This window comes from Mugil cephalus, chromosome 5 (assembly GCF_022458985.1).
Source record: "Mugil cephalus isolate CIBA_MC_2020 chromosome 5, CIBA_Mcephalus_1.1, whole genome shotgun sequence".
Taxonomy (NCBI): domain Eukaryota; kingdom Metazoa; phylum Chordata; class Actinopteri; order Mugiliformes; family Mugilidae; genus Mugil; species Mugil cephalus.
The window spans coordinates 17,230,459-17,374,637 of NC_061774.1; the positions used below are offsets into that span (position 1 = coordinate 17,230,459).

Below are 144,179 nucleotides of genomic sequence, written 5' to 3' on the forward strand. Positions count from 1 at the left end.
TCAGTTACAACTTGTCTTGTTGGTCTTCATGGTAATAGTAAAAGTAATCCACATGCCATCCATGTGACAGATGTTTTTTTCTATATATGTCTCTCTCTCTCTCTCTCTCTCTCTCTCTTTATATATATATATATATATATGTTTTTTTTTCTACCACTGCCATGGGTTGATTTTATGTACAGATTAGTACAGTTGGGGCCAGGGTTACTGTAGCTGCAGCAAAACAACGAAAGCGTGTTTGAAATAGTTCGCTTTGAAAGAACTTTTTACTTAAAGGTTCAATAACCTTCAAAGGTTCTCTACCTTCCCCTTGTGGCCTTGAACATTTATATGCGTCTGCATTAGAAAAGGCCTCTTATTTCCCTCCTCAGTCTCGATGAGAACTCATTACGAGGGAAGAGATAGTTTCCTGCGAGATCAGATTATTTTACAGGAGAATTAAGCCCAAAGTAGGACAAATCCACTTTAATATCGAAAAACAAAACGACGTGATTGTGTATAAATAGCGTAAAGAGTTTCTACAGTATCTAATTACACACCAAAACGTCTCGCTTAGCACATATACTCTTAATGACCCACACCACTTTGCTCTTAGATTGTATAACAAATTCGGGAGACAGACACACACACACACATTGATCTAAAAACTGCCACCGGAAACCCATTTCCATCACATCAAGCCACCGGAGAACATTCTGTGATTCATGTCCATAAACACACTGTAAATAGAGCAGAAAACAGTGAGCGACAAGGGCCGATTGCAGGGAGGTTTTAAGACATAACGTCTTAAATTCAATATACTCGGATGTCCGTCTAGAAGCTTAAAATTGAATTAACAAAAATAATTTGAACTGAAATGACACAGAGGAGGAGTTGTCACGGTGTCTAAAACACTTTAGTACAATTTAGCGTATTATAATCTCATGTTTGACTTCTGGACTTCAGTTTCCAGGTGCCTGACGTGTAATTGTATTTAATACATATACGGTGACTACATTTGCCGAACCAGTCTAGACCTGTCCAGAGAAAGAACACGAAGCAGCAACAAGAAACAAGCAGCCAGCCCTCACTGGTTCACAGTTAATAGTATCACATGTCTTAGTTGTCATATGATTCTTTGTAGTGATAAAGACAAACATCTCAATAAAGGCTGTAGGCCTCTGGTAATGGCTTTTTGTAAAGGAAAAAAAAAAAGTAAAAAGCAGATGAGAGGAAACTGACGAGTCTGTAGTAAGGTTAACATGGAAAGTGTTGATTAAAGCAGCAAGTTCTTATTCAGGGAGTTTGTTTGATATCTTGTCCTGGATATCAGTGACTAGACAACGCATTAAAATATCTGAATAATATTTTCATACAGAGCTGTAAAGCGACTCTATCGACCCCAGTGACAAAGACACATATGCAGAGATTCTGGTAAAAGAGAGGGTCAGGATGGTAATTTCACTGTCCTGTTTGAATGGCTAAAATCAACGTTGAGTTTGGGGTGTTTTTTTGGTAAAAAAAAAAAGAAAAAAGGACAACCTTATTTTTTGGCTCACAAAAGACATTTTCACAACATTAGCCACATGTTCAAAAGCCCTTTCCACCAGGTGCAAATAGCGTTGTTGGCAGTAGGCGCTGGTCTCTTCCGAGCTGTACACCTTGGTGTCACTTTAGCTCTTCTGTCCAGATTGCAAACAGCATCGCTGGCTGTTGACACTGAGTGCAAATGGGATCTGCCAGGAAAACACTTTGGTCAACTGCACAAGCTCCTGGTACAAACAGAGTCTGGCAGAACAGAGGAGTCAGTCCTTCACATTAAAAGCTGCTCCCAGCTTTTAATATTTATCACATTAGGTCAGTGTGTGTTTGACAAATTTGTCATACCTGCCTTCAAAAAACGCAATTGTCTCTCTTCCAGTCTTCATAGCAGATCTTTACTCAGATCTGCCACTTATTCAGAGGCAGAGAATGCACTGATCAACATCAGAAGGTGCCCTGACGGGGATTTTTTATTTATTTATTTATTTTTTTTGGCATGTGAACTGTACAACTCATCATCGCAGACCGGGAACCTTTACAGACACCTGTTACTACTGCTGTAGTTGTAAGCAAAATCCCCTCAGCGTGAGACATTTCAAACAAATATCGACCAACGTCCAAGCTGGATGTTCTCATCCAAAATCCTGCAATCACAGGCCAACTCGCAGATATCTAGCTTCCGGGAGGATCACAATATACTTCAGCCACAGCAGTCAGGCCTGTTCGTAGCACGGTCCCTGCTGCATCCGCTGTTGGGAATAAAAAGTTCATTGTCATTAAAACTCTGTGCTGTGCACTTTCCAGATCCGTCCAAGTTCATTTATCTATTTTTTTTTTTTTTAGGCTGTATTTCAAAAGTACCAGTGAGAGAGACGCTGTGCTGCCGCACCCTGAGTCCAAGGCTTTCAATGGTGTTGCTGCCTAGCTTTTCTTAATTAAGCTTCTGTCTTTGCTAATCAGCAAGTTCATGTTCCTGGGACAGATATTTATAGAAGTTAAATTACCTGTCACTCGTCACCTCGGCGCACCTTCAACCCAAGGGGGGCAGTAATCACACTATCATAATGAAATGAAGATGATGCACGACGTACATCTCGCTAAATTACCTTTGAAGCTGACAAACATGATCTGTTTCAATCGTGGCACAATTAAAAAAAACACAACTGCCCAACTATTGCTGTGTACCAGAAATGGACTGGGACTTCAGCTCTTTATAGGACTCATTTATGGTTCTCAGTTATTTAGGTAAGTGGTTTCCAACCTTTTTTCCTTGTAGCCCCCCCTACTTGTATCTAAAGAAAAGTGAGCCCCCCCCCAACCCATATACAAACAAAATATTATGCAGTGCAAAATTGCAAAATTTGCATTCTTACATTAGTTGTCACTGTATTATTATTATTATTTACTATTTTTAGGTCCTTTGTTTGCAGTTAAGACACATTGTCCTAGCTTCATAAATTTACTCTTGTTGGCTTAGATGATGCCTTCACCAAAACTCGGAAATTCTAGTCTCTATTTCAGAGGGCACCACTGGTTTAGGTCATTGCATAAAACAAACAAACAAACAAACAAACAAACAAACAAAAAAAAACAAGTTCGAACAAGGAGAACTGGACTTAAAACAGAGTTTTGTGAAAATGTTTCATCACTCATCCAAATAGACTTATTAGGGACATCCCAAGAAATTTCACCCCTATTCACACATTGAGATTGGAGTCTCTGGCCTGTAATGATTGGTGAGAAAACCATTCATTGGGGAAGGACAACAGGATCAAAACAATTCCCTAAAAGTACAAGTGAGCGTATGACCTTTAGCAGAACCTAGTCATGTTGGTTTCTGATGGGTAACACCCATGAATGATTTAAACCCCAACTCCCCACCAGTCTTTTACAACTTAAAAAGGTACGTGGATAAGCAGTGAAACATCCAGTTGACTTTATTTCGCTGTTTATGTGGATATAATCCCTCTGGTATCTGATTGGGGTAACAGGATATTGCTAGCTCTACCGCCCGTAGGCTAATATACTGTACACTCAGTCTGCAGAGACAAACACTTGAAAATGGTTTTATCTTAAATTCCGGTAACAACTGGGACTCAAATGCAGAATAAGTCACAGGCTTTCAAGTTGCGTTCAATAGACGAGGCCCAAAACGCAACACAAAGAAAATCTGTCGAGTCAAGGCAAACAGTTCCAGTTCCAGTGAGAGGCGAAACAAAAATTCAAAAAAACAAGAAAATTAGCGAACTGTGGCTCTTACATTCGGGGAAAAATGCTAGGAAGCTAGGAACACACGTGTAGACGCAAGGCCATCTGGAGGCCAACTAAGGACAACTGAGGAGTGTACGCTTATTTGCCAGTTAAGTAGGTGCACTAGCGAAACGAATGCATTCTAATATAACCGTCCAGCAATAAATCCCCTTTTTATTACTTCTCTAATGTTCAGTTTGTGTTGAAAGAGCATCAGGAATGTAGTCTGCGGTGCTGTTAAAAGGGATTTAATTAAACTCTAAAGTGTTCCTGTAATTTAGTCGAGCCCATTGACTAAAATGGGGTTGTCAAAATAATTGAAACATGTTGAAACAAATTCCTACAAAATCACAGTGAAAATGCTGAAAACTATAACCTTCAGGAGGTTAAGATTTAGCACGGAACCGTTATATAAGAATGCATTCGTTGTCACCTTTGCGACAATGAATGACCAATGAACTCGGAAGTTAGGGTTAGGGAAGAAGGGGCACGGGCAGATAAGCTGAGACACAACAACGTTTTCTTACTTGTATCCGTGTCTGAGTGAGCAGTGGTGGAAAATGGAAAAAAATAAGACGGGGTCTTCACATGTACAGGGCATGCATTGTAGGGGCTGGGTTTACACAAAGGAGTTGTTCTTCTCAGAATAAGGCTGCCGATGTGTACGTGAAAATGCCGAAAAACATATACATCCTAAACAACATCACGACTTTGAGGTTGTTTTCCTTCTGTCATAAGAAATAATGACCCCTGTCCCATGCCAGTTGTCGTCACAATGTGCCCTTTATTCCCGTTTAATAGTCATTCAGATTCTGACTCACTCCCGGTGGGAGAGTCCTGACAGAGAACGGGCAGCAGTTCAACGCATGTCAGGAAAACTTTGCATCCAGTCATGCATATTGTCAGAAGGTTAGACATCCCGCGCTCCAGTTATTTTACTCTGCCGTGCCTATTTTGTTCTCCACCGGCTGCTGGATGACACAGATCTTGTGGAGAATCTTTGGACAGTCATATGATCTGCCTCTGCATTTCCTTCGGGAAGGGGTCGGATGTATTCACATGTGCTATGAACTCTTTACCTTGCGAAGTAACCACGCATCTGTATGTTACAAATAAAATGTATTATATTGACAAAGGCTTGGATTGGCTTGGATTTTATCTGCAGCACTCCCGATTGTTTCACTGTAATAGCCAATGCAGAAAAGAACCACTTTGCATTGAAAATGCTCCAGCATAGATATCTAGCCGGTCTCTGTTTACTGTCAAAGTGCATGGACGTGACAGCAGTCTGATCCGGTCCTCGTTTGACGTGTAATGCTCTTCCAAACATTGGTTTAAAAAGATGAAAGCATATCTGTCTGCGGGGTTTATCTAATTACAGATTTGATGTAAAACAAAAATCGATTAGGTTTGCCAAAGTTATGATTTGTGAAAAATGGCTGCCTCTCAGCAATTCTCCGAAAACAGAATTATTATTATTATTTTTTATTTTTTTTCTCTCTCTCTCGGGAGAGAGCCCATTCAGTGTTATTAGACGGAGCTTATTTCTGTCAAAGTCAAAGAAAGTGTCATCAAGCCTCAAAACATGTAGCAAACTTTCTAGGCATAAAAACCCTTTTGTAGCGATGACAGAAATAGCAGCGCTTTCACTGCCACAAGGACACTTGAAGTCAAGCTGAGATAAAAGTGACACATGTTATTTACGAAGGCTTAGGAAGAAAAAAAAACACAGATTTCAGACTTGTTTTAAACTTTGCTTTAACTTGACAAGTCGGTGTCATGCAGATATGCAAGTACCTGCAGCGAATTCAGTTTTATTCATTTTGTTTTTTTCCCACAGGATTATGAGCTTGGATATAGTTCTGTTATCTTTCACATATTTAAGTGATTGGCATCAGTTATTTTTCACAAAGGTCTCTGTGTTTCCAGCAGTCCTGCCAGGCCGGAGCTGTTTTTGCCTCTTATCTGTGCTGTGACGGCTGATTTATAATTGTCCTAGATTTGTTTTTAGCAGCGCATCAGATGAGGTTGTTTTCCTTGACCGAAGCTTCAAGAACCAACAGGAAGACCAAAGTCCTTGCAGCTATTTCTGTGCTCTTACTCTAAAAGCACAATATGTATATATATTTCCGAAATGAGTGCATCATTTGTTTGTTATCATGCTGTATTTTTGTGACTTTTAGTATGGTTACTGCAAACAAATTACATAGTGGGGCAAATAAAAGATTATTTTTAAGACAAAAAACATAATTTCTAAAAGGCCTGATCTAAAATTCATCAAACATCAAACTACAAATATGTTTTTTTAATTTTTTTTGTTAATTGTAATTTTTTTTCTAATGAACCCCGTTGTGACTTGCTGCCTGTCACCCCCCTCTGCCTGATGTCCCTCTGTCTTTATTTCTTTGGAGGAGCGGAGACGAAGACAAAGAATCAATAATCCTTGGTCATTTTCCATCGATCCTTCTTTTGTTCCATCGTTTCACATTAATGAGAGCCTTGAAAGTTATCAGTTTCTGCAGAGCGAACAGCGGTCTCTAACTGCGCTTTGTCGTAATACAATTTACTCGTTTAATTGACTTTAAAACAGCTCAGACAAATTGTGTCCTTTTATGAACTATGGGACAGACTACTTGTGTGGGTGTGATGATGAACCGAGGGAAGAAACCTATTAGTGTCAACCGGTGGTTAGGTGAGGAATGAAGAAAAAGAAGCTTTGCTTAGAAAACAGATTCCATCTCACATTAGGAAATGGACAATGGTATGTTTATTTAGTTATGTGGTTTATTTTATTAGTAAAACATAAATGAGAAGTCACAAAGCCCTATTGTATCACGCCGATGTGCCCTTTTCTCTGATCAGTGTATTAATACAGATGCAGAAATTCAGTCCAGTCATTTTGTCTTCAAACTTCTATTGCTGTTCCTTCTTCCTGTCCTAAACAAATTATCGTCCATGTGATTTCTAAATGGTCTGATAAACAGCGTTCACAGGCTGCACATCACAGGCCACTCCCCCTGATCACAGACTACATTCTTGGGTGGGTAGGTGTGCCTGGAACCTCTGAATGGTTTAACTCTTATCTACTGAAAAAAAAAAAAAGAAAAAAAAATCTGCTTTTCCTTTAATGATCAGGCTTTGTTACTACCCCCCTCCAGTGGTGTTCCTCAGGGGTCTATTCTTGTTCCACTGCTGCTGTTCTTCTCTAATTCCTTAACTTCTAACAAATCACTGTGATGTCTCTTCATATGCTGATGACACATTTTCATCTCCCATTTAATACATGCAGTACATTCTTTAGATTGGATCAGATTTTATTATGCCCAGTAATCTAAACACAACCTTTTGATAACATTAGATCCCAATCTAAATTTGTCGGTCTAAAAATAAGAATTGGAAATTTTCCAATTCTCGTTGACATGTCTTATCAGCAAATAGATCGCACACTTCTTCAGTTTAGTGTCTCTCCGTTTGGCTCTCTATTTACTTGACTGATCTTAAGAGTGGTAAAGGGTTGTCCTGAGGTCAAGAACTGAAAATGAAATACTGCTTCTGCTGTTTTAGTTCCCCCACAGGGCAGACGACAACCTTTTAATCCGATTTTTGTTTGTCTGTTTGTTATTTGAACTTTAGATCATTCCAGCATTTTTCCAAAAAAACAAAACAAACAAACAAAAAAAAGCTATTAAGGACATACCCAAAGTAAATTGAATGCTGTTCATGAACATTTTGGAGCTCATGCATTGTCTTGGTCTCTTCTGAAAGCCAAGACGTTGAAGTTTCTATCACAAACGTCAGAATTACTGTGGTAACAAGTGGTATTGTTCTTGAATGATCAAAGTTGGCACACAGTTACAGTTAAGTTGTCGGGTTCGCCCGAATTTTTTTGTTTTGTGTTGTGTTGGTTGAGTCCTACCAATGAAATCAGAAGAAAAGTACATATTGCATGCAGTATTTAGTCTACACACAACTCATGTACAGAGCTGTGGTTTTGACTTGATCTCCTATTCCAGCTGTATGCTACATGGCATAGGTCTTCAACAGAGGGTCTGTGACCCCTAGGGGGTCTGCAGGGGTACTGCAGGGGGCTCACAAAATCTTTGGTAGAATAGACATATATGTATATTTTTAAAACTTTCTGCCACAATTTTAAATTTCTTTAAATACACATTAACATGAATCCAACATATTTTAGTAAAGGGATAAGAAATAGCTTGATATTATATCCAAAATGATAATAATAATGTATATTTATAAATAGCACTAGGCTGAGTTTAGGGGATTCCTACTTATTATCTCCATCAGTTTGGGTGTCCTTGGCCTGAAAAACGTAGAAGATCCCTGCTATATATGGGGTTAGGGTTACTTGTTTGCTAACCATACAGAAGCAGTGATGGACCAACAAAAAAGATGGGTATTATAGTGTTTCTTTAGCCACCGTGCCTCCTCATTTTCACACAAACTGAGTGGTAAGAGTGGAGATGCTAAAGAGTCGCTGTGAAACTGCCTAAAAATCAGTGTGCTGTTACTCAGTAGATAGTTTTTGGGCTATCAGACTTTCAGACATTGTGACTCCTCACTGTAGGAAAATCACAGGTGTATTAAAGATGGCTGCCTCCCATGCTGGCTCGCTGTCATGCCTGGCTGGTACACTTAATTGAACTGGGCCATCATTAATATCCCTGCTGTGGCATGTCAAAATGTCTGCAGGGGGAAAAGTCCTTCAGGGAAGTCCTAATGTAAAGTGAAGCCGACAGGAAAACTGCTTTTCTGTCACTCCACCTCGTTGACAGTTTTGCGATTTCAAGCTCCCTCATACCTGACTGGTACCCGACTGCCATGATCAACTGGGAAAGTCTTTCATCAGTTAACCGGGGAGCTAGACATATGTTAGACGCATACCTAAGGGACTGTAATATTTCCTCTACAGCCTGGGAACACCTCAGTAAGAGCCAAGAAGAGCCTGGAGGAAGTGGCTCGAAAATGAAAGGAACAGCAGTTTGTTTGTTCACATGTTTGTATGAAGTGACACAAAAATGGTGCATTTGTCTTATTCAATTACCCACTACATAAACTGGAAAACTGGCAAGAAGAGTCAGTCACAACCGAATAGTCTCATGTGCAGATAAGCATAAAATTTGTGGTCTTTTGCTGGGTGCTGAAGATTTAATCAAGGAGCCACAACGGAACTGGCTCACGTAATAATGTTTTGGTAGTGTGAATTACTCACGTCGGGGGCTGCACGGTGAACACATATACCCAACGTATACATGAACGTGTGAACAGGAAGGACCCATCAACAAATGCAGCCATGGCTTAAAGAAACTGATTTTTCACAAACTCCTTTTTTTTTCTTTGCCTACCTAAACATTGTTACATCATGATAGAGATAGAAGAGTCGTTTGCAGGGAGGAGGTCAGGGTGTTGCCCTATGATAATGCCATCTCATTTCATCCTTTGTTCCCTTCCTATTTACTGCAACACCTTCTTTAGAGAGTTGTCATTTGAAAGTGAATATAGTCTCTTTGACTGGAGTCCTTGTTTTCCTCGGGGGTACAAATGCAAAAAACGTGGGAGCGCAAATGAAATGGGAGACGAGAGGACCAGAGATGCTCTTCCCCTCCAGCACACGGAGCACCAAAAACACCAAGCTAAGTGTTCAAATTATAAAACCCCTGCAACTGTTTTGCATGCATTATTATCACTATGGCAGTGGTCTTCAACTTTTTACAGGCCCAGGACCCCAAACTGATGGAGAGATTAAGTAGAGGCCCCCTACCTACTACATGTGTTCTATATTAAACTAGTGCTTTTTATAAATATACATTATTATTATCATTTTACATTCAGTATTAAGCTATTCAAGTAATACAAAGGTCTCAATATTCATTTTAGGGTGTCCATTTTGGAAAATTGTGGGGGGAACACCCTGTTGAAGACCTATGCACTATAGGGCATAGTCCACACATTTATCTATAATTCTATTTAAATAAGAACATATATCAAGAATCTCACATATGTGCTGCTTTGTGTTGAACAACAATGCCTTTTTAATAAGGAGTCAATCCAGCAACATTCACGAGAATAGAGACACAGGTAGTTCAGGAACAGAGATGGGATTTATTGCTCTTAAGAGGGAGTCGGATCTTGCGGATCTGTTCCTTTTAAAGAGCCGTTCAAAAGACAGCCTCTTTTTTTTTAATATATTTTTTAATTATTTATTATTTCAAGACGCCAGCCTCGGAGGCAACTTGTTTTTTCTGAGAACGAATCGCTGGTAGGAATGAGGAATGGTGAGATTTGGATCAGAATCACTCAAACAGAATGTATTCTGTGGGTGAGCTGTCTGACTTTTATTATTCTGAGATATGGATCCTGGATAGATATTTTATTTCTCGTGTGAGAAATTCGGTGCAGCTACCCAAATTACATACTTTTAAACCTACTTCTATTTATTTTGCATTGCATTTTTTATTCTCACATTGTTTTATGTATTGCTGTCACGATTCAGCGACTCCCATCATTCGTTTTAGAGAGCTGTTCATTAGATTCGGTTCGTTAGCAAACGTCACAACATCTTACCGCTAATGCACCAGCTGTGTTTCCACCACCCCGTCATGACATTTGCTGTCAATAAGATCACCGATGGAGAGCCTTCCGCTCGGCCTCTTGTTAACCTCCTGATTTTGAAGGCCCATTGATGCCACAGGTGTCTTCTGAACAATTTCTATCGACTGCTCAGTGATGCGTTCAGTATTTGGCCCTCCATTTTTCTACGAACTACAAAGTGCAAAACTGCGGCTCATCTTCCTGACAGTTTCACTAAGTAGAACACCAAGAAGCACTTTGCTTTTAATGTAATTTGAGTTTGTAATGGCATAATTACTCTTAAAGTCTTCTGGGGCAGTGCTGTGTTTTTTTTTCCTGACAGTCATATCAAAGTGCATTTATTTAAGTTAAAAATGCCTCCAAGCAATTTTTTCCTTAGAAAGTCTCTTTTGACGATGGTGTGAAGAGCACATCCGTCAGTTTTGCAGAAATACAACAAAAGTCAAACAGCTTATTTTCACCTCCAAATTGAGGAGAAGAGAAAAATGCAATTGATCCTGCCGGGCCCGGTGGGCTTTTTGAATTAGCGTCTCCACAATGAGAACTCCCCACCACTCCTAACCCTCCCTGTGTTTGAGGATTCTTACAGTGTCTTTTGGTTTCAGCACTATCAGCATGCAGCACACATGCCTGCAGGTCTTCAAATAACTCTGTGGCCTGCCTCCCTCCCTCCCATCCACCTCACCCCTTTGTTGATCTGTACTTTATTGCTATATTTATGAGTAATACCCAGGCTCCAACGCAGTCGTTCCAATCAACCAAGAGTCGGGCAGATTTTTTATTTTTTATTTTTTTCTCCACTGGCTGTAAAATATAATGAATATTTTGAGTAGGTGCTGATGCAGGTGGAGCTAGCGGTCAAGTAGGTTCATCTGATTTGGATTTTAAATATACCGTGCTAAAGCTGACATGCCAGCCCATGTAAGTCTTCCGGCTCTTTAGATCACAAGACAATCAGAAACTTTCCTGTTGACATCAAAGATGAACACGTCGAACTCGATGTAATTTAAGATATCTTCCGTGCTCCCCTCCGTAGCAACAGAGGCCCGGATCAGTGAGAAGCGACTTGCAGCTGCCCTTAAACATAATCCTTTGTGGAGTTTAATGATTTCACCATGGAGATTTCGAACAAGCACTAAGCCTATAGAGAACAGGGAATCAATAACAGATTTTCTTTACAGCGGAGAGGAACTGTTTCTGTCTGTTCCATTAGACATTCATCCTCTGTGACTCAAAAGACAAATTTTAGTCTTCTCCAATATCAAGGCCATCGCATATAAAAGGTGTGTTCCTTTGCATCAGACCCATTAAGTTCCTACAAAGGGTTTACATTCATCACAGAAATATGTTTGTTCTTCTTATTTAATTTGATTTAGACTAAAGTCTAGACTTTAGTCTAAATCAAATTAAATGCCAATAAGAGTTAGTCACTAAAGTCATGTTCTAGTCACTAAAACTAATTAATTAAATTGCACAAATTTTTTACACGCAGAATATTTCTACATTTCCATGGCAACCAAACTTTTTTTTGATAAGATTGACCTTATGCTCAGACAATAATTATGTAAAAACATCATTCTATTTCATTTAGTATTTTCACAGGCAGAGTGAATATATCGTGTGCTTTAACAGTACACATTCACCGATCAGGCATAACATTATGACCTAATGCAGGTGCAGGTGCACAGGGTCTCCCTTGTGTCTCCAAGACAGTTCGGGCTCACAAAGAATGAGACAACCAATTTTGTGTGTTTTGACGCAGCAATGACACTCCGTGATCCCCAAGCAGGGGACCAGGTCAATACCAGTGCAGGGTGTTGACCTAGCCTCCAAATTCACTAGATCCCAAACTGATCCAGTGTCTGTGGGATGATCCACAGAGGCCCCGCCCCTCAACCCATAGGACCCAAAGGCCCCCCCTCTAAGAACATCCTGTTACCAGACAGGACACCCTCTGAAGTACCCATGTCCATTCTCTGATGAGTCACAACTGTTTTGAAAGCACAAAGGAGGCCTACGTAATGTCAGGAAGGTGGTCATAATGTTATGCCTGATCGGTCTACATAGACATATAATATATAGCGGTCGTTAATGTGGGTGTGTTGTCGGTAATGAATATGTTTCCATTTGCATTTCAACCCGAAAGGTTCTTCCTGCTGCTGACACCCCGGTAAAAGCTCTTTGGCTGCAAGTCACTTAATATGCATGTATTTCCACCTACTGGTGAACTGATGACACTGCACATCATCATCTTCCCTTTTATTTGTCAGCTTATGATACGGATCTAAATTATGGCTGCGAAACAGAGATCTGGGCAGTCGTAGGCACGCATGTAAAACGTGCGCATGTTTATGTAATAGATTGCAGCCGGTGGAGCACATCACATGTGGCCCCTGGGCTTTATGGCGGTTGTAAAAACGGGTTCCTTCTGGCTTCAGGATGATTTGTGTCCCCGTTCTCAGGTGTCCCTGCGTGTAATTCGTCCAGGGCAACCCCCCCCCCCCCCCCCTTCTTCTTTTTTTTTTTTTTTTGTTATCCCTGCTGCAAATTTTCTCTCAAACAGGATGACACAGCATGTGAGCCATTGTTGCAGTAAATTTTAAATGAAGCCTGCCGTCTAAGCCTGCGCCCGCGTTCAGCTACTGGGAATAAAACAGGTGGTGCCTCCCCCTCTTGTGGTTTGATGCAATATTGCATTGCTTTGCAGATAGAGTGCTTAACTGTGCCCAGTCATTAGAGCCTTCGATGGCCGCGCTGAGGCTGAAACTGAGCCGAAGCAGTGAGTCAGAATCTGTATTTCATGACAGAAATGTAAGTGCGGGGACGGTGGCGGCGGCGGCGATGTCTCATCTGGGCAAAACATCACAGACACGCTCCTCTGTGAGTATAATGCAGAGTTGTTTGACAGTCTGCGATCATGAAGACAATGTCTGAGAGGGAAGAGAAAGAAATCAATGTCTGGATTGAAGTGGTTGCCTTATTTCCTTTGGAGCGCGGTGTATTGCTGATTGAGCGTTCAGGCCCATTCAGAATCAAGATTGCCTCTCCTTTTTATAGGCAGCTCCAGCTTGGATTGACTCTCAATCTCATGATGCTGGTAAAAATAGCTCTATTCTCAACAGGCTAGATTTAATTTAGCAGGCCTGAGTCTCCACTGTGGCAGCTGATGGGAGGCGGCGTATTAGTACAGGAGGAGTAGTTTTAGAAAATTGCAAGCTCTGTGTGATTCCCATTAAAAAAAAAAAAAAAAGGTTTGTTGCCGGCCCAGTGATCACACCGGTAGAGAGCAGAAAACATGTGACTTCGCAATGTTTGCATTTGTGCGAGCGAGAGCGATCTCCTCCCCACCTCCATCCGTTACTGCGCCCGTGTTTTCTTTTGACGGCGAAGACAAGTGTTCAGAGTAGCGAATGTTTCCCCATGCGTTCAGAATTTTCTTCTCTAATCTCCTCCGAGGAAGCTCCGGGGCTCGGTTGCAAAGCATGGGTGCCTGTGTGAGTTATGGCGTGCCAGATCTTCAGGAGGGTTTAGGAAAATGGGCGAACAAGAAGATTTCACCCAAGAACACGCTAATAGTGAAAGCTTAACACACCGCCGTGCAGAGAAGGGGGGAGAGAGCGAGAGAGAGAAAGAAGTCCTCCCAGATCTTTACCTGATATTAAAGGGCCTGCAATGTGGGACAGACGTGCACAAGAGCCCACGGGTCCCTGAGGGTGACGGTAAAAGCGACACACATAAGTGCATTGTCTCTGGCAATGAAATTGTGAGCAACGGTGCCTGGGCTCATTCTTCTTTGCCTCCCTAAGGCATCAAATCCATGCCTTTCCCTTTTTCTCTTTCCCTGGTCCCTTGTGTGTTTTTACATGATCGCGCACGACTCCAGCCTCTCTCTCTGTGTGTGTGTCTGCGTGCGGCACAGCGCGCTGGTGCATCAGTGGGCTGAAGCTACGTGGAGTGAAATTCATCAAAGTCAGCGGCGCATTGTGATGAAAGCTTCGCGACGGAATTTCAACTGCCACTGCTGCTGCCATGCCGAGCAAGTCGTTAGTTTTTTTATTGTTGTTGTTGCTGCTTTTTAATGAAAATCCTCCCCCAGCTATTTTGGTTCACGGGATCTCGGTATAGCTTTAACCTTTGCCGCCTGCACCGTCAGCCAAAATTGGCCGATGGCACAAACTGGGCCTTCTGCGAAAATTAGAATCATCCAAAAGGGTGTTTAGCAGCGCGGAGAGTCTGACCAGACGTCTGCATCGCCCGCCCCCCCCCCCCCTTCCCGTGTCCCGGGAGGCGACGTTCCCCTTATTCAATTTGTATTTGTTCCATCCTGATTGACTCAGTGTCCCCCCCCCCCCCGGCCACCGTGATCACCAAATAATTTACCTTGTTTTTATCAGGAGGCAGAAAATGGAAGAGAAAATAAATCCCAATCTTGGCTCTGTTAGGACAGAACATCACAACCGAACGCTCGAGTTGTTTGCGAGGGAGCAAGTGAGAAGGGGGGTGGGGGGAGACAAAATACTGTGTGTGTGCTTTTATGATTGCTTTTTGTGGCTTTTTAACAGTGTTCGGTCACAAAATGGCTTCACGCACCTAAGGCCAGTCATTTCTTCACAATAACCCCCGCACATTACCGTAAATGACATGACTGAATTCCGCCGTGATGTCTTCTGCTGTCTGGAGAGCGATCACAGCCCATTGCCCATGCATTTACAACCTCCAGGTAGAAGACATGATAAACAGTTGACATTAACTCGCCGCAAATGGACCACGGCAAACACATTCGGCAGCCTTGCGCAACAGCCTCGCGTCCGATCATGACGGATGATTTAGCATCAGAATTATTTTTGATGCGATATTTGCTCTGACAGCGTTTGTGCTTCTGTTTGGGACGGATCTGGGAAGCAGTGGGGGCAAATAAATAAATAAATTTAGTCCATTTTTTTTGTTTTTGAGACAAATCAAGGACTGTGTCTTGATGTGGAGTTTCATTTTCATTCACACTCATAATGCAGTTTGTTGGATAGCAGCAGTTCCATCAGGTGTGCAGGTCAACATTAGAAGAAGAAAAAAAAAAGACCCATCTTAAAGTCATGCACACCCAGAAATCATCTGCTCACTCAGTTTCATTACACATTCCTAGGTTTAATATAACACATTTATACCAGGCTCCCGACAGATTTCTCAACATGCCACTTACTGTTGATTGAAAACCCAGAGATATATTTTCACATTTATATAAGTCTTGTATAACACGATGGGTTTCAGTTTAAAAATACCCCATCTCATTATTATTTTTTATTTTTATTTTCCCCACGAGCAGAAAATGTACTAATCTCTTGCCGTCATTCTTCACTTTGTACCTTTTCCGTCTCATTCTTGAATGTGAGGTAGTGCTGTGGATGTCCAGTGTACTTGTTGTTTCAACACCTTCGGCGCACAAGAGCAGGCGGTAGTAGTGCTTCCTCCCACTCGTACCTCTGGCTATGTCGTGTGTATTTTAACTCCCTGCTGCTCAGCATTCCTGTCCATGCTGCCTTTAACCCATTTGCATTTCAGCGCGGTGCAGATAGGAAGGTCAGAGGAAGAACATACTGTAAGCCTATCAAGCCAAAGATATTCCTTTTACTCCCCGTGCTTATCCGTCTTATTGCTCTAATTGACTTGACCCAGTTTTCGCGCCACACGTTCAATGTGTAAAAATGCAAAATCTCATGTGAAATGTCAAACTTTGAGCGCACAGTGCAGCTTTGTTTTTTTGTATTTTTTTAAAAGTGCGACTGTTTTCACTGTTGTTCAGTGTGTGTACGTAAGGCAAAAGCCCGAGTGCTTCATTGCCCCAATCATTACAACGTGTATGATTAATTCTGCATTGCTTCCAACAACACCGGGCGAGTTAATAGCGCTGCGCCATAATTAATACATGATGAGTTTGCAGACAGCCGCGTGTCGGACAGAAGGCGCATTCCGCCTGATGCCTCGTTCTCATCTACGCCCTCAGACGGGCGCAAATTTTAATCAACAGCAACACACAAAATTGGAGAACAGGAAAGACAAAATCAATTGCAATCAGCAGGAGCCCGAGCTAATGCTAACTGCGCGGCGCTGAGGCACTGTGTAATCCCGACTGTGACCACATTACAGAGGATAAACAACGTTTTTGGGGCCGGCTGTATATGCGCTCTCGACAAACGGGGCCGATCCAGAGAGATTTTCATATTAGTGCATGTGCTTCAGTGTTTCGGTGAATTGAAACTTATCTGCTTTAATCAAAACAGAGAAATGAAAGTGCTGAAGATCTTTACAAAGATGCGGTTTCGGTTCAGTTCCAGCGTGCTCCTGCTAAGACTAGACTCCTGTGGTCGTCTCAGCGTACGGTTTAATGTTTTAGTGCCACCACTAAAGCAAGCTGCTTGGTGGCATTGATTGATAGCAATTAGCGTCCGCAGCAGAGTATATAGTACAACATACTCTGATTAATAGGATGATGCTAAGATAGGATGTCATGCTACTAGCTGAAGAGGAGAATCACCTCCCGGCGGGGATTGAACATGACAGGTCTTTGGACTGTGAGACACAATCTGATTATATCGGGAATACCTGCACGGGCGCCGAGAGAAGATGGAAACGCAGAGAGAACTGGGGTGGGAGCTGAAACCTTTTCCGCAAATGCCACCGACTGACTGTCTACGATGGAATTGCTGCTGTCAGTTTGGCCCAGGAATATGGGACGGCGGTATGTTGCAACAAATTCAACCAAATCTCCTGGGAATCAAACAAAGAAAAAAAAAACAGATTTAAAACTAAATAAGCGAACGCGGAGGCTCCACTTTCGGTAGCGGCGTATTTGACTATCAGTTCTGCATTTTTCTGTTTCGGTTTTGCTCAGAGCTCTTCATGTGGGCTGGTAGTAGCTTTTAACATTACGCACCCACACGTCAATTGAACAAGTGGTGTTACTTAAATTATTTAAACAAACCACCAACTTCTGCTATTTGTTTAAAACTAGATATCTGAACTCTCAGCTACTTACTGTATAATAATAGTATATGGTAAGAGTTTATTTCTTTTGGGTTATTCTTAATAATGATAAATGCTGAATTGCTTTTAATTACATTTGTGGTGGCCTTAACCAGACACAGTCTAACAGATGCATACACTAATAATCTAATCTAATCGACTATGAATCACAGTGCTGCTGGTGCGTCTAGCCCCTCAGGAGGAGGTGCTGTGGACATGCTTTGCCCACTTCTGCTTGGATGACACAACTGTTGTCATAGCTTCAGTTTTTGGTATGAGACCAGTATTTTATTGGGTTTAAAAGTGTGGACAGTGTGGAAGGACAAAATCGCAGAAATAATGAAATGACTTGAGAGCCTCTTGTCACTAAGACAATTGAATGATGTCATGAAGACTGCGGTGACTCAGACTACCGGCTCGTGAGACATAAGCTCATAAGACGGAAATCTCTTTTTAATCGATAACTGATAAAAAAAAAATAAAAAATGACAGAATGCGAAAGCAAACCAATGAATTAAACTCAAAGGACTTACGCATCAACACCACTAATCGATATAAGCTGCTCGGGTGCTGACCTCCGACCTGTTGCGGGCAAAAAAAAATTAGTTTACAGACACGCAGGCACTGCATATACAATAATCTATAGAGGTGGAACTGCTGGACAACTGATGCGTGAGATACTGAATCTCGCTACTGTTTTTCCTCTGTTTTGGTCTCCACCAATCTGTGCTTAGCCGCTGGCCCTTTTTATTTATTTGTTTACCGGCAGAAACTACACAAATGCCTTCATTCACCACACTTCGAGCTCCACAGTTCCAGCCCAGTGTGTTACTTTGCCACCAATCACTTTAATATTAATGACACGCAATTAAGCCAGCCGTCCGTTTTGTCGGAGTCAGCGCTGTGTTGCTCATATGCAACCTGGTGCAAAGCAGCATTTGCAGATTAGTATAGATGGCTTTATGATCAATCGTCTGTTGGCTTAAAGGAGCATTACGTGGCAGGGGAGACAGACCTAAACATCTGTCGGGATGAATTTTTCATAAGGAAGTCCTCCCCGTGGGCATAAACCCTCTGACAGTATATGAAATATTTATCACAATCAGTGAAATGAGGCTGAGAAATCACCAAGAAATTGGTTGAAGGTGCAGACTGTGGCGCTGCTCGCGAGAAAAAAGGCCAACCACAGCTCTTTGACATGCATGCAATGGGAGACCCGATGCTGCAACACAGAGACCGGCTGTGGGTTTCTTACATATACCTTTGCTTTGATCACTCCCAACTAGCCCCATGCCTCACTTTCTGTTTTTCTTTTATTCCGCCCCACTCCAAACCCATTTCACCCTCTCGGATTCAGTAATAACACAGCTGGGTCATTCAACTCATTCCACTTGTTATTCTCATCTCTTCATGCTTCATGCTTAATGGTTTCATTAGACTTAAAAGATGACACATTTTTAGGGGGGGGGGATAAGCTGCATTGTATTTGTCACAGGCTCATTGTATTCTTTCAGCTTTGTCTCCTGTCACTGGATAACCTTGGTATGTTAAATGGGGCAACAGTGGTTGTTTCCCAGATGAAACAGCAGCGTGGCAGTCTTTCACAGTCTTTGCCTCCTCTGCGTCTGCCATCAAAGACACGTCTGTAGTGCGACCACCCTCAGTCGACAAGCGCCAACTTCTGATAGTTGTGACCGAACTTGAAATCGTTTTTGTTTTAGATTGCACGCATTCAAGTGTAATTAGGCTGCCCTCCCCCAACCCCCTCCCCTTCTTTTGATGAAAAGTTATAAAATGGAACAAACTTTCTTATTTAACAAATTACACTGCACTTTGTCAGCGTTGGAAAAAGGGGGACAATGGTTTTAATAAGGTCACAAGACAAGCGAAGGATATAAAAAAAGATTTCACTCAGTCAGCAAACACAATACAGTTTGTCCCGCAATGAGTGGTATCTACCCTACGAGGCCTCAGAAAGTACCCAAAAGATCATGTGACAAAATATAACGTAAGGCTCCAGTGATTTAAAAATAGCATTTCAATACATTCCTTGCAGATAACCAGTAGTATGCAGTGCAGTGTATCCTGTATCCATGGCCACCTTGCAGGATATTTTTTTCTTTTTTTATAAATCTTGCTATAGCAAAAATCTCCTCATTAAAGCACTACCCCAACATATTGCCTCTAGAGGGCCATAACAAATCAGCATTCTTTGACAGATTTTTTTACAAATTGCTGACTCTGTACCTTGTTGCACATCAAGCAAACTGGAATTCAACCTCAACAACACCACAAAAAATACATAAATTGTATTTTCAGGAATGCAGTACCACACCTTCCTGACTCTGTTACCATTTGTGAAGAGTTAGTTCATAAATCAATGGACCTTTTTCCGTGAGACATTTTGACTTTTCGCAGTAGGAAAACAATAGGTGTATTAATGAGGGCTCTGTTGTATCAGGCGTCCTAGAAAGGCATGACAGCACAACGAACAACCCTTATTCAAGTACTTGCCAAATGAGTTGACGCTGGGTCATTCAGGCCAGTTGCTGCCAGTTGGACCAATGGCAGTGATGCCTTTTACATCAGTTATCAGCGATTGTTTACCAGAGCAAAGAGAAAAGCAGCCTCTTTTTTTGACAGCGAAACAGTAGACCAAGAAAAGTAAGCCTGAGCCTGTGGCAGAGAAACCAGAGTTAGAAATGTAACTTGGATTCAATGAATTCCCTGTCTCAGGTACACAGACAAAATTTTAAATCTAGAAAGTGTCTAAGGAAAATGGAATTCAGGGGAAGTATTAGAGTCTAAAAGAAAGTGACTGGCAGTGAGGACAAACACAGATTACCATTGTTTTGGCTATTCCTCTTCAGAGAATCTTGAAAAAAAGAGCAAGGACACTCATGCACCCATGACTCATACCTATGTTTACAGTGTAATTACTCTCACCACCAGAAGGGGGAAACAAAGGTTTCATCTTCTACCTTTAATTGGCGGACAGTGGTTTTTGTATCATCCTCCTGAGACCTGAGCTTTAGTTTGGTATGCATTTTTTAATTTTTTTATTTCTCCAAGGTATTTGAGATTAGTAGCTATAAAAACTAATCATCATCTTCGAAAAGGATATGTCCTCATATGTGGACACGGGTATTATTTCACTGTATATCATAATAAAGTCACCAATTTGTAACAAAATATAAAACGGTACATGTGGAAAAAGGAATTGCAAACAATGAATTGCTAATTAGTGAAGTTATTTCTTGTTACTATTGATAGAATTTGTACATTTACATGTCGTATTAAAGTAGAAAAGTTAATAAGCAAAAATAAATATGTTTCACCTGTAACATTAGATGAGGTTTTGTACCTTGTCCACTTCTGTTACATGATCAGCTGCAGAATGAATCATGTTTTTTAAATAAACTAGTAAGTAGTTAGGAGGATAAAAGTATAAATGAATCAGAAGAAGCTGCCGCAAACCTAAAACTTAATGTCCCCATATGTGGACCCAGGGTCTCACGAGGTTATTGTTGTCAATGAGCAGTGCCTTTAAAAAAGATTTTACTGTCCTCCTCTTTATTCATCTCTGTGGTTATTGCTTAATATTTTCTTGACTGTTTGCAGTGTCTGAAGGACGACTACAAAAAAAAAAAGAAATGTGGTAAGGTGACCTATGGTGCTTGCCGAGTTTGTGCTACAACAGAACTTATCTCCTCCTATGAAACATTGTGAAATTGTGACGGCAGACACCTGGGATTCTCCGTTATTGGCAACATTGATGCATCAAAATAGAAATCCATAAACCTCTCTTGACAGTGCATTAAAATGGACACATCCTCATGATTGATTAGACATCCGGCTGACAGATACCCTGTGATTGTTTACTGTGGTGGACCCTGGCAACGACTGGGCGTTTATTGCTGTCTGGTCCAGCAGTATTTCAAAGTTGTATCTCACTCTTTAGGGCCATCGGCGAGCAGCTTCTCTGGAAACCACACGCTGTAACCAAGTAAGCACGGCTGAAGAGCACCACGTCCCTGCTGCGTTTGCCTGACTTCTCCAATCTGATGTTTTAACTTGCAGGTATCTTGCATTTGCACGGAGAGTAAGGAATGTCACTCTGGATAATTTATGGGTAATTATCCATTTGCATTCTGACGATCAACATGTTGACTGAATGCCCTTCAGGTTTGCAAGTACCCTTAGAGGAATAAAAACTGCTGTTTACCATGTTAGCATTGGGGAAATGGTAGGTGCGTAAACCATTGAATGCATAATCATTTCCGACGCATTTGTAGTTTGTGTATTTTTTATTTCGTACATGATTTTTGCATATCAGTGGATCAGCTCTCCTTCAGTCTAGTATTCATTATTCAAAATGCAGCTATTTTTTGCAGTGAAATGCTTCTTGAATTTTAAAGCCCTTAGGAGAGATGGGATGCCTTTTGCCACAATCAGGTGCCGCTAAAAAAAACTTTTCACTCCCTCCCACACCTCATTATCCATTCAAATTGCAGCGGCACATCAGGTGAAAGTGACTGACAACGACTCAAAGAGGAAGCCATATATGAGCGATGACGGCGGCGACATCCTCCCTACCAGGAGTCCTCACATCGGAAAGAATCAATGTCAGACCAACGGAGCATCGCTCTTCCTTGCCGCATTTTCTGTGATGTGTGAGGATTTTATGCTTTCAATGACCCGTACTTTGCAGTGTAGCAAAAACAAGGCACGGCTGAGTACACAGAAAGAACAACATTACTTCCCCCCGTTTTCCGCCGTTTCATTGCCTGAAGAAGATTTAGTAGATCTGCGAAGGTGATTGCTTGCGTTGTGTGTGGGGTAAAATTTGATTTTACAAGACACTGGGTGAGCTACTTTCCAAGGAGGGCCATAAACAATCACATATTCAGAGCCATCAGTACTCTTCGAGCTAGAGACAAGAAAAAAAAAAAAATCGGCATTTCAGCAAGCACATCATCTGACTTATTATGAACTGAGTGGAGAGTGGTAGGAAGTGCCGACTGAGTGAGTACACTTCTGCTGCCACATTCAGGAAAGAGTGACTCAAGCTTCAAGCATGGCAGTCGGTTTGATACATTTTTATTAAAGCAAATATGGTGTGAATGTGGGTGAGCCGCTACCCTCGTGCAGGCACCTCTATTAATTTCCTATGGATCACATTGAGCCTCTCTGTATCATTAATATTGAAAGGTCATTTCCCCTGCTTGGAAGCTGTGTCTATCACATGTGGAATTCAATTACCAGTTTGCCACGAGAATCCTCGGGCCATATTTCTTTCTTTATCTGTTTATCTGGAAGGAGACTAGGCTACCTAACAATTTCAAACTAGTGTTAGAAAAGTTCCTCTAGATAACATGAATATTTCCTTATTGTTGCTCATAGATTCCTTAGCTCAGATCATTTTACTCTTGGGTTGATATTTGAAAAGAGATTTTGATGTCCAGAATACTGACATTAAGACACATATTAAAACAAACCATTATATTTCCACATAAGACATTAAATATGTGGATCACCCCACAGATACTTGATCAGTTGGGACCTAGTGAGTTTGGAGACAAGTTTTTGTGTGTCTGCGTCAGGCTGCATCCTGCTGGGGATGGCTGCTCCCATCAGGGAGTGTCATTGCCATCGTGTGCAGGTGCCTGGTCTGGTCTAGTTGGGTGGTCCAAAAGTTTTGTTATTTACTTCACCTTCACCGGTCATAATGTTATGCCTGATCGGTGTATACCACATAAAAACGCTATACCGGCTCAACAGCAAGTTGAATTTCAGCCTTCAATAACACGTATCAGTGGCAATTTAAGTCATGACCACTGATTTGACAGTGACTTTGTTTGACACGGTCTCCCTCAGCTATTATGGTTGTCACAACAAATAGGCAGCGTTGTTGCATCCTAATGGGATTGTTGGGCCGCGGTGGGACCTTTTGGAGCACGATTAGCTTTGAAACCAGGTAACTGACGAATAAAAAGCTCAAAAATGAACTTTCTATCGGCATAAACTCTGTGTACACAACACGCGTCCCTTGGCATGCTTAATAAGTATTTAAATAAATTCTGTAAGGTTCAGACTCATATTATTCAAGCTGTCCTCCGGTTCTTTCAGTGCTGGTGTTATTATGACTGTGCCTGTTTATCGCTGACAACACAAAAATGAGTATAGAGACTTACTGAAGTTCGCGGATGTGTTTAATTCAAGCACTTTGGAGGCTGTCTGAGCCTGTGACTCATTACCGCTTTGAAATGCATTATATTTCATTCAGTGGCTTCCTCCACATTCTTCACCTTCCTTTTAGCCCGAGTCCCACTTGGAGGGCTAGAAATTAGGACATCGGGTCCCAAGAGAGGTTTGGAATAAAACAAGGTTTCTGGAATAGTTCTGTGTACTGTGAATGACCGCCGTGTTTTGGTTGGTGGTCTGTTGGTATTTGCGCTTCAGTCAGTGCTCATTGTTCATGTAAAAAGGATTGTGAACATACCACAGTTAATAAGAAATAAATACTGTATGCTGTGGAAAGCACACAAACTAGACATTTTTCAGTATTATTTTCCAGAAATATCAAGCAAATATCAAGTGGAGCTCTTATTCTGCAAACAAAAAACAACAAAAAAAAAAAGCACTTGTTTGACTTTGAAAACTCCTCCAGAGCGAATAAAAAGCTCAAGATGGGCACTTACAGATGGGTCTCATCCGGTGCGATTGGAAAAACAGACCATCTGATACAAGTGACGCACAATCAAAGGTTACCTAGTGGTTCAACAGCAGACAAAAGCACCATTCAGTCACTTCCTGCCACTTGTAAAGCCAAGGAGAGGATTCGGCACAGACAAACTACACCAGAACAGAAGGCGACAGTCTGACAGCATAGCCCAAACCAGCAGGTGGAGCTGAACAGACTGCCAACAATGGTTTAGCAGCACTTGAGTCATGGCAACTGTTTGACCTTCTCCGTTGTCCAATCAGATGGCAGGACTGCCTCCTGATATCATGACACTGCCGCCCCAACACCTAACTGTAAACATGTCCGAGATGTCCCGCCTGCCAGGGGCCTTTCTCTTAATCCGCAGCGATAATGTATGTTTCCTTTCTCCTCTGCATGAAAGTCACAGTGAATGACTGCGATCGAGCATTATCATTAGTGTTACTAGCCGGTTGACTTTGCTCTCCACGCCTCGAGCATTTCTTTGGAAGAGTGACGCCTACATGTCAGCGCGCTCATTTCCAATCACCGGGGTACAAGGTCTTGCCGGGGAAGGGAAAGCCTGCAGATGACATCATGCGGCTCCATGGACAGCTGTCAGGATGAGTCAGGTGAATGTGGGCAGACTGAAAATCGCTGTGGCCCTTATGTCGGGGAACAAAATCCTCCTCCAGTGAGGGAGCTTCCAGTTTACTCATCGTCAAAGCATGAGTAACTACAATGACAGGAAGCTATAACATACAGTAACGTCCACGTTTGCGCAACAACAGATGATAGTACAACTGGGAGAGACGCTCACCTGTGGCTGTAATCGTGAGTCATTCCCTTATCAGCATGGAGCAGCGCCAGCGTTGCCATTTGATAAGATGCCACCTTCACACATGGAAAACAAATGGAAAGTAATCTAGAGTATAAATGCTGAGACAAGAATTGCCCCATAAATAATTTTTGGACTGTGGAACACCCAGCATTGTAATAATAACTACAAAACTAATATATATTCACCACCTTTTCCACTTTTCAAGCACCACACACTTGAGATTTGCATGTGCTCCATTATAGATGCAGTGTGTGACAAACATGTGCACTTCCTCATAATGAGAAGGAATTATTTATAGCATGCTGTGCTCTTATCATTTGTCGAGCCCAACAGGTACAAAAAGATGGAGTTCAAGGACACCCAAACTTGTCCTCCCAGCAAGCTGTTACCCGGACAAACATTCATCATTCAAGCACACAATTACACCGCCTCTAATCCGTCTTCTCCACAGAGCATTAACTGGATAAACAAATCTCTGTTACACCGCGTGTACCGCGGTCCCCTCTGTTCTCGAGTGAAATTAATACTACACACAAACTAAGTCGCAGATACACCTCCGTCCCGAGACCTGTAATGGACTACTCTTAACTTTCGGCATGGTTGGAAGTCTGTGGAGAAAACAATTACTCTGCAAATTATTATTGCACAAAAGCGCGTTCGGCAGCGTCTTTCTAGAAGATAATTATATTTCGAGGCTTCATTAAGAGCTTCGTGAGCACATTTGTAAGCCCATTCTCCTCAGTACTGTAAGTCATGCTGCACTGACGGAGATTCTTAATTAACACCTACCCAAGCCAACAAATAGAAGTGTGTTAGTTGTACTTGCCTGCAGGACAAAACACCATTGTTACTTGTAATGTCTCTTCTTATCTGTACGTGGCTTTTAACATATATCATTTGAATATGATTTGCTTTTTTTATTATTATTATTTATTTAGACAGACTGACCACACAGTCGAGGGCATTCTTTTCATGCTATCTAGTTACTTTATACAGCTAAGAAGTAAAATATTTAAACCATTGTGTGTGTGGTTTTGTGTGCGTGTGTAGTGTGCAGCGAGGAGGGAGGAGTGGCACCTGGCCTCTTTAAATAATCTATTTATGTCTTTCACACTTCATTAAGCCCGAACCAAAATATTCAGCTCTCGAGTATGTTTATCAAATGTCTCATTGTTATCAGTCACAGCCGCAGCAAACCATAAAGCTGCGACTACGACATGCTGATCACGGCTTATGTAGTTGGTCTTGACCTTAGAATCGTGCGATTTCTAGTTACCCGTGTGAGAATCATTACCTGAAATGTCAGTAAGACTGAAGCCGGGTGTTTGTAACGCATTAATAAAATATGAGAAGCCGAAAGTGCTCACTGTGTATGTGCACCTGATGCTGCATCAGCTGGCTTTGGAGTACTTTCTCCGGGGGGCTTCTGTTATTCTGTTACTTGAATAAAGAAATAAATAAAAAAAGAAAAGAAAAAATACTTAATCATAATTTGCGGCAGGCGTGGAATGAATGGAAGAATAATTTCTGAGAAAGTCTGTAACCAAGCTGCTCTAAATTTAATTAACAAACTAAAAAAAGGAAATAACAGAATGGGTCCATTTAGCAAGGAAGCCAAGACAAACTACTAAATTAACAGTTGTGAGATCTGGATGACTGAGACTACGTGTGATAATTGCAGAAAAGTAGCTTAAGATTGATTAGGGTCTGTTTTGCACCCTGTGAGGAACAGGGATTTTTAAGTTTACCAATAAGGAAACCGTATCGTGTCACATGTGACATGTGACTGTATGATTCCCATGTGATCTGGACTGATTTCACACAATGCTATAGAATATACTGTCTATTTTGTTTTTGTTTGTTGTTAGTAATGCTGTGTAGTTTACTGCAAATTATATTTGTGTTATGCAACAGGTGGACACTATTAGAAATCCAGGGAGAAAGGACAAAGGTCCAAATAAACGTCATTACAACCGAGAACAATGAAAGATTACTGTAGAATAAACTACATAGCAGCAACATGCTCTTGTCAGTTCATCAGGTGCACGAGCCAAACAAATCCTAAAATAACAGTCATGCATTACCTCTCCCCTTCCTTGCTGGTATAATGTTTGTGATAATTCAACTGTATGATCATTTTTGAAGGATCTAGTTTGTGTTGCCGTTAAACGGGACTGAATTAAACACTAAAGTGTTTCTGTTTCTGGACTAAAATGGGACTGTTAAATTAATTGAATCATGAGTAGGTTTCAGCACAACACAATTCAATTTAACCACAGCCTCCGACGTGAAAACACAGCTGAATTAACAGCTCCCTCGGTTATTTTTAACTGAATACAATAACCTACATTGAGCTAAGATTTAGGGCAGGACTGTAATATTATAATGCAATCTTTTTCACTAGTGTACCTAATGAACTGGCAAGACGGATATTTCGTCTGTGGTCTCTCTGCAGTGACATGACCGGAGAATAAATTACAGCTTTCAGGACACTGTCTTTTGATACATCGAGAAGAGAAAATGGACATAGATTTAATAATCAAGTATTGTAGCGGTGGCTCTAGGGTCAGAGCTTTAGAGGTGATATAATGTCAAACTACTGTGTCACAAAGCTATCATTTGCTTTAAAAAAAAAAGAAAGAAAGAAAGAAAGAAAATAAATTGTATTTAAATGAGATGAGTGGGAAGAGCCCCGTCTAAAAGACAACATCAGCCTATCCAACTGGACTGAACGGACCCTATACTTTCTACTTTTGTGGTGATTTTCTTTTTTTTCCCCCCAATTCTTATTTTTAGGGGTGCTGGGCTAAAAAGTTTAGATCTAAAAATGGGCTAGACACGCCTATGAAGTATTGCCTGTTAACTGCTACAATTTTTTTTTTTATCATCAGCCCTTTTCTTCTGCCCGGTTATTCATTCACTCTGGTTCCTGGTGACAAGCTCTTTTCCTCAGTCTCCATGTTAACTGGTGTCCCACCTCTTGCCCTGGTTAAACTGTAGTGTTTTCGTAGGCAGCAATTAATCCATATATGGCCAGTTTTACAGTGAGCACCACGCCCAAAACACCTCCTCCTCTCATGGACATGTTGTGTCCTGTGGTCGCCTCCTGCCAGGAAGTTCAGGAACTCGGTCACCGCCCCAGTCCCAGTCCCAGCCCCCTCTTCATCCTCCTCCTCCTCCTCCTCTTTTCGTCCATTGTTGGGCAATAGGCTGATTCACCCGAAACGCCGACCGAAACTTTTCAGCTTACCAAGTGCCGTGGGATCATTTTAATCCGCTCTCGCATCAACTTTTTTCGACATATTTGCCAGAGGAAGCACTACGACATCTGTGGCGGACGGTGAAGAGCGCAACTATCCAGAATGTGAGTCGAGAAAAAGGGGAGAGAAAGAGGGAAAACTTATGAGGAGGCGAGGAGTTCCTCATATTTCTCATTCCTCCATTTTGAACTTTTAAACTCCAGTTTGTGTAGCGGGCTGTTATCGCCGTCTTTTATTGTTTCACTTTCTATAGGTTATTTTCCAGTTATAACGCGGAATAGTTTTTCGGGAAGCTAATTAACCTGGGTGATAAAGTTTTTTTCCCTGAAGTGTTGAAACGGTGTAACAGAACCGTTTGTTGTTTGTTGGTTAGCATTAGCTTTAGCCACCACTGTACGTTAACTGGTAGCAGGTAACACGGTAAGCTAAATTGACTCTAATTAAATTAACCCCCCTTAATTAAATTAATACCTGTTGGAAAATGGTTGGTTTTGCTATTCTGATTTTTAATGCTCTCGTTTAGCTGTTTGAATTCACTGTTTGTTTAGGTAGCCCACTACAACAGGTGTAACTTTGGCTAACGTTCGTAGTTAGCAACGCCCTGTGTTATCTCACCAGGTGTGTGACGTTAGTAGTAATGAATGTTTCCTATTTTGTTTTGACATGTTTCTTATTTGGATTGTGTTTCATTTTCTTTAAATTGAGTATGTAGAGTAAATACACATTCTCACTTCTTTTAAAACTCTTCAAATCGCTGTTTTTGACCAATTCACACACACGTAGCCCACGTAACCGCAGTGCTTTACGACTTGCGAAAGATTTTAGTTTCACATGCACAGATTCTGAGATAACATGTTCTGACTTAGGGACTTCCTCTGCCACACCCATACAGAGGAACTGTCTCGCTGTCTCACCTCCTCTGCCCCCACAAACCAGTTTAAGAGTTAACTGTTTTTCTGGGGGAAAAAAGAAAAAAAAAATGAAACCCAGCCTTTTGCTGTAGACGTCCAGAGTAGTCTTTCAGCACATTGCACACCACAGTCGCTTGCCTTCGTTTCTATGTTATTGGGGTAGCCTAGTTGCTTCAAAACGCTTATATAAAGACACAGAACTAGCTGCACTGTTAGAAGCCAATTGCTTGGTGAGTGAGTTGTATCTGTGTCAGTTTGCATCCATTCATTTTGATTAAATATTAAGAGGGGCCGTGTAACATAACAAGTACAACTTATCAAGAGATACAAAGTTAAGGCGGCATTATTGAAGAGAAAACTGTAAGAACATGCGCCGCCCAATTGGCAACAGTGCAGTATAAGATTGGTAAGTCATATTTCACATGCTTTCATATATATATATTTATATTTTTTGCCTTTTTGTTGACAATCTAGGCTAATGGCTAGCATGACATTGTATATACAGTACAGCTGACCAACTTTTCAACTGAAGCGCTCAGCCCTCAGGGTTTGCTGATTATCCCTGGCCCTCTATGTTTGATAGCTAATCAATGGAGTTGCACTCACTGCCTGAAAAGAGAAATCGAAATTGGGCCACAGTGTTACTGTGCTCTGCCTTTGGCAGTCATTCTGTGAGGGATAGAGTATTGCCGGCTCTAACAAGGACCTTAATATTATTGCACAAACTTGCAGAGGCTGCTCTGAAAATCATAAAAGAGCTCGATTTAGGACACGAACCTCACTTTTTTTTCTTTCTTTTGTCCTCTTCATGACAAAGCGAAAGGCTGTCCTCCCTAACATACGGCCACAATAATCTTACATGACAGCAGATATTTTGTGTTTTGGAGGACAAAGATGTTTTGCTTGATGTAGTCCATACTGCGCCGCATCAGACGAATGAAATTGACTTAGCCCTGGTCATTTGTTTCAACTGTTTTTTTCTTCGGCTTTTATCATTTTTTATACTCAGAAAAACCAGACACCATGACAAACATCAACACAGCTAACATCAACTTTAAATGGGACCCAAAGAGTCTTGAGATCCGTACTCTGGCAGTGGAGCGGCTACTGGAGCCCCTGGTCACCCAGGTAATATCAACACAATTACGGTTGATTTCTTTTCAAAACCATGTTACAAAGTTCTTTACAATACAATTGGCATATTGCTTATATTAACCATTTTCCCTGCATGTCACTTATTCAGGATTGTGATTTTGTTATACATGAACATTAAATATGTGGAAGAAACTACCAATGTTTGCTTAAAAGACTATACAACATTGTCACACATTTTAAGAAGACCACGAAGCAGCCATTTATTTTTGCTGAAACATTTTGTATCCCTATCATAGGTCACCACTTTGGTGAACTCCAGCAACAAAGGCCCATCTAACAAGAAAAAGGGACGCTCCAAGAAAGCACACATCTTGGCTGCATCAGTTGAGAGTGCTACCCAGAACTTCCTGGATAAAGGAGAGAAGATTGCAAAGGAAAGTCAGTTCCTTAAGGATGAGCTGACGGCTGCTGTGGAAGATGTCCGCAAGCAAGGTATATTGAAAATGCATATTGCAACAGCGTTCGGTTTCAAGCTTGTACAGAGTGCTTCTTAAGATAGAATAGATGATAAATAAGTCATAAGGTACGTACATATCATCTGTCCCAGCAGAAGTTCTTGGAATAAGAATATGTTTTGAGCTTGATAAATTTCTTTTGGCTATGGGGTTTGCAGGGAGCCCATTAATAGACTTTTCATTTAAGTATGCAGACGGGCCACATTCGTTTCAAGTCAGACACTGCCATCGCTGTAGCTTCTTCCAGGATCCAATTTAACCATTTCTCCCCTGAGATGTGTGTGAGTTCTCTTAGCCTAATATAAGGTTGCTCAGGACGTATGTGGGCTTGAACATCAACAGCCTCATTGTCTTTAGTCTTAAATGTTGTGTTGTTCCTCACATCCTGTTTATTGTGAAATCAGTGAAGATTGGTCATTCGAATTGCATCGAGTGTGTTCTTGCTATTAGTATAGAGTTCTGTTTAACCATGTGTCACCATGTATGTGTGACTGGAGTATGATATATATAACAACATGATGTAAATTTCAGTTTCTGGCTTTCAAGACTATATTTCACAAACATGCCCTTACGGTAGCTCAGTATTATTTAAGTCATTGTGTAACGCATTATACCGCCCAGTTCTATCCTGTATTGCTCATGTGTTCTATAGAAATTCAGCATGAACCAGCATATCATTGTAGACGGTTGCCTCTTTTATTTTGACAGTGACAGACCTTTGATATACACCTGGTCAGGAGCTTGATGTACCTGCATTATCTTGCACAAGACTGTGGCAAAAATAAGGTCCTCCTGCATTTTTATGTCAGTCTGTAAGACGGATTCTTTTGTTTCTAAAGTTGTCTATATTCACAATGACGGCAACGCAAGACTCCATCATGACACAGTGGCGAGCATGTCTTGTCCACGGAGATGATTCAAGCACTGTGCAGGTGGTGGTGGACAGTCTTGTAAAAGGTTATCTGCCAGGTTGCTTGCTCAGTGGAGTGCCAACTTATTATATAGCAGAAGTGACACACAAGCTGTCCACCGATATTTCTGGTTTTTAATCAAAATCTCTGTTTTTTACCTGTTGCCACGGAGATCAGCACAGTGCAGCGCATGACGAGTTTCCAGATGTCATAGTTGATGTCAAATTTATTTAAATGGCTATATCCACCTTCCTGGCTGGAGTCCACCCACACACAGGGCATTTCGAATTCAATTTCACGACTCCCACAAGTCTGAAGACAGGAATCGACCATCAAATCACCATCCGATGAAATTACCGTTTGTCTTGAGATAGCAGGTTCCATCATCTAACAACCACATGAGCAATTTTCATTTACTCCTCTCTGCTCCGCATATCTGTCTTTTGACACTCCAGCAGACCACTGAGACCAGAGAGCCATGACTTGAGGGGTAGCTGTTATCACCCTCTGAAGTGACATCTGTGTCACTGTGTCTTTTCATCCCAGATGCCCAGCGAGTTAGATGTCCCCTGCTCGAGCTCTGCGCTGAGTAGTTGGGAGGTAGACGACAAGTTGCGAGATAGGCTGTGCAGTTCTCAGTGTCCAGGAATGTTACTGTAGTTGTGGTAAGCTGTCACTGGACTGGAATTCGGTGACTGTGTTAGCCGGTGCCTAGGCCTGGCTGTCAGCTATGCGATGCTGCTCAGTGGAGCGTGCCTAGACTGATAATATGGCCATTGAGTAGGGTAACACCCCCCCCCCAGCACCCCGGATTCAAGAAGCATTTTCTGCCCAGCTGTGGCTTAACCAGTGGTTTGAAATAATAAAAAAAAAAAAAAACCTGACATGATGATGAAGGATGGCTGTGTCTGCGGTGCAAGTTGAAGTGGCAGGTGGACCAAATATTTGATCTCGCATTATTATTATTATAAGTTTATTGGATATTTTGCTCTACTCAACATATTATTTGAATATTTTATATATCATAGAGCATATTATAGTAAATCTGTTTGATTTATCACAAAAAAACTGTTCACATTTCTCACCCCGTTAACGACTTTTTCTTTACTCAGCCTTTTCTCTCAGCTCTTGTCCTTGTTCTCTCCGTCTTGCCCTTCCCTCCCTGTCTGTGTCTTTGCTGTCCTGCTGTTTGGGAGGGTTATTGTGTGATATACATTTTAATCATTTCATCATGCACTCGGTGGGCTGCAGGTGAGCATTAGATAGATGGAAGTTTATTAAAGGAGTACTGATCACTATCTGCTCTGTGAAAATGGCCTTATTGATTTTGTTCACGGGGGATAACAGCCTGAGGGTGAAGACTGTGTTTGCAGTCTGTGTTGTCCATCATTTGCACAAACTGCTTTAGAATAGAGAGTCAAATGGACAATATCTGCTTGAGATTGTTCTTCAGATTTGGTTGTGCAGCTTTTTTGTCTTTGGTGAGCATTTAATTTGTAATAGTTATAGTCGCGGTTCAAATCATTATAAAATTGAGGGACAGTGTGTGTGATTTTTTTTTTTTTTTTTAAACTGGCGCAGCATTATCAGAGTCTGGTTTGCTGAGTTTTTGCAAACGGAAAATCCAATACATGACACCAGTTTGCTGTAACTGATACAGTAGTGCTAAAATATTTAAGCAATATATTTTACAATGTGGAAAAGAATCGTCAACAATTCATGCTGATTAATTGCTGCTTCGTGTGGTGCCGTTAATAACGGGTTAAAATGTGTTGGTATGTATTAACAGAATTTGAGTTATTCAGGTTTTTTTTTTTTTTGAAAAAAATAAATTAGATAAGGACATTTAATACTGCAGATGTACATGCACTACCAAAGATGATGATTTTTTTTTTATCAGTTTTATATTTTTACAACCAATGATAATAAATAATAAAAAATATCTTTGGTAGTGAATTCATATAGTGAAACTTCTGATTGTTGAAGAAGTGACTGTACAGTTTCAGCAAGTGATAGGTGAATTGCACATATTTGAGAATCAGCTTCTTTTCCCCAAAGGCCCGGAGGTTCATGGCTTTTTGTAGATGTTTCATTTACGAAGTCCTGTAGCCTACACTTTCGTTGAAGTTTCTCTGTTCAGTCAGGACACGGCAAAATTAGCTTACACATACTAATCGGTGAGGCTTCATTTGAGACGGTCCCCTGCTTGCTACCACAGGCTGTCACTTCATTCACTGCTTTTAAACTAAGAGCCAAAGGAGTAGCTGTCATGCTGTTTCCTATTTGGCAGCAGCATCAGCCTGTGATTCAAAACTACTTTATTTAGTTAAACCATATAATTTGGGAATAATATTCAACAACAGTAGCATTTTTAGTTGCTTATGGCACTCTGTTGCAGAGGCTTTATGACATTTAAATAAAAAAAAAAAAAAAAAACACTCTTAGTTATTGACGACATCCTGTTGCTAAGGCTTGTTGGTATTCAACAAAAGTAACAATCTTGGTTATTGATGGCATCCTGTTGGGGTTTTAAGTGGATATTCATGCTCATGGCTGACTCCTGTGTGTTTGGGACTACCTCACAGACCACGCCGAGCTTAAAAAGCTACGACAGCTTACGTTTATCTTATTATCATGTATGAAAAGGCTAAAGCAGAGGTGATTTTATTAAATTCAGCTGTCAGCCTCTGGATGTTTAGAGAAACGTGACCACCTTGAAAATCTGACCAGAAGAATCAACATAGTATCCGGCTTCTTGATTGCTGTCGGGCTGACGCAGAACGTCTTATAGCTTTAAAGCAAACAAACTGTATTGTAGAGCCACTGAAAGAGCTCAATGAAATAGCCCACAGGAATTGGAAATACGCCTCAGACAACAGAAAGCCAAGGACGGTTGTTCTCATGCTGCTCCATTTTATGGACAAACAATTGAATTTTATCTAAGCCAAGATCTCTACAGAAGAATACATCTATCTACATCAATAAAACCCATGCGGAACAAGAACTCAGAAAAAGAGCTGAATGTTGTAGGAGCATATAGAGTTTTCACAAACTCGTCTGAGAATGAATGTCGTCCCTTTTTATCCATCTGTTCTAACAGTATAATCTAGTGCTTTACATTATAAACAAATCCACCTGATACAATATGCATGAACGCGTTGCCACGTCGTTGATAGAGATCATTAAAGCCTGCTGTTATTTATCCAAGTACGTCAAGAAAATAACATCCTTTAATTGCGCTGCTAGGGGTGACAATGCTGTTGAAATTTAAATTAAAGTTTTCACGAGATGTTTGGCTGTGTTGCTTTTCTGTCCGTCAAACATTACAACATGAATTCTCTGAAACAGAATCTGCGTTTGCATGATGCCATTGAACATTTGAATTGTCTTCATTCTTATAAGAAAGTAAACATGTTATTTATGGTTCTATAAACCTTGAAATGATTATTTAGGTTGTTTATACAAACCCGCTACTACACATGATTTTACCCAAATATAGCACTTTAACATCCAGCCTTGGTAAATTATCAGTCTATTGTATTTACCAATAATATGTTGACAGATATTTTAAGTAACAGCTAGATAATCATCTTGCCCTGGAGAGATCGTCTCTAATAAAAAGTATGAAAAGTATAGCGTGTACCACGCCATTCAAATCAATCAAATCAATAATTATAAGTATTTAGATCACCTGTTTGTGATTACGGTTGTGAATTTAGCACCAGTCATTAACCTTCAAAATATAAGGAACCCAGTTTGTGGTTTGCACTTGAAGGATGAATATAAATAGTTTGCTTGTTAAACAGTATGTTTTGATGATGAAATTTGATTCTTCTCTTGGAAAACCACAAGTTAAGTCTTTGTTTTTTTTGACTCTGTCTCCTGTAGCTGTAAGAATTTATCATGAATGAATACCTGCTGTTTATATTTTTTTTGTCTTTGTTTTGATATTCCACCGACGCCTTTTAAGGAGGCACAGATTGCAAATTGTAAACATGTAATTTCAGAAAGGGCACATTGTGATCAGAGGTGACACAGACTTGACGCCTGCTCGAGTTGAGAAAGCAATGAAAAACTGCTTTTCAATCTCTTTTATGGTCTTGATGGGTGTACCTTTTTGTAAACACTTCAAATAGACACAAACACAAGACAAAAGTGAGTTTTTAAATACCTAGTGATGCCCCAAAAGGCCTATTTATTTATTTATTTTTAAAAGAAACTCTACAAGTCCAGTTGCTCTTTTTTTTTTTTTTTTTTTTTAAACCGCTTTGGGTTTACCACGACCTGGATGACTGAGAAACTTCAGACATACGGCCCAGTGGTACGTAGAGGTAGCATAAATGTCCACAAAGTCCGTGGATGCATATCAAGATGGATGAAGAGAAGATTTGAAGTGCAAGTTAAGGCAAAGGCTTATCTGCTTGAGCGGAAAATGTTTCAACTGGGGTGAAAACATGTTGTTATTGTGAGTTGTATGACTGTATGAATGTACCAAGACAGGCAGAAAGGAGACTGTCTCTAGGAACATAAGAGATGTTGAAGTTTCTAAATGGGCTCAGGAATCCAGCTCGCATGTTTTGTCTCTTGTTCAGTTGGTACTTTATTGACTGTATGTGGCCGGAACACACTTGAAAAACCTTCCAGAGGTCTAAGCCAAGAAGCCACTTCACGTTGTATCTAAATACAGCTGGCTTGTTATCTCGGAGTGAGAGGGTGAAGTGACGCTTTGACTCTGCTCTCAATCTGCTCACATGTATAAGATTTTTTTAATAAGCTGTCACTTTTTTTGTTTCATAAAATTAGATTGTTACAGCCCTACAAATTTCCAGCCTAATGTTGTTGCTCTTGGTATCGTCTAGAGTGACGTCAAAGTGCCATGTTATGCTCTACTGCCGTTTGCCCATCTAGATTGTTTTGATGCGAGCTTTTCACTTGACCTGTCCTTAGAGTCCTTAATGTGATTTTTTTTTACTTTGTTGAAAACTGAGATGGCAGATCAAGATTATTTGTGATAGGTCTATAGGTTGCAGAGAATGAGGATTGCAGTTTTTGAGGCTGGAAAGTCAACAGAGAGAATCCTCAACACTTTCGACCTTCAGTGTTGGGGCTTTATCAGTCATTTTCGTTATTCCTGGCACCATAAGATGTCCTATTGTGGAGTGCCAACGCATTCCCCTCTTATCAATGTATTTATGTAGTCGACTACATCAGTGGCACTGGTGAGTTGTAGCAGCCCTACTTTAATGTTTCTATGACCGCTCATAAGGAAAAGTGCATATATGTTGCTTTTTGTAGAGATTAAGATTATATATATATATATATATATAGCGTAGACATGACTTGCAAACCCAGAGGTCAGGTGCTAATGCGGTAAAGTTCAACAAAGATGATGACATTTAGGGTGGGGAACTTCCAGCTTGAGAGCAGATTTCAGTCAGCTGAAATGGACAAAACTATGCAACAGCTGAAACACACTCCACCCTTAACTGTTCTCACTAAATACAAACTAAAGTCCACAGACATACAGTTCACGGTGGAGCAGATTCTGGCCGAGCCCAGTTGAGAGTCAGCCAGCCTGTCCTGGGCAAATAGGGGAAGTTAACTCCACCATAGCACATTTTTGTAAACAGCGCCGCAAATGAAATAGAGTGACTATATATTCACACATTGTCATAGGAGAAGTATTTAACACGATGGTAACAACTGAGCATGGACACGAACTGCCAAATTAGTTTTCGCCTGTCGTCTTCCCACAGCACACCTCATCGGTGTAAGAAAATTATTCACGTTGCTTGTCAGCCATGTTATTTTTTTCTTCTCTTCAGAGCTGTACCACATCATAGAAACAAGACAAGATAAGTGCTTGTCTTTTTGTTGGCTTTAGCTCTCTCATGCAGCCATAATGGTTAGGAGACCTTTTTTTAGAGTTTTGAGTTTTGGCTGTGCCTCCGTGGAAGTAAACTACGGATTTACTGTCCTGTTCATGATGTGAGACTACAAAGTCTATTTGTGTGCTCAGTCAACTGTGCAGGCCCATCCAGCATAGGACAAAGCGTCGGACTGGGCGGACCAGACAGTGATTCTTTTGTGGTGGTTTTGACCTCTTTTGTGCTATGTGTGCACGTCTGTGTGTGACACGTGCTGACCTTATCCAGGCGGGGAGTGATGAATCAGACCGCTGCTTGTCTTGCACACTCCTCTAAATCTCACATGAAGATTTCTGACGCAGGAAACTTGGTGCCTGAAATGGTCTGAGTGCTTTCAGACACCTGCCGCCTGCTCCTTTAGACGACTATTACTGTTAATACATATATATATAAGGGTTTTGTGCATGATGCTTGTCTGCTTTAATGATTGAATGTTTGAATTGGTGAAATCTGTGCCACATTAATTAAAATGATAAGAGCCCTGCAAGGACATCTTTTATTTGTTTTTGCAAAAGATGAGAAAACTGTTTCCTGGTCACAAATACTCAGGGATTGAGAAAGATGTCAAGCTAGTTCTTAGTATTTCAAAACTGTTCCTTTGAACAGTTTCTGGTTTGATATAGGCATAATAATCGTTTCAAACTAATTTCTGTTTAAATTTTGGAGTTACAGCAGATGTTTTGCCTTATTTTTCAGGTGACTCGATGCGGCAGGCCTCTGGAGAATTTGCAGAAGACCCCTGCTCTTCTGTGAAGAGGGGCAATATGGTTCGTGCTGCCAGAGCCCTCCTCTCGGCAGTCACACACCTGTTGGTGCTGGCAGACATGTCTGATGTCTACAAACTTCTAGTGCAGCTGAAACTGGTGAGATAATTACATTCTTTACCATACGCTACTGTGTACATGTGCTATTTGCTTAGAGTCACTTAGTCACTCACCCAGGGGCACTTTGATGTCAGATGAGTGTAAATAATTAAGTATAACCAAATGGGTCTGATTTTTTTTTTTTCCTTGTCAACCTGAGTGTGCATGGGAGTTTAGGAGAATGGAATCAGCTTGATTTAACGTTTCTCTTTGTATGTAAATTAATGTCTCTAGTAAAATCCTCTTGTAAATGTGTCAACACAAGAAAATATGTATTCTTGAATTAGATGTTAATTACAATCACTGCTTGATAGATTAGCTTGATTTGATTGCAGTTTTGTGTCTTCAACTCTAGCCCTCATTTGGACATTTAAAAAAAGAATATAACAAGTTGTATTTTATTTATTTAGAAACTCTTTGTTTAAATGTGTAGCAATTAGCAGTAGAACAATACTTTTTACTGTCACTTTATTGTCTAACTCTCTGCATCTACCTGGATCAGGTGGAGGACAATCTGGTGAAAGTGCGTAATGCAGGAACGGAGCAGGAACTTGGAATCCAGTATAAGGCCTTGAAACCAGAGGTGGACAAGCTGAACATGATGGCTGCCAAGAGACAGCAGGTAAAGTGCAGTTGGCAAAGTAGTCGGACGGCAAGAGCAGATGAATCTGGTAGTTTCAATTGTGGTGGGAGGTTGCAGCGTACATGAGTGGGTGTTACATCTGCGTCTTGAAACCCATAACCAGATCATCTCTCCAGCTCATATGTTAAGTAAAGAAACTGAGTAAACAAGAGGAGAGCCATGTGCTTTGGGTCGGGAGAATTAAATTTAGTAGACATGAACGATGTTCTGATTTCTAGTAACAAAGAAGCAGTTTGGAAGAAAAGACTGTAAAGGTTTGACTCCCAAGTGTGAAAAAAATCCCTTTCCTTGATTAGACATATGATTACAAATGGCATATTCTCTACTGATATATAAGTAGTAGTCAACAGTGATGTGCATTTTATGATGCATTTCCAGGTGTAACAACATTAGACTTCTATCACATTCAGGAGAAGCATGCATCTTCTAATAACTGTGAATGAAGGCACCTTATTAAGTGTCGGTGCATCCCCGATGCAGACTGACATAGAAAAGTATGGCAGTTGTCACATCATGCTGTAAAGTGCTCAAATTATGTAACCGCATCTCGTGAGAAAGTTGAAATAATTGTTGTTTTCTACATTACCTCCCTTTTAACCAAATGATCAATGTTCGTGACAAAATGGTAGCTAGGAATCTCGACAGAAACTTATTATGCTTGTCATTTTACTTGCTACTTTTTATTTTTTTATGGATTCAAAATGTGTTTAACCAAAGTGAAGGCAGAAAGTAATGGGCCTTATCGAAGAGCAGTGGTAGAAAAAGGCCCTGGAAGTATTCCATTTGGAGGCATGACTTTCTTTTTTGTGTGTGCAAGAGCTTTTTTTGTACCATAAATCTATGCCAGTGATCACTATCTCTTCTCCTCCCTCCAATGAAAATGTAATTGCAATACAATGCTGAGGTCTGAATAGCAATGCATTAAATTGCAAAGGCACATTATAATGGCCTGATTATGACTGTGTTGTGTTACCGCAGGGGACAGAAATAAATCTGGGTCATCCAGAACAAACTCTGTCACACTTAGTGTCTCTATAAGGGCATGACAAGCTCATTTTGAATCTAAAGTACATTACCACTCTTCCTCCTGTAAGTATTCCATCTCTCAGTTCATTCATTTATTCTGTTATATTTCCCGTATTATCTGTACTTGCTAGGAGCTAAAGGACGTCCACCACAAGGACCAAATGGCTGCTGCCCGTGGGGTTCTCCAGAGGAACATCCCCATGCTGTACACAGCATCCCGTGCCTGCCTGCAGCATCCTGACGTGGCGGCCTACAAGGCCAACCGTGACCTTATCTACAAGCAGCTGCAGCATGCAGTCTCCGGTATCTCCAACGCTGCCCAGGCCACTTCCACTGAAGACTCAGCACTCAATCAGCCAGGAGGGGGTGGAGAACTTGCATATGCTCTCAACAACTTTGATGTAAGTCAAATAAGCGATTTTCAAGTCGCTACCTGTTTGCCTTTTTGCGGGGCTCCTTTCAGATGGTATAAAAACGTGAAATCTGAGATCAAATCTTCTCCCACAGAGTTTCAGTTGAAAGGGCATGATATAGAAATACATGAGGGCCTGTTAAAAAAGATTATTCGGTGGGTTATATTTTTTAGTTTATAGGGCTAACCCGACTAAAATTGCAAAATGACCAAAAACTCTTAAAGAGCTTGGAGTCAAGGTTAAAATCAGCACAAGATGTGTGGTCGAATTTGGCCTCAGCTCAGGGGGTTCATTAAATATGTTCTAGAGTCACTTTTAGTGATTAATTAGTTTCTATTTCAAATTAAGGAGATTTACAAAACTGTTGGGATGTTCTTAGTAGCACATCTTTTAAATAACATGCGTTTTCATAAACAAAGGCTAATCTCTTCACTGCTCATAGCTGTTGAGCTTCACTCTAATGGTTTTTGTTGTAGAAAATTCAGCTGAAGAATATTGTAGATGCAAGACTATTAAGAAAACTGAAATAATACGATGCTGCCACAGATGTTAATTTTTGGCATTTAGCACTGAGGCAAACGCTTATCTGCTAAAACACTTTGCATGTTCCTGTCTGACCTCACATTCATGCCCAAAACCTTTTTGTCTTTAATAAGTTGTTAAATTTGATCTGGTTTTTACTATAGACTATATCCAGTGTGTATGACTCAGATGTTCTAGTTATGCCTCTACGCCGGCAACAACTATGACCGGAGGCATTGTGTTTTATGCGTTGTCTGTCTGTTCTTTCTCTCGTTCTCGTGAATGCGTTATCTCAGGAATGTGGTGGGGGGATTTCTTCTATTTGGCTCAGTCATTCATTTTAGCCCAAGTTTAAACTAAATCATGGTGGTCAAAGGTCACTTTGACCTCATAAAACAAATTTTCCAACATAACTCCCGAATTCTTACACTAATTATGACAAGATGTCAGACAAATATTTAATCACCCTCTTCACTTTCTCTCCCTGGATAACGACCAGAACAAGGGACCACCTGTTCCTCTGGTACCCCACCACAAGCTCACGGGTTTTGCTGAAGCTGAGCTTTAGGTGTGACTCTTAGTCCTCTATAACAAAAATGGTGTTGAAGTGAAGACAGCAGTTTCACAGACGGTCTCAATGGAAATGATTCACTGGAATCATGCACGATACCTTTTATTAAGTTCCGCCGCAGTCGTCTCTAAACATATCATATATTGTCTGTATAGATATGACTAAACCTCCAACTTCATTGGTTGGTAGAGGCAAACAATCCTCGGGGATCATAATAATCTTAAACATTCATTTTTTTTCTTATTTCTTAAAGACATCTGATTTATTCTCATCCCTAAAACTGTCATTGAGATAAACTGCATTTAGTTATGACCACAAACTAAAGCAACAGACCTACAAAGAAAATGTTAAATGTATATGAAACATGTGACTCTGTACTCATGATATTGAAATGAAACCACACCAAGACAACAACTGGATAAAATATAGAGCTAATCATCTTAGCGCTGCCTAAACCATTTTCACCATTGTTACCGATCATGTCAAATTTGGCAATATAAGGCCAAGTATAAGGCAAGGTACCTTCATATCAACATGACATTTGCTCATATTGAGACAGATCCCAAAGACAGATTGAGGTCTGTAGAAGTAGAGGTTTAAACCATTAAACCATTACTCATCTCGTGTTGATCAGTCATTTAGTCATTTAGCAAGTATCAGTGTCTAACTTGATGTGTTGCTCCCGCTGTGACACTGTTTAGTCTCATAATTGATGCAATCTGCACCCTCATGCTTAATGTGTCCATGACCATATGATGATTACTCATGGTTATTGCACAAACAAGATTTCCCTGTTTCTGGTTTAACATGGGATTATATTATAGATAGATGGGTCGATAATCCTTTAAATATCTGTCTCAAGTGTGGGGCCCTCTGCTTTCACCAGGTGAGTGGCATCTTTCCTGAGCATAGTTGGCCTATTATAGCCTTTTTTTTCTTGTTAATATGCATGTGTTTCAGACAATTTCAGCTCTTTCCTGTTTTGGGACTTTTTGTGAAACACGTACCCATTGGTTACTGCCTTTACCAGTGATGAATTGATGGAAAACACTGGGGCAACGCTGTAAGACTTTTATTTATTAGTGCTAGTGAGGTTACTGCCGCAGGTTTGTCTGTCTTTACATGACTTTTTTTTATCCATTACATCAAATTAGAATAATTTATTAGACATATTACTCAAAAAATGTTGGCTCTCAGCAGGGTTGCCATGCAAAAATAATCATATTGGCACAAGCTTCATGTCAATCAGAATACTTATTCAGTTTAAAGTTGAACAGTTTACCTGCAACGCTTGCGCAAGGTGTCCATGCTTTTCAGATAAATTTGTGAATTGGAGTGAAAGCTACGTCATCCTCTTGGAACAATGCACAGTAGTTTAGACAGTATCATGCATTTTGTAAGGAAAAGTTGAACACACCTTTGTACGAAGGGAGTGTAACCGCTCCATCAAATTCTGCTAGCATTTGAAAAATGTAAAAGAACTAAGAGAGCAACATCTGTGGCATCAGTCACTGACCTCAGAGCCTTTCCAAGCAAACGCCATTTCCAAGAAAATTTCGCTGAGTCGAACTGCGAAATCCAAGTAGCCCAAATTTAGATTTTCCATTTGAGTCAGTAGCTCCAAGCCAAACTAATTAAAAATTTACTTAAAGTAAGCTTTTTAAGTAGCAGTGTGGTACTTTAGGCATCAGTGTTAAAGCATCCTTCATCAAGTCAGATTTGCTTCCCGACGTTGCACTGTTGAGTCAATATAAAATCATGCAATTATATATTTTCATTGATTTTCAACGTTTAGTTTTTACCGTTGAAATACAGACCTACACTTTTTTTGCATTTGTGAATGAACTCATGGCTGATCGTAATATGCCCTTAACTATGAATTCATTTCTTAGTAATGCCAAATATTATGCAAAATCATAACTCAGTGTAATGACAACATCGCAGTCTCTTCGATCTGTGTCAGTGCTTATTTGACAGGTAATTACACAGACAGTCACTCCCTAAAAACTCAAATCCATAACACCTACTTTCTAATGCCCACTTTCAAGTGCAAGGCGAAATTAGCAAATGAGTCAGCCCCCCCCATTCTTTCTCCCTCCCCCTCTCTCTCCGTTTCCTCCTCCATGTCTCTCTCTTGTGCCTGTTGCCATGGTGATATGACACGCAAGCAGAGGAGGTCAGATGAGACTGAGTGGAGGGGGCTGGAGGTGGCTGCGATAGAGGCGGGCTGCCTAATAAACCACGTTTCTAACAGCTGAATTGTTGAATATTTTTTTTTTCTTTTTTCTTTTCTTTTTTTTTTAGCTACAAGGCATCTGTAGAGTTCATTGTCAGGGGGGAAGTTGCCTTTCTCTCTTAAGCTGCCACAAACATCACAGTGCTACCTTAGCCCTCTGCAGTGCCTCACCAGCATGACAACTAGTTGCCTTTCCAAGCAGACTAACTCCTGTGAAATGAGACATTTAAGTGGTCTCTCATCCTGCACACGCAGAAGAGAAGGGATTAGCACCTCTGACTCAAATGAAAGCTAACAAAGGGAAGGAAATGAGTGCGTTACACAGTTGTATAAGGTGCTCCTAGCAAAATTATGTTTTGACTTTAGTGAAAAGCACTCATCTAATATGACCCCTGGTTCAAATGTTAATGCACGGTTATGTTTTATTTCATGACACAACATGTAAAGCTTTGGGCATCCCATTAAGACAGTACTATTAACCCCCGAAAGCACATACGCGGCTTGTGAACATTTTTTCCAGCCAACTCTTTCTGTTCTCGCACATCATTTCAAGCTCTGAGACATTTTAGGCAGTCCTGCATGCACAGCATGTTTAAGATCTTCCCACGTATTTTAATGAGCAGGCCCTCAGTCAGGGGACTGTGGGCCATTTCAAAAGCTTCAGCTAGCACTTTCTCAAAGTATTTTACAGTTGGTTTTGAAGTATGCTTTTAATCATTATCTTGTTATAAAAGCCATCCTCATTTCACTTTCACTTTTTTAACTGACTGTATGACATTTGCGTACAGAATTTACTGGCATTTGGGATCATTTTCTTCAGTTCCCTGCAGCTTCCAAACAGCCCCAAAGCAAAAACTTCTCTCCCTGTCCTAACCGGAGTTCTTAATTGATAATTCCTAACCATCATTCTTGACCTGCCTTACAGGTCAACAATAAAGCTGCATGTGACTTACCTCTGCGGTTAATGCAAAAACAGTGCATATACTGTCAATTTCAATTGCCACATTTTTAATGTCTGGGCAAATTACACGTTTTTGAATTGAAATTAAAAAAAAAAAGCTTTCACACTGTGCAACAGTGAGAGGGATGCTTTGTTAACGTTTTGTAACTTGTTATTCCCATGAAAGCACCTATTAAATCTGTGGGAAAGGATGACATAAAAGAAGATATTACAAATTGGCCAGAACTGTAAAATGTCCTGTCCCATTTTCTTCTTTATTTAAGATAAATAAAGGACAGTAATCAGTCCTGTTTGAAAAAAGCCAGTTTATGCGTTTTTAGTTGAGTTTGTGGACTGTACACGGTTTTGCGTTAAGGCACCATAGTCGTAGACTGGAGAAACGAGCGAGACTGCATTATTCACATTATTCTGACTCCAGGACCTGCATTCAGAAGTGTTTCTTCGTGGTTTTGTTTTAGAGCCTTTGGCTGAATGATGGCATGTTACCTTGGTCTAGTTAAAGGTTTTCCAACATTGTGCTGTAGGGTACCATTAAAACACACAATGATGGTATTCTTCTATTTTATTAAGAAATGTGTAAATCTGAGAAGAGCATGCCTATTACATTTTCTCAAATCTTATTACAATTGTTAAGTCTCGGTCATTTACATAATTTATTTGTCATAATTCAGCTCTGAAAATCCATATAGTATTTTGATATTGTTTGTCAAATCTTTTTAACTTTGTTAAAGTTAGTGTTTATACTGTTTCTTCCCCTTGGCCGCATCAAGCTCTATGTGAATGATTCTTATGCATCACCAAAATCATCTCACGACTGTCCCGTCTGGTTGAAAGTTTCACAGTTGGATGAAAATGATATAGTCCTGTTACTGCACAGATTAAACAATATCTCAGCCATTGCCACAAACACCAGCCCTGTATTTTAAAAAAAACTATCCGTGCTGATTTTGTCCTGCAGTTGAAGTCAGCCTCACATAACAAGCAGGCCAATCCTGTTTTTATCATTGTTTGAAAGATTTAGAGATGGCTCTGCATTTTTTTTTTTGTCTCAGCACAACTGAGCTCCTTCATTTGAGTTTTATCACTCCACATGCTCCAGCGAGTACAGAATACGGTGAAAAAGATCACGATGGGCCACTTTTGACATCCCTGCACTGGCTTCCGTTCTGTTTCGGTTTTGTTGGTTACTTTTAAGGCTCCTCATGCTGAGGCTCCAGACTTTATTTCACAATTGCTGTTCCCTGCCATGCCTGTGCACAGCCTGAAGCTTCAGACAAGAATCTGCTAGCTGTGTCTAGATTCAAGACTACAGGGGATTTTCTCATTCACTTTGGACTGATCTACCTAAGGAGCTCTGACTCACCAAACCCCTATCCTCTTTTTAAGTCATGCCTTATACATATATTGCATCAGTTTGCCTTGTAGTCATTCTAATGGTGTTCTTATTGTAAGATACAACTTGTTATTTATTGATGTGTTTGTTTGCTGTGTGTGAAGCCATATATAACACTATACAGATATACCGATGCCATTGCCTGTCAGATTTCTCTCTTTGGGGTGTATGGAGAGAGAGAGAGAGAGGGGAAGAGATCAGTATAGCATGATGACTTTCTGCATTTGTGCTCCCTGTTTAATTTCCTCTCTGACCCTTTCGTTACAGAAACAAATCATCGTGGACCCCCTGGCGTTTAGTGAGGAGCGTTTCCGTCCTTCCCTGGAGGAGCGTCTTGAGAGCATTATCAGTGGGGCTGCCCTCATGGCAGATTCTTCATGCACACGTGATGACCGCAGGGAACGCATCGTGGCCGAATGCAATTCTGTGCGCCAGGCTCTCCAGGACCTTCTGTCTGAGTATATGGGCAATGTAGGTGTCTCACTTTTCCATTTTCTTATCATTCCCACACCACCACTTCTCTGTTGGAAAAAAAAGTTCAGAAACGTACTAAAGGCATAAATCTTAATATTTTTAGCTTCACTTGTAGCTTTTATGGTGACTTAGTTCTACTCAAACACAGGAAAAATAATAACTTCTAGTTGTGTCATCTATCTTGTCACTCGTTTATTGGATGTGTTAAATGAATATAATTTACTACTTCTAAGGAGAGTTGCTTCTTACAGAATATGTAGTAGGGGACAACATTTGCACTTTATTGCTAATTAAAAGCATAAAAAAACAGAACATGATCTGGCTGGGAGTCTCAAAGACCCAGAGTCTCTCTGGGGAACACTTAAATGAAACGCAAAGTGTTACTGTAGTTTTGCATGATCAGTGATACTAAACTGCGTACACAGCTAGCTGGATACTGCATAAAACTATGTTCCTATTTCTAACTGTCTAACTATCCAGATGACATCAGACGCATCTGAAGATAATCCACATTTGTTTTCATGGGCCACATTCATACCAAGAGTTTCATCTTTGTCATGGTCTCTTCATCACACTGCTCCCTCCCACATACAGCTCGGTGTTCTTTCTCTCTCGCACAGATCATTCAGTAGTTAATCTGATAAGATAAATGCTACAGCAGCTCAGTGTGACTCACTTTTGATTGTATGTGTCAAAATTGCTGGAACAGTTTCCCTTGTTACTGTAATGAGACATGGAGCAACAGCTAATTTCAGTATTAATTCTGACTAAATTTAGCTAGTCTTCAAGCTCATCCGGAGGTGGCTGGAATGGTTTCAGCCAGTCTCGTTAACTTCTTTAATACTTAATTGTTGTTTTTTTAGATTTGCCACCTATCTCTATCTATCACCAAAACACATATTCATATAGTGACTAAAACCCTAAACTATTCAGCACAAGAAATGTAAAATTCATCATCTCTGTCTGACAGCAGATATTGTGTATTGCATCAGAAAACAAACTAAATAACAACAGAACGTGGATCACTGACTTCACCACTTGTAACTATGTTGTAATATATTTGATCCAACGTTTCCAAACTATACTAAGGCTGAATCCATTGTACATATTTAAATCCACCGTGATTATGCACGGATTTGTTATCATCAGTTGCAATTTGTGAAGGCAGAACGCAAGTGAAATCTCATTTTGAAATGATAGTCAGTGTTTATTGTGTATAGAGGATCAGGAAGTATCTGAATCAATTATTCTCACATCTCTACCAAATACTTTCAGCATCCCCTGACGGTTTAATTTCAGCAAGAGGAAAGCTGCTGAAATATTGTCACCAAGTTTAACCGAGAAGCCTGTCATGTGACAATTACTACACTCATAACTATCATAGGTAACAAGATTTAATGAACAGTCAAATATTATTATTGAGTGGACTGCAAAGATGTTTTGTAGATGTATAGTTATACCAGAGCCCAAATATCTTAAAGCAAATGCTGCAAATGGACTACGGTTATGTTTGTCCAACTATCAAATACACCCCCTGTTGTTGGCATAAAATGTGTCTGGCTGATTTTAGCATGTCTGACTAACTAGTCTGCTATGTGTAGGTCTGGGCCAAGAGGAAACAGAACCCAAATACGATATTTTGGGAGTCTGTGGGTCACAATATTAATACTCCAATTTTGGGACTTTCAGCTCTGTTGCATGGCTCCTGAACAAGTGCATTCATTGTAGCAGAGAACAGGGAAATGGCCCGAGCCTCCCTGCTTATAAAATGGGAAATTGGCCATTTTGTCTGTACCCAAAAGTAATCTGTGTCTACTTGGCCCCTGGCCTAACTCTCTGTACAAATGCCAGTGACAGCCATTAAAGAGGATCCTCCATAACGATAAATGCACAGGTCCTAAAGCACAACTTTTCTTATTTGTCCAAAAATAAAAACTTTAGATCAAGTTGGCACTAGAGTACGACAATTACAGTGACCTGGTAATGTGGAGAAAGTTGCTTTGTTTGCAGTACACTCTAAGTATTTGATTATAACCTGGATCTGTGCTGTATTTAGAAAATGTTTCATTTATCCCTGTATGGATGCCCCACCACTGGAATAAATGTAATCTATTGTGCAGGGTAAGTTTAACTATTTAATTATATAGGTATTTTCAATAGCACATTCCAGAAATGGTTGTTGAGAATCCCTTCGACCATTGACGGACAAAGGGACTTGCACTCATGTCCCCGACCATGTTTTAACATCGTTCTCTCTAGACAGCACGCCCATGCTCAGTCATAGTTTGCTCTTATTGCCCATCCACAACACTGCCAGTTTATTTTAAGGTTGAGGCCATTCATGTGCATCTTTGGTTTGCTTCAAAACAAGTTTTCTACATCACTGAACTCCTCATGTCACTCACATAGCCCTGTATGACTTAAGAACTCAGGATTCATAGAGCAACGCATCTCATCACTGCTCTGATGATGAGTGGACATGACAGGGATAAGACTACTCATTTGGCCAGACGAAGTAAACGGATGCGAAGCGTAATATGTCATTGTTCGCGTGTTTGCACTTAATTGCCTATTTAATTGTATAGGTTCTGAGTACTGTGGTTTGTGAGATGATGTTGGCATAGTGGTAGAGCTGTTGACTGGATCTGCTGCCTTAAACCTTTGGTAGATAATGTGCTGGGTAACCTGACTTTGTTTGTACAAACTGCTCATTGGCTTGATGAGAATGTGTGTGAGCTGTCATTTTAGGGCAGAGCTGCAGAAGTGCAACGTTATTCATGCAGGAAAAGAAATGCCCTTCTCCAAATGCTTCCACCAATGGGGTTACGCTAGGAAATATTCTGGATGTAATTCTGTCTGCATATAATTCTGATTATAGATAAGGCTGTGCAAGTCATTGACAGTAAGTTGCCTTTACAGCTCACATGTTCAGACACAGCTAAGGCTTTTGGAGGGAGTCCTAATTCATTCTCTTTCTTTATCCCATTCCTTTTTTCCCTCTGGCTACAAGTTGTGTTTATCCCCTTTCACATGTTTCTTTGTCTACTTCTGAGTTACAAAAATCTTTCAATATGGATTGAAACTTAGGCTGTTGAAAACTATTCACGGTCTATGACTTGGTGTAAAGTTAGTATAATTTTTATGATGCAAAATGTATTAAGTCATGATGTTCCTCTGTTTTTGGAGTTAAAAGTGTATGCAGTCAATGACGTTTTAATAGTAAATAGTTTAAATAGTTGGTTGAGCTTTTCTAGTCAACCAGTGAAGGGGAATGTAGATGGGGGTTATGTATCCCTAGCAAATTGTGTGACCTCATTTATTCCATATTGTCATGACAGTTTGACATGGCACGTGTTGAGTCTAACTGTTTCTGCCATTTTTATTAATAATGCATCTCTTGTTCCCAGCATCTGTCTGGGGTTTGTCTTATATCAAACTGTGATACTTGGGTACTTTGGCATAAAAACAAACTACTGACATTTAAGTTCTTTCAACTTGATGTGATACGTGATCATTTTCACCTGCATGTGAAGGACATACCTGCCTACCACCTCCTTCACAATCCTTCTCTTACTCTGCATGTTCCCTTCTCTCTTGACAATTCACTCTTTCCACAACTCTGGTTGTCTTTTTGCCTTGGGCATCTAAAGTGAATGGCAGACTTCATCCACATTTCTCTTGTGTCTGCACAGTTGCTTCTCATTTTAAATGCATTTTAGGATGGGATCTTGGAGTATCTATATTCCTTACATGATACTCTTCTGAGCTATGTGTAAGCTAAAAGAAAAGTGTTTTTCAAGTTTAAAACAAAGCACACCTCTAACTGGAATATCATTTGCCATTTTATCTTATTTGTGCTGGTAGATGGTTATAAAACTTTAGGTATGTTGTCAGGCCTGCAGGGTGAGAACATAATGTATAAGCATTGCTGGGAAACTGAAACAGATAATGAAGTGGAAACATTTAAATATATATATATATATTTTTATAACCATGATGTCGTGAAAGATGCGAAGCCTAATGCAAGACCTGTGTGGAAGCTGTTCAGGTTATCTATTTGTAATCTCAACCTAATGCATAATTAAAACAAATTGCATTCCACGCAATGTAAAGAGAAAGATTTAGTGTCCCCAAGGTTTCACATATTTACCGTCAACATAAAACATTTGTCTGTCAGTAACAACACGTCAGGCAACATTTCTCAGACCTCGATCTCAATCTTTTGTTGGTGAATACTGGGCTTTTTGATTGGCTCTTCTGGCCGGTAGATGACGCACCCTTTTTACTTCAGTAAGCTTGTTGTTTTCACATGCTTATCTTAGCTTTTGGTGCTAAATGATTGTATTGCATTGCTGTCTTTGTCTTTATAGGTTAATGCATTCATATTCCTGCAGTAATGTTTAATGTTTGCCGGATCTTTTCACTTTCACTGCCTAGCACAGAGTGTTTTGGAGAGTTCTTCTACCGGTAACAGCTTGAGAACTAACTAAAACTGGAATGTTTTGATGCTTAAACACTCTAAACAGCTGAAAGATGCAATGAAGTGAGTCAGATGCTAATTCTCTGTGGGTTAGTCGTTCTTTAATAACACTGTAGTCTAAACCTGATCAAATGAACAAATGGGTTTTTGTGCTGAATATCATTATGCCCTTTAAGTGCTTCTCAGACTGATAAATCTGATAAGTAATTTTCCTGTAGCTGGAGGTGTCAATGCTAAAAGAAAATACAAGAAAAACAGGATACTAAGATGCTGTTTGCAGGTGTGTATGGACAGAGAATTGCATCCCCTTGAATATGAGGGAGACAGAATACGAGTGAGCTGTAGTGTGATGAGTGTGCTTCACTGGAAGGCGAACCCCATCCGTGCATCTAACAAGTGCACGCACCTAATCGACTGTAGCAAGTTCCTTTGTTTTCATCAGATGTGCCACTGACCCTGGCAACAGGAAATTACTGTGTTCAAATCTATATGATATTAAATGACATCAGTAGGAGGACTGGGATTGCTTTACTTCATGGTATTATTAAACAGGTTAATGTTCTGTTGATTTCTTATCCAGTTCTTCCAATGTGGTGCACTAAACAGGCACTCGTTACTAATATTATAACATTTAACATGTATCCTGAGTCTGCCTAAAGACACATTCAGATGATTTTAGTAAACCCTTCGGACAATCCACCATTCTAACACCTGGATACAACAACACATTCACACTGACATTAGTACCTACACGAAGAGTAGTTAATCACTTCACTTAACCTGCACTGTGGTAGATTTATAATAGAAGCGAAACACCTGGTGAAAACCTGTGTGGGTGGCAGCAGTGGTTGGACTGGACCATGTGTTTTTCTTAATGACTACATTTTAACTTGACCAATGCATCACAAATAGGAAAAAAGCTAGAACACTGCTAAAAGTCTTGTTGAGTGAGCCACTGGTTGATGCTGTAGCAGTGTTGGTCTATAGTTGACTGATTACTTTTAGCTTCAAAATATTGTTTCTCAGATGCTGGTTAGCTTAATATTTACTCCAATGCATCAATGCTTCTGGGGGATTAATCTTTGAAGTTCTGTGGATTTCTTGTTGCTCAAAAGACTGTGAACTATTAAGCAAATAGCACATCTGATTTTTCTGGGTTTAAATATACTATATATAAATATACTGAACAGCTTTTGAATAGTTTATTAGCAAATATATGTGTGTTTGCTGTATGTCACGCAGTGGTGTTCAAAATATGTTTTTGACTGGGTCTGCTACTTAGAAGAAATGTGAAAAAAAAGTGAAGTTGATCTAAAAGACAGTAAGTTCAGCATTTTTTTTTGGTAAGTTTTTTTACACAGACACTGCAAATCTCTGTTTACGCTTGGACCCCCAGCAATAAGTACATTAGGGGGTATTTGCCGGTACCCAGATCAATATGCCCTTCCTAGTAAGCATTTTGCAGATTTATTGGAGGCCTCATAATGAATACCTCAAGCATACATGGACTATAAGCCCTTGAACCCAGCAGACTACTGAGGCCGTGCTGTCAGACTCGTCAGTTTAGTGCCTTCACCACTTGGGTACACTCAGCAGGTTAATTACTGAAGCTGACTTTGTGTGGACCTCATCAGAAAAAAAAAGCAGGTAAAGTTGAAGTGGCTCTTGGATAGCCTATATTCCTTAACAATGTTGGCATCTTTGGAAACTGCTATACATACACTAAATTGGTTGAATTGTCCTTTCAGCATGTTCAGCTGGAAGAGATTTTTGATTGGTGTTGATAGAAATGGCTCTTACCAATGAAACTTACCAAGTGTCATTCAAGTGTCATTCTAGTAATTTCTACGGTAGATAATACACTTTGCTGGTTTACACTAAATTTAATAGTAGATGGGTTAATGATCAAGGCAGTGTGTTACTGATCTGTCTTTCATATTTCCTGAAGGATGAGAATATGAATGCTATCCATTTTGTTTCCTATCCGTAGCCATGGTAACTCTACACAAAGGATGCAGGTACAAATGGCTTGGAAGTTGTAAAAATAAAAATGACAACACTGAGGCTAAATAATTGACCAATGTTGAGCTCATAGTGACAATTCACATATGCTCACATCTAACATAACACATTAAACATAGCAGGCACCACAAATGTCAACACACACTGCCAGATATTATTTAGAGTATCACACCAGAGGAACCAGTCTGGGAGTATGACGTCCTATTACATAATCTTACTGGGAAGCTGATGTAAACGAAACAAACTGTGCTGCAACAACTTGTAGTAACTTCATAATACAGCAAGTTGCTGTATCACAAAACTAAAACTAAAGAGTGAGGGATGCAGTCATTGCAAAGTGTCCTTTTTTTTTTTTATAGAGATGAGAGCTTATATGTCAACAGTAATATACAAGCTAACCTTCACTGCAAGAACTAAAATGTCCTAATGTACCATTCTTCTACAATCTGTTTCTGTTATGTCTCCTAGTAGACATATCTTTCTGTTATTGTTATTGTTAAAGTTCTGACACAAACTTTAAATTCTAAGTATGAAAAATGTTTCATATTAATCCTTTAATAGATAATCTGGTCAGAACCTCGTTATTTAGCCACGTCCTACTGGATTTGTCCTTCAAATGTCGGAACAGCTGAAAAAAACCATCTCTTGTAGTCTGAGCCTGGCTTAAAAGGAACAAGAAACTAATTCTACATACTTTACTTACATACTAAATACTACTACTTACTACTATTCTTACAGCTTTTCACCATTTAATATAAGCTTTTAATAATGAGTACTTAAGAACAGTGCTTAACAAAAATCGTTATTAGTTAAGTAGTTTAGTGATACGTCAGATGCATAGCATGGTTCTACGCCATTTACCTCTGATCTCCATTTGATATCATAGATGTCAGTTGTCTTGTTCTATAAAAAAAAGGCTTACTTTGACTTACCAGGCAACAAGGTGTTGTTTCTCTTCTTTCAATGCCTCTATGTAAGTCTTCGTTATTGGCATATGGTGAAATGATTTATAAATTTGTATTGTAATAAACACCAGCTGTGTGTTTTAATGTAGACATTCTGTCAATCTCTACATGTGTATTATAAAAATTTTCTGAGACAGTCCTTGTAAATCTGATCCTGTTCACCCTCGTTCATCATGTTTGCGGTTCTAACCTGCTTAGAGTCCTCAGAGTTTGGAAACCTAAAGTTGTCCTCATCTCATCTTCCATACCGCTTAATCCTCACTAGGGTCGCGGGGGTTGATGGAGCCTATCCCAGCTGTCATTGGGCGAGAGGCGAGGTATACCCTGGACAGGTTGCCAGCCTTTCGCAGGGCTAACACAGAGACAAACAACCACCTAGGGTCAATTTAGAGTCAACAATCAGCCTAATGAGCATGTCTTTGGAGGTGGGAGGAGGCTGGAGTACCTAGAGAAAACCCACACAGACACAGGGAGAACATGCAAATAGAGGCTTTTATGCAAACTCTACCCAGAAAGGCCCGATCTGGACTTGAACCTCAACCTTCTCGCTGGGCGACATCAGTGCTTACCACTGTGTGTACTAAAACCCAGCAAGCAATAAATGCTCTCTTGGTGATTTCCATCTCACTTAGTTGCTGTTTTCCAGTTATTTGATATTCCTTGTAACAATTGGACACTTCTCTGTTTAATATTGGAAAGTGTTTGGTTAAAACCAACTGGGCAATGTGACTTGCTTTCTTGGAGCATTTAATCAACTTAATGGTTAACCATTTTATCCAATGGTTAATTATATGGAGAAATTAAGTTTTTCATCACATTCACATCCTTAATGATAGAGCATCACTCTTCCTTATTGACATTCTGTATGCCCACATTGAAATTTTTACCTCATTATCTTGTAAACTCGATAATGCAATTATTTTGTTCAAATACATCTGTGGAATGGATTTGGAATCAAATTGATCCTACATCCTCTGTACTTTCAACTCTAAGGTAGGATCAAATATAATAAATGAGGGTTTCAAAATAGACTGATACATATGAATTTCATCAAAAGTTGGGTTTAATTTTGTTTGATTTTTGTAAACTAAAGATTAATGCATTTAACCAAACCCAAATGAAAGACCAAACCACATTGTGAGCATCCATCAGTTAGCAAACACTTTGTAAATTATAACCATTTTATTTAAAAAATATATGTTTTGAGGGGACAATGTTTTTTTCAGTTTGGCACATCTTATCCACTATACAGATATGAAATTGTACATATTACAATACAAAAGGAAAATGGGAAGAGAAAAGCATTCATTTTGCACAAAGAGGTTGGGTAAGAGAGAGGGGATTGGTTCACTTTTTTTTTGTTTTGTTTTGTTTTTTGCATGTTTGTTTTATTTTTTTTTTTAGTTATATTATTATTTTTTAGGTAGAGGGTAAGGGCTAGAGAATGACAAGAGGAAACAAAAACTGTTTACAAAGAGCCAGAGTGCAAAGGGATGCATATTTCTACAAATTTTGTGGATTTTCAGTCACTTAGTACAACTGTAATCTTAAACAGTGAAATGTCAAGTGATTGACAGAACTTTATAGGAGTTCCATATACATCCCCATTCTCAGTGTTATCAGAGAATGAAGTCTCTCCTTAATGTTTGTTGTATGACATTAAGAAATATTTAACTGAATTTTGACTGTTGAGCATGCAAGACAGATTGGAAGGGCAATAGCAAAAGCAGTGCGAAGCTGGAAGAAAACTAAATTAGAAAGTGGAGGTTCACGGCTTTGGAAATGTGGTCAATGTAAGCATTGTTTTAGCAATTTTTGGTTTACATAAGCACTTCATTAGGCTGTTGGAGGCATCCTATGAGCATGTGCTGAGATACATTGACACACAAGCATTCATTTAGATGTTTGAAGCCAAATTTTGACAAGCTCAATAAAGAGACAAAGCCACAAATGGTACCTCCTGCTTACCTCCAAGGGACATACGCCAATGACCTGCAGCCTAATTGCTCGCATCCAGACTTCTGACTTCGAGGTTCTGTGCTATCACAAGCATTTTATCTTATTAATTGCAGACACTGAGAGACATAATAAACAGTTGGGGTGGAAAAATGAATATTTGGAGTAGGGTTGGGAATTTGGCAGCGTTCAAACCTTGGATGGCTCATCTGTTGAATAATAGTCAAATTGCTGCTGCTTTGTTGTGATCATTCCATTCTCTACTACTTTTACTTGGCCAAATTCTTATTGGTTTTCATAAACTCAATCATTTCATTACCTAATAGTTGCACCTCTCCGTCGTCCCATCAGTTCCCCTCGATACCCCTCAATCTCTCTCTTTCACCCTGCCCCCACTACCAAACTGAACACAAAGAAGTGCGAAGCTGCGGCAGCAGCTTTAGTCTGATGCTAATGCACATCCTCTCCCTGCTGCATACAAATGTGTCCTGACCCAGGCTTGCTGTTTGCTTATCACTGGATCTCCATTTGCTCTCAGGGTATTGACCGCAGTTTAACTTGACACTTGTGATCGCTAAGCCAGAAACCTTTATAAATAATATTTATTTATATACCACGGAGGCATTGTTAAGATCATAAATGACAATTCCCTGACAAGAACAATGTCTTACAATGAAACGTTCACTGATGTTTTTGTGGGATGCAGAGCATGATGATACTAGAGCTGTTTTTTTGAGTGGTTTAACGGCGAAATGTTGCTGGATCACTGGTGTAGGTGACAGAATATTAGATTCTTTTTGCCTTGCCTTAATTGGTTCAATCTTGTGCCTGTCAGTCCTGATTAGTGTGCAAGCAGTAAAGAGCAGGGGCTACTGGGAAAGGTTGTATTTTCAGAATGAAATGCTCAGCTATCTGGCATTTGCACTGTTCATTACCCTTTCACTTGCTACCATTTTCTATACTATTGCAAATCTGCAAATTGTACTTAACAAGATGAACCTGCTGGAAATATTATGGTCACAGTTTGTGTGGCATTTGAGGAAAAGGAAAATTCATGAACGGATTGCTATACATTTAAAGGTCTAATCATTGAGTTCGGAAGTGAGGTTGACATCACCGAATTTTGGCTCAACAGCATGGTGTAAAGGAGATTAAGGACAGTTGAACAATGCTCAGTGTGTCCCCCAGGTTGAGAATTTATTTGTGGTAGTTGGCCCTCGTGGGTGGGAGCTCAAACCCCCAACAGCTTGAGTCAGCAGCTAAACAGCTTTGCTTTCACAAGCTAAAGTCTGATTTAATAATGAAATCTTTCCAATTTATTAAATTAAACGTAAATTCTCTGAAACAGAAGACATTTTGGAAGAATTCCAAATGACTAAAAATATATATTGTCTTTTGGCTAAGGACAGCTTTTTTTCTTTTTTTTTCCTGCTGGCCACCCAAATATATTCTTTAAGAAGGAAACAGGTTGTTGTAATTGACTCATGTCTGATTTTGTGAAACTATCTTCAGAGTTTACTGAATAGAATAGAATTTCTGGGTTCTTTCTCCCTTATTTATCTTTATTTGCAACATAACAATAGCGATATTTATTTTACAGTTATAGTTCAGAATTTAAGTTTGGTCTTGGTGCCCTTTTATGTATCATAGCTCTCCCAAAACAATATATCTATAAAACAAAACATGATCATTGCACCAATTCATTTGCCCCGGTGATTCAGTGTTTGGCTTACAGTGCCTATGGTGCAGGTAGAAACATGATTTCAACTATATACTGTTTAAAAGAAATACGACATAAATCACATTTCTTCACTTAATGTTCTGTTAGCAGAGGGCCATTTGGCAAAGTAGTTTCACTGTGCTGCAGAATATCAAGACAATGTGGAGACAATTCTCACAGTTTACAATTTTTTTTTCTTTAAAATGATTGCCCCTGCCTGATATTAACAACCTTGCATTCATAGAAAAATAAATTTGTGACTATCTCTAGATCGTCCCTTCACTGTCCAACCTCTGCCATTGTAGTATTCAACATTTCTCACATATTCTTAAATCTCACTTGTAGAAATTATGCTTTTTACATAAACTGGAAAAAAATCAAAAAAAGCAAACCCTGTATCATCTGAAATGGTCAAATGACAAACCATATGCTCTAGGAATAAATAAGAGTTCATACTTCACACTCTTTGTAAGGCAGTTGCTGACACTTGCACTGCCCATAGCCGTTGATGATCACAAGTGCCCCTTCTTCATGGCTGGGCTCATACTCATTATAGGGTACCTGTGTTGCTAGGTCTGCCATAGGCTGTCGCTGCTGGGTCCTCATCTGTCTGCGGTTCTGAATAGCCGAACAGTGGCGTATCCGGTGCAGGGTAGGAGGGCAGCACTTCCGTGAGATATACACAACGAAAATGATGAAAAAGAATGCAAATAGAAGGGCCATAGTTCCAATGATAACCCTATGAGTCATAGCAGTGTTGTCCATTGTTGAGAAGTCATCCGTTACAGCTGCCTCTTCCAATGGAGCAGTAGTTGCTTGAGCAGTGCGTGGTGTTTGTGTTGTGGTTGTAGTGGTTGTGAATGTGGTAAAGCTCCCAAAATCCTCTGCATAGTCCTGCGTGGGAGTCGGCTGCATAATTCCAAACAAGGAGCTTGTGATCTCTGCAGCTGTAGTAGCGTCAGTGGTTGTACTAATGGTCTGAACAACTGGCGCTGAAAAATTCTGGCAAAGCTGGAATCCGTAAACAGCATCAAGTATCTCCTCACCTTGGGCATATTCAGGACTATGGCAGAGAATGGAATGTTCCCACCTTCCCTTGAAGGTGCTAAGCCAAGTGGCCAGAGAGCAAATCCTTTTGGTACATTCCCAAAGGTTGCTGGACAGCCCGATGGTACCCAAAGACTGCCACATATCCATGACTTGGGAATCCAGACTGCTTAGTTTGTTGTTATCCAGCAGCAAAATTTTTAAATTTGGCAGCGTTTGAAACACGTCAGGTGTCAGGACACGGATTTCATTTCCTGTGAGGTCCAGCTTCTCTAAAGTGGTCCAGGTCCATTCCATGCCACATGTTAGGTTGCTGATCTTATTCCATTGCAGATATAGAAATTGGAGGGCAACAAGGCGAGGGAAATGGGCCAAGTTAATCTTGGTCAACTGATTGTGCTCCAAGTGGAGCTCTTTAAGCTTAATGAGCCCAGCAAATCCATTCCGAGCCAGGCTCCGAAGACGGTTGCTGCTCAGGCCCAGATACTCCAGGCTGCGGCAGTCCCAGAATGCACGAACAGGTGTGGTGCGAAGTAAATTGGAGCGGAGATGGAGTATTTGGAGCTTCCTTAGTCCATGAAACAATTCTGGTTCCAATGCAGTCATCTGATTGAAGGACAGGTCCAGTATCTGGAGGTTGATGAGGTGGATGAAGGTTGTGTTGGGCAACTTGGTGATACGATTGGAGCTCAGGTTGAGGTCCTTCAGTTTATAGAGCCCTTGAAAGGCATCCTCTTGTACTGTGGTAATCTGGTTGTGGTCCAAATGCAGCCAAGTAAGCTGACTGAACCCATAGAATTGATCGGGGCTCAGCTCAGTGATGCTGTTGTGGCGTAGTGACAACCCCAGGGCTCCCTTGTCCACGCCATCTGGGGGAGCCTTAAGCCCCTGGGTGTCGCAGTAGAACTGCAGGTCCTCACAGCGGCATTTTTGAGGGCAGGTTGTGCACGATGCAGGAGACAGCAGGCACACAAGGAGCATGCTGATCACACACAGAGCCGCTGGTGCATGTCCCACCAATGGCCACCTTGAATGGAAACCTGGGTGGGTTCAAAGACAAGAAAATGAACTGTGGGGCGGGAAAGCTAATCTCTGCAGAGCACTTATTACTAATTCATGGTGGCAGTTATAGTGCTGTCTGTGTATGCTCTCTTTTTTTGCCGTTATGTAAAGCAGTTAATGCATTTTGAAGTGACAACTTCAACAATGTATGTAAACACAATTGAGGTTAGGTTTAATGGAAATGTCATATACTGAGGTGTCTAATGATCAGTTGCATGCATGAGCTAAGCTTTCACTCCCTTACTATTTATATTAAGCTTATGTAGTTCACACGTCGTGCTCTCCAGTTGGGGTTGAATACCCCCTCTAATTTCTTTCTCATTACTGTCATTCATTTGGCCATTATTGTGTTATGTTTTTTTTTTTTTCCCATTTCTGAGCAGCTCAAATGTGCTGTCGACCTTAGGATTAAAAAAGAACTGATTTAGTTTTTTATTAATTCTTAAACCTTTTTCATCACTTTAAAGGTCTGCTACGGTATTTAAAAACGTAATCTTCCCAAACCATGTGTCGAAGAAGAATTGAAAATGAAGGACCATTGCAGTAAATAGACTAGGCAGAAGAGCTTTTAGTCCTCAGCCTCCCTCGCTCTTACTTGTGTTCCCTATTCATGTCCCGACCTGCCATATAAAGGGACTAACTTACCCATTCTTTTGTGCACATCGGAGGCTGCATTCAACTGTCCTTTTCCGCAGACTCTTGGAGCAACCAGATGGAAGAAAAATCCAAAGGGAAAAAGCCCTTTTGAGTGAGCACAAAAGGAATCAGCCTCTTTGGAAATAAAGCAATTCTGAACCCACCCAATTGAAACAAAATATGAAATTCCATGTCCCGAGATGATGTTTAATCCCGTTGTTTTTCTTGAGTCCCTTAAAATCCAAGCTCAAGGATGAAGTTTTTTCCTCCAACTCACGTATCCTTGAAAATAAATATTTATATATATATATATATATTTAAGTTGATCAGTTGCATCCAGAGCGACTCCAGCGAACAGATCTCCCCCCTCTCCCTTTTTCTTCTTTTTCCTTTTTTTATTATTTTGGTTCCCTTCCGCTGCAATGATGTCAGCTCAGGCGGTTATTCGAAGATCAAGCTTTTCCCTTTCATGGCTGTGGTCTCCCAACCCTAACTTGTTGATGGCAGCCAGAGATCCTGCTTCCGATGCCGGCTCAGTCTCAGCATAGCCTCTGCAGAGCTGTGAGCGGAGCCCTCGTCTGCAAGCTGAGACGCAGAGAGAGAGAGAGAGGGGGGAAAAAAAGCAGAGCAGCGAGTCAGGGATGTTATTCTGTGCTTTTTGTTGCAGCCACTCACTGCTACAGAGTGGTGGCAGCCTGGCGTCGATCATCACTACTGTTTCTCTCTCTCTTTTTCTCTCCCACACACACAAACACCCTCTCACTCTCTCGCTCAGTCACTTGCTCTCTGCCTCATACACAGCGCTTGTGCACCGTAGTCTTCCTCCACCTCCCTTTTGCATCCCCCTTCCCTCCCACTGGCTCGTCACCATCAGAATATTGATATCTTGAACGTGTTGCGGCAGCTTGCTGTTGAAATTAACCACAGCTGTAAATCTCCGCCTCGCCTTGCTGTTGTTTTGCAGGCACTATGTATAAATGTATACTAGGGACAGAAACGGAATAACAAAAAGCAACACATAGTTTCTAACTTGTGTCTCCGGTCAACAGGACCATTGAAATTTGCCGAACTGCCTTTTCTCTGAGCAGGAAAGTGTATACCATGCGTTGCTAACATAGGGGATCTGGCTGATATTCATAATTTACATATCTTGAGTGCAGTGCTTTAATTTTTGAGCGCTGGCATGTGATGTGTGATGGGTTGCTCTGAAGTTAAATTAGGCTTGCTGTTTAAAATCTAATAAGGGTCCAAGACAGTATCTTGGTATTATTTTGACTGGACCCTTTGAGCAACCGTGCCAAATAAAAATGTGATATCCTTTGCCGTCCTTAATCATTTAATGTTGTCGGAAATTGGGGAGAAGGTAAATTCAATAATTTAGATTTGAAGCTGCCAAATATTAGAAAGAAGAAAAAGTATAAACACACATGGGCACTTGGTTACCTATCTCTGCTTTATAGACATTTATTATAATGAATTTATATATAATATCTTTTAGTGAAGTTACTTCATATGGGTTTTAAATATTGTTGGACATGTCACAATCAATTGAATTTAATGGTTGCAAAGAATAAAATTTCATTGCCCTTTGGTAGTAGATGATAGAATCTCAAATTGCAGAATAACTGAACTGCATGCAGGGCTTTAAAATTCTTATTACTCCATAATTAATTTTTATGATGGCCACTTTTTAAGGTAGAATAGATGAACACAGATTTGGACAGTCAACTTCAAGGTGTTGTTTTGCTGTAGAAGATGGTCCACTGCTTGCACTCCTGAGAGGCAAATATGGAGAAGAAAATGCCTTAACATTGGGATATTGGATTTGGTTGTGTTTGTTTTTCATTAGGTGTTCATCATGTTGAAAAAGCTAATTTAAAACTTAAAATGGGCATCAAGTGGAGTTGTCGAAACATTGAAAAATAGTATTGCTGAGCTGTGTGAAGAGTCAACTCGCTACGATCTTTGAAATAATCAAGCTGACTACTGCTTTTGAAGAAAAGGATGTTCCTAAATCTGTCCCAGAGGAGATGGATAGAGACTCACCTGAGTATCATAAAAGATGCCTCAGAGAACTGCCTCCATAATGAGCACCTGAAGAAGTGCTTTAGAACCCTCTGGTGTGGAAATGAAATATAGGCTAAGCATGAATGGAATAGGATTGAGAGAGCACGGGCAGAGCAGGCCAAAGCCCGACCACAGCACTGCATCCAGCCAGAAAAAAAAAATCACAGGGGATTAGTGCTGCTGGATCTCCCTGGCCCCTAACTACATGCACAACCCCCCAATGGGCAAAGGGCAGTGGGGGATGGGGCAGGTCAATGCCACCACCACCACCACGGATGGTGGCATGTTGCAGTTGATTTAAACCATACAAGTGGGATGAACCAGTCCAACCGGTTCCTTCTCTCTCTTACCCTCTTCATGTTCATCTAATTGTACTAATTTTGTGATACTCCAATGCCCCTCTCTCGCTCCACCTCTCCATCCGTCCTGAAAGTTTTAGATTTTCAAGTTGTGCTTGAGTGGTTTGCAAAATGTGACTGAACATTTCTGTGCTCTCAGTGGGTTGCAGTGGGTAGGGCTCTGACTGCTGCCTCGCACTCAGCTGTGTGACTGCTGCCTATAGTGTGGCACTGTTGCTGTACATAATTCACACGGTTAACCATGTGTCATGAAATGTAACCTTTTAATGAACATACGTTCTCCTTGAAGGTGAAGACACGTGTTGAAGAGACGATTATCTTCAGCATCACTTTAAATGTGTTTTCACAGCCTTATAACAGCTGTTTTTTTTTATTAATGAGTAAATAATAGAGCTCAACTATAATGTCAATATATGTATATAGGAGATAGTTCCTCCTTAGCTTAGAGTTTTCCTTCAGAAACTGCATCCAAGCTGCCATTTTTTCACTTCAGAAATAGAGCTATGTGAAAATCCTGGCCTCAGCCCGTAAGGTTTGATGAGGAGAGCAGATTGTTTTGAAAATGCTGACATTATTGTTAGCCTGCCTGACTTTCCAAAACATGGTCAGAGTGCTCATGTTTAGCACCGTGCTACAGAGTCACCTATCACACGAGTCAATCCATTTCTTAGTTTGGCCAGAGCAGTGTTTTGCAGTTGCTACTGTTGTGAATTGATTTTGGCTTTTTAAGCCCTCAGAGGCAAATGGCCTCTTATAATGCAGAACGACAAAATGATTTGGGCACCGGTGGATTAAAATTAGTGGGAAACAATAAAGCAAGTGTGTTTTCATATGACTCGGATGGTGTTTTTTTATTCATCTGTGACTATAGTTTTGGATGTAAGGCAGCACTCGAGAGGGCGTGGTCCACATTAAAGATAGTACAGATATTCTTCAAATTAGCTATTTTTAACTCAGCTCTGTTTCTGTGCATAATATATTGACCACATGAAGCAAGTTTTTGAAACAATCTTCAGCGTTTCCATTTATTCCTCTGGCTAACTTACCTCTTATCCCAGCTCTTTCACTGTTACCACTGTGCTGTAACCTGACCTTATGTACACACTTCATGGCTGACTTAGTATTGTGACTACCACTTATGTTTTCTGTGGCTGCAGTAGGCTACCTGCTGGTACTTTTCTCACGCTGGTAATTTCCCAAAACTGTTTAAATTGTACTGAGTAACACGAACAAGTGTAGGAAAGTTGTTGAGTGAATAGCATGAGGCTGAACTGTCGACGACTTAATTCAGCAACAGCCAAAAACTGTTAAGCTTTCATAAATGCATGTATTTGTTCTGAGCGTCCTCTGCTTCCTCAATTACCATATTTCCTCAAATAAAGCTGCAATTGGCACATTCCCGGCAGGCCTGTTTTGAATGTTTGTTTACCAAAACTGACAGGAAATGGATTTTAGGCATGAAAGATAGAACTTAATGGGGGACAGATAAGGAGCGAGAAGAGAGGGAAGTGATCAGGCAAGGAGAGGGCGGAGGATGGAAAAAAACAAACCTCTAAACTTAGGAAGTCTGGATGCAACCCAAGATTGTCCTAATAGACATTCAAGCCCTGCTTGTGCCATACTTTAAATGGGAAGTAATCTACTGACTTAGATTTTTAATGCAATACTAAGCAAAACAGGACATACATTTACATTTCTTTTGGGGAGACTATTGTAAATGATGTAATTTTATGCAGTTAACAAGTGTGATTGGTTAATAATTTTACACATATTTTTTTATTCAGGTGTCCTATTAGCTTCAAAACAATTCAAAGAAAAGAAAATCAAGCACAGAGCAAATGCAAGTGGGATAAGGAAGGAGCCTAAATTCTGATGCCACGTTGTGTCTGCGGATTCGTTTTTTCGAGTCCACAAACTGTTTAATCTGTTCATGTTGGATCAAAAGATTGATTGCACTCAAGTCTGATCCTTTGGCTTATCAGGATATATGTTATTGTCGCCCTCAACAAATTTGTTGCGAACATATCTGTCACCGCATCATTGTACTCACTCGATTCCTCTCGATGTTTATGTTTCAGGCGGGAAGGAAGGACAGGAGCGATGCTTTGAACACGGCTATCGACAGGATGACAAAGAAGACAAGAGACCTGCGCAGACAGGTTTGTTTTAAACTTTAATTCCTTCCCACTATTTCTTCAACCTGCCCAAAACCTCAGTGTCTTTTAAAGTGTAACAAATATCTTGAATAATGTCTGGTAATCCTATCCTTATGTGATAGTATGTATGGAAGCTGTGTGATAAGACACCTCTCCTTACCCACAACATATGCGCAGGATGGAATACTAATAACGGTGTGTTTTCTTTGTTTAATTTCTTATTTCACAGCTGCGTAAAGCTGTCATGGACCATGTCTCTGACTCCTTCCTGGAAACCAATGTTCCCCTCCTGGTCCTGATTGAAGCTGCCAAGAATGGCAACGAGAAAGAAGTGAAGGAATATGCACAGGTGTTCCGTGAGCATGCCAACAAGTTGATCGAGGTAATGTCACAGTCAAAACCTGACCCAAATACAGAACAGTGAGATTTTAGTTTACTTTATGGAAAGCATCAATCTGCATTCAGCTTCTCTGTTGTCAGAGGTTTTCTTATGATACTTTGAGATTACAATCCCACAAAAACATCTCTTTGTGATCTTTGCCCTGAATGAAAACAAATCTGTGAAGATTTCAATTCTCTTAGATTTCTGTTTTTTTGTTTAAGACAGAGTCATCGTTCTAATTTGATTTTGTAGTGAACTCACAAAAAGGTCATTGATGTGAAGCCATAGCAAAAACAACTCAGAAATAAGTGCTGCTTCTACCCAAAAGGCCGCCTTTGCCGCAGCAGACTGATGGACTGCATCTCACTGACCAGTACCACATGTTCTTTAATCCTACCTTTCAGACATCACATGTCTTTGTCTCATTCCATTTGTTTCTCAGTTATTTTTGACACTTTTCATGTCTACAACCTGATCCAACACTATCATTGTCACCCTGGAGAGACTGTCTGAAAATATGCGCCGCTAGCCCCCCGCCCAATGACAGCTGGCATTTGGAGATCATAACCTGGAGCACGCTTTGAGAATGATTGAGATTTTTGCATCTCCTGTGCTCTGTGCATGGCATCGAGAATGCAGACGCTAGAGACAAAGCAACAAGCTAACAGAAACGTTAGCTGTGCTCATTACTGGTATCTCTTCCAGTTTCTCTGATGCCTGTGTAAAGCCATCATATGTGGACTTCTGAAAGTGACTTCTCCCCATAGGCAGATGGCCATGAGTTTGGCTGTATGTGTCCGTCCACAGTACGGAAATGTACACATTCATGAGGGAAACTGTTGAAGCATCAAAGGGAACGAGGGCCACACTGGGGAGTAGAGCCTTAAGAAGTTCCTAAAGGCCAGAGTGTCACATATGGCATTAGAGCATGACATCAGTGGACTTGCTTGATTGAAACTAGTTTTACATCCCACTCTATTTGAGCAGAGTAGATGAACAGACTGCAGCGCTTTGATTAAAATTACTTGTAGTAGGAGAATGAAAGAATTTCAAGCTCCTGTAACACTTGAGAAATTCATATATTTATACTAGTTACTTGAAAATGACACTTTATACATTTGCAGTTGCAGTCTTCGTGGCTGTAAATTGCTGTAGTTTTAAGATGAACTGTTTTCCTTTGCATGAGCTCTTTGTTCAGCACCAAGATTGACAGTCTATATATATATTTTTATTTTCATGAGAAACCGTCACATAGAGCAAGTCACCTGTAATGCAGTCATCTGAAGAATGACGAATTCACAGGACAAATGTTGGTTTTTTACCTTTGGCTGAAAATGGTTGATATTTACCTGCAAGGGCATTGTGACACGCAGGGATTGAACTGCAGTGTAAGCAGCTCTGAAAAGAGCCTCCGCCACATGCCTGATGTCAATGAGGAGTTGAAATGTTGCAAAGCGAGAACCATATGTATGGTCCTTTACCACAGAAGGAAGGAATACGCTGTTAATGCAGCATGCCCTCTGTGCAGTGGCAGAACAGCAAAGACCCATCAATCTCGGGCTCGGTCTGTATGACATCATGTGCAAGTGTAGTCTGCCCCAAGGCAAACGGCCTATTAGTTCACACACATTTATATGAAAGCCACTTTATAACTGACCCATATTCAGAAAATGAAGGGAATAAGGAAACAAATTCAGTTTGACGTAAAGCGAGCACTGAGTCTCTCAAGTGATGGTAGTCACATTAGATAAGGGTTTAGTTTATGTTATTTCGATAAGCTGATGTTTGTTTTGAGTGCACATTCTGTTAAGATTTTGAGCTTCGCAGTGACAAGGCACTGTATGTCACAGAAATGTGCAACATGACAAGTTGAGATGCAGAGAAGCTTTCACGGACCTCTGGTGCAGCGACAGAAATGGCCAGAATTCAGCACAAGTATTCAGTGATAAGCCTGTCGTCAGTCTGGTTGTTCATGCAGTGCACATACTCCGCTATACTGAGGCATTTACATGAAGATGACCTAATGGGTATTCAAATGTAATGTCCACAGTAATTAAATAATGGTTTTAAAAGCTTATTTGTTACCAAGTTAACAACATTTCAACTAAGAGAGCCACTCAAAAAAAAAAAAAAGAAACACAGCTTTGCATTTAGCCTCCCAACAAAACTATATGTTGCTCACACAGATGGTATTTGTGTTTGTCAAAGTGTCTGTTCTTTGTGTATCATGTAACGCAGTGAAGCTGTGTTTTTTTTTTTTAATGGAAAGAGATTTAAAATTAACAACAGGTGCATTTTGTAATTGTTTCCATTTGTTCCATAAAGTTTGATTCCCGGGACACTTGAAATGATTCGATACAGCACAGTGTTGCGAGGGGGAAAGTGTTTGTTGACTTGAGGGTAGAATTTTCTCGTTTGGCTCCTTCAGCTGTCCCTTTATGCTGAAATGGCTTTCCTAGTGGCTCAAAGTGAGAGCTGGAAAAAGCTTATGTGATAGATCATAAAAGTAAAAACATGGGTCTGGCCACAAAGTGGCAGTTTTTTCTCTATATAACCACCTCCACCTCCTCCTTGTGGATCCTTGAATGTTATTCCTGTGGTCGCTGCATGTGATTGCATAGTAATGCAGGATATGTTTATATCAATGTTTCAGTGCTTTAGCAGAGCACTGGATCAAGTGTGTCTCATCAGCAAAATTGCTCAGGAATCTTGAGGTGGGGTTGGGCATCTTCATGTAGGATTGAAGAGGAGAGGATATTACTCATTCACTCCACCACTCTTTTTCAGCCAGTGAGCCGTTCCTCCTTCACCACTTAAATGAAAAATCCCTTTTCTTATTCCCATAGGTTCGTCAACAACAATTCTTGTCTTTAATAATAGTATCTTATCTGCCACCTTATATCTGTGCAATCCAGGTTTTAAATTTAAATAATGAAATGTTAATTTTTGAAATATGAATTATGAAGTATTCTCCAGTATGAACGTTAGTTTGGTTTTAAATGCCATTTCCTGTTTTCTTTTGATCCAGTCTGGCTCACGTAAAATAAACCTTTGATCAGTACTGACAGATCTGTTGCACCCAATTTTAGATACTCTGCATCGGTTTACAGTATGTCATACTCTCACTGATTATCGGTTATGTTTGTGACCAAGATCTCAGCAAGAAATTGTGAGCAAAAAAATAACAGACTGAAATGACAAGGAAAAAGACTGAAGCTGTTAAAAAAGTATGTAGCGGTGGCTGTTTTTCCTGCTCCCATGCAGTCATGGGTTGGTCGTTGCCTTTGTAATTAACTGTGTTTCAGCACATTTTCTGTCCTTTGGATAATCCCGTTTTGGCACAGTCCCTTATATCCCAGGCGTTCTGTTTCAGCATTGATGCCAGCACATCCCAACTAACAAATGGGAATCTTCAGAGTCTGTGACCTAAATATTTGCAAATATGAGTAGATGCATAACTTTACTCTGGAAGCTGCAGCGATTTTTAGAAATAATTGTAGAAGAGCTTGATTTGTTGGTCAGTACATGAAAATATACTCACAAACCGTAAAGGTTGACAGCTGCAAGCGAGACTTGCTTAGCTCAGCGCTGCAGTTCTCATGCTGCTGCTCAGTTTTTGAAAGTGTCAGGAATATTGCCTCTCCAGGAGTGTAATGGCAATCTGGCAACCTTGTGATTTAGTCGTCACTGAGAATAACCAAATCTTTGAGTTACCAGCTGCATCTTGCCTTTTTTTTTTTAGCCAAACAAATAAAGTTTTATTTTATCAATTCATTCAACAGCTTAGCTTTTTATTTTCCTCCTACTTCATATTGTATCATTTTAGCAGCTTTATAAATTAATCCTCAGCAGTGGGTTTGCGTTCCACAGGGATTAGTTGTGTTGCAGAGCTGCTCCATTTCTGATGGAGAAGAATTCCTAAACCAGGCTGCCATAATGAACTTACCCAAGTTTAATTATGGATCTTTGTATTGCTTTTTCTTTGTTTTTCTCAAAATAAATCTCTCCGAGTTCCCCTGTCTCTGGTAAAAAAATAAAAGAAATGATTTTTTTTTTGTGTGTGCTTTCTGTTTAGGTGGCCAACCTGGCGTGCTCCATTTCCAACAATGAGGAGGGAGTAAAGCTGGTCCGCATGGCAGCATCTCAACTGGAAAGCCTCTGCCCCCAGGTACTTCCACCTTCTAGCTCACTGAGTGCTCACATCTTTAAAGGCTTGCAACACTGTCTTTTAACACGACGACTGGGAGTTAAAAGTATATATATAAAAAATAATAAGAAGAAAATTGCTGCCCTATTTATATGCAGTTGTGTAACCATTAAGACAAAAAGAGATGCGTTTATTTGCATTTACTGTGCCTAAATTAAATTATCATGTTAAAGGCAGATTAATCATAAATCAGTGTTTTGAGGTAAGACTGACGGTGCTAAATTTAACTTCCTATAATTGTGGATTCATGAACGGAGATGTTTTGAAGTGAATCGGCCACAAATTTGCCTTGCCTCTTGTCACAATGTATTAATTTTAACAATAATGAAGATGGTCGGATGCGGCGCACCACAATTAGAGATGTCAGCGCAGCGACAAAGGCAAAGATTCGGGGCTGTTTTTCTCACCTGCAAACACACATTTTTCTTTGTTCGATTATATAACCATAGCCATGCAATTCCAGGCTTCTGGTGCAATTTGCCAGCACTTGTACAGCTACTTTTCTCATCTTTTGTGGGTGAAAAAGAAATAAAATGCTATCTGAATATCTCTTTGTAAGACAATTGGATTCATATGAGTGTAAAAAAAAAAAAAAAAAAAAAAAAAAAAAAAAAACAAGTGAGACAAGCCAGGGAGCTCACACTTTGTTAAACTGTGAAACAAACTGTTTAGATAAAATCACCCACTCTTGTGGAATCTATGAACACTATTGGGTCAGTAGTTGCCCCCTCCCCCTCCACCCCCTTTCTTACACGAACCATGAACAAAATCCTGCAGCGCAGTTCCACATTTAAAAGTGCTCACGCCGTGTTTAAAATCAACACCCCAAAAAACATCAGCACCTCCCGTTTCACGGTCCGTGCGTCCAGTTTTGATGTTATTACACACCTCGCATTGATAACTGCCAGTCCCTCATCTGTACTCCTGAGCTATGCCAGCTCTCTTCACTAAGCTGCAACTGCTCCTTTTAATCTGATCTAATGACTCCCATTCATCCTGAGCTTTGATATCCACAGATGTTTCTTTCCCCCCAAAACAAGCTGCTCCTACTTTTATTCCATTCACTCTTTCAAAACACCCCGTGTCTCTAATCACTCCAAGGAATGAATTTGCTTCCTGATGCAATCCTATCATTGAGGTGGGGGCTTTGTGCAATCAGCCTATGCTAATGTTGTGGCCGAGGGCTATGCTGTAATTGAGCTTTAATGGTTGTAATTGGGTGATTACAGGTGATTAATGCGGCGTTGGCCCTTGCTGCCAAACCCAACAGTAAGGTGGCCCAGGACAATATGGATTTGTTCAAGGATCAGTGGGAGAAGCAGGTCCGCGTCCTCACCGACGCTGTTGATGACATCACATCAATTGATGACTTCCTTTGTGTGTCTGGTAAGTGGTATCAATTTGCATGTCATAACTTTTTGCCATTTCAAAAGAAAAGTCCCATAATTTGATGTTTTGAAATGTTTATAAAGACATACGAGGTTCATTGGTGGACAGTTGTTGTTCAGTATTACAATTGCTTGGTTTGTTAGAAAAGGTAAACGGCAATAATAAAAAAATCTGTGCTGCCAGTCTCTTGTGAGGAGACTCGTACGTAGGCTGATTAGGCTCCACGGAGGGATGCTCAGAAGCATCAGCAGAAGGACATCTGAAATTGACATCCTGTCACGTCTTTTAAAGCGCACAAATGGTTTGTCGGGCACACCGTTAAAGGCTTCTCATTTAGCATTAAGCAGAGTGACTTCTCTCACCTCCAGCTAAGGGCGGGCTATAATTTACCCAGTGGACATTTGCATTTTACAGGAGCCCCATTATTAAACAGTCTGAGAATTAGTCCTCAGCCCTCCCTTCTGTGTGCTTAGTCGTGAATGTAAAAGGGCCGTTGGGAAGCACAAGTAAAGACAATAAAGCTGAGAGTTACCTTAATATGTATTGTGTTTTTTTTTGTAAGATATATAAACACTTCCAGACATGTCAGACATGTTTTCTCTAATGAGAAGTATACACTGCTAACTGCGCTTTGTTTATTTATTTTTTTTGTCTCCAGAGAACCACATCCTTGAGGATGTGAACAAGTGTGTCATCGCTCTGCAAGAAAAGGATGTCGATGGTTTGGATCGCACCGCTGGGGCTATTCGTGGTCGCGCTGCCAGAGTTGTTCATGTGGTCACTTCTGAAATGGACAATTACGAACCTGGAGTCTACACAGAGAAGGTCTTGGAGGCCACTAAGCTCCTCACTAACACAGGTACCATAGAAAGTAAATGTAATGGGTTGAAGAATAGTTATGTTAAATGGTGCCATCAGACTGCCTTTACACCTAAATAGGTAATTAAATAACTACATATTCAGTATTCAGATAATTACAGCTATTAGGGCTCGGACTCGCTGATGTTACTAGTCTGCGCAGAAACTGTACGGTTTTCAGACACAAGCTATGTCATAGAAGCTATTTTCTCCACTTAATGTGGCATATCATTAGCGAGGCAATAAGTGCGCTGTGTTCACTTCCATTACTAGCAAGCTAACAAGATGGCAAGAGGACTTGCCGAATGTCAGATTTGGAAATGACTTGGCCCTCTTTAGGGTGGTCCAATTAGAAATCATGAAATGCAAGCTGCAGTTCAATGAGGAGTTCAGTCAAGGCAGAAAGGTGGCAAGGACTGGAGACACAGACTGTCCTGATCATTATGTTCTCATGTCCCTTTTTGCATGAAAGTAATGGGATACAAGAGAAATCAGTGTATTCAAATTATTTTGATTGTACCAGCCAGTCACTTTATAGGTTGGATTTCTTTTCTGACTCAAAGCCAAAATTTAGTTTTCTTACATTGGTAATTGATTTAAAAATAAAGGTATTAGGTAAATTTAAGTAAAAGCATTAAACAATGGGGAAAAGAATCTACATAAGCGCTGCGTTACAGGATGTTGTCTGTTTATTGTGATATGTTTGATAGGCACAGTTCGCATGCAAGTAAAATCCTATTTCTGAAAGTCTCTGGCATTCCTAGTTCAATAAGTTCAATAATGACAATAATACAATGTTACTGTGAGTTTAATTAAGCTGAATGAACCATTTGTAATATTTTGAGGAAAGTAATCACTGTGACAGATAAAATATCCGCATGACCACATTTTTAAATCTTTAACGTAATTTTCATACAGAAGCCCCCGGGTTGTAAACAATCTGTGAGCACAAAACCAAATCCTCTATTTTTTCCATGTGCTCCATTTCCCCCACACTTACATCCCGATATTCCTGCTGCTATCATAAAGTAGCAGCTAAATCCTAAACACTGAATTTGAAATGATATTAATGCAGATGCGCTCGAGAGCCCTCGAGAGCCGTTTTCAAATTGTCAATGGGGCAAAAAACACGGCCGCTGGGGCAGCTTTGTGAAGGCTTCTATTGGAAAACTGTTATGCCGAATCAGGGATTGATTCCCTTTGGCTTTTTGTTCCATATTTTTCATGCAGCCACTCAGTTTAGGCACGGTGCAAAATTATCTGTCCAAGTTTAACGCACTCACCAGCCTGACATTCAATATTTGTCTCATAACATCACATTGGAGCTTTTTTCAGCTGATACAGAATAAAATACCTTTGCATGTATGATAATTGTGTGTATGACCTGTTATGTTTTTATCATCACATAAAGGCCAACCAAATGGTTTGATTGGCTTGGCAGATCTTAGTCCCCTGTTAGTATCTTTGAGGAAATTATTGATAATAATCGCACTGATTTCCTCAATAGACTGACGGTTGATGGGTTCATGTCAAGTAGCTTTTGATAACCTGCCATCTCAAGAGGAACATCAGAGAGTTTAAATAGAAAGCGTGGCCGAGGTGAAATGCTGCGGTGAATTCTCACCTCGGTGCTAATGCTTGCACAATTTCACCCAATGGTTCTGTTTTGGATGTGTGTAGGAGGTGGAGGCTAGACAGTGGGTTTATGCAACATTCACTGTAGTTCCATCCTTTTCAGATATTGATGAAGCGAATCACTGTTTACCCTGCGCTTTCTTTAGTCGTGTTTCTCCACTCTCTGGGTGTTTGGTTTAATATTCACTGGTGTTTTTTCTTTTTCCTTTCTTCCTCCCATCCCTCATCTCTCCTACTTTTAGTCATGCCACGGTTCACAGAGCAAGTGGAGTCTGCCGTGGAGGCCTTGAGCTCAAACCCCTCGCAACCTGTGGATGAAAATGAGTTCATTGATGCATCCCGTCTGGTGTACGATGGCATTCGTGACATTCGCAAGGCTGTCCTTATGATCAGAGTGAGTTGCACTGTTTTTTTTTTTTTTTTTTTTCTTTCACTTCTGCAGTGTAAGGCTGGATTTTCACCCTGCCAGCAGCATGAAAACAATATTTATTGTCTTTCCTATTCTGTCTTAAATCTGGGCAGTGGTAGTTCCAGCCTGTCTGGTGTAAATGATGGTGCTTCCCTTTAGGATTGTTTTTTTTTATATATGTACATAAAGTGCTTTTCGCCATTAATCAAATTAAAAAAAAAAATGCATACCCGTTAAAGCAACTCAAATCCTGTGTAAAAATTAATATTAATTTGCTGTTGATAAAAAAAAAACATTCAAACAAACGTCTTTGGTTCTCGTAGTAAAACATTTATCCAGTGTCTCTGCAGCAGATGCTTTGTTTTAACGGTATGTGAGAACGTGTATACGTACGGCCCTCGAAGCCTGTGATTATCTTGTCTAAGGCAAGAGTCGACCTAATTGACCAGACTCGCAATCTAGTGTAACAACAGCCTTAGTTGTCTGTGGGTTAATGGCTTTTGCTTGAGTAGAACCATAACTGAGACAGATGGTAGTAGGGTTCCATTGAAGCGTTACCAAACTGAATGACAATGAGCTGACAACAAAACCCATTGGAGCTATAAAAGAGTGAAACAGATAGCTTGTAAGACTTGGTAGTATACATAGTGCTAAAGTGCTTGAAACTGCCATGTTTAATATCATATAGGAAATAAGCTTAGGGATTGTTTTTTAAACCTCTTCCCTTGAATAGCTGAACTTAATTATATATTTAGTACAATGTACTGGTTTGTTGTTTTTTTTGCAGTCCTTCATTATTTTCAACACTTTATTCTTTTGAATCAGATTTACTAGTCCTGGCAGCACATTTTAGCTTGACAGTGGTGCAAAACTGTTCCTTTCTTTCATTAATAATTATGCTCAGCCATAGACAAAAACCAAATTAAATATGGACCATTGTGCAGTATTTGCATGGAAATCAGCAGCTGATTGGAGATCTAGGAGGTTTTAATTAGCATTCTTTTCCTGGACTACAAGCCTGAGAACTATGTTTAATTTCCATCCGCCCCAGCTCTGCTCTTGTTATCCAGATTGATTGAGCTGTTAACACGGGGCCTATGGGGTTGCCCTGAACACTACCTGGTGGATGAGTGGGTGTGTATCAGGGTGCACGTGTGTTAAAACCGACAGAGGATTTATGAAAAAACGTTCTTTACTGATTATTTATGCATCAGATTCATTCTGCAATCAAATGACAAATGGAGAGAATGATGAGGCTCAGCTCAAACATAATCTATTATCTAAGAGGAAAAAAATGTGCGATTCCCACGGGTTTGTCAGGATTTCTTAATCAGGTGTGAGAGGTAATCATCTCAGGTTTTGTGGCGATTATTAAGCAGGTACTGGCTTAGCCTCTCAGCCTTGCAGTTATATTTCCTGAAGTGCCTCTAGAGCTGTCTCTTAAGTTACCTTTAATAGCTGTTGTTAGCAATGAGATTAGAGCTATATCACAAGCATTCATTTCTATTTAAAATGACATCTCACTGCCTGAGCTGTCCTTTAGAGGCTGTTTATATGTGAAACAATACGTGCTCGGCTCTGATTCCGGAGAAAAATGAGAAGAAGCCGAGTTAAAGTGGCTACGAGACAATTCGTCTAGGAGGCATGTTCGCATACATGCTCGAGCACACCCTCCGGCTATCCGTAAACCCTCACGTGCGTGTTCAACACTGTGGCCTAGTCTTAAATCAAAACAGACAAGTGTGTGGTTAGGGCTCCTAAAGTGAGACACGTCTTTAACCTTCGCAAGTGATGTTCTGATAGTCCGTGTTGGACATCCCTCGGATATTTTACAGAGGAACAGAGCCCTCTCCCCACCTGCAGCGACATGAGAGAATATGCCTCCTAGACATGAAACTCTCTCAAAGTCAGGGGGCTGCTGACTGTTAGATACAGGGGGCAGCTGTCGTTACCTTAAGATTTGTGCAGTGCTTCCCAGCCCAAGGTGATTTTGCTGGCTCTGCCCTAGAAGAAGGAAAAAAAACAAACTGTCCACAGAGGCCTTGACCAGAATGTCTCAAAAAGAATAATAGTGAGGTATTTTGCTGTTGAGCTACACTATAGTACTGTGCCTGCTTTCTAGCTTTGTCTTATAATTTCACCTCTCTCCCTGTCTCCTCTTAATTATTACACTTCAGATACCATCTGCTCATATGTCCCTCATAGAGGTGAAACAGGTGAAATGGAATATATCAGCTTTCAGACACACAGCGGAGATGCTGCACGTTATTAAATTAAATATTGATTAGTATACTTTACCACAGCGTGAAAAATAGCATTAAAATTTAATTATTATGAGAGCAGCCAATACAATTGGATGTTTTTTTTTTCCATTAACCTGGAGACTACAGTAGTCGGTTCTCTTCAGTAGTTTCCCCATTGGGTGCCCACCGTGAGCTGTCATGTCTGAGCCTCCCACATTCACAGGTTATCTGTTTCACAGGCCACAGCGGGTGATAGCTGCCCCACTGAACAGCATTGTCTAGGTCGAAAGAGATGCCTGTGAGTCACTGCAACTTTGTATCTGAAATCGTACACATATTCCCCAGAGAACAAGAGCATCTTTACATTCCATAAAGCACTGTAAGGTTGTTCAGAGACCTTTAGCTATTTTTAGATGTGAGGGCTCCAAATCCATTACAGAAGGGAGGTATTGAGACAGCTGGATAAGCACAAGTAGGGGCACAGGCATGATAATGCACCTTTATCTGCCCGAATCATCTTCCCTGTGCCTATATCGCCGCCAAATACATTTTCCTGTCTGTCAGTATTGTATTTTGCCTTTAGCATGACCTGTTGAGATTGAAGTTTGAATATTAATGTTTGTGGCAAACATTGTTGCTCATTGTTTAGTATTCAGGGTGCGGGATGAGGTAAAGGATCAGAGATGAAGTAGCAAAATTCCAGAGGAACACAATTTATGCCTCACCCGCCTCTCCACAGATAGCAGCGACAGATGGGACTCTGAAGTGTTTTGCTCCCAATATGTTTCATACTAGTTCATTCCTTCATTTTCGCTCTCAAAATGCACAGGCAGCACATTACACTTGATTTACAAATTCATTTAGAGTTTACAGTTTCTGCATCAAGCTATGGGGAAGCAGACATTTATCTGCTGCTGCCCTGGCTGGCAGCAGCAAGACATTCCTCATAGATAGTAAGCAGGTTTGTTATTTAATAGTGCTCACAATGCTGTAGTATGCCAATATTATTTTATGTTCTCCACTTACTTACAAACAACTTTTTCTTACCTCACTTTGCTTTATCTACCACCCGTCCAGCCTTGTAGTTTTTTTTGATTTGCCACTTTCTCACGCTCTGTTGTCCCATTACAGACTCCAGAGGAATTGGACGACTCTGACTTTGAGACCGAAGACTTTGATGTTCGCAGCAGGACCAGCGTGCAGACCGAGGACGACCAGCTTATTGCCGGTCAAAGTGCACGTGTAAGTAGCACATTACATCTGATAGTATTTGCACACGTTCCCGAGTCTCACCTCCCGCTTCTAAAAATCTTCAGCTGTCAGCTGGCAGTAATATTATCTGTGATAAATGGGAAAATGTCAAAGGGTAAACACATATGCATATTGAAAGTAAACACATTTATTTTCCACATCGGAAATTAAATTCGCCAGTGCCCTCGGAACAGAAGTGGGCTTGAAGATGGTTAAATATTGACTTACATGTTCAGTTCCTGAAATGAATATTGCTATTCAGCATGAGTAAATTTATCTTGGACAGTGCATTAGGGGGAAAAAAATGATCGCAAGCCTGATACTTGGCAATGTTTCCTAGAATACAGTGTGCTCCAAAGAGCAATTGCTAGTAAATGTTTATGGGTTATGAATAGGTGACTTACCGCCACAATAGCTCATGTGACTTAAGTCTTTGGAAAAAAAGTCTTTACTCATGGAGCTCTTTTTTTATTTTAAGATATCATTTCCTAGTCTGAACCAGTGATTTTGTGTTAGTGCTTAATATGTGTAATGTCCTGGAAAGACTCCGTGGAGATAATAGGTCTGCTTTGTCTTGCCCTGTTAATAGAGGAGGTTAAATAAAGTGTGAATCCAAGCTTGTCTTGCATAGCTGCTCTGAGTGTCATTGAAAAAGCGTCTCTTTGTCTTGAGTCATTATGCTACACAATAGTCAACTACAGAGACCAGTGTTGCCATTGTGTCTGTGGATGTAGTGCAAACCACTTTAGTCCATCTTAATCTCAGACCTAATGGTAACTTTAGAAGCTACCTGCATTAATAATTGAAAGAATTTTGAGTAATAACTTAATCTCAAAAATCCCTCATGGCAGAGGGTTCCATCAGTACACTTCCAAGCAATTTGTTTTGATCACAATAGATTATCTGACTGTTTTGTAAGGTGGGGTTTTTCATCTTTCCACTGCCTAAACAGCTTTATTCAAGCTTAGGTGACTCTAGAGACAGAGTCCTATTTACCGGTAATGGAATGAACACTCTTGCGATGATATTCGATTTCCTGCTCTTAAGTGTCTGCCTACTTTGGCCTGACAAGCTCATTCACTGAATGTCTGATTGCTGGTTTGGAAACTACCCTTTAACCACCCAGCCAAAGAGGACGTGTAAAAATGGCGTTAAACACATTTGCACATGGTATCAAATACTACTAAACAAATGCTTGTATATTGATCCTCAGCAACCACAGGCAGCAAGTTCAGTGAATGTCTATTCGTCCATTTCACAAATTACTCTGTTGCACCGAAGGCTTCTGTATTAAAGGAAATAAATTACTTATGAATATATCAATCGTAAAGCAATAACATTAATTTATACAGAATATGTTGTTGTTCGTGCAATTATTTTTCAGCATTTAGGAATTTCTCCATTTTAGTGACTCAGACTTAATATTTGAGTCATTAATGTTAAGTAAGTTACAGTCCACCTGTTTTTAGAAGAATAATACCGCAGTACCTTATTTTGTGTTTTCAGCTTCACAACAACAGCAACTCGTCGTTAAGAAAATTCGTGTGCATTGCCTCAACAACAGTATGTTGAGGTCTTGTTCGCTCACCCTCCATGCTTTCCATAATTCCTCCTTCAGGCTATCATGGCCCAGTTGCCCCAGGAGCAGAAGGCGAAGATTGCAGAACAGGTGGCCAGCTTCCAGGAGGAGAAGAGCAAGCTGGATGCGGAGGTCTCCAAGTGGGATGACAGCGGCAATGACATCATCGTGTTGGCCAAACAGATGTGCATGATCATGATGGAGATGACGGACTTCACCAGGTAAATGCGGACAAACAGCTTGGCTCACATCCACAGCTATTTTTTCCGTCTTAGCAATCGATAGCCCCTTTTTATAATATATATATATTTTTTCCCCCGGCATCACAAATCAGTCGAATAGATTCACCAAAGTGTTGCTGCACTTTTTAAATAATCTCTTTGATCTATGATTAATGTCAGAGTTTGGCTGCGTGTTTGTCTTTGTGTCTTTGTAGCGTTGCCTTCATTCACAGGGCTGATATACATACTGCATGTCATCTTACCTTTCCCTCACATTAATATTCCAACACTTGTGCTCTTAGAGCAAAATGCCTCCGAGACACGATGCATGTTTAAGTTAACCCTACGTCATATACAATCACCCAATAAGCCTACATTTCTTTCCCAACATTCATTCCTATCTGCACAATGCTACACACCCAGTTTAGCGCTATTGTTCATGCATCAATGCTCTTCATTTTCCTTAAGCAGCACTGTAGATAGGATTTGCTTCTTGATTATTTTTCCATCCTCCCCTAATTTTAATATGCACAACCATAAGCAGTGCATCAAATCTCCCTCCGTCCCTCCCGGTACATGAATTGCCGTGTGGGCAGTGGAAAATCTTAAATGGACAGTCTGCCTCAGCAGAGCTACTACAGGGTAGCCAGACTCTCCCCCGTCATCGGATTGTTGGGACAGTGCAGATGGTGGATAGTTGCAACAAACAAAAAAATTTCAGCCATCATGGTTACGCCAATAAAGGTAAATCGGCTCAAAAAATGCTTTCACTAAAAACTGTAATCTTGCTTGAAAGGTCATTAGAGTCTATGGGTATTTGCTTAACTTACAAACTGGCTTCACACATCACAAGTATTGATTTCTTCAGGAAAGCTGTGGCAACTCTTGCCAGTGTAACCATCTACTACAGAGAAAGGATTTTATCAACCTTACATGTGTTATATCGCATTATAATGTCACAAAATGCACCAGTGTTGGAACCTCTCCATTAGTCCCAAATGTATTGATACTCTTTCCAAAACAACGTTGTACATCTTAATTTTCTTGATAAGTTTTATGATGAATAATATAGCACTACCTCTGGCTTATTTTAAAAAACAACAAAACAAAAACAAGACAAAACAACCATGACCTTTGAATTATAGAAAATCTGGAAGAACTTGCCTATAAGGCAGTGCACTGGATACATGAGTATCTGAAATCAACACCTACTAGCTGGCATTGTGGTGACAGCACTTTTTATGTTGCTGAATGCAAGGGGACATTTCGTCTGGCTGCCTGTTTTTTGCCTGACTGTATTTGTATGACTGTGCCTTCTTAAAATTTCTAGTGAGTTACTCAGAGGACATTTTGTGCCCAACTCTGAGTCACATCCTTAATGGCGACTAAATGCTGTCTTTCTATCTTCATCTTCTGAATGGGTCAAAGATCCCGTGTCCTCGGCCAAAGAAGTAAAATACTGGAAAGCTCCATCAGAGTTTGAAATACTAATGTAATGCAGAGAGCTGAGTGAGGCTGCACAGATCCCAGCCTTTTTATTTGCTTCTTATTCATCCCAAGACCAATGAAAAAAATAATTGCTTCCTTTTATATTACATCCAACATAGATACACATAAAAATGAAATGCAAATGATACTCCCTCCATCTTAGACCATCTTTCATGTTTCTTTATTGGGTGACATCAGATGTGCATATATCTTTTAAGAGTTTATTGATTGTGGTGACATCTTTATATTACCATAAAAACTGCTTCTCTCCAGTTTTTACAACGCAAAGCAAACCCAAGGAATTCAAATGAAAAAACAAACAAACAATCACTGTGATACGAAAAACAACAATACGGCATTTACTGCAAAGCATTTTCTCCTTGAACACAATTACAGGTCTGCCATCACTAGCTGAATGTCATTTTACATCAAGTAAATGTTTTCCCTTCAACATAATCTTCGCCAGATGTTTCCCTTCAAAAACAACAAATCGGAACAGGCAGGAAAGGGGCCAGCAAACAAAGACTGAATTTGAGCAACACTATGATTACATTTTTACCAATTACTGCGCAAGTCCTCAACACCTGATGAGTACCGAGATGACAATGGGAAATTGCCGAGCTATAAAATACTGAATGAACATGTAATCAGATGCAGCTTTTCAACTTAAATCACATTTTTTGCTCATTTGTCAGTTCACCTTAAGACCTTACTTACAGATTAAACTAGTTTGTGTGAGTAATACAAGAAGAGAAATACCATGTTCTGTTATATACCACATGAAACACCTGCAGCAAAGAGATAGTGTGCTTATGTTTAATAGTTTGCCACATTTTAGGGTTCATTAAATGAATGCAAATGGAATAATATTTATCTGAGAGTTGCTGAGGTATTGTTTGTAACTAGTAATGTCAGTGTGTCCAAAACTGAATATGTCGTACACACAGAATGTTTCTACTTATGCTATTCTGTGTTTCTTCAATGCTGCTGCTACAGGTAGAAATTATGTGAAAGTATTTGGGTTATTTCTTCTTTTAACTTAATATCCTTGACTTTCTTATTTGGCGATTGTGTTCGTGTGCGTGCATGTGCATGTGTCGGGGTCCATACATGGACATTTGTCAGGCTGAATATATATCTTCCCATTACGCCTTCACTCTCGCATGCCTTGGTAGCACGTGGAAGGTCAGAAGCCGGGTAATTCAGCTCGGGCCCAAATTATTGCCCTCTCAACCTTGAGCTGGCACAAAGCCCTGCCAAAGCTAATGCCGTATGAGGTAATTGATCCGAACCTCTCTCCTGACAAATCTGCCGAGAGTGAGAGAGCGCCTTGTTGATTTCTGCATCGCTTATGGCTGTATGGCAGCTCTCATGAATAAGGCATGTGCGGCTCGGGTACATGCGACATATTTGGGAGCCACCTGTCACGATTCGGTGCTGTGGAGTACTTGGCCAACATACATCTGGAGGTCTACAGCTGTCACTGGCACCAGAGTCCTCAGCCTCCTCTTCCTGTTTAAATCCACCAGAAAAAAATCTTATGAGTGTTACGCCTTGTCAGGAGTTCTCTTGTCTTATCTCTGTGGCCTCTAATTTGCCCAGTTGTTACTTGGCCACGGAGGTAGAGCTGGCAATGGTTCCTTATCTCTTAACCCTACAGCAAGGGATATTTTTAGAAAGGACGTGACTGGTAAGGTATAAATCAGTGGATGCTGTAGTTTTTTTTTGTTTTTTTGTTTTATTTGGACAAACTGCAGTATTATACCATAAACACTATTTTTCCTTGTATTATGCTCGCCCACCCAACCCCACCTCAACCCAGAACCATCACAATGCCGCTGGCTCTATCTCCAGGGGTTGAGTCGTCCCCAGAGAGCTTCCAGTATGTGCTCTGATGCATGGCCTTTTTCCACCAGGACTCGGGCTTGCTTTACATCAGAGCTGCAGAGAAAAAGCAGGAGAGGGGAAGGGTGAAATGGGAGGGGAGGGAAGAGGAAGCGAGGAAGGGAAGAGAACAGAACACAAAATTCCATCTGTTCTGGGTTGGATGGCTCATTTTTTAGCCTGGAGAGACCAGCTTTGAATCCAATTTGTGCCTTTTGCCAACTGTGTCTCAGAGTCCCTAGAGAGGACAGAAAATGGCAAATGCTTGACAAGCTTTACAGTGGGTCAGGTCAGCCCTGGTCTGACCTGTGTTTGGGCCGGCGCTGTTTGGCTGAAGAAGGGTCAGAGATGGACGTGTAATGTTGGAGCACAGAGCAGAGCGTAGTAATTGAATTGGACTCTTAACTTCTAGACTTTCAATTGTCATCCTTTGTCCCAAACCAGGACAAAAATGAAAACCACATAAATGAAAACCTGGTATGTGTGTAGCTGTGTAGCATCCAATTTTTTCTCTAACAGACATTCAACCTGTCCAGCTTACATTTTAGCTTTCTAACAAACCCCTCAAAGCTGCTTGAATGAAATGAGCCAAACAGATTGTGCTGAGAATATGTGTTGTGATTGAAAGCACATGGTCCTGTTGACTGATGATTGAATCAGTTTCCCTATAACGCCTAAGCATTGAAGTCCTGCAGTGCTCGACGTGTCAAGCAAATTACTTTTATATATTTGCCGGTATATGTTTTGTCATGCTAAAATTCCAGGGAAATTAGTTCAGCACCCTGTTCTACAAGAGGGATGATGGTGCTACAGAAGACTGTGATGGTCCTTTTTGGTCCAATTCTTCAAGGGCAGATTTGAGTGTAGTCTTCCTCTCTGCAATTGATGGATTGTAAAATGTCCTCATCTCCAACACAATATGTTGCCCCAGTGTGCTAGTGTTTTATGTGTGAGAGAATCGCAGTAGCAGCATATCCATTAATTGCCGTGTTGTGTATCTCAATTAGTCCCATCGTTTGCGATTCGTTCCTGCCTCCGACCGTAAACAGCCCTCCAAGACGAAACAGTCGCTTCATGACCGGGGATGCTGCTCTTGCATTTTGAATGAGTCTGCACATGATCAAAACCAGCCACTGATCTTTCCACATTTTCTGCACAGGGGCAAAGGGCCGCTGAAGAATACGTCTGATGTCATCAGCGCAGCCAAGAAAATTGCAGAGGCAGGATCAAGAATGGACAAGCTGGGCCGCACCATCGCTGACAATGTAAGTCATAATGAACCTCCACCCCCAGGGCTTTGATGCAGACTACACCTTTGTGCTACTGACCACAATGTATAATTACCGTCATAGCGTGTCACCGCATTGACACCGTTGATGTCGGATAAATTAGAAACAAGGGCCCTAACACAAAGGACAAGTGAGAGAAAAAAAAATACGTCGGTTTTGTAGTGGAGAAGATTTAGCGCCAACGTCATGTCTGCTGCAAATGCACAGGGGGGCTACTTAACCACAAATCATTTCTTTTGTAATTATGCTCCACTGTTTTATTTTACTTCCCTTTGGCAAGTTTCCAGAATGTGCCCAGGGAGTTTTGTGAGGCACAAATGTACACCGCTAACCCTACTCCTTCAACTTAAGGTTACTTATCTATAAATTGTGCATGTCATCATTGAGACGATGACTTGTTTTCCGTAGAAGTTGCTTAGCTGTCTACTAAGTCGTGAATTCTCTGACTAGTTTTCACAGGTTTACACCATGACGTCGGTGATCTGCCAGGTTTTTCATTACTCAAATGTCAATTAATTCGCTCGTGCTCACACCCAAAATTTCTCATTACGTCTTGCTATCCATTATATTTGTTATTAAATGTGTGAGTAGATTTAAAAACTACATGAAGGAGATCTGGCTGGATCTTTGTGGATTTCTACCACTTGTGTCTAAGAACACACAGTCACTCAGGAAGGTCCACACTAGGGATGGGCGATATGGGATCTCGATAAATTTTGCCATTCTGGCGATAACGATAAAAATCATGATAAAAAAATATTATAATTCCAGTCCATGTTTTTGACTCAATACGTCACCATATTCTGTCTTGAGAGATCTCAGATTATACAAATAAGCTGCTTAACTACAGGTTTAAGTAGGAAGTTGTGGAGAAAAATGTAGTGACAAGTCAAACGAGTCTGAGCAACCGCCTTCGGTTCAGTTCTATCTTTCCATCACTTGCTTTACTTCCCAAACAGAATGGACTGACTGAATTTTCCACTGAATCCTTTTTTTCTAATTTACTGTAAGGTGACCATATTTCTGAAATAAAATCCAGTGACATTTACAGCTCAGAGATAATTTTTTAAAAAAGGAAAAAAAAAGAATGAAGTGTCATCAAGATGACATACTTATTCACATTTAAGCTTCTCTGTCTGTAATGTCATTAGCAGTGCAACTAGCTACCGTAATAAATGTTGTAATCTGCGTGCAACATTTTTTTTCTCATTAATAAAACGATAAAATTGGGGACATTTTCGAGGACGGCTTTAGCCGAACGACAGGTCATCCAAAGCTGTGACCGTCCCCAGATATCAGGGACATCTCTAATTCACCCTAATTTACCGGAGGATATGGCTGCTTTCCCCTGACTCATTTGCCTCGTCGCACTCTGCTTGTGGTCGTACTTCAGGTGGTGAAATGAATTTGTTGTGTTTCTATCCGTAGCCGTTATCTTTGTGTATGGGACAAGTTTGTTCCACATCCACCTTCCGATATCCAAAATTCATATATTGATGAGGGCTCGTTTGTCTCAGTGACTATGCGCGAGTAAGTTGCGACCTACATCATTTTTTTGCGTAATCGGTACCGTAGTATACCATCCATAGCGCACACTGACTTTCAGTGGTTGCTTTAAATTCCAGTCCAACATTAGTTGTCTTTGCCAATTCATGTATTATCCTGGTGTTGTTGACATGGATAACATGTTAGAAAAACATGGTAAGAACATAAATCTTGTGTAATTAATAAATCAATTCAGACTATAATACCTTGGTATTATCAAATCCATAATTATCACTCAGAGCAATAATTATTATTTATCTTTAAACAGTTAAATCTGGCATCTTTGTACAAACACTGGAAGAACCAAGCCAATTGTTATTAACTGGAATTACTCCCATTATATATTCTTTCGTCATTTTTTTTCTTAGATTTAAAGGGCAAGAGCAACATCATTTACCCTTTCAAATGTGCTGCACAAGCAGGGGTTTCACTTATTTCATCACATTTTAGAAACATCTGCATTTAGAGTTCTCTCCCCCATAGTCTAACATAATGAGCTGCTGGCCTCCTGGAGCCCTCACGTCTTATATTTTATTTAAGATGCTCTCAGATCTTTAATATTACAGACCCGTGCCTGTCAAAAAGTAACCGTCGTACCTGTACTGACCTAATTGCATTTGAATCATCTGAATAGGCAATAAGCTGCTCTAGAAAGTGACATTTATATGCCTCGCCGCTGCTTTTGAAGATGCTTATTCACTTTAATGAAAACACTGTTATCCCCTAAAGAAAACAGATGGGCATCTGTGCAGGTGTGTGAGCGTGCGTATCTGTGTGTGCATTGCGTTGAAGCGCGTCTGTTTACTGGCGTGCCTCTCTGCGGGCACATATGTACTGAAGTGTTAGATTCAGGTGACCATTGTACACTTCTATACTCAACTATTCGTAGGTACTCATGTTTATCTTTTTTTGTCTGTCCGTGGTTTGTGTATGTACACACTATTAGAGGATTTGGGGGTTTGAAGCACTCAAAGTATGAATAAATGAAGAGCTTTGGCTGATGAAATGCGAGTTGTTGCCAGGAGTGAGGACCCCCTTCAGCCTCTGAACCCATCCAGCTGTCCCTCGTAGCCTTTCTCTCTCCGCGAAGACCAAAACACTAGCAGACCGGGCGACACTCGCCCATAAAACATCAGCCAGTCCTCCCAGGGACGGACGTGGGGTAGAGGGGAGGGAAGCGATGGAGTGATAGAGTGTGAAGAGAGGTGCATTCCTCCTGAGAGATGAATCCATTATGAGTCTCTCGCTTTTTAATTAGCAGCATAATTGCCAGGTGGCAGTTTGTTTAAATTTATTTACGCAGACTATTTATATTTAGGACTGTATCTCTAACGCAGCAGGAGATGCCACAGGCCCACATGCAGCAAAGGCATGGTGCGTTGGGATGTTCTACATACTCCACAGCAGTAGTTAAGTGAATCACTACCAGGGTACACACGTACTGAAAGAGTCAGAGGAGCAAAGGCAATGCTGGGACTGCTCATTAACCTAGGCATATTAATCACTTGCGCTCTGTGCTTCTGGCCTGCAGGGCCTGTGAGGGTTTGCTCCTCATATAAAACACATTGGCAGATGGTCCCAGACTGATAGCACAGCATCTCACCCCACATTCTCTTTTTACAAGACTGTGTCATCGTGTGTTTAGGTAGGCGAATATTCAATTTTACAGAGATGTGCAGGTGGATGTGGTCTGGTTTGGGGTTTCTGAAAAACAGCTAAATATGTGTAATAGAGCCTTATTAAAATTTAAAGAAATGAGTGTAGTGCAGAGATAAGCTGCAGGATTTAGGTCATTGCCGTACAAAGGTCTGCACTGCAGTTTATTAAGAATTTATGACCCTCCTCTGCAGGGCACCGTATGAGAATTCCATCTGAGTGGGCTGGTAAACAAATAATGCTATGTAATTGAGATTTATAATGCAAATGTGTTAGCCACTGTGTAGCCCATAAATTTCTGCCGCTTTACTCCTCACCACATAAACACTCGCATGCGTACATACGAACACGTGCACATAAAATAAGGCTTGCATATCTAGAGAATGGGCATGCAGTTGCGCCGCGTGTGTGTTTGTTGTGCAAGCTTTATTCTCATGATGTATACTGACATACATAGTGTACTTTTCCAATTTGCATTCAATCAGTAGAGATTTATGGTGATCCATGGGCTCTGTTGCTGGTCACAGTCTAATCCCGACTCTGGCCCTAGACGCTTTACAGCAGACAGGGTTGTAAATTACCTACTGCAGCGGAGAAGTAAAATCACCCAGAGAGCCCACAAATTCTCAGCTCAGCAGTTCAAGGGTCAGCCCTCAGCAAACTGCAGTTCAGGCCAACCAAGCAAAGCCAACCTCTGCTAGTTGAGTTTTATCAACTCCCAGTCGATTGTCTTCAAAGGCATTTATTCATGGCAGTTGATCTTTGTCATGATTTTTGTTAACCCTGAATGCCCATTGAGGAGAGCAGGGTCTTGGTAAGACCAGAAGCGGATAGCTCCATATTATAGGGCCACGTCCACACAAACCAAAATGATCCTTTTTTCTCCGGTTTTCCATGGCGTTGTTTTGAGAATTTCTCCATGAAGGTCAAACTATTGCAAAAATGCATCTAGTTGTAGAAAGGCAACGCAAGCCTGTAGTCCGCCATTGATGTTGTTGTTGTGAGACGTCGAGGGCTAGAGGGTCGAGGCCGTGACATCACTGTGCCTGAATTCAGGTATACACAAAAATGAGGAAAAAAGAAACTGTAATGACTCCGTATTTGTCTCTTTCACCCTGGTCCCTGGATTCAAAAAGGCGTCGTTCCAGTTGGCAGAAACATTTGTGGTTTTACCCAAAAATCCTATTTGTGGAAACGAGGACTAAGAGCATTCTCTGAAGTTGTTTGTTCCTCAGTGTCTTGTGAGCTGGTTGAGTTCTGTTTAATTATTATAGGGGAAAAACACCCCTACAACATTTTGACCTGAGTAATAATTTGTTGGGTTGGATTCTGGATTTTTTTAATCAACAAGACACAGAGTAAGGGTCAGCGGGATACTGTCTGACCAAAAGTGTTGCCCTGCTGGCTTTCCTCAAGAGTGTGTGTTGTCACCACTGCTCTTCATCTTCTACACACACACACACACACACACGTGTCAGTGTGCTATTATAAAGTATGCAGATGATCCAGTCATTGTTAGTCTCCTCCAGGATGGTGAGAGCAGCCACGGCCCAGTTATGAAGGATTCTGTTCACTGTGTGATGAATCCTCTCTGCTGCTAAACACAACAAAAACCAAAGACATGCTGATTGATTTCAGGAGGAAACCTCAAAGGCACGACATCACTTTAATGAAAGGTCAGACAATCGATTATGTGCAGTCGTATAAATATCTTGGGATATCTTGCCATTGACAGCAAGTTGAACTTTGGGGAGAATTGTGAAGTATAAAAATGGTCGGCAACGTCTACAATGCCGACAGAATTTGGCACATTTTCTCACTGATCGAACCATTATGACCATGTTTTATCATGCTTTCATCTTTTCCTTTAGTGTCATGGTTCGGTTACACAACTTTAAAAGGAGGAAGTCCTTAGAGCAGATAGTTAAATGGTCTAGTCGTCTGCTTGGGGAGTCCCAGGCAGCCCCAGCAGATACCGAGGATAGCTACCTCCATTTTAAACGATCACTCACACCCCCTGCACAGCCCCTTCCAGTATCTTCCCTTTTTATTCCAAGGTGTAAAACTCAGCGATACAAACACAGCTTTATCCCTTTTATGAAGGTATTGATTGGGATTGTAATTTCTTTTTACTTGTGTTTTAAACTTCTTTTACCACAGTCGGTCCTTGACGTATTTTATTGACCTTTTATACACTCATTGGTGGAGCCTGTGTACTTTAACTCTTTTTTATAGTCAGCACGTACGTTTTTCATGTCACTGTCAAAGGATGTCATCACATGACTGCAAAACAAATCTACCTATGGATACAAATAAAGGAACCCGATCCTGAACCTGAACCATCTAAATGTCAGAGTTGAAAGTATATATGCTTTTCCGTGCCTCTTTTTACTTGCTTACAGTAAAACATCTGACAGGTGCAGCAAGACCATAAAAAATAGATGAGGCCAATTTAATTGGTCCCCGTGGTTACCTCTAAAGTTTTTTTTTATTTTTTTGGCTTGCTCCCAGCCTGATTGTCTCCTGTCATACCGAGACTCTCTGTCTGCTTCAATGTCACATTAACGTTCCCAAAGTACCACTGTGATTGAAAAGGCTCCATCCTAATACGGAGGATGTTTTTAGCAGACGCAGTGAGCAGAACTGACTATCTTAACTGAGTTTGAAATTAATTTTGATGGATGTGGGTAGTCCATGGTAACAGAGTCGGCACCAGAGGATTTGGTCTTTCCAGTGCTTTGTTTCCTGCATCTCCATAAATGTGCTATGGATAACAGTCACACTGAGTGTTGCTGTTATATTGGGCTACATTCCCCTAAATCCTATGTCTGTTTTGAGCTGTAATGACAGATAAAGTTACCCAGTAGCTGGTTCTCCCGAAGGCTCTTTATCCTGGTAGATGTTTGATACTTGAAGAAGTTCACAGTGACGGTATATTAACATTTTTGTATATATGCTGCAGGGGACAGTATTTATTATTTTTCCAAAACAGTAATTTGCCCAAAGCTAACAGGCTGGTCATAAGTTTTAGATATCTTACGTTGAGTTCCTATAAACACATACAGTAAACAGATAAGAGGACAGTGGGATTATGGCTGCAAGTGACTGAAAAAACAAACGTTTTAAAAAGACATCTTGGGTCATCGCTCCCATGGCGCTCTCCCAACAGGTTGCTGGCAGTGGCGCATTAGAATGCAGCCCCCTCGGTAAATATTGGAAATTGGCATTTCCTCTGGGTGATGCGTCCAGAAAGGTCAGGGCTGGGGGAGAAGCAGCACAGTGGCTCTGCTTTCTGTCTCTGGTCCATAATGGAATTCAGTGGAACTGCATGGCATTTGCAATGATGGGACCTGACCACCCTGATCATCATTTATATCAGGGATTGTTACTCAATATTCTGCACTGTCATCCTTATTGCCTCATGTCCTTTTCTTTTGGTGAGCTGTGGATTGTTAAGGGAAAAACAGATTTCTGCTTTTTTGTTTGCACTGTGCCCTGAACCTCCTCTCGAGCAACACCTTAAATGCTAAGGAATGCAAAGTAAAGGGATACCTACCCTCTCGCTTATACGGTGAGACACTCATAAATATGGAATACACTAAGTCGTGTAAGGCGTCGGTACTTAAGAGATTCAATTAGCGAATCAGAATAATGACCTGCTACTTTGACTGAGCTTCACCTTTCGGTTCACCTTTCTCTTTCTGAAAAGCCGAGCAGTAATGGGGCAAAAACAACTACACAAAAATCATTGACATTTCTGCCTGTACTGCTGGCTCCTTTTTGAAAGATGGCGACTGGCCTTTTCTATTAGTTTTCCTTGAAAAGACCTCCAGTTGTGTGATGAAGCCTCTGGCGCGTCTCTTCCTCCTTTGCCATATCTCAATACTAGCTGACCAAGCAAGGTTAACTGCCCCAGTCCGTAACTGGCCACACAGCATGTAGGAAGAACAAGAGGCGATATGAGCAGGCTTCAGGGACGTTTTACAGCAGCACTCGGAAAGGAGGAAAGAATTCACTGATGTGCTTGAAGAGTTGAAGTCCCCAAGTCATTTTCACACAAGAGCAGATTTCGCAGAGGCTGCATATTCAAAAGTTTGACAAGTTGTGTACGCCAGAATTTTATGTCCTATCTCTCTTTTGTATAAACCTAAAAGATTTTGAGGTGAAATGTGAATTACTTATTGATGCTTTTGCTTCGTGGAAACGCAGAGATCGAATATAAAGGCCACCCATGCTAATCACTCACAGGAACGGAAACAATCCAAGGTGTTCTTGTCTCTTCTCTGTGCAACTTATGTATTCACATGTCACAGTCAGAGCAGCCTTGCTGAGTTTCCTGAGTGCTGAGTGAAGCCAGCAGCTGAGCTGAGTATGAGCACAAGTGATGCTTTCACAGTGCCCTGCTCCCAGCCATCTGAATACTTCCCCAAGCCTTCATTAGCATGGCTGCTGCATTCAGCCTCATCCCAGGTCTTTGCTATTGCATGTGTGCATCTGTACACACACACACACACACACACACACACACTCCCTCTCTCTCCGACGTTAACGCCCCTCCCAACTACAGTTGAATCCTCTTGTCTGGTTCTTTTTCCCCAGTTGGATTTCTCCCCTTATTTACTCCTCCACGCTGTTCCCCCTCTGGCTCGCTCTTCATCCTTGTCTTTTCTCCCCCTTATCTTTTTTCTTTCCTCTTCTTTTAACCTTCCTCCCATCTTCTCCGGTCTAACAGTCACATATTAGTCCTTTCCTATATGATGATGATGATGATGATGACAATCCCCTCCAGCTCTCTTCCTCTCATCTCCTCTTGCATACCTTTCTTTAATAGAATGTCAACTCTTACATCTCGGTCCCCTCTTCTGAGCCCCTCTTTCCATTAATCAGCTGTGCATGGTAGCGGCAGAGGAGACTTATTAAAATTGCCATGAGACATATATATGTATATACATGGAGAGAGAGAGAGAGAGGGAGCCAAAGGTGTAATTGTGATGGGTTTATTTATGCAGACTGGATGTTTGGTGAAAGGATGTGTGTTTTTTTGTGCGCCGCTCTGACGCACGCTGTGTTTGAATGAGCACAGTTGCGCTGGCCGCGGTGGTGTGTAAATGCACGTCTGCATGCATGGTCGTATGTCTGGAAGTGAGTGCACTATATTCAGCGGAGCACTCTGTACTCCCACCAGGGATACTGATGCGCTCAGCAGGATTAGACGCATCGTAACTCCCGGTCTGTTTGAAGTGTCCAAAAATCATGATCCCGGTGATGTTTCCCGTCCTTTGCATCGGGGCAAGAAAAGAAGGATTTTTGTCACTTTCCGTGAGGTTAGCAGGCTTAACTAGAGGGAAAGGCCATTACTGATAAGTGGAAAATACCACGATTTCCCCACTTTGTGTCATTGGCTCTCTTACGGCCGGACAAGACGCCTCTTCATTTTATCACGTTAAAGGCTCTCTCCCACTTCTACGGTTCTACAGCACTGACCTCACAGGCACCGTCCTGCAGAGATGCCATCAATTAAAAGATTGGCTGCTATTACCTCCCTTTCACCTTTTCCCTGCACTCAGAATTAACAGCTGCTCAAGGACTCCTCCTTCAGAGCGGCCAAGCACTCGCAAATACTGGTGATTTAATTACTGTTTTATCTCGGCACGCTCGGTCACATGGTCGGCCTTTGTTTTAACGAGTATCGTTAGATTAGCGGGTTGATGCGAGCACCCTCTGATTTCCCGTAACAAGAGCCAGTCTGCTAATCATTGCCGACGACTCAGGACTTTGTGACTCGGGTCACCGCGATGATCTGTTGCGAAGTGTCAGAACCTCATCCAAGTGTTTACATCCTTCACTTGATGAGCACCTAAGAAGAGTACTGTGGCCTAATTACTATGCTGGCAGGGGGCTTGTTTAGGAAAGCGGGGAAAGGATTGGAAATGGTGTTCCAAGGTAGAGCCCAAGTCTAATTATGATGAGATGAAATAATTCAAAGAGATTGCCAATGCTAAATGAGATGCATTTGTGGAGCTCTTCACATACTGCCACTTTCAAGTGGGTTTTATGATAATTTATTGGGTTTCTTGAAGTTGATGGAATTTTTATAGCTCCCGTGTGTATTGTGTTTTGTGTTCCTAGCTCACTTTTAACAATATCGTTATGCCTTTGCTGTTAGGGGGCAAAAAATAAGAGGCTCTTTCAATTTGCTGCTGAATCTGTGGTCTGAAAATAGTTTATTAATTGCATGTTTTTTTTAGCACTAAGGATTTTATTTGTACCATGACACCAAAGGCCAATGTTTTAAGTAGTTGGGGTGGAGGATTTTCAAACCGTTTGACCTAAGAACACATTACTGACATGTGTTATTGATGAGCAGCGCCTCTGTTGACACTTAAAATGAATTGGTTTTGGTTTCCAAAAAACACTTCACATATTATTATCATCACCACCGGCTGATTGACAGCATTATTTGTGTGCTATTAAAATTTGCATCCTGTGTGACTTGATCATGCTTAACCCTGTGAAGATGAGTTATCAGTCTACCGGGTTGTGTGGGCGTGTGTTTGTCATTGTTCCTCTCAGCACGTTCCCGATGTGGGCGTCCACCTTACATGTCACACCGCTACTATCTTACCTTGATAAAGTGTGAGATCACTGCCTCTTTGCACGTACATAAATACGCGCCATTAAGCGATTACAGTGACTGCTCTGATTTGTTATTATTATGTTAAATACAATAAATCAATTGTAAATCACATCAATCAGTCGTATTGTTGGTTTCATGTGCGCGTGTCGTCTCCCTCTCTCGCAGTGCCCCGACTCTTCCTGTAAGCAGGACCTGCTCGCCTACCTGCAGCGTATCGCCTTGTATTGCCACCAGCTCAACATCTGCAGCAAAGTCAAGGCTGAGGTCCAGAACCTGGGGGGAGAGCTGGTCGTCTCTGGGGTGAGTTCAGCTTCATTTTAACCACACATTCCGTCCGTACGACGGCCTCACGTTAACTTATGCTGCGTTTTGATAGGAAATGGTGGATAGAACTGTTACTTTATGATGACATGGCCACAGGATGCTTTTAATTTATGGCTACATCTATTATGAAATCGATAGAATGTTTTATTATCTGTTGTTGCCAAAATAAATTAAAAATGCTAAGACTTAATGACACTGGCTGCTGCTTGTGATTAGGTGATGATTCATTGTCTGAACTGTAATTTGCAGCTTATATTTTACATCAAACAGACAGATAAGACAATTAATGGTGTCTGATGTGGTCCAAATCTTTCTTGCTCTTTCCTGCCCATGATGACACCGTAAAAGGCCACTGCTTACAAACCCTTTAAAGCATTAATTAACCACTTACTTTCCAGTTAAATAATTAAAAGAGATTTCCTCCTTGTGCAGGAAATAATGAATTCCACCCTCCGTTCTATAGGGCTGATATACGAGTCTGCCTCAACACTTCCAGTCAAGTGTCACTAGTGTCTCTGGGGCTATTAAAGTGTGGAGATTAAATTAGTCTGACCTTTTTACATATTCTCTGATTTGTCACATATGTTTGTGCGCCAGACAAGGAAGGAGTCGTTAATTCTCCCGTACAAACACTCCACTCTTGATTTTCCCCCAGAAAACCTGCAGTATAAAACTGAAAGACATCACAGGGATTGGTGCTGTTTGCTTTTCACATGACTATGTATGAATTCAGAAAAAATAATAATGACGATAAGAGAAATCATCTTCACCGATCCACTTTTTTCACTTCTGATACCGATATAAAAAAAAAACGGCACTGAATTACACAACAACCTGGAATCATTCTTTTGTGCAAGGCACATTTATTTATTTATTTAATGACCGTGCACCAGTACAGCAATCTTAAATAAATCAATAGCTTCACAAGCTTGGTCGAACATGTAAAAAAAAAAAAACTTCTCCTGGTTTATTCAGTGCAATTAGGAGTATAACACCCAATGTAAAATAAATAATAAAGGAGCTGAAATTGGAAAAGAAAACAATAGCTTAACCAGCAAGGTTGGTAGACATTCAAAATAACCAGCAATCAGCTCTTTACAATGGAAATGAAATAGTTCCAGATGGCTGATCCTTTTGTGTTTTGAATTTCTGAAAACAGTCTGAGCGTCCAGAGCCTCCACACAGCATAGACTTAGACCGAATAGATCTGCCAATATGGGTCGAGCCCAACACCCGATCTCAGTGCTCGTTTGTTTCCAGCGTTTACGAGGCTAACCTTTCCTGCTTTCTCTCGTCTCTTCTGTGCAATCAGTTGGACAGCGCCATGTCCCTCATCCAGGCCGCAAAGAACCTGATGAACACGGTGGTGTCCACCGTCAAGGCTTCGTACGTCGCGTCCACTAAATACCAAAAGAGCAAAGGCATGGAGTCCCTGAACATGCCCGCCATCTCCTGGAGGATGAAAGCTCCCGAGAAGAAGCCTCTGGTGAAGAGAGAGAAGCAGGACGATGGTCAGACCAACAGAGTCAAGAGGTCCTCTCACAAGAAGCACATCAACCCCGTGCAGGCTCTGAGCGAATTCAAAGCCATGGATAGCATCTAGACGCACAACTTCTGATTCAGCACCACACAAGATTCTGACCAATAAGTTTCTAAGTAGATTGAGCTTGTTGTTCTGTCAAAGAGAAAAGATTTAAATATATTTCTTCTTTCTTCCTATAGACAGCTTGTCTGTTTGACCCATTATATTCCTACACTGAGTCACGTCCGTTCCATTAGTTGGATGTGCTCTAGTCTGTAGCTTGATTGCGTCTTTTCTGGAAGATGCAGTTAGAGGGAAATCAACTGGATAAAGGCATTTTAAATATATATATAAATATATTTCCCGTTTCTTCTTCATGTCCATGGGAGGAAATAGAAGAGGTTTAATAGATATAGAAGCTAATTCCATGAGGCTTTTGAGTATTTTGTATTCTAACCAGTTTTACAGTAAAACTATAGGGTCTTTGGTGTTTTCCACTATTTTTTTCGATTATGGCAAAATACCTTCTGTACTGCAAACTATGCAAAATTTCACCTGCCTTATTTTACCTTAAGCAATAACTTTAGTGAATTTAAATGTGCTGGGTTAACTGGTAAGACTTAAACACGGTTTGGTTTGGAACCAAAGTCCAGATATTTCCATGTGCGCCTTCATTTTTATAACTTTATACATATTTTGCTACGACACTATAAACGGATCAAACAAGTTCAAACTGACTTCAAAGGTGATTTTCAGTGCTGTATGGATAATTTGTACCACTTTAATTCTTTATAACTTAACCATCTCAAATGATATCTTTTGTTTTTATGTTCTCAAAACCAAAAGTCACAGATTTGTCGTCTCAGTTTTGTCTCGCTGCATAATTTAAGGCACACTCATTCACCCGGTTCAGTCAAACTCCTCGGTGTCTGGAAGGACCCAGAAGAGAGCGCGTGTCGTTGCTCTCTGAGGCCGACGAGCTTCATTAACTGTCAATGAGACCAAACACGTCCACATTCAGAATGTGTCCAAACGGAGGGATCGATACATTTCCTCCTCGCGCCTCAGAGTTCAGCAAGAAACTTGAGGCGATTCCACTTCCTTTAAAAACCTCCTTTAGTTTAGATTATTAAGCTTGAACAAAAAAATAATCAGGATTTTATGTCATGCACAATCTTGATTAGAAAAAAAAACGACTTGTCAGATATGGGAGCTTTAAAACTAAAATGAAAATGTTTTTTTTGTTTGTTTTTATTTACTAAAAGGAAAACCTCTGTGCTGTTTTGTTCAGCTGCGTTGTTCTATGAGACGGCTTTGGGACCCTGCTGCTTTTGTCTAGAGGATGAGAACTAGTTCTGTTCATTTGACATCTGTGAACTGTAGCAGGATGCGTATGTAAGGTTATTTGACAGGTGGATATATATTTTTTTTTAACCAATCATTTTGAGTGTTATTGTTTCTGCCCTCCCTGTGCATCTATGTGCTGTATTGGTTGGATTTGAATCTCGAGTGATATCAAACTACTTTGCTGTGGATTATTATTATTTTTTTTTTTGTTATTGAGAGCTGACTTATTAGTGCACACGTTTCTTATATTAATGTGCTCGCTTTATATCTTAATAAACAATTAAAGTGAATCTGATCCAGTTTATTTTTGTCTGCAGAGGAAGAAATGTTTCACATATATGCATCGTTTCACAATTACACCAGTCTTCTAGTATGTTATGCTGCTGTAAATGTGTCTCCATGTGGTCGTCCTAATTGAGGGCTACTTGAAAGCTGCTTCTGTTACGTGTTTAATTGGGTTAACTCCAGGTTTTTACATCAGACACATTCTTAATCCTCACGGTGGTACTTCTGTGCTGAGGTGCACTACAAAACAAAGAAACAAAGTATTTCCACCGAATACTCTGTTACTCCCCAAAGTGCTGCAGTAATCGCCTCTGTTGAGAAAAATCCACGTTTTCATAGTCTTACACATGGCATCAATTTCGTGCTGATTATTTAGTAGAGCATGTTCGATAGACCTGGATAGTCTCCCTTAAATGAGTTTGAAAAACATGCGAGGAGCGAAGTTTCCACACCACCAGAGTTAATTAAACCGTTCTGAAAAGCTGCATCATTAGTTCAGGACACACTTGCAGATTGTTTCATCAGATTATGTTTAAATACACTCACTCTAAAAAAGTAAGGATGACTTGATGAGGTGGAAACTGGAATATTTACACTGATCAGCCACAACATTAAAACCATTGACCATCTTCTGACAATTCAGCATTTGTGTGGATGTTATTCAGACATGCACCACCCACATAGACCTGACCAGGAGCCCCCCCCCCATAGTGAAGACACTCCTTGATGGCAGCAGTCTTCCCCAGCAGGTACACACACACAAAATATTTAAGAACAACTCAGAAAACATGAAAAACAGCACACAGGCCTCCAAATTCACTAGATCCCAAACTCATCAATTATCTCTAGGATGATCCACAGAGCCCTCCCCACTAACAACAGACACCACAGGACGCCCTCAGAAGGCCCATGTCCATTCTCTGACGAGTCACAACTGTTTTGGAGGCTCAAGAGAGATCTACACAATATTTGGAAGCTGGGCATAATGTTATGCCTGATCAGTGCATGTATTGCTGGTAGGCTCACTTGAAAATGAAAATTGTAAGCATGCTTTGGACTTACATAACTTGATGAATATCACAGTAGGTCAGCCAAAAGCATGTCAGATGTCTATAAAAAGAGGGACCGCTGATCTTCGTTGGCACATGTTCCCGGATGGTTTGGGGGATTACTCAACATTAAAAGGTCTTTTGGGAAAAAATGTTAGTAAATCCCTGAGCAGGATTATAGGTCATAACATCCCTCTTGAGCCATTGTTGTGTCACAACTACGATTAGTTTTTTATTTTTATTTTTTTTTCATTTAACTTCAATACATCTATATATATGTGGTTTCACCAGAGAGCGCTGAAGTGGGCCATTGCTCAGTACGTCCAACGCAACAAGAGCAACCGCTTCGTGGAACAAAGACGTCCACAAATGCACCACCGCTGGCATTCAGCTCCACTCTGTATCTGTCACACTTCGTATTGAGCTGCTGCAAACACTTAATAATAGCGGCTAATTTAGGCTGTTAATCTGGTGTGGTTTTAGCACTGGAGCTAGCCACCGTGGAATAAGACACGAGCAGTCCAGAGTCTGATTAACGGATGTTTTTCCTGCTCTTCCAGTTCTGAGCCTTGTGCATGCTGGCTGGCAGGGAGTTAGTAGCTGACTATTTACACGTCATTTTCTTTAAATGCAGTGAATCTTAAGGTTTTTTTGTCGATAGGAAGCTTGAAAGGCACTCGCCTACCCATTGGGTGTTGGATTGTAATCGAACACCCAAATGTGTCAGATACCTTGTGACGGTTCAGAAATTGTCATCTTCCACCGGAAACTCAAGCAGAAATTGCCACAGACATTTTTTTTTTTTTTTACCCAAAGTTCCTGGACATTAATTTTTGAGAAACGAGAGTTCCCGGAACAACTGGCGTTAAAGCAGTTTTATCCGAGAGCCTTCTCAGAGAATATATCTTGTCAAAATGGGATAGGCACAGGTGAGCAGCATTTATGATAGCTCCATTCCATTAAGTTTCCCAGTAGGCCATGCAAGTGAGTGTGTACAAAGCCATACACAGCTCTCAAACTGACTCACCGACATTAAACGCAGCCACCTCTAACGTTACACTGTGGCTGAAAAATGTTCTATCGAGGAGACACAGGCTGCCAACATTGAGTAACCAACATGTAGGCCAACTCATGAGAGTGTGCTCATCTAATTCAGACAAATAGCACGTAATACATTCCACTGTGCATTGTACTGTGTATAAATGTGCATGTGACAAAATCTGATCTGGCTTGATAGCCATATATGGTGCTTTTCACGTATTAGCTAAGAGCATTGGCATTGCAAAGCCTGTTTTTTTGGCACGGTCGGGATGCCTACATCGTGCATACCTAATAAACACTTGGAGGTGCAGCCATTGGCACAAGAATAATAACAGAAGCAACCGCCAGTTCAGATTATTGAATTTAGTATTAATTACATACTATGCGTATCATTCCACTGGCTAATGGAAGATTTTGTACTTCCCGTCTAATAAAGTGCGTAACATTTGGATCCAAATCTCTTTTTTTCCAGTTTATTTTATTTTGAATCAACGAACGGTTTGCAATGCAATTTTGACAGAAACTGTAATTATTATTATTATTCCTAATGCCTGCTAGCAATATTGGGAAATAATTACATGAATGTTTAAGGTGACACATTCTGCTCACAGTTCTAGATTGAAAAGTGAACTGGAAAAAAAAGAAGAGATAACGGCATTTTTTCAACATCACGTCCATTTTCAATTGAATCCTTAAATAGTTTTATATACGTTTTAAAGGCATGTGACAACTCAAATGTTCATTTAATTTATCGTCAGTCTGTCTAATCTTCTTTAGTATGTAAAAAAAAAAAAAGACGCTTTCGAAATAGGTTTACAACTGTTAATCTCTTAATACTCTTAATCCTAATACTTAATTTTGTAGTTTTATCTGATGCTGTACACACACACACACACACACACACATTTGAAATTTAACTTCAAGGTCCTCTAGGATTTTAGCTGAAGGACTGAAAATAAATAAAATAAAAACCCCCGCTAGCTATATCTAGTTTACACCTCAACTGCTATTTATGTGGCCCACCTTTCTTTTCCAATACCATTAAAGGTGAAAAGTTCATTTTAAGATTATGAATGAGGTTTATCCGTCAAACGATTTTCTACATCTAAGGTTTAACGTGGGTCTGAATAGTTGAACTTTCTGTAATTCTGACAGTGAAACCACAGAAAACCGTGTTTTTGATTTTCTCCCAAACATTTACTTGAACCTATTGGAACATTTTTAAAGATTGGATAACCATTTCACATATGAAAACATAAAGTTTGGTTTTCAATAAATAAATAAATAAATAATAATAAAAAAAGAATGTGGGAACAACAGTTTAATTATTTTGGCAAAATACTTTATACGTGAATGTCGATTTCTAAAAGTTGTCTAAAAAAATGACATGGCGGCCATGACAGTCAGGACCCGGAAGTCAGGTGCTTCACTGGCCAATCAGAGCGGGGGCTTAAATTTGTCATTTATATTTTGCCCATTATATTTTTTGCCTAGGTAAATGTAAAAAAAATAGTGATTAAAAACTACATCCATTTATCAGTTTATCTATTATTATTGTTGTCATTTTTCCATTTTTGGTGACGTTATAAAACTGAACACATAAAACAGGCCAACAGTGGAGGCTGACTTCTTCGGCCTTTCAGTCGTAATGCGCTCCTCTTCAGACAGACTGCAAAATCAAACTGCGGTTAAACCGGTTAAAAGTGCGCAAAGGACAGATACGGACAGGTGCCATAGGTGTAGATGTGTCATTGTTGTAGTTTACAGCCCGGAAATCTGGCAGCCTCCAATGCGCCCAAACAAAACCACCCCGGGGATTCTTTCCACGCTCCCGGTTCATTTTACAGACTGAAAAGTCGTTTTAAATTTCCGCAACCGAGCATCAACAAGTCATGCTTTACAGACGGAAGGAGCAGCCAGTTATCTGGCGTGGTGTCCAGCTGACCTTTGAGAGAAACATTACCTGCAAGAGCACTAATGACTGGATGGATATTATCCTCGGATGCCTCAGTAACTCTGTCTGGACAACTTACTGCCATCCAAGTGGTAAGTGGAGCTTTATATATTTATTTCTCCTTGTGTCGCGTGTAGACTGTTTGGCGCACATGCTCCCGTCTGCCTCTCTCTGGTTTGTTATAAATATCTCTGATGGCCTTGGAGGAGCCTGGTCGTTCCTCTTTGTTTAGCAGCCTTTGAGGCCTGTTTATAAATCTTGGCCAGCTCTACTCAGGTGTGTTCCCTAATAAAGCAAACATGACGCCTTTTAGCCAGCTCCACGCGGATGCTTCGTCTCTGCGAGGCCGCACAGAGAGAGACACGGCATCCATTTAAGAAGCCAGTGGTTGTTCTCCAGGTGCAACCTTTTAGTGCTACCTTGAATGCACCGCTGTTGTGTTGCAAGTCTGGGATCTGGAAAAAAAAAAAAAAAAAAAAAGTGCTTTGCACCACCACCAAACTCAGTCTAAACTATCCGACTAACTCCAGAAGTGTCCCTGACATCTTTAGAGAACTCATAATGTGTGTGGTGGGATGCACACAATGCGGACTGCAGAAAGAAAAAGAAAGGTAAGAAAACTACCTCTGCAGATCTGGTCAGTCTTACATTTCTCTCGGGTATACAGGCTTGCACCCTGAATTCATTTTCAGGATCACCCATATTCAATCCCACCAACAGAACCTTAATTTCCACTTCATCTCTAAGTGGGCCCTCACTGACTATTAGTGGCCATGTTAGTAAATCTCCTTCCTGTGATGTTACCACATCCAGGGTGGTCTGAATGCCTGCGAGAAGAAGCGGTAAACTTTGAAACTAGTAATGTCTCACACATCATTTGGTTGTATGAATAAATCTGACATGCATCGTGTGGGTCCTGCGTGAGCATTTTGTCGTAGCCTGGTGAGTATCGGAGTTCACGAAGGCCATAAAGCAGCCAAAAAAACATTCAGGTAATTTAATAGGGCAATAAAAAGAACACTATAGCTCCATCAGGCGTTTCCCACAATGCATTTCTCCATAAAGTCAAGAAGAAGCTCAATAATGCTCAATCAGAATCGTGTCAACTCAACCTGCACTAAACTGTAGCTTTAATACTCTCCGATGGCTCCAAACACACTTTAAGTCACGTTTATCTGGGCTCGCTGAACGCGCGAAGGTTTTAGATCCGCAAATAAAACTAAACAGTGCAAAAGTTATGCGCAAAGACAAGAATAACAACGTAAACATTCGAGCGACCTGATAGAACAAAGCAGAATTGCCGCTGCCATCTTCTCCACCAGCCTTTCCCCTGTGGTTCTCTCCATAAAGTCTAGCACAAAGATTAACAATGCTTTTGTCGAGCAGGACCTTGGAGCTAGCGCATCAAATGGAATACGGTTATTTTTAATGCTATCAAGTGCACACATGCTTTCCCTGTTCAAGTTTGTTCAAGTTTTATGTCCTCCAGCTCGGTTTTCTAGTCTCTGTCAATTAAACGGTTCCTGCAGATTTAATAAATAAGGAATTTATGACTAAAAATAATCACTATGGGCAGATTTGAACACACTGACCAACTGTGACCTTTCCGTGTGGCGTTTGGGTGTTCTCTCCCTGCGTGCGTTAGTTGGTTCTTCAGGTGCTCCAGGTTCCCCCCACAGTCCAAAGACATGCTTGTTAGGTAATTGGTCGATCTAAATTGGCTCTAGGTGTGGGATTACTCTGTCTCTTGCCCATTAATTTCTGGGGTTAGGCTCCAGTTCCCCCCTGACCCTCTAAGGATAAGAGCCAATAGGTAATGCATTGATGAATGCATTAAAAAAAGAAAAGTACTACTTTATAGTAAAATATAAATGTTAATTTTCAGCTATTTTAGGCAATTAATTTATTAAATAAAAAAAGATTCTCCAATTATGTTATTGAGTCTGACTTTATATTCAGTTCACGCTACTGAAAGCAGCTGTTTTGCTCATAGTTAACATCACTTGTTCATCTTATTAGTGGCTTATGTATAATATTAGTTCAACAGAAACTTGGAAAAAATATGCATTAGCTCACTGCTAATTAGGAATTTTTGCCCAGATCTCTTCCGCTTGGGTTCGTCATAACAACTTAACCTACTTCCAAGTTTAAAAAAAAAAAAGGTTCAATGAACATTAACATCACAAGGGGATGTAAATGTTGGATCATAATCAGACAGAGGCTGTTATCCATTCATTTCTGTCATATTTTATCGTTTTTACTATATTGCTTTCTATATGGTTGGATTTACATGGAACGATGATCCCATTTATATACAGCAGCATAACATTATGACCACTGACAGGTGGTAAATACCATTGACCTTCTTGTGTCAATTCAACGTTCTGCTGGGAAATATTTGGACCTCGCATTCATGTCGTTGTTACTTATGCATGAACCACCCACCTAGACCAGACCAGACGCTCCCATCCCATAGGAATGACGCTCCTCGATGGCAGCAGTTTTCCCCAGCAGGAGGCACACACGCAAAAATGCTGGCCTCCAAATTCACTAGATCCCGAACTGATCAAGTATCTGTGGGATGATCCACAGAGTCCCACAGACACCACAGGACACCCTCAGAAAGCGCATGTCCTTTATCTTCTGATGAGTCACAACTGTTTTGGAGGCACATTAAAGACCTACACAATATTAGGAAGGTGGTCATAATGTTTTACCTGATCTGTGTATAAATGCCCAATCAGTGCCACCATGTAAACCGTGAAACTGTAAATGCATGTCGTCTAGTAGTAAATTGGACATGGAACAACCATTACTCGCATCAGTTTGTTGAAACAGGACTCATTAGCGGTACACTGGCTCAGAATGATTTCACTTTTCTACGAAATGTATTTGATGTGATTTTTATCCGCTTAGCAGTCTCACAAAAACATGGCTTTAAAGTTTTTTTTTTTTTTTTTTTTTGCAGCATTTCAAAATATTATGCCCATAGCTACGAGGCTAGGCTTCCATTATACATGTTACCCGGCGCAGTTGTCTCCAGGCACATTCGTGTCAGTAAATGCGTCTGGCCCCAAGAGAGTACTTGAGGGTTGACAGCTAATAAGAGGATGGATTCTCCTTTGATGTGAAACGGGAGACCTGCATCTGCAGGAAGCCTTGTAAAGTGAAACAACACGGCGTGCGCGTGCGAGGCATTTGAATGCAGATATGATGCATAGGTGACAACACAGAACGGCTCCCCATGTCGGATTCTGCGCCGCTAGACTCTCCCCCCTACCATTTGGGTTTTGCCGTATCACTCAAGCTGCTGTCATCGCATGACATGTTTGAATGAAGTTTTATCAATCACCCTGCTCAAGTATGACAGTTTAATCAATAGGGTAAGTTTTCTCAGAGATCCACATCCTTTTTTTATTTTTTAAACTGTAAAAGCTGGGCGGGGGCGGGGCTCGAGGCTCAGGGGGTGGGCAAGTGAGGGGAGAAGAGGGAGAGCAGATTGTTGGGGAAGGGCTGAACTTATAGCTGTCGAGCGATGCTGTACATAAACACAGGAATAGAGGGGCTTGTGAAGTATTAGCCCTGAACCAAGTGGGAGAGAATTGGCAGTAAACACAGGCTGCAGGACTGTCAATCTGTCAGGGGATGTCTCAGATTTGGCTCCGTTATCTGGAGTATAAATGTTAAATATGACTGGTTGAAAGGGCCAGTAAACCATCCCATACAGATGCCAGAACGCAATAATGCCAAATAAGGTAGTCCTAACTAAAATGTCAGTAGCTTTACACAGCATCCAGGACATTATTTTTGACTTTTAAAGCTACAATGAGGAAATGTCATCCCCCTCTTCTGGCAGTGGGCGTAATTACACAAACACTGTTGGCGTTTGGATAACACGAACGCCCACAGTCCTTCATTCCATTCATACAGGGATGTAAATCCGTGTTTGTCCCAGCTATAGATTGGAATCCATCCTCTGAAAGCATTTTCTTTTTTCCTGATCACAAGAAACGGGAACTCGTAGAACCTCGGTTACGTTCGTAACTCTTTCCGCCACGTCCTTGTTCCTGTAGTCCTCGTCACTCCTGTGGATCTTCAGCTGTGACCAATGACTGTTGTAAAACGCCAGCACGGAAATTTTTAAAAAATCCAAATATATTTACCTGGCTCTGGCACTACAATTTGATATCTAGCTAGCTGGACACGTGACTATTAGTTGAAAATTGCACATGAAGACCACAACAAACGTTTGAATAACTTAAAAGGACGATAAAATAGCCTTTTCTGCATGAAGTCAAGCGGGAAACGTAACAATGCCTAGGTTCCATTTAATGTCTCAGTCAGTCAGTCATGATCCACAGGACCAGCCCCTTGGAGCTAGCACACTAAATTGTCGGTTTTATCAATACTCTTGAGCACGCATGTCCTTTTCCTGGTCTGTTAGTATTAAACCTTCGTTAGCCTCAGGTGGAGCTGTCCGCCCCGACGTGGTGCTGATTACTACGTGAGCAGAGCAGCTTGTTTTCCAACCTCCAACCGAGTCGTCTTGTCACTATCAGTCCATTCATTGACTACAGTGGTAATGAATGACCCTTCTTTTTTTTTCGTTTTTCTTTTTTTCTTTTTTTTTTTTTACCCCAATCCATTAATGAACTCGTTCTGATTTTCTGTTTTTATTCATCCTCTGCGATAGTACATTGTCTCTCTGCGGGGTTTGGGCAAACACAATTTTGAAATGTTAATCTGCACTCCAGACTGCAAAATATAAAGAAATTTATCTGCCGCTGATTAGTTTAATCGGGTGAAAGTGTTTTGCCAGCCCTTCAAAGTAACGCATTTATACTGTGGCTCTTTTATCTGGTTCTTAGCTAGCAACACAGGTGAAGGTTTCAGATGTGCAAACCATATCAAACCTCACAAGGTTTTTCTTCTTTTTTTTTATCATAGTCTGTTTATTCAAATGAGTCACTTAACAGTGAGAGCACAGACAATGAAATATCACTCTTCTGACAAACGATAGAGGTTACTGAGCAAAGTCAAAACTTAGAAGTAAATGGGGCTGATTTTAATCCCGATTCAAGGTCTTCCATCGGCTTCCTTGACCTTATGAGTTTAACCTCTGTGGAGTGCCATTAATAATGACATCTTCACATTAATAACAATATTTCTTTTTTTTGCCAGCGGCCGTCTGGAAGCAGAAAAAGGCTTTCAGACGTCTCCTGAAGCCGCAGCTACAGGCGGAGAGCTGTGAATTTGTGAAAACATTAATTATCAACACTAGAAAATGGTAGCCAACGTAAGTCACTGCGCTGTACTGTATATATGGGCCGGCCGTGTCAGGTTTATAGTAGCACAGTAACCCACTTACCGTGCTTAATGTAAGCATTCTCCTTTGGGGGGATTTCATTTTGCTTCTCTTTGTCGAGGTGTAATTAGCGATGTGGCATGGGGCTTTCAATCTCTGCAGCGTTCATCTCGTAAACTTTCAAATTCCTCCCCCCGTTGGCTGGTCGGAGTTTTTTTTTTTTTACTGTGACTGCTGAGTCTTATGGGCCAGTGTTTTTATGGGCTCGAGGCTGCCAGTGGTGAGCCACGGTAGCCAAAGACCAGACTGAGTTTAGCTCTGCAGACGGCACTGCAACTAATGCCTGTGAGGAGTGGATATAAAGGCAAGCCCGTGACTGAACACAATTTTATGCCTTCATCTTTTCAGGGCTCTTCAGACATAGTATCTATATCCTAAAATAACCCTTTTCTAATGAGAGTGTAGGGCCCTGGGTATTTATTCCCGCAGTTGCGGGTATGAAAACGCTGTAGAGTCTGAGGCTATGTAATCCAGTGAGCCGGTGCCAGCATTAAGAAGAGCACTATCTTTTCATTTAAAGTCACTTTTATAATCAGCTCCCATGGAATCACAAAAAAAGGCAGTAAAAAGTAATAGAATCAGCAGCGGCACAGACATAAGTAATTATGTTAAAAACTCCTCTTAGAAGGAAAGCTTTGGGTTGGGTGGAGGGAAAAGAAAAAAAGCCTAATACTGTAAGCCTTGCAGCGAGGGCTGCGCTGTCACCGTATTGCAAATAAATGGCCGTGGCGAACATGTGTGTGCTGTCCGGGACGATTTGTGGGATGTAATTAGATGTAAAATGCTTTTTAGCTGGCTCTTTAATTGACTTTTGGCTCGAGTGATTTGTGGCTATCAGGTTTCCCCTCGTGGCACGGTGTTGTCTTCAGTCAAGGCCAGCGGATTATTTGCAAACACCTAAATCCGGCGTCTCGGGCCAAACTTGTTCGATCCGCTCTCTCTGCCGCGTGGAAGCGTGTTCTATAACCTCACCTTGCTTAAAATATATGTATACACTTATACTCCTCAGTCCAGGTGCTGAGATACCCTTGCTTGAAATACACCTCGACAGCTATTTACACAGACCCAGGTTTAAAATATTCCATCGAACACCTTTGCATAAGGTAATCCAGCAGTGTCATACAGCATTGCTGACTACCAATCATCTCATATGTATTCCGGGTACCCACTTTAGCCGGCACTGTATTTTAATGGCTGACATCTCAGGGCTGCAATTCAAGTGTGATTTATATCTTCTCAAGTCATCAGTTACAATCAGCTCCAAGGATCTGACTTTGTGCTCGCCGGACAAGCATAGCTAATACAAAGATGAGGGAGGAAGGAAAAGAGCTGTGTCACATTCCCAATTGTTAGTGAAAATTCGAATCAAAGGTGCCGCGGCAGCAGGGGTGGAGAGGGGTTACGCGGAGGGAGCCGGAGACGGGGCGACGGGCTCCGCATTGGTACGCAAGCCCGTGTCTCATCCTTAAACCAATTTCCTTCCTCAATACTCTGGGGAGTGGTCTGATTTGCACGGTTTCCTTTCTCTGAGTAAGTGTTTATCCTGCTTTTACAATTAGATCTGGCTCCGAGCTGCAGCATTAATCAAATAGCCAAGACATATTCTCCGCATTTGGAGATTGAGAGAATGTGTCCCACGCGTCCTCCTCTGTGCTAACAGGCTGTGAAGCGGCACAGTTATTTGTTTAGCGGCGGCCTCGCACATATGGCGTGCGGAGAGGTCAAGAGGATTCCAGAGATCCCTGAAACGTCATTCAGGGATATCGCGTTGGTACAATCAACGTGGCTCCCGACCTGTTGATTGTACGATATTGTGTAATCCTGCTGCCGTGTGCTTCGAGCGTGGAAATGCTATTCTGACGCAGCTCAAAAACAAACGCAGGAATATTAGTTTGGAGAGCAACACAGAATTTTGGACCTTGAAAAGTTGAAAAGAAGGCAAAACAAACAAGCAAAAAAAGAAAAGTTTGATGGTTGTTTTTGAGTGGTAAAAAATAGGGCAGCTCTGCTTGATGGAGTCATTTAGCAGAGGCACCATAGACCTCATAGTTCATAGTTGCAGCGTTGTGTGGGTGGGTGTGCGTGTGTTCCTTTCTCTCCTCATAGCACCATGTCAATGGAAATCCACTACAATCACTTAATGTACCCTGCTTCCCCACTCTACATATGGGCTTTAAATGCTTTAATCGAAGACCTGCTCATTTTTATTGGTGTTCTTTATAGGTGAGGTTAGTGATGATTTTCAAATGCACTCCGTGATTTGCGGCTAATTAGATCGAGAGTCCGTCGAACCACAAAAGAATGTATTTTTTTTTTTTTGCTTGTGTGGTGGGGTTGTGGAGGGGTGGGTGCGTGGCGGGGTCAGCTCACAGCGGGACTAGATCGCCTGCGCAGACGGGCAGCAGGGTCCAGCTAATATACTACAGAGTGCAGATGAAAAGGCAGCCATGCCGCGTGGTTATTACTATACCAGAGGGGAGAGCAGCATTGTGATCTCTCTCGGAAAGAGATGATTTACCAATCGGGCAGTTGCCTCTGTCGCCATGGTTACCTGCGAAAGTTGTGACATTCAGCCAGGAATATGCACGCCGTCCACTCCATTAGTGTAGTATTAGTTTGAGGGAGCCAGAGTCGGGAGTGATGGAGTGGTGTGGTCAAGATAAAGATCGCTAATTGTTCTGTGATGCAGTTGCGTCTCTGGCGTCGCGTCTTAATTATCATAAGCCAGACCTGCGACGGCGTCTCCAGCCGCAAAGCGCGCCGCTTATTTTTCACTTATTAATCCCCTCCACTTCTCCACTGTATCTCTTCCCTCTCGACACTGGTGGAATTGTGCGTTCTCTGCTCTTCACGCTGACGAGCGCCTTGGCTGCCAACCGCTGCATGCAAACAGCTATTTTGCTGCGCTGGCCTAAATTATCTGCATCCGAACGCGAGGGGCCAAGGCAGCCCTCAGGTGAAGAGTTGCTGCATTATGTGTGTTTCAACATTTAATGAACAAAATGCCAACGCTTCAGTGAAATAAGCACAAAGTCGGCGCTGCGTGGACGTGAGTCATGTGCGGATGAAGTTCCTCTAGCGTAAATTGGACTGCGGCAGCAGCAGCACAAATTGGACAAGCCATTTCCAGCTGCGTTAGCTAGTGGGCACCGGCAGCCAGGACGACGGTGCCTATGGTGACAGTTTGGTTTGTGCCTGATGAATGAATAATTAAAGCGAGGCAGTTGCATATAACGTCTGCGCGTCCGGGCCCTTGCCAAACGAGCGCCCCACAATGCTGATAAGGCTAATCAGCAACAGATAAGTCTCTCTGTGTTTTGCAGTATACCGAAGCTTTCAATCAGAGTTTGAATGGCTGCAAATCTGGACGTTCATGGGAGGGCGCATAAATAGAGATGTGTTTATCATCAGCCTACCTGCAATCATTGATTGGCCGGAGCTGAAGAGGAGAGCGACTGTTGTGACGGGAGCAGCCCGCAAGGTTCTGTAAATTCACCATCTGGCAGAAGTTCTCTTGGAAACATCCAAGGAAAGTTTCAGACTCTCCAAATGTGAAAGAAACTCGGTGTTCAGAGTATGCCTGTAAAATCCCAAATCATGGCAGCTCCCGCCTCTTAGCATGCTACAAATGACGTGCCAAACCTGATCGTCAGAGTTTGGGAAATCTTTCGACAGAGCCCAAATAAAACGGCCAACCACGGCAGCGCAAGGAAGAACGTATTTGCAGCCTCTTTGGATTACATTACTGTGAGTTTTGTCTGTTTCTAGGTTGGGAGTTGTTTCGAGCAGGAACTCACTAAAGACCCTCTGGAGCAGATGCTAATGGCTACCATGGCAACGCTGTTATCCAGCGTATTAGCAAGTTATACGTACCAGTGAAACTAAACGACATGGATTTCCGTTAATGTTAAACTCTGTAAGAGTGTGTAAGCTACCTTTAGCAGATAAATAATACCGCTGTCGTTCCAATTACGAGCCACGGACGTTGAATCGCAGTCGACGCTAATTTGTTAAATGGAGCACCTTACCTTTCTTACCTACCAGGTGAGGAGAACCGAGCACGATGGCGTACGTTGATCCACATCTCCGACCACAACCTCTTTGTTTTCTGTCCACACCACTAATCCTCTCATGCCGGGATAGAGTTTCTCACTTGCTGGGCGTTGTGTGCACCGTCCTCATTTGACCACGTAATCAAAGGCGCAGTTCTGCTGCATTAAGAACGAATTAATTCCATGAAGGGCAGGTTTAACCTTCACGAAAAAAGAAAAAAAACAATACATGCACAACATGCGTACGCCTGCCTTTATCTCTAAGGAGGTCATTTCGAATAATGCGCCGCAAAGAGCGGTGCCTTTCTTATTTTTTTATTCCGCTGTCACTTCCCATATTACTGCTGTCACTGTGTGTTGCGCTGTTAGCCGGCCCGCAGTGACACCAGTGAGCGCGGGGGCGAGCCTGAATGGACACGGGCATAAACGCCGCTGAACTGAACCGAGCTCGAGGTGCACGGAGTAAATCAACCTTCCATTGTAATGAGCTGCTGTGTACGCTGACTTAATTAAAAGTGATGTTAAATAATTTCTCCGTGGCCACTGTGCCACGAACCCGACTCAGCCTTACAACGCGACCTGCTACTCTCCTCCACGCCTGATTTCAGTCATCATGCACACTCGAGAGGCCGTACTTATCAGGAAGGGAACGTTTATTATTAAACTTGAATTTGAAAGGCCAACCCCAGAGTGATCGCAGTGATTTTCTCTATGTATGCCTGGCGAAGCAAAGCGCAGAACAATGCAAAGACGAGGCTCTGTTTTGGAACAGCGCCTCAGGAGTGTCTGCCTCCTAGCCCTGATTGCCGCGTTCAGCCGGTTCAGTGTGAGAATGGAGGGAGGGAGCGCTATTAAATTTGTCTAAGGGTTGAGTGAACTTGTCACGGCATCATGCAGACACAGGCGGTCCAATCCTGTCAGAGAGCGACGCCGCGCCGCAGACGTGAAGCTTAGGATGAAGTCATACGTTACAGCCTGATTCAGCCTCATTAGAACATCTTCACACTTGTGGATAATGCTGCAGAACTCGCGGTGTACTGTATTTAAGAGCGAGATCTTTGTTCAGCATGATGAGATTCAGCTAATTACACCGATCGGCCACAACATTAAAAACACAGACAGGAAAAGTAATTAACATTGATCATCCTGTGACAATACGGTGCTCCGCTGGGAAACCGCGTGGAGCGTGTTCATCCTGCTAAGCTGAGGCATCGCGTATTTATTTCTGAATGCCGACCTGCACTGAAGACTTTTATCTAAAGTGTCACAGTGCTAAGACTTGATTTAATTTGTTTGCTGTTCACTTAAAGCTTCGATGAAAATGTTAAAAAATATTAACTGTGATGAAAAAATAAATGCATGAAAGTGAGACTGAAGAGCAAATAAAAAAATTCTCACCAACACACAAATCATTCGTAATAAGTCAGGATGAAATGGAAAGCTCGGAGTGAAACTGAAAGAGTAGACCAACTGTTTTGAAGACACGAAGGAGGCCAAGACAATATTAGGAAGGCGGTCATAATGTTATGCCTGATTGGTGTAGATCATGCTGCCCTGTCATGCCAAAGGATGTGCATATGGGAGGCTTAACCTTGTAGCAACCATTAAAAAAAAAAAAAAAGACACATGAAAAGAAATTTAATATTTAGAGACGCTAGTATGACAAATAGAAGTTATCTCTAGAGAATCATTAACACTAACCCATCCTTTCTTAACGCATACGTGCGTAATTTAAAATGTAATCATTGTTGGGAGTGTGCAATTCAATATTCTCTATCTTGTCATATCCTCCTTCACCCAGTGCTCAATCAGCCCCCCCTTCTCCCCCGCCCCCCCCAGCCCACCGTCAGTCGGCTGAACAGCAAAATGCTGACGATGCAGCCGCCGTCACACTGCTTTTATAATAGCATACATCAAGCCTTAAACGCTTCGGAGAAACACTCAAACATCTGCGTGCGGGTAATTTTTGTTGCCCTATAGATTTTTGCCCCCCGACAGGAAGTGTGTAAAGTAATAGGCGTGCAGCAAAGTGAAAAGCGCGTGCTGTTTTGCCGTGATTTTTTGGGACTATGGTAATGAATGAGGCTGTGACATCTGCAGCGGCCCTCCTGCTTTTTGCTCTCGCCTCGGGCTGTGCAGCAAACCCGGAGTGCTCCGGTATGTAGGATGGTTTACAAAGGGCCTTAACGTAAATACTTCATAGCATGCTGAGTGGCCCTATGAATACGTGATAAGGATCCAGGCACCGGTTTGAATTAAACGTTACACGAAGCAACCATTTGCATAAATGCATGCTTTATTTCTGACATAAAGTCAGAGCCTTATGACGGTGGGTGTGTGTATATACCAGCAAACGGCTGGCTTCATCTTGGAATACATTTACTTTAATGCCATCTGGTTTTATCTGTTTTAAATGACCCTTTAGAGAGGTGTGGTGGTGTTTTTTCGTAACGTTTTGACGCAGTCGGCCATGGACAGCCAGCGGCCACCTGAACTGCGCTGGTGTTCGGCGTGACAGCTGCACTGGCAGCCGTCACCGCGCATCATAAGTGATGTTGTGCTGAACTCGGCGCTCATGACTGCAAAAAAATCTCGGGTTAATTGACCTGCAGTAACTCCGGCCAGCGGCCCGCCTCTGCCTCCTGTATGTTTCGAGCGACTCCAAATGTATTCCGAAACGCCTACATTGGTTTCACTTATGCGCAGGCACGCGCTCATTGTCTCTGTTTCTTCTCTTTTAATCAGACGTCTACTGTTTCCATCGAAAAAAAAAATAAAACAAAACAAAACAAAAAAAAAAAAAACACGCCTCAAAATAGGCATCTCCGGGGGAACTGTAATGCGGCACATCCCAAAAGCTTATTAGTTTGTCCCTCACTAAGTGTCGGCCTGAAAAATGAAACGGATGAGTTCCTTTGAGTTCTGTTGGTTGACATGACAACCGTGCCCTGAAATAAAAAACGAAACATCTGTTCTGTTAATAATTGGACCTGAGCTCCTTGTTAAAATGTCTCACTATGCTGACGGTTAGTTGTTCCATCACTGCAACCAAACCTGCATATTAAAACCTCAGATATGAGGATCCAAATTTCCCACTAGACTCGTCGTTCACAGTTTAACCGGTGCTTGCCTGTTTTTGTAGTCTATTGTACCGACACCGAACGTGAAGCTCAGAGGACAGCGGTTAAGTTTAAGACGGCGCGGTCTTCTCCCTGAGACTCTGTGAAATGAGCTCCGCTGTGGATAAGTGCGCCGCGTTCCACGGACGCTCCAGTTTCAGCTGCTTGCCACAGCAGAGGACGCGTACATGCATCCTCGGTGCCAATTAACGAAGGAGTTAAATCATCAGCAGGATGGATTTAAACACACCGCTGGCCAATTAGCTTCTCCACCCAGGCTGTAATCCGAGGATTTGCAACGCGCTGCCTCTGGCAGTTCTCTCTCTCGTCCCGCTCGCAGAGTTTCGCAGTCCAGCGCCTCACCCCATGTGACCTGGAACTGGCTGAGTCTGACTCTTTTGTGAGCCTTCCAGTAGCAGAGTGACATTGACGCATTGGTTGCTGCTGGTAGAATTAGATAGATAAATACAAAGAAATCTCTTACACCCCAACCCAGAGTCCGTGTCTCGCTTATTGATCCGGTCATGCACTGGTAGATCTCCATTTGGCTCCACGAAACTACACGGTGCTCTTCTCGAGGATGACCCTGAGCAGATGTGGCCAAAACCTTGTTAAGAAACTCCGTCTTTGTCTATACATTTTTGACGCTTACGCAGATTTATCCCTCTTTGACGCAAGCCCTCACATGGAGAGTATTTTAGACATGGAGTCACGTGACCGTGCACAATGTCAAGTTGCTTTTATTGCAGCGTTGGGGACGATGGGGAGTGATGGATGCTTGAGTCGCTTTTTCACTGTGCGCTTATTACACAGCTCCGGCGCGAAAATCCTCAGGGGCATAAATTCTCACATACCATTAAATGAAATGTAATGCTATAGAGGATATTCATCCGAAAATGAACAGGGTCCGCTAAAGAGGATGTAGCTCGGGAAATTAAAGTCTGTCTTCATATAAATGACATGTATCTGGACTGGAATAGTCACTCAAACAGAAACGCATCAGGGGGAGGCATGAGCCAACTCTGTAGTGAAACAAGTGAATGAGTCATCTTTTACCGATACCTGCCACTGTGTAGAATCGGCTTGTCCTCTTTTCAGTGAATTACACACAGCACCTCACAAAATCACTAAACGGAAAGTACATCTTTCAAGCGTTTGTGTTGCTGTTGCATCACATGGTTTTTAATCTCTGCTAAATATAACAACACCGTGAGCAGATCACTGCATTCACGCAGCTCAAAGCACAAACCCCTGCGTCTTATCTCACGCGCGTAGTATACTCACACTTTTTTTAGCACATTTAAGGGCTCTGGACTTCATCATCATCTGCATTTATATAAGCGTCCATAAAAGCTGGCTTCTGCTCCTTTTCGCTTCCCTCTTCCTTGGACAGTCTTGAAGAAACGGGAATAGAATTGAGATGCCGGCTTAGGCTACTTACTCGACGGAGGCAGCTGCATAAACAATGCTTTATTTCACATCCTCTTAATGTTTATTCACTGGCTCCCATTCGTACACTGATAGTGCTGAGTCACACCCTCGAGCACACACTCTCTAATTATTCTGTACCATAGCAACCGTAACTTAGCAATTGCTAAACCTCTTCCGTTTGAGAGGTTTAGAAAAATGTCATTATTTTTCTCCATTTATCCTTTTTAAACTCAGAAAAGTATGAAGTAAAATGAGCCGTTGCGGCATTGTTGTGGATTTCTATGCAGCCCTGCCTCTTAGAATCCCCCCCTCCTTGTGATATGCTGATTTAAGGTCTTCAGAGAAGAAGTTAAGTTATTAAAATTGACTTGAGTGACTTGTAACGTCATGCAAAATGCAGAGGGTACATTGTTTCATGAGAGTTTAAGCTATTAAAATGTAGCAAGTGATTTCTGTCTGCACAACCATGCAGCACCGCCCGGAGGAAAGCTGACTCTCTCTCAGCTGGTGACACAAAACTATGAATTAATACGACGTATTACACACATTTGTTGTGACCGTTTATCCCTGAATTGTGATAGTTGGTAAATACCAAAATCACTGTTTGAACTTTTCACCGGAACACCACACAGTTGTGTATATAGTGTATATTGTGCTGGTTTGTATTAATGTCAGTCAGAGTTTAGTTGCCTTAGTGTACAGCAGGTAGATTCATTCTGTTATATATTATTTATTATAAACCGGGCTCTCGCAGGAAGTTCCCATTTTTAATTTATGAAACCACGATTGCTATTGTAACCTGCCATCGTGCTTTCATCAGGAATTCCCAGAGGTATCTTGCGATTTGTGCAGAAGGCGGCTAATAGGTGAGGGTTTCCTGTATATCAGGAAACAATGGTTCGGCTTTAAGAAACCATCGGTGGTGGCATGTGTATCGGCACGGTTCTATGTGTGTATATAGATGTCATGACGTGACATCAAACACTTTCTGCTGGAAGCTTCATGTTGGTGCCCAGTGATGGGCTAATAATATATGCAAAATGGGCCAAACTGTGCGTACCTTACTGCATAGGTGTTCAACAGGGGGTCCGCGACCCCTTTGGGGTCTGCAGAGGCACTGCATGAGGGTCACAAAATCTTTGGTTGATTAGACATTTTTTATACATATATTTCTTTTCATTTCCCCCACAAATTTAGTTCTATAAATACACATTAACATGAATCCAACTTATTTTAGTACAGGGGTGATGGATAGTTTAATACTGAATGCAAAATGATGATAATGTATATTTATAAGTGGCACTAGGCTGAGTTAGATATAGAACACATATAGTAGATAGGGAGTCCATCGGTTTGGGGGTCCTTGGCCGTTGATGCGGAACTAATGCATCGTAATGTTACACCATGTAGTGCAGAGAGAGTACTATTGAAAGCGGATGTACCCTGTGCTAAATAAAGCAAAAGAGAGCAAAGCTACACAAGCTGTCTGTATAATTATCAAAGTCAATTGAAGGGAACACTTGAAATGCTTTAAATGTTTTAGTTCCTTGTCCACTTGAGGGAATTAGCCAGAAGTTGGGCAGATTCAATCCCCATAGACACCATGTGTTTTTTTTGTTTTTTTTTGTGGTTGCTGTATCTAAATTCTGAATTAAATTGTTATATAATCGTTATATAACCAACCCATATATGAGTTATGTATGATTAAGGGCATGGCTGCTTAGAGTTACAGTTAACCATTACTGTCTGTCTATCACCTCAGCTCTACTCACACTGTACCTCAGTGCCTCTGTGAATAAGCCAGGAGTTAGGCATAGACACTCTGTATAGACGGCAGCAGCCGGAGCCTTAAAATCCACTCTTCATGAATCCTATGGGTGACGTTGTGTAATAGCCTTGGTTCATCTTTAAATACAGTAAGTGGTAACCTCCGCGAAAAGTGGCGGTTGTTACCCATGGCTGTAACAAGCTAAATAGAGGAAGCAGGGGGAAGTGAATCTCAAATAGACCAATGCAAAATATACCAAAACTACTACAGAAAACAAAACCTAAGAAACATTTTATTGCAAATGTCAGCTAGCCCGTAGTAGTCTGATTAAATTCTAGTCATAACAGGCGGAGACTGGTAGCCATTGTGATGTCATTATGGGGTGTGTTTTAAACAATATAATACCTTTGCCTGCAATTGGATAGTCCTCCAACCAATCTGAGCCATTTTGTTGTAAACAAATTCAACTCCACGGTGCTCAGACTATGTATATATGATTAGCCCAGTAATTCTTCGCTTGGGTATAATCCGTTCCCAACGTAGTGACTCCAGACCAACTTTGCCACACAAAACATTTGTGGGTTGGCTAGCTTGGTATTTTTTCGTGCTATTTAGAGATATAAATGCAACAACTTCATGCCTCATGGCACATGCAGAGAGGATGGACGTGGGCTATGCTTCTGGTGAGATGACTGTCAAATGTTTGCTCTGTCCACACCTAGTCTGAAAAGTCTTATTTTGAAAAACCACATCAGACAACATCAGCATAGCAAGGCTCGGCCATTTTGACTGGCTTCCCCCATTTTACATCAGAATGTATTTTCCATTTGCATTTGCTCCTTCGTTTTACTGATGCGGACCTGCCCAGCACAACATTAGAGATTGTTAAACAATGCCAGAAAAGGTTACAGCGTTATTGAACTGCTGTGTTTTCAGCCGGTGTTAATGGTACGCCTGGGCTTCAGTTCACCTTGTTTACATCACCGCAGGCTTTGTGGATTTCTGTATATTTTGGTTTCCACCGTTTAAAAACGGGGTGTCAGGATCTGTATACTCCTGGCATTAAGTGGTTGTTTTTGTGCTTTGGTTCACTTTATATTCTGACTGCAACACAGTCAGCACAGTCAATGGAGGCAGCACAGGAAAGAGAGATCTCTCAGCAAACCTGGCGCAGTTATTTGGTGCACACAGCAAATGATGGCGTTGTTGACAATCTCTCAAACAGCCAATTAACAAGAATAAACTCTTCAGAATTCAAATAAATGGGCTCAGAAGTGCTCGGTGTGAACATGCCCGTGTGCCGTATGGCTTACAGTATCACCTTGTCTGTCTGAAGAGCTTCCTCTTGTTGAAGATCCCTGAAAATTTCCACTCTCTTCCTTCACTGACTGTCTTATCTTGTTTGTTGCTGCCCTGTCTCAGAGCTGAGCCAGAGCCAGAGCCGGATACAAGTCTACACGTGCACACACAAAGACACGCACGCACACACACACAATTTTCCTTTCCTGCCCTCGCCTAAGGGTTTGGTTTGATTCATGCCCTTTGTCAGAGTTTGAGTGGGTCTCAAAGAAATAATGGTGTGACTTCCTTGGGAGTGTGGGCCCTTCTTTAATTGGTGCCTTTTCTCGCATGTACATCACACTCGCCCTTGTTCGCTAGAAATCCCACATCAAAGGGTCTAAAAACTCCTCCTGTGGTGTCAACTGGAAGTTCGCGCTGCTGAGGTCCTGATAAGAAACACAAAATGCATAAAAAAAAAAAAGAAACACTCGAGGAAGGGAACCAGGGACAACAACAACAAATTGCAGCCATCCATCGTTATATGTCGACCCTGCGCGGTGTGATCGTCACTAAAAACACGTCGCATTAAACACAACTGCTGCCGTTGCAGCAGGAGAATAGTCACTTGAAGGAACCAGTTGCACGTCGGTATTAATGTATAGAAGAACAGATTCCAAGTTTAAATGGAGCCTTGACGCGTTATAGGGGCTGTGTAACTAAGCAGCGGCGTCGTCTATTACTCCAATGTGACCTGACACATGCCCTTTCCAAGGTTTCCTTGCACCACTTAGAGCGAATGTTGTTGGCACGGCAGCTCGTGTTAAAGTCTTTGTGACGGCTCCAGGAAACCTTGATCGTTAATAATGGTTTTCTCAAAAACTGTTCAAGAGTTCTTATCTATTTTTTATCCAAATACAAAGACGCATGAAGAATACTGAATGGATTTTCACACGGAAGGTCAGGGGTGTTGGTCAGCAAAAAAATTTATATCGGCCTGCGTCTATAATCTCCGATACAAGCTCCAGCACTTCGGTCCAGCAGCGCCTGGTGTAGGTACCAGATCTGCTCTGGATGCAAGACTCGGGTAGTATCCAGCATTTCCAGATGACGTCACCTAGTCGTTAAGGATGGTGACGTCGCGTTTTGTCATTGGTTGGACAACAGGAAGGAGCAGAAGCAGAAGAAAGGCTGTGCTTTTTGTTTTGTCCTTTTATTCCCTGGATGAATTAATAAGAAGATTAAATAATGATACAGCTTTTAAGGATAAAACGTCTGAGTTGTAAGTTCTTTTCGCGCCCGCTATACGAATGAATGGAATGAACTTGAATTATTTTGTCATTTTATGACTTTGCGTTCTCACTGTATTTTTCATCTTTTGTGGGAATTTAAAAATTACAAATAAAAAAATTAATCGAGCTATCTCTTCCAAATATATTGTGAAAAATAAATTAAACTCATGTTGTCTAACCAAGAACCAATGTCATGTTTGTTTGAATATCTTTAATATGTTAATAAAGTTTAAAACAAAAAAAAAAAACACGAGCCAATCATGCAGCCTGAGCCGATCTGTTACCTAAGCCGGATTCAGCAACAACAGCGTGTGCTAAGGTGCTAACAAAGTAGCAAGGAGCAGGAGTGATGTCGTTAAAGTCCGAAAAAGACGTTCCAGCCGAGTGAGGTTCTTTGTCCCTGCCCTTAGTTGTTCCCACCATATACTGACAGTATTTTGCACTTTAAAAGTATAACTTGTTTCATCGGATTTCATTGAGGTTATTTTTCAGGGTCTTTCATTTATTTTTTGTTTTTATTTATTTTGTTCAATATTCTTGTGTCAAAGGTTAAAATTTATGTAACCCAATGGCTATTAATAAATGGGTCTGTGTTTCTCACATCTACTGTTGCTGACTATTGTTCTCTGAGTAATATCACTTGATCAAGCCCTTTCTAACATTCCACACTACAAAAGTAAAAGTATGGTGATATCGGTATTGGCCAATACTCAAGGCTGCAATATCGGCTTCATATCGGAAGAGAAAAAAAGCTGTGTCGGGAAACCCCTACAGAAGGCTGCTGATCATTACCTGCCTACACAGTAGACATTGTTAATTAGAGCTAGTCATGAAAATAATATATATATATATTACAGCCTAAACTGTGACATGACAGCAGGAGCGCTGAGGTGCTTTGTAAGATGACAAGCCATTAAAGGGAATAATGAAGAAATAGATTAGGTAACTACAATGAAATAAATGTAACATCTTGCCCGGCTGCTGCAAACACTCTCTTGAATGATGGCGAACATGTGTCTCAAACCAAATGGGTGAATTCGAGCCGTGAGGTGTCTCCCGTCACCGGGGAAAAATGAATGGTCGTGTTTTTTATCTGCTCAGGTGTGAAATTGCCGCTGTATTTGGCAGATCGGCGCCGGTTAATGTACTCTCCGAGGTCCCGCCTCCGATCCCTCGGCGGCCTCTCTGGCTAGCACGAGCGGTCCGTACCGGCTTTTGAGCGGGCGCATCGGTGATAACAAAAGATTTGTGAGGGTGCTTGTGTGCGGGAATGTGGTCCAACGCCGAATCGTGGCCACGGACCGCTCTGATGGATCTGACCGAACGCTCGTTAGTCCCCGGCGGTCACGCTGGCTCATTTAGCCTTTCTCCCAAATGAGATGAGGGCATGGCTGGAGTTTTTTTTTTTTCTCCCTGACAATCAGGGTTATACAAGTGGCCATTTAATAGCTGGTTTGTTTTAGGGGAAAAAGGGCAGTTGGAGGGGGGGGAAGGGATCCATTAAAATAGCTGTGCACCTGCCCGTTCTGCGGTGCTCACATCTCATTCTGCCTTGCACTCGAACGCCCAGGTTGAGTCATTTGGTGGCCGGCCTCATCTGCGCATTGATCGCTCTGTTTTGGATCCTCTTTCATCTATAAATAATGTAGTCATCTGTAGAGCGTACTCCCTCTGAAACCCCCCCTGTTGCCAGCACCGGGGAGGCAATCGGCCCTGCTAGGCATGTCATGCCTGTCTGTGATAATTGTTTTATGGATGCCGCTCTCTTGTCCTCTCCTTCCCTGTTTAATTCCTTTTTCTGTGGCAGATGATTGCACATTTCAGCTTTTGTTAAGGGGTTTCGTCCTCCTTGTCCTCCCACGTCTAAAAGCCCCTCGCACCTACCACATGACAGTCCTTCATGGAGTCGCTACAGCTGCATCCGAGGGATGGTTAGTACCCAACTTGACTCAAGGGGTAAATAAAAAATCTCTTGCCTTCCTGCACATTTTGCCCGAGTAACACTTTCTTTCTCTCACCCTTTCCCTCATTATCAATGCTCGGTTGCTTGCCGTACCCAGTGTACTGTAAATGCTTTCAATAGCAATCTTGGAGGGTTGAGAGTGTTGACATTTCCGTTCTGTTGCACATTTCTCCCTGCTGGTCTCCAGAGACCGGCAAGGGGATTGCCGGGGCTCCCCTGAGGTTGGACACCAAGCCCCAGGCGTTGTGAACAGATTAAGTCAAATTCAAGCTCCTGTTTTTTTTTTTCTTTTTCACTTATTGTTTTCTGCTAGATAAAATCCATTCAGTCACGTCCAGCACGTTCCGTTTGTCACCTCGGAGCGCGTTGTTAATAACTGCAAGTAGAAACGCTGGCGGTTCGAGCCGGATGTAAACGCCGTTCGTTTTTCTCGGGTTCCCTGTTTCTTCTTCTTCTTCTTCTTCTTCATCTTCACACGCTGGCACCAGTTCACATATGTCAAGTATGATGCAGGAATTGCAGAGCTGACGTGGATCCACAAAGATGTTGTTGCTTTTCTCTGCCATACAGGCTTTGTTGCGTCTTTTTTTTTCAAAGCATCTGCTGAGGCTGGAATAGCACAGCTAGTTAAGTTCCTTCTGAGGGCTGCCTCTCACGTTCCAGTTAAATCTGGTTCTTAGACGGTTCACCAAAAGAACTGTGTGAATATCGCACTAAAAAGTGGGACTCATCCTTTAATCTTCCCCTTTGTTGCCGCATCACTTGACATTAGCCATTTCCCCATTATGTGGCTTTGTTGTTAGGATTAGGGGCAGGGTCCCTTTAAATGAAATGTGATATCTTAAGTAAGGAAAGAATAAAAGAATTAATGAACGAAGTCATGGAAAGAATAGCCATGAGTGTTCGCAGCAGCGTGTGTGGATCGATTCTGTTTAACTCAGATTAGAATATTTTCTCACAAAAACCGAATAAGGCTGAAACCCCGCTGCTGCGCACAGTATGACCGGGGCTGGATATCTCTAATCTTATGACATTTCTCCCACCAGTGCTGCAGCCTCTTTGTTCCGCAGCGTATCTCTGTGAGACTACTGCTGCATAAACTGATAAATTATTCTGTAGAGGGTTTTGAAGACACGCTCGGCTACGTGGCTGCCAATAAACAAGACTCTCTGGAACCAAATCACCCTTGCAATCATCCTGCTGCTGTCACAGTGCTTGAAGACAGGTAGCTACAGTACGAATCAGTGTTGCATTTGCTTCCCTGCGGACTTGAATAGAAAAAGAAACTAGTAAGAGGGAACGGTGTCAAATCCTGGGGCTGCCTTCTAACAACAAAAGCTGCGGATGAAACGTGGCGAGCGCTGTTGGAACATTTTATGCTTAGAAGTGGCTTTATGTTGGTTTTCATTCCCTTCCACACAAAACACGAGAGCTGATAAATAATATATATCCTATTTTGACATGCCCATGTGCGCCGGCGACAGATAACGCTTTTCTTTATTGTTTCGATGCGACTGTTACACGTTTGCCTCCCGCTTTGGTGGTTGCGGCATTAAATTTCGACGCGGCTGCAGAGGCACAGCACCTAACCTTTCAAATGGGCTCATTTGCAGTATTTTGTATCTAAAGTGGTTTAATCAAAGTGTCAGTTCACCCCCACAGGTGCTATCTGACCTTGCAGATAGTTTGGGGTTTTATGTGGCTTTGATATTTGAGGCTCATTTCCATTCAAAATGTTTTTTGTACTTTTTTTTTATTATGTCCCTGCAGCTGCAATTTGAAGCAAGCGGGGTCCTGGAGACTGAAACACTGAAACTTTACAGTCACACATTTAAGAAAAGATATGGCATAAGATGATTTAATAAGAAAAGCTCAAACACAGAGTGGTTTGCAGCAGTGGACTGGCCAACAGTGTTCAGCACCACAAGGGCACATTGGGCAAAATGCTGTTAAATTTCTGGTAAAGGACAAAAATAAGTCAAATCCAGATATACAACACTCTGTTCCCTATCAAGACCTGCTCTCACACAGGGACGCGTGTTGTGCCAAGTTTAAATACTCTGGCCTGTGCCCAAGAATTCGAGATGGCACCAAAATAAGTGTCCAAAGGAAGGACTTCAGCAGCAGAAGTGAAACCAGCATAATGTGAAAGCTAACATTTGATTTTCCACGGCATCTGTGTTGGTTTTGCAGAAAAATCTAAAATCCTAGCCTGGAAGCCAGAGAAAAACCATTAAATCATTTGGTACAGCTTTTTACACTGATGGACAGAAGAGTAGCAGCGACATAGTTACACCAGCCATCTGAACACCGTGGAAATGTGTTAACGGTCTGTTGTAAGAGATATAGACAGCAGCGATTATGTTATTTGTTTGTGTGTGTGCAGATTTATTTTCTCGATCTATATTGATTTTCTGTTGGTTGAAACATGCCCCGTAATGAATTCCAAATGTTACCAGTATGATGCTGTAAATGTGGCGAGTTAAATTAAACTACATGGATGCAAAAGGCACCCTAGTCATTCACTCCATGAAGAAAAACAAACGGGATTAGTATAACCATGAAGCTGCTTAATTATAATTAATCTAGATCAGGGGTCTTCAGCGATTTTCAGGCCAAGGACCCACAAACTGATGGAGAGATTAAGTAGGGACCCCCTACCTACTATATGTGTTCTAAATTAAACTGCCTAGTGTTATGTATAAATATACATTATTATTATTATCACGTTGCATTCAATATTCAAGCTATTCAAGTAATACACAGGTTCAGATATTCTTTTCCATCTCAGATGAATCACCAAGCCATTTTGGTCTCAGTAGGTGGCTGATGTGAGCAAGCTGCACAGTTTTTCATCTGCTGATATTGTAGCATGTGTCTGGATTCATCTTAATGTGTATTTAAAGAAATTTAAATTTGTGGGAAGAAAATATATATATATGTGTGTGTGTGTGTATATATAAAAATGTCCAATCAACCAAAGACCCCTGTTGAGGACCTATGCTCTAAATAATTTAGGGTAAATGAGATGATGTACATTTCTATTTCAGAAATATCACTTTCATCTTATTTGTGTTAACTACTGGGCTGTGCAAGGGGGTTCTTCAGTTTGAATTTGGATCAATTTGTACTTTTAATTTTTTTTCCCCCCAGTAAACAAAAAAAGAGTTTATTGAGGATGCACCATCATACAAAATATGAGTCAGTTTTCTCATCTCTCATTGAATCAAAATTAGTCAAAAGATATATTTTACATATTTCACTTGGTAAGAAAATTACGTTTGTACAATCACTGCTTATTGAAACAAAAGACATAATAGAAAAAGTTAAAAATTTAATAGTCCTCTATTGAGGTTAATAACACAATTGGTAATTTTAATTGGAATTCAGGCACCAATTAGCAGACAAGTATGACACTTACACTAATAGAAAGTAAGGTAATTAACCTGAACCATGGACATGCTACTGCGCTGAGGATTGTAGGGCTTTCACCACATGTTTTATCACTGCTCTGTGACATTCATTAACTCTGTCCTGACTCGTTTTTCCTTTTGCTTTGAGGGAAAATGCTGTTTGCTCCTCACTGGGGAGCTGTGCTGCAGAAGCTGAAGCAAAATTAATTCAATTTCGTGGCTACATTTCCTTTCAGTGAATATCAGTTGATTAGATCACTGATGTTTTGCAAATACTACAAAACAATTTGCCATTTCCTGGATATTTCATATTTCAGTGTTTTTAGAACCATTTTTTTTGTTCTTTATACTTAGAAAAAAAAAATCCTGTCCTCTCAATCAGAGTAGTTCAGTTATTCAGTTCTAAGAGACTGGGTGGAAGGTGAGGTTTAAATGGGAACATCTGTGGTTGTAGCCCATCAGGAAACACAATCGGTGTCTATTAACGGTTAAATACTTACCTGACGTTAAGGGGGACTGTTTGTCCCTGTCCTCTTTCTCTAAAGAATGATGCTCGAACGACCCATTATCAGTCAGACACTCCAGTCTCAAGGTGTGAATAGGGGTGACAAAGGACACTCCTTTGGAGACAACAACGTCCAAATTTTAGCCAGAGAAGACAGACGGTTTGAAAGAGGAATAAATGAAGTTTGGAGAAATCCATCTCTGAGGAGAAGAGGTGGACTGATATATAATCTGCCATCACTTTACAATACTGTCTTATCTTCTGTCCCCAAGAAGTTTCACCCCTATCCACACCTTGAGACTGGAGCCTCTAACTGATAATGGGTCGTTGGAGCACCATTCTTTGGCGAAAAAGGACAGGGACAAACAGTCCCCCTTAACATCAAGTATTTAGCCGTTAACAGACAGTGGTTGTTTAAAGCTTGTTACATACCCTGTGAGAAGCGTGAAATTTCCATCTGGCCAGGTCATCTATACGTCACAAGAAACTCAAGTCACGAACTCCAGGGAAGTCCTCATAGTGCCCTCCCACTATAACATAGGTCCCACGGGAGACGTGGGAGCCTAGAGGCACGCCTCTTAATACTATTTGATGATGGGTAGTCGTTTTGACAACCGCTTCTGTTGGGTCATGTCGTACATTCAGCGTGCATCTACACACAACGTCTCTACTCAGGAGAGACTAGCATTCCCACTGCGAATATTAGCATCTGCGAGAGCTCACAGAGTGACTGCTGGTATTTCCGCATTAACCACATCAACTCCAATTTCTCATACACCATTCAGTGTTGACAATGTTGACACGGCATTTTCAGACCCGTGTTGACACGGCTGTGGTGTGCGTCATCGCATTGATAATGTCATCATTACACATTTAAGTATACTACACTGCGAGGTAAACAATGGACGGCGTGGTGTGTTTTTTTTTTTTTTAACACTTTCAGTTTGTTGTTGACCTGAAGAATGGACCAGTCAAACCCCTGCTCTTTCAAAATACTGCTGATATTCAGTGCCCAATATCTGCCACCGAATCTCCTCTTCTCCTCAGATGCAGAGGAGCTCACGGGTCTTACGGTCTTTCCGGTGTGCTTCCATGATTTAAAAAAAAGTGTGGGATATACCGGTTCGGTGCAATTTCTCGATCATGGCGAAGGGCTTATTCATCTATGCCCTTCCATTAACGATCATGTTACAACACATTTGATTTGTTTGAGGGAAAAAATGAATAAAAATCTCTCCCCTATAGAGATCTGTCTCGGGGGAGTAGACCAAAACTTTGCTCTGTTTTTTAGCTGCTCGCAGCCCTGGAGTTTGTACAATGACACAGTCTGACATTATCGGGTTGATGTATTCACATTGAAGCTGAGCCGAGCCGAGCCGATAAAATCCCGGGTCGATCTGCGTTTTTTTTTTTTTTTTTTTTTTTTTGTGCAGTGTGAAACAGGCTATCGAGTAGTTGCCGGACACAAGAAAAAGTTCTGCTCAATTGATGTGTCAAGAACAAGCTGCAAGAACAAATATAAGAGAATATGTAACACTATTAAGCATCTGATCATCTTGGACATATTACTGGTCTTGTCACCAGTTTTTAGTTTTAATGTATGATTATTTCCTTCGCTATACCCACACTTTATGACTGAAGAATCACAATTCAATGCAAATGAAGTAAACAGCTTTTCTATGGGCATATACTTGCGTACCAGCGACGTACTGTACATGACATATTCTTATTTTCTTAGCTTGTGTTCCTCAATAGAAGGGTAATTGTATGTTTATTTGTACATTAGCAGTATCTTGGCCATGTCCACCACTGCACAAAATTGCCTTATGTATACATGTGTGGACACGCGGATGAAAACCCTGGTCTCCTGGTCCGCTCCTCAACACTGCAAACCTTTCTGAATGCTGGAGCTTTTCCAGGTTACTTATCATTAACCTTAAAATTGTGGACTACGGTCAAAGCACATAGTGTAGCCGTGTACATGGACAAGACCTGTAACTTGCTTTTGCGCCGCTACATGTAACAGAGCCTGAAGTGTCACAGACTAGAGCAATGATGTTGTCAGGGCAAGCATTTGATGTCCTCATCGGCCTGTAGTGGTAGAGAGTGAAAAGTTGGATGAGGCATTTATTGAAACGGAGGCTCCCCATCACTACTTTCTGCGTGGTGTCCATTCATCTTTGGCACTGAGTGAAGTTAGAAGATCCACACAGAGCTTCTCCTTCTATTATGATTGTTAAGTTGTGTTATTGGAAAAAAAATCGTATAAACCAACTGGAAATAAGAAATGATCTTTTCTAAAGCTACTTGATTTGTCCTTGAGTGAAACACATTTTTATCTCCATAGCACATTCAGTATACTTAATAATTTAACAGAGTTTGAACAGCTTCAATCGAAGGTCGTTTTCAGATTCAGCCATTTGACCCTTTCTTTTATTATTTTTTTATTAAATCTCTCAAATTCGCTTTTGTGTGAGTGTTTGTAATCACATAAAATTTGTTTTACTTGCAAAGCAGGAATAAAACAGGCCATTTTTTTTATTGCTTTAAAGAAATGCTGACATGTTAGCGGCCATAAAAGTTGTTACGTCGCTGAAACATTTCCTGATTATTCTCATTCCAATGAGTATCACGATCGTGAGGGGTTTCTGTGTTTGTGCTTCCAGCCACAACATGAAGAATTGCAGAAAAATGAAAGTTGGCTCTGATACCAAACCGACCCCTCTGACAACAGGCATTTTTAAAACGCGAGATTAAAAATACAGGAATTTTGCTATGGTCCACAAAAATATCAAAGAGAAACAAGAAAGAGAAAGGGGAGGATGTAATAGCCGCTGGATGGATTGTGCTTAATAGTGTAAAAACCGTTAAAATTAATTGAGCAGCCAAATGTTACTTCATCCTTCCCATGCATGCTTGCAGCGACGGAGAATCCTTCTGCAAAAGGAAATGTGTTTTGCTCTTTGTCTCCGAGCCAGGAGAACGTTTGGACATCATATTCATTACATTTTTCTCTTTTATTAGGACACGTCGTATTAACGCTGCGAAGCGCGCTCTCCCTGCGTGTGATTGTTCGGAGGTGGTAGAAAATAACTGGCACCCTGCAGTATTTTACCGTGATCATGTTAAACACCAACAATCAGTAATGGCACAGCAATCAGCAGCTATTAACTCGATGTGGATTTGCATAAAGAAAATATTATTTACATGATCAGACTATGCCGCAGTTAATCACCGAAGGCAGGAGGTCCTTGCCCTTTAATATCCTGAGGTGTTTAAGCAATGCAAAGACACGTGCTGCAGAACCTCTTTAAGTGGCACACGGGGAAGAACCAATGAGAAAGTCACCTCGGAGGTCAGGTTGCGGGGGCAGTTTGGGCTCACAAAAGCTTCAATCCAGTATTTTCAATTATATCTCATCGCAGTGTGCTGGGCAGGAGTTGTGGACCAATATGAAACTCGGGCCAGTGTATCTGCGTGGTCTGAGATTGTTAGCTGACCTAGTATTCAGCCAGGGCTTCATGCTTCACAGAACCTCTCTGCAATCTATATTTCAGTGTAGCACCCAAGGAATTAGGGATGGGAGCGGGCTACAGTAGCATTGATACATTTCATCTTTGCTTAGAGGGCTGCTTCTCTCATATGCAATCAAAAAGCCTGGACCTAGGAGACAGAGTGTCCTGCAAAAAAAAAAAAAAAAAAAAAAAAAAAAGAAGAGCAATGAATCCCTGCACAGCCATTGGGGGTTTTATAGGCTATTCCCTGGGAAGCAACAATTATTCCATTGTAATGAATGCGTGGACAACTGTGGTGCGGCATACCACATGACCGTCTTCCAGATTATGAACACATCTGATGCCGATGGCAAACATTTCAATCTTTCCACAAATGATTGTGCACCCTGCTGTCGGTATGGGTCTGCTGCATTCATCTCCTTGCTATGTAATGGCTTGGAGAGAAAAAAAAAAAAGAAAAGGGAGGGGGAAAAAGTCGTACCTGAAAGCAGCCATTTTCCTGGAATGATAAAAATATCAACTCTGATGATATGTCTTGCAGCAACAGAGTCATAAAGATGATGGGTATTTGTCAAAGACAAGACAGAAATTGCATTGCTGCGCAGTGACTACGTCCGCATCGAATCTACATGCTCTGTCCCCGGAGGCTGCAGGGTTCATCCTCTTCCATCTTATCTCAATGAGTGGGTAACGTGGATCCAGTCATAGATAAATCATATCGGGTCAAATTGAGCAATGATCTAATTTTTGAAGTGCTGAAGGACAAAAGAGGAGGGGAAAACACTGATCCTACAAAATGCAATTTTATGACTCCCCCTGTCACATCTACTTGCTTTGTCAATTTGGTGCTAACACACGAAGCCTTGGGGCCTGGGCATGGAGATGCGGAGTGTAGCTGCACCAGCTCGGGTTGCCTCAACCGCTTGAGCAGGCAAGACTCTACTTTATGTCTTTTATAATATACTGTTAGCACAACGTAGGATCGCTTCTCTTTAGTCGTGCGTGACTTATGAACTTAGTTGAACTGGCTTTTAACCAATAAATAAATGAAAATCTTCTCAAAGTGAAGTGTTATTCTTTTTGCCATGAAGAGGAATAGCACAGTGTCTTCCCGTTGCGGTTGTTCACCCAGGGACAAGTGCGCAGCTGGCACTTGCAGAAGAAGGAACGTATTGTGTTTTCCAGGCTGCCCTTTGCTGAATAAGCTGAATCACTTGACATATTACTACTGTTTTCCTGACACTGAAGCTGTTGCCAGGTAACAAACAAATAAAAGCCATTGACTCTATATAAAGATGGATGTCGACCAAAGGGTTTTGAAGCTCGGTGCGTTGGCCGCGCTATTGCTATCCTAGCAATGTCTGATTCAATTCGAAAAACGGGCGAAAGGGCGGGGCCTGACTGGAGCTGAGACGGGCAGGCGGCATCTAGACAAACGGCCAACAGCCTCAAGGCAGCAACGCGCTTATTTATGTAGAATTTTAAGCTTTATATATATCACCCAGTGTGCAGATGTCATAGATGAGAAATTGTGCCCAATACTGTAAAACCCTTAATTCCTCCAACCTGTTGTGTTTCAGGCTAGGCTTAGGATCCAGATACAGATAGAGATGCAGTGGCGAGGCAGAATAAGTTACAAAAAAACTGAACAAAAACTATTTTTTTTTTAACAAAGCTTGCAAATACGGAGAACACATGGCCCTAATAAAATGGCAATTGAACAAAAGCTTGACGAGGGTCTTTGCCAGGTGACGTCACACTCGCAGCGTGGGTCATGGGCGGCAGTAATAGTAATTTAAACGGTAAAACAAAGTTACTCTTGGTGTTGGATAGCTGCAAGAGATGTTGAGGGAACTAGAAAGAATAGCTCACAAACTAGTGCCTAGTTATTTTTTAAAGATATGGCAGCTGAGTCAAGTTTAAAAGTTTGTTTCTCACACAGAAAAAAAAAATACTTCACACTCAATACTTCACACTCATTAACACATGAAGTGAATTGTTTGGTTTTGTATGGTAAAGTTTTTAATGCATTTGAACCTCCTTTAACAATAAATTGACCAAGCCAACAATGGATATGAATACAGAACAAACTATGTTGCAAATGCCGGGATCATTACATGACGATGAACAGCATCAACTTTTGTGAATTGTTATATTTGTCTTTTCCCTGCACTTTGGTGCTATGTCAGTGGGTTCTCCTGTTTTCACCTCCAGTCGAATTGAGAACAGATCCTGCACCCAGTCATTGCGTAAGTGTCCATGAGCTTCAAAGGATTTATGATTTCTAAAATCCTCAAAAGTATAAGCACTTATTCCATATGAGTTGGAGGCAGCAGTTCTGCGTCGGAGCTCCAGCTTTTTGCCCTCAGGTCGCACGGATCGATATTATTTATAGTGACCATCTCGGCCAAATACCTGTCTCTGGCATCTTTGCAGTATTTGTCTCAGTATCCGCCCATTTTTCTTCTATTTTTCCATCTTCAGTTAAACCTCCCCTGTCATTTTGTTTATGCATAAAATGGCGATATGAACGGCAAAAGAAACAGAATGAATAATACAAAATTAAACAAAATTTAAATGCAGTTCAACGTACGGCCACTAGACGTCGGCTCCAAATCGAATCATACCCTCTAGACCTCCACTTTATGGCCAAATGGCGAACTGTGCAACAGAAATAAACAGCTGGGGGTGCAAAGAAAATGACTGATTGATGATAACTGTTTTAACCATCTTTAGTTGCTTTTTGAATTAGGCTGGAGTTACAGTTTTTGGCCGAGACGTTAACAGCTTGAAAGCTTTGAAGCTGCTTTTCAGTAATCCTATGAGGGATGTCACAAAGGGTCTGTCCGTTTTTTCTATACAATTTATTATTTCAAGTTAAAATTGACTCACTTTTTGGCCAGTCAATGAATTGCAGTTTTTCATGGCTTCATTTTTTTTTTTAACCGCCTTTCTCCCTGTGCTGGCTGTAGCGTAGTATGCCGTGTGTTCATACTAAAACTGACAAAATGCAATAAACCTCAGAGATGTTAGTACTCTCACTAAATTTGCATATCTTTTTGAATGCGTTGCTGATAGATGCTATTCTTCCGCAGTGTTATTCACAAAGGATGTGGACGTAGTGCCTGCAGTTTGAAAATGAGAAGTTGACAATGGTTGAACAGCGCAGGGAGCATCTCTGAAAGGAAAGTCTTTCGGAAAAGGATTTTTTTTTCTCCCCTCTTGTTAAAGAGGCAGTAGCATTTGATAGCACGGTTACACAAGGCGTCTCGGTGGAAAATCTACTCCGTTCGCCTGGTAAAAACGCAAACGGATGTCCATCTTTGCGTCTTCTGTTCCCATCGCTTCATTTGCCGAGTGAATGGAGGACGCTGCTCTTCTTGGCCGTGGCTGATTTGCTCGGCGAAGACGGACACTGCGGGACGGCGAGGCCGACCGCCTGGATCCGACGTCCAAACACCGGGCTTAATGTCACAAAGTGCCTCTGGAGGATTCGGTTTCCATTTAATATTGACCGTGACATTTTAACCTTGGCTGAATATTCCGCACAAACGTTACTTTCCATCTGCGCGTGTGTGTTGCTGGTTCAACAATTGCACAGGAGGAGCTCAGTACAGAGGAGCAATAATCTGTTTAGAAGTGGCAGGAGAGAAGCGTCAGCCTTATTCTCCCCAGCTCCGTGGAGGTGTCTGTGGCCTTGACAACAACATTACATGCTCACCAGGCAAGGTGTATGACCGCCCCCCCCTCCCGAGCCCACCCCTGCTTTATTTTTCCTCGCCCGAACACACACACATGCGCACACACAAAGTACATATCTCACCATGCAAAGGCTTATCGTCACAAGTGTTATCTTTACTGAAGCCCATAGTGAATCTAATCACGAGAGCCCTGTGTGCAAACCTGAGTGCAGTTTATTCCTCTGAGCGCTGCTGTTAGATAGCACTCCACAACACTCCTCCCCACGCAGGCCACATGTCGACATTAAGTCCTTACTTCAAGCAGATGATGCACATCAAATGGAGAACACAAGACGCTCCAGCAGACGTGCAGATAACATCGTATTGTCAAACTTTTTTTCTTTTTTTTTTTTTGTAATCGAATCACCGCTTGTGTGGCCCGGACCGTAAATAGGCTACGGGCTGATTGCTGCCTCACACAGCAGAGGTTCTTCAGTGGATGAGTGTCGGTACAGCGGCAGGGGGTCCTCGTATCCTCAGAGGAAAGGCAAAGCTTAACCATGCCTGCAGACCGCAGCCCTCTGGGAGGCAGAGAGGCTGGGGAAGCTCTCAGGGGAGGGGACGTACAGGCGGTCACACCCCCCCCCCGCCAACATTGTTTTTTTTTTTTTTTGCTCGCGATTGTTTCTGCCCGCTTTTCCGAGGATGATTCTTGGACGTCGTCTCTCGCCGCCTGTGTCCCAAATAGAATGGGACAAGATGGCTGCTTTCTAAATTGGTCGCTCCTTGGCGACGGTGGCACTCGAGCTGCTAATTATCATGTTCTCTCGTGCTCTGTGCCTGTACTGGCTTTAAATCGTTCCTTGAACATCTCCGGTTCAGGAAAAAAAAGAAAGAAAAGGTAATAATCAAAACAGGAGCCTATTATGAATCTAGAAACCCAGAGCATGTTATTACAGGCCCATTGTATCATCAGACGTGTGATTTAGAAACTCGGATCTTTAATTTTCACTTTAGACTCTGCTTTTTTCGTTTGGGTCTAAAAGTGTTACCTTTTAATTTAGAGATAGCAATTTTACACCGGAAATTAAGTTTTCTTTATCTTTCTACCTGACAGCGCTCGAGCCCGCAGCTGAATAAAACTTGTGAGGGAATTTCAGATATTGCCGTGACAAAGCAAACCGCCCCGTTGCGCCTCTCACGTTGATGCTTCTCATGTTGCAAACAAAGAAAACACGAGGAGGGAGGCGCGCGCGGAGATGGCCCTCATTCCCCTTTTACCTCCGGAAGCGTTTCTGTGCTACCAGCTGTAAAAAAAAATGTTTCTATTATACGTTTCATTCAGGAAGCGGCTCCATTAGACAAGAGCTTCAATCAGACGGAGAAGTCTTCAACCTCCCTGTCGCGCGATAACTCTGCCCGCCTCTGAAGCGACATCTTCATTCCGGCGTTCATCAGTTCAATTGGCCTGCATTGTAACGCGCGCTCCTTCAGCTAATTATCACCCACTCCCAGAAAATATTCAGCGTTGTACCTATTTGACCGAGTGCAGCTGCCTGACCACGAGAAATCACGCTACAGCACCGCGCAGTCCCCACTGGGGCGTATCCACTCCTTTCAAAAGTAAGAGGTTTTTTTTTTTTTCTCCAACTTCAAAGGATACTAATTTGAAATTCAGATTCAGCAGACATGTTTCACTGCACGCAATAAGGAGCTTGCTTCAAAACATTCTGTTTAAAATAACTAACTGCCGAAGCCATGTTTATTTAATGTCTTCAGACACCTCATTTAGGGCCAGCGAGTGGTGAGAGGTTCGCAGGACAAAGTCGGTGAATGCAGCCACCTATACGAGAGCTCATCCCGTGGCGTCCATTATGCAGAGCATTAGCAGGAATGCGTTCAGATTCTCAGGATTAGGATAATGTGACACAGTAAGGAGAATGAGGGACATTGTGCTCCTTTCATAAATGGGTTAATGCGTTTCCATCTCCTTTTCAGCAGCGTAGCCTTTAGTAAGACACGTTATCTAGATAGTTTTAATCGGCACTTTTTTTCTTAATCGGGCTTCACAGTGATATGGTGGTTGGCACTGATGCTTCACAGCAAGAAGCTTCCAGCTCTGAATCCGTTGGCCGACTGGGGCCTTTGTGTGTGGAGTTCGCATGTTCTCCCTGTGTCTGCGTGGGTTCCCTCCAGGTACTCCCATTCTTGTGAAAGTGATATCTCAGAAATGCCGTGAGGGAACGTCTTTAAAATTTGACACAAATCTTCACTTGGACTCAAAAATCTATTTTAATTTGTTTAGCAAAGTTCATTTTTCCTAATGATGCTAATTTATCCCAACAATTAAAGCTTTATTTAATGTTAACTGAATTAGGAAGAGTGTTTATTATGTTTTGTCTTGAATTATCAAAGAAAAGCAATGTTGCCATACTAGCCTTTAGCGTCTATGCTGGAGAGTTTCTACTGAGTCCTTGTTTAAAATGAAAAAATAAGGACCCGACAATCAACTTCATACAGACACTGTCCTCTTGTGTTGATGCCAGAAAGCTGGTGGATTTTTGCTGTTGAAGTGGTTGTGCACAGCTGTTGTGCTGCTGTAGTAAAAAAAATCCTTCATTGCATCGTGTCTGTCACCATAATACACAATAAAATTCACACAATAGGTCTTATACAGTTGAATGATGAAGTGGGGACATTAAATATTCAAATGGTCAATGGCATACACTGTACATAAAGATGGACAACGGGACAGCTTCTCAAAAGTTTATCCAAAGCAAGTAGAGCTCCCCCTGGTGACTGGCTGCCCGTATAGGTCATAAGCTCCACCTCCTCCTCCTTAGTGGACGGGCCAAGCTAAAACACTAAAATACATCCATCAAATAATTTTTTTTAAGGATAGTTACTTTCATTTAAGGTAGTTAATATAATGCATGTTCAAGTGTCAATGTTTCTGACGGGTTTTGTTTTAGTTAGTTAATTGAAGGATGTGACCCCGTAGAGCAGAGTGCTGTAGTATTAATTAAACAAAAACGCTAGTGAATCTGGCACAAGTGTGGGCGCGTCATCGTTAATGCGGCTTGGCCCGACTCCACTCTCAGACCGTACTGCTCCAAACTCGCACCATGGTGCCGCCCATGTCCCCGGGAATAATGGCGTCAGTTTGACGAATGCAAGGAAGCGTGTTGTCCATATGGTCAACTCCAATGTGATTCCATAATGTTCTGCAAAAACACTTTAATTAAATTAAAGTCTTTGCTACATACACAAGTCTGGATATAGAGATTAACCTGACTGGATGGTGGAGGCATACAACCGCAAGGTACTTATTCTAGTTTATGGATTACATATATGAAGAAAAAGTAAATCCAGCTGAACTACATGCGTGTACATATTAATCAATAACTATGTTGTTAAAGTTAGAAACAGACTTTATACACTGCTGCATCTCAAAGTTAAAGATCCATTATGATTAATTGAAACTGAGAAGGACATGAAAGATGACTGACTCCCGACTGACTTTGATGAATACCTGCTGTCTGCAGGATTTGTCCCAGAAGTGCTTCGCCTGCTTGATGTATGCCGGGGCTGCAGGTGTAAGCTTCTTGGCCCCGGCTTGAAAGGTAGGAAGCCTTTTTACCTAAAAGTCACACTTCCACCTGCGCCACCCACTTCTGGGACTGGCCAGTGAATTCCCAGCTCGCTTGATGCCAGTTTGTGCATGAATTTATGTCTGTGGGGTTGGAGAATGTCCCTCCACTGTAGCGGGAATATCATTATGTCATCTTGGTCTCTTTGGTTTGTGTCCAATAACCTTTTAACCCTGGCAGCGATATCTTGGGGCTCTAATGATGTGAATACTGGCTGGTCTGTTTAAGCCATTTTGGTCACATTGGTGTTAAGTAGTTTTGGCTCTAGGGACCATGACATTGCTGTTTTGGAAGATTGGATGTTTTATTGTCCCCTAACCAGCAGCAAAAAGTCAGCTGCTTTCCTTCCCTCTCTCCTCTCATTTTCTGACCTATATATCACGTCACCCATGGGCTAATATTTAATTCTACAGTTTGCATGTTATCTGCTTGTTCTCTTCCCAGAAAATGTAATGATAGTGAAGCACGTTTGCTAATATCCTACTCATAGACTTGAGAGCCCAAAATAAATAAATAACGCTTTACTTGACTATTCATTTCATACTGAATGGTCTGCTGCAGTTTATAGATTTTAATTCCAAAACATTTTGCTCATTTTGTGAATTTTAATTTGAATGCCATAAGTCTGGGGATTCAGCTATTGCCTTCAAATAATAACTGACACGGGACAAGTGATTAATCTTGTATTATTACTTTGTGCTCAGTGTGATGTTGTTTTAAAGCTCACTGGGGTCCTTTTAAGGTCTAATTTAGTTTTAGATTAGACAAGTCACACTGAAAAGTGATTTAGACGAGTCACAAGTCGCTGAAGGATGAGAACAGACTAGTGTAACTAACTTAGACGGCCATGTTAAGTATTTTTAAGAGTAGGATTCAAAGAGATGGCTTCACACATGTTTCAATGATCTTCCTTATTACATTTCGAACTTTTTTTTTCCATGTGCTTATTATTTATTCAGCAGCCTAAATGTGATTTGCTAGGCCAGCTCATGCATAAAGACCTACATGTTCCCCTCATAGACAAACATGTACAGTAGGTAAAGGTGGACCTGCACATTTACCATGACCCTCAGGTGGGATGTAATGTATATAAATCATTGCAATTTAAAGCTTAAAATAACGTGACATGTACGTTTCCTCAAACATTTTCCTCATCTTACGTGTGTGTCTTTAAAATATTTATGACCCCACTGAAAAAAAAAGTGGGTTCTCTACATGTCTCTCAAATGACCCCATTACTTTGCTTTAAGTGCAATACCAACTGCAGCACATGAACAGATCTCCATCAGTTGCACACGTCTACCATAAGACTTTCAGTACTTTTTCCCAGGGGGGGGCGTTTTAATGTCACGGCAAAAACACACGTGTAAATATTATAATTTATTTATGAATGTTTGCCGACTTCCTTCTCAAGCTTGCTCGCTGTCATGGCATATGGGGCGTTTGAGTAGAACGGCGTTAGTAGTACAACGTTTGCTTGTCAGAAAGTCTGCAGTGGAAAAAAAAAAAAAGAAATCTCATCTGCAAAGCTTCATGTGTACACAACCACAAATACTGCTGTAGAACATTTTACTTGTGATCTGAAGGCCCGGTAGCGTTTCAGCACGCGGTTTCTGTCAATTCCACATGACATATGTTCAATTGCCATTGAGCTAACAGTTGGGTTATAAAGGGAAACAAGACAGAAGTGCAATTCACTCAACTGTTTGCCAAACCTCTTAGAAAATGTCGTCCTGGAGCTGATCCATGTTTTCTGACTGAGTTTTTTTTATTTTTTATTTTCCACCGCAATCTTTTATTTGCTGCAGTGGTTGTAGGGAGATGTAAGATTTAAAAATGCACCCTTACAAGTCCAAAGTATTCGCGAAGACACAAGTAAGCATCCTGTTACCAAATATTTAATATTACTAATGCAATAAAGTGCAAGCCACATTTTATATGTGTATACCTACCTACCTACCTACCTACGTGTGTGTAAATGTACTAAATTGCTACTTTACACCAATTACTTCAGGTGTAAAGGTTCATCTAAGGTACTGCAGGACATAGACGCCGTAACCAACGCACGTAGACTACGCCTGTGCGAGCATTAATACTTGTGCGCTCGTCAATAGGCTCATTCTGTAAAAACACCATCCAAACGCTAATCGACGCTGTCTTTTTTGCCAGTCGGGTTCATGTTTGTTTCTACTTCCTGCTTCACAACAACGGCGACTGAAACTAATGCTATTTATAAATATAGATGATCATCTTAATTTTGCATCCAGTATTAAGCTATTCAAATAATATACAAGTTCATATAATATATATATATATATATATATATATATATATATATATATATATATATATATAATATATAATAATAATATTTCAACCTCCATTTATGCCTTTACTAAAATATGTTGGATTCATGTTAATGTGTATTTAAAGCAACCTAAAATTCTAGAGGAAATTTAAAAAAAATACATAAAAAAATGTCTAATCAACCAAAGATTTTGTGACCCCTCCCCCTGCAGTACCTCTGCAGACCCTGTAGGGGTCGCAGACCTCCTGTTGAAGCCTTATGCTCTAAGGATAGAAGTGAATATAGATAATGCATGGATGGATTATTATTATTATTATTATTATTACAGCTTTGGAGACATGGAGGTAAACACTGTATATGCTGCTCTCTACAGGCTTTGAGGAGTGAAGTCACATTTATGTGCTCCTCATTTAACACAAGGCCACGCAATGACGTGGCGTTTGCAGTGACCCCTCCTCAAAGGTTGTGCAGCACAGGAAGCAGTCCGACAATAAAAGCAGTCGGAGGCTTCAACCTCCTGTTCCCGATGTGGCGCATTGAGCTCATCCTGTCAACTGCTTCCTACTTGAAATGACTTCTTCCGTCTCATTCTGGCGGCTGCGGCTGTCGTTATTTAAATGTGTTTTCGTCTGCAGCAACAGCAGCTCAAGTTAATGTGTCTCCAGGCCCGGTGTCGTTTGGAGAAGCGCATATATCTCCAGTTTCTCACTTTGTGCACGAGCAAAAATTGGAATTGATATATTCAAATTCAATAATATGGCAGATGTCAGAACAAAATAAAGTGGTTGACTCAGTCAGACACAACCAAGACCAGAACTTGACATGTTCATTAGCGATTTTATCTCCCCGTGTGCCCTGAATTTGTATTTCAGACTCGGTATTGGCTTTCTTGAACTGCCTCCATCACACAAATGATAGTTCGTACACCACAGATAAAGAAAGAGGGAGAAACACTATTTTCTCCTCCAACTGTTTCTTTTTCTGACATTTTACCCTTTTGAATACTCACTGTGGTCATTAGAGCTGCCTGCCATATGTGACTGCCTTTCTCTGTTTGTGTTATGTGATTTTTGGGCACTTCTGCGTCTACGAAATGACCATCTTTATGAAGCTACAGTTTCCTGCTCCTCCTCGCGACACTGACTCAGTGGTTGACCTTGTAGATTTTAACAATGAACGATAAAAGCTTCCCGCAGACACAGTTCTCCTCAGATTAGACGGCAGTGTAAGAGCCGGCTTCACACAATGAAAACAATCCTGTCTTCTCTCTACAAAGGATTCCCCCCACCCCCACCCCCCCTAACATTGATTGATAATTGTAACGATTCATTCAGTCTGGAATGACAAATGGTCACCACAGGAGTCATAGATGCTAAAAACAACTTCAGGAGATCTCTGTGTCCATGACCCCCATGACTTCGTACAATACGATGACAGAAGATGCAATCAGTGTTGCAATTAGCGGGATAAAGTCATCCACTTGTGCTCTTGACCCTATTCTAGCCGAGCTCTTTAAAGCAGGCTCCCAGCACCTCACCCAGGAAGCAAGCCTTACAATAAAGCGTTCTCCTCATTCAGACCTCTTCCCCAAAGCATTCACAACAGCCATGGCAATACATCAGCTTAAGAAATGGCAGCTCTTTCAGGCCATCCTCTAATCCTCCTTTTATCGACACAAAAAGTATTAAACCAACTGCGTATTCACCTCAAACTGCCTTGTCTTGCACAGGCTGTTCCTAATGTTTCATGTAGTTGTATTGGTTCCTGTGCCAGGACAGAAACCAGTACCTTTGGCAGAATTAAACTGTTAACACTTTATTTGTATAAAGTTGATGGTGCACATACGATATTACACATGCCATATCAAAACTCCTATGAATGAAACTTTGCTCTCTTTTAGCCTTTACTGGTCTCCACCATGTTCATCAGCCGGATGCTGGTGGTGATTTAATCTGCTGTTTGCTACTCCGCAGCTAGCATAATTGATTTAATGGTAAACCGATTTCATTTAATTTTAAATAACTCAACGGAAGAAGATTGGCCCATAACAGCCCTTAAATAAAATTAAATTTGCATGCATTTGAGCAAACCTGCAGACTTGGGAAAATTAATAATGGCGATTCACACCTATGAATCGACAAGGATTTAAATCCAGCCACAGCTATGTATAGTACCGCAGAATGGGATTTCATTGTTACCATGGCTACCTGTTGCCAGTTCAGGCATTCGTTTATTTTCAATAATGAAAATCTTGACGTGACCTTAGTTATCAGATCAGACTTTATTTAGGTATTGACATGACATTTTAATCTGTAATATATGAGTAATCGCAAAGGTTGTTTCGTGATATTGGAGAAGTCTGTGTTCACCCTTCGGTGTTCTGACAAAATCCAACCCACCTCACAATCTGAGCCTTGTTCATTTGTCTGAGGATGCCTGTTGTTCAGTCCTGGGTGCAGGGGAGAAAAAAAAAGAAGGTTTAAACTATATTATGTTCATGAAGGAGAGGCTTTCTATTATTTGGTGTGAGATTGGTTCGGACAGACGGGAACTGAAAGTATGTGAATGTCAGCAAAAGCGTGAGAGATTGCAACCTTGGTTTATTAATTATTTTTTTCTGTTGTTGTTTGTTTGTCTTTGCACAAGGCCGCTCTATTTTGGGACGAGGGGGGAAAAAAAAGGAGTGCATGTAAACAGCACATCAAAACAACATTTCTGCTCAGATAAGCCCTTATCACAGCAGAGACACCGTTATGCTTGGTGGAGTATTTTGAATGAAGCCGAAGATCTTGTTACAGCACTTACAACTACCTGCTCAGGGGCAGCTTCAGCCAAGTGACGAAACAAACGCAGTGAATGGCTGCAACGAAAGCGCTCCACTTTCAGAGTGATAAAGATGGGAGGGTGGGGGAACAAAGAGTATCGTCTTTTGGAAATGAAAGAATTAAATATACTTGCAAGTTTGATATAAGAACAAAATAAAACAAAAACACGATGACTGATTCAGATCTGCCACGGTTTCCAAATGATGTAGATTAGAGTAGAACTGAATATCCTTCATTGTCATTGTAGAACACAGGTTTTGTTTGTACAGTGGAGACACTCAGATCTTAATGGAAACATCAAAGTTAGCGTTGGTGGCTTCATTTGTGTAACAGGGAGCAAAATTAGCATGTATATATCCTCACATTCATCCATTGTTCGTTTGTATTTGCAAGCCTAATAGCGCCTTGTAATCAATAACAGGTGGCAGAAATTCCTCTTTGACAGGGCTCAACAAACACACACACGTGACATGAAAAAACATACGCAAAATAAAAGACACGCATCCAAAAACGGCAACAGACTGCTGTGCCTATTTAATATTACTCAGAGCAGTTATGGCAGAAAGATTTCTTTTAGATATTCCTTTTTTTGATAATTCCCCTTGGGTACATTGTTAGAAAAACCTTTTACAGTCGCTGTAGTAATTTGTTCCACTGTTCTTTAAAATAATATATTGACTGGTGCAGTTTTAAGACATTAAAGTCTGCACATATTGGTTCACAAAGTTTTGTAACATAAAAGGAAATTGTATAGGTGACATAGGGTATTCATTATGCATCAGTATGTTGGGGTTGTGGTGTTTTAATGAATAGTTTTATGCGTCGGCTTGTTGCTGACGCATAAGACTATTCATTAAAACACCCTTGCTTGAAATTATGGTGCTGCATGAATTGCACGTTTCGCTGTTACAGTCCCTTCTGGTGAAGTGAAGCCACACTTTGGAACGCTTCAGCCTCTCTGTCTCTGCGTCTTCCTTCCCATCACGTGATGTGAACGACGTGCTTCGAGTAGGTGGCAACCTCCGGCTCTGAGCGATGAAGCCCATGCACAAAAAATTGCATTTCATCGAGTGGCCCCTTGAGGCTGTCTCCAAAAGGGAGCAAATCCCCCTAGACTCTTTACAGCATTATTAAACGTGTTTACAGCCTGGTACAAAAAAAAAAAAAAATGATGATGATTTCGCTCTCACAGGTTTATTTCACTGTTCATGACAACATATTTTTTTTCTAACTCATTTGTATGTTTATTATTAAGGTTTAAAATTCTGCATAATTAAATGGTGTTCCCACTTTGAGTGACCGTCGGTAGCCTGAGCTAACGGGTAGGGGAGAGTTGAGTGGGCGGGTCTCAACATCTGACATGACCCCCCACGTCCATATTTGGAATATCCACGTGTGGGTGGAGCTCATCCAACATGGCGACTGCGGACTCCCCCCACTTCAGGCTTTATTATAACTTTCGAGGTTCAGAATCCAATGGGTGACGTCACGATGAGTTTACCCATAGTATAAACAGTCAGTGGCTTCGAGTAAAGATTCTTCTTCTTCTTTCGTTTTATGGCGGTTGGCAACTTTTAGGTGAATTCCCGCCGCTGTCTGGACTGCGATGCAAAGATTCGGCACGAAAAGTATCAATAAGGGGAATCGATAAGCATTAAGGATAATGATATCCATTAATTGAACCAGTTGGAATCGGTTCCTTAAAAGAAGCGATTATCAATGCCCATCCCTAGTCACCATTACTGCAGCATCCAGTTCCCCTCCTGGACTTCAGCCTTTAGGTCTCTGATTAGAGACTGGCATGAATGCAGCTCTCTGTGGTTGATAAGAATGAAACATTTTTGGCTCATGCTGAATTTAATCTTTTTATTGAAGCAACGTCCCTACAAAAACATTTCTCTCTCGCACTGTCTCGGTTTTGCACTCATGCCAGTGTCTCTAATAGTCGTCATAAATTCAAGGCAGGCACAACCCGTTCCTTAAAATCTGCAATTTGATAGATGTAGTGTGGAAATAGGGAGACGCATTGATCGCGCTCCGGCCTAGACCTTGTTTGTGAAAATATTCCCAGACGGAGTTATCTAGATGTGAAAAGGATGAATTTTGTTACTTAGGGTTTGGATGGATTGCAGTCAGACCAGTTCAAAGAAGGTGTGTTTATCAGCTGGAGGAAGAGATGAATGATATTCAGCGGGCCCGCTTATAAAGCCTGTGTGAGGGCGAACACGTTCTCGGTGCGGTCAAAAATTTAAAAATTCCGGTGAATAATTGAATCTCATCTGCTGATAAATATGTAATTTCTGGCACCGGCTCCTCTGCTCTACATTTTCCAAAGCTACATTTTGTTGTGATACTCATCAAATTAGCTTTGAATTCCAGTGATCATCAGACTCATTAAAATCTGTTTATATTGCAATCAATTTTTCCATGGCTCAGTAAAAAGGCTGCTGCGCAGTCTAAGTTATGTGAAGCCAATATTCCATCTCTCTGAACTTAGATCAGCTTCTGTATTAGGAAAACGTTCTGCACTCGCCCTGGAACATAATTTACTTTTACTCTTTACTTGCTGAGTACTTGATAGTACGATATTTTATGTAGCCCATGTTAGTTTGCCATTGTAATTTAATGGCCAGCCCATTCAAAGTCCTCTGCCATTTGAGACACTGTATAAAATATAAACTCCTGATA

At 41.2% G+C, this 144,179-nt stretch overlaps 2 protein-coding genes across 2 annotated transcripts; one reads left to right on the plus strand and one right to left on the minus strand.

Annotated features, from left to right (window-relative positions):
• Positions 1 to 28,116: 28,116 nt before the first annotated feature.
• Positions 28,117 to 97,288, plus strand: ctnna1 (catenin (cadherin-associated protein), alpha 1). Its single transcript, XM_047585568.1, has 18 exons — positions 28,117 to 28,305; positions 30,122 to 30,240; positions 30,504 to 30,699; positions 38,257 to 38,423; positions 38,926 to 39,045; positions 40,224 to 40,493; positions 46,456 to 46,659; positions 65,055 to 65,135; positions 65,362 to 65,514; positions 69,590 to 69,682; positions 70,951 to 71,107; positions 71,769 to 71,969; positions 73,846 to 73,997; positions 77,387 to 77,497; positions 79,125 to 79,306; positions 83,838 to 83,943; positions 93,971 to 94,105; positions 95,442 to 97,288. The coding sequence occupies exons 2-18, from the start codon at positions 30,136 to 30,138 to the stop codon at positions 95,730 to 95,732; spliced, it is 2,724 nt and encodes a 907-aa protein (XP_047441524.1). The 5' UTR covers positions 28,117 to 28,305; positions 30,122 to 30,135; the 3' UTR covers positions 95,733 to 97,288.
• On the minus strand, positions 55,265 to 77,439 carry lrrtm2 (leucine rich repeat transmembrane neuronal 2). The gene is made up of 3 exons (XM_047585569.1): positions 77,303 to 77,439; positions 60,560 to 61,135; positions 55,265 to 59,892 (listed from the first exon to the last, which is right to left on the minus strand). Exons 2-3 carry the CDS (start codon positions 60,561 to 60,563, stop codon positions 58,256 to 58,258), a joined length of 1,641 nt encoding a protein of 546 aa, XP_047441525.1. The 5' UTR covers positions 60,564 to 61,135; positions 77,303 to 77,439; the 3' UTR covers positions 55,265 to 58,255.
• Positions 97,289 to 144,179: the final 46,891 nt, after the last annotated feature.

Coding starts and splice junctions, on each gene's coding strand:
- ctnna1 (XM_047585568.1), top strand. CDS start 30,136: ATGACAAACATCAACACAGCTAACATCAACTTTAAATGGGACCCAAAG. Junction 46,660..65,054: donor TGTCTGAGTATATGGGCAAT/GTAGGTGTCTCA, acceptor TTTATGTTTCAG/GCGGGAAGGAAGGACAGGAG. Junction 65,515..69,589: donor ATGCCAACAAGTTGATCGAG/GTAATGTCACAG, acceptor CTTTCTGTTTAG/GTGGCCAACCTGGCGTGCTC.